General features: G+C 41.2%; 1 protein-coding gene and 1 long non-coding RNA gene across 2 annotated transcripts; one reads left to right on the plus strand and one right to left on the minus strand.

Annotated features, from left to right (window-relative positions):
• Positions 1-32,532: 32,532 nt before the first annotated feature.
• Positions 32,533-106,983, minus strand: PLCXD3 (phosphatidylinositol specific phospholipase C X domain containing 3). Its single transcript, XM_041472425.1, has 3 exons — positions 106,842-106,983; positions 58,868-59,576; positions 32,533-32,784 (listed from the first exon to the last, which is right to left on the minus strand). Exons 1-3 carry the CDS (start codon positions 106,942-106,944, stop codon positions 32,628-32,630), a joined length of 969 nt encoding a protein of 322 aa, XP_041328359.1. The 5' UTR covers positions 106,945-106,983; the 3' UTR covers positions 32,533-32,627.
• A 119-nt stretch (positions 106,984-107,102) lies between these two features.
• LOC121356230 lies at positions 107,103-109,805 on the plus strand. Its single transcript, XR_005955527.1, has 3 exons — positions 107,103-107,174; positions 108,059-108,105; positions 109,690-109,805. It is a non-coding gene; the product is annotated as an uncharacterized LOC121356230 (long non-coding RNA).
• Positions 109,806-144,179: the final 34,374 nt, after the last annotated feature.

Consider the following 144,179-nt stretch of genomic DNA (forward strand, 5'->3'; position numbering starts at 1 on the left):
GCCACGGCAGCAAAGAGTGCTGCATGGGCTAACTCACTTTTTGGCAAAGCTGTGTACAGCTGCTGATGTGCCCCAGCAGGCTGTCAGCTCTTCTGCAAGCTGGCAAGGTGACAAGTGAAGGGTCTGGACCAGAACAACAAAGTAGGCACTCATGTTGTCACCAAGGTGACTAAAGAAAGGAGTTTTTCATTAAGTGTGGCAGCTCACTGCCTGTCACTGAAGGACTGCTCTCCATTTTATACCTGTTTCTCAAAGGTTTTGTCTACAGGATATCCTCAAAACTATCTCACTCTCTGCCCTGGATGGAGGTTAGCACTTGCATAAGTGCATCTTTCCCTTAAACTATTGGATATTCAAGGGCATCTTTAGCAGTGGACAGTACCCTAGTGTTCGTGTTCATCTTGTCTCCTGACAGCTAGAGAGATAAGCACTTAGAAATTCAGTCAGCAATATGGCAAATAATGGCTTGTACAAACCTGGTTACCTTACAGAACTGATTTTCACAGAGAAAAGCATCAACATGGAAAGATATTCCCATATCTGTGGTGCCTTACTGAGTCTCTAGTCTCAAGTTCTGGTGCAGTATTCCCTGAAGAATAGCACCAACACTGGAATGAAACTGGGAGCAGCCCAAAGAGGTCAGAGTGGAGGTGCTATTTTATTGTCCCCAGACTTTGGAAATGTCTATGTACATATTCATATCCTCAGTTTCATTATTTCTACAAGAAATATTTATCCAGGAAAACAAACATAACATCTCTTCATCTTTGCTGCAATGAATAAAACATCATTTTTCAAAGAATGTGGAAATATTACCTCAAAGAAATTCAGTGAGTATTCTGCCTGACACTGTAGCATTTCTAGCAGAGTTTCACAAGGTCATGTGTCATCTATTTCATCCTATATCTAATTCCTCATAGTCAGAAAACTGTGTTATTCTCCCAAGTCAGCCTCTAACTCCCCTCTTAGAGAAGCTCATGTTCTCACTGAAAGCCTCTGCTGAAGGGAGAAAGTCTAGAACGGCAAAGGGGAAAGGACAGAAGGGAACAGAAGGGAAGGGGGTAAACACCACAACATTTTTTAAGAGGTCAGCAAAACAAATCAAACAGGTCTTCAACTTAAGTGACATCCCCTGGTATTTTCCATACTCTCTGTACAGAGATGGGAAAAGCTGCTCATCCTGTCCCATAAAATTTGTATCTGTGGACTGTTACCACCAATCTTCTGTTCTTCAGATAATGAATAGCAAGAGCTTAGTGCACTACATCCCTCATCTCACACTGATCTTACAGACATAGCTTCAGCTGTCTGTGTTCTGACAAAATCTAGAGTTTTAAGAGCATAAAGTGATACTATTTACTAGACATTTTTTCCCCTCAAAATCTTCCTCAAAACAAAGCACAAGAGAAATATTTCACCCCTACACAGCAAATGAAAATTTACAGGATAGAGCAGGAGGAAAATATACCTTGCACTAAATTTAATAATTCAGAGTTGTTTTTCCTCCATATTTGCTCCCCATGAGAAGTGATATTAAAAAAAAAAAAAAAAAAAGAGACACCTTTAAGAACAAAGGCCATCTGAATGGCTTCAATACTGAACTGTTCTGACACATCCTGTGGCAACAAAAAAAGTGAACCGTAGAACATCCTATACAATCTGTCCCTCACTGTGCTGTCTGAGGACAGGGGTGGCAGTGCCACTGGCATGGCACGGTGGCAGGCAGCCCTGCATGCAGCCAGGCATCTGTCACTTGTGCTCTGCTTCACCAGGGATCCCATGCCTCTGCCTCCTCCCTGGCTGCCACTGCAGAGCTGAAGGAGGTGTGGGATTGAAGAGCAGAGTCAAGACTTGGAGAAGGGGGATTGAATCAGCATGAAGGATTCTGGGGAACAGCAGCACCTGTGAAGTAAAACTATTTATGTCCAAGGATTGGATGAGCAGATTCGGGTTTTATGAGGCAGAGTTTGGAATCAGCTTCCCTCTTCAGCTGCTTTGTTGAATGAACAAAGTCAGGCATTCTTTCTCTTATGCAGAATTTTCTGCTGCCTCAAGTTTAATTAATAATCCAGAAGTATTTGTAGCATCTGCAGTAGGACTTCATCATGTTAGGATTGTGGATGTGGGTGGGGATGTGGGTGTGGGTGTGAGTCTGATCAAGGCAATTTCAGGACAGCAGGAAGCAAAACTAGCTGCCACTTCTGAAAATATGTTCAGGATGTTTTGCTCTGGATTAGGCCCAGTTCAGGGTGTTCAGCTCTGAAAAGCACATTCACTGCTTGCACCACCAGGAGGTGATGCAAGGACAAACACTTTTTGCTGAGTTTTTGCCCTCTTGCTTGTACCCCATAGTAATGGTTGGCCTGGAGCTAAGGATGGAAACCCCAGCTCAGTACCTTCCTTTGTTTTCAGAACACTGTCTCATCACTTCTTTAGCCCACAGGATACCTGGAAATTAACTTAAAGCTTCTCACTTTTAGAAGGCACATTGGATTTTATCCCTATTGAGTGCCTAGCAATGACTCAGGCACACTACAGGCCTACCCCAACACAATTACAGCATAAACACATTCCCCTGAACCAAAAAAAACATCCGTTCTTCCAGGCCTGAAATGCCTTAAAAGTGGTTTTCATCTATCACACAGTGAAGGACCAAAATTATGGAGAAACTAAATCCCTGGTTCCATGCTTATAAGGCACCTTAGCAGCAGAAGAAGGGACTGGAACCAACCAGAAATGCTGCAGACAGGCATTCATCACTCAGTACTCGGCCCCCTCACCTGCTCATGAAAGGTGGGCGGAAAGGCAGCCACCCTTTGCATAGTACCCTGCTTTCCAAACCAGCTTCCAAGGGAGAAGGAGGCACCAGCTGAATAAGAGTCTGAGTCTGAGTCTGAGTCTGAGTCTGAGTCTGAGTCTGTCTGTCTGTCTGAGGAGAGTCACTCATCCTCCATAATACTGGCTGTAACAGAGAGCACCTCCTGCACCATAGCGAGGAACCTGCCGCAGCCACCACTGCACGGCCACAGAGGGATGAATGCAGGGGAGGGATGGCAGCATTTTGGCCACATGTGCCTGTTCTGCTTCATCAACCTGGCCCACAGCTCATGGCTGGACCATAAGCATCACTGCACATGAGCTGGCACCACCACTTTATCCTAAAGCGTCTGTCACGTGGCAAGGGGAGACCACAGTCTCGCATTTGCTGCCCAAATTACTTCTGTCACTGTTGAAGTCATTCAGCAAATTACCTCTCTCTTGGTACACATAGGCACTGGAGCACTGGCGTGAGAGAGGGATGCTGAGGTCTGAGACAGTGAACAAGACCAGATTTGGAATCCCTGAAACATCACCCAGCAAGACATGCTGGATACTGCATCTGTGCTTAGTTCTTCTGTGAGAAATGGCATTTCTGGAGTGCTGTCAAACAGGAGGGACAACAGGGCTGTGAGGCACTTGTACCCCATAGCAAAACAGATATTCTAGATAAAACACAGGATAAAATACCTGTCATTTCACATGACTAACTCAGCTGGATTCAGATGGTTGTATCATTAATACCTGCAAGAATACCTAGAGTGCAGGAGGCAGCAGGTTGTGCCACAGCTGATTTTCCCAATGTTATCTGTAGCAGCAAGGAAGCTGCATACTGCCTGCCTACAGGCTTTGGATGCTCCCTGGGAACCACTTCTCAGAAGCTGACCCAAGCCATGGAAAGTGTGTGGGGAAAGACTCTGTTCCAGGCCACTGGAAATACACCTTGCAGCTGCAGGGGTCGCCTGCTGTGCTGGCCTTTCTTGCATGGGGACAGAAGGTCTACTAATGTGTGTATATTAGGCAACTACTAGAAACTGAAATTTTCCTTTATAGGTTCCACAGACTTATTTCAATTTACTTCCAGACAGTTTCCTGGTAGATCTCAGCTTCCTGAAAGAGGCAATGTTGCTGAAAACATGGAAGATTAGAAGATAAGATCCTGCCTGACAGAAAAACAAAGGGACAGAAAAACTTCAAAAAGAACAGTGCGAAGCAATAAGGATCCTTGATAAACAGTGATAACTACCATCAAACAACTCTGATAATTATCAATCAAAGTAAGTCACTTTGTTTGATTAAAACAGCATCTGACAACCACCTCACTAGGGAAAGGTGAAGGGAACTGGGTGCACCCCTAACCTGGGCTCCTTCCCCAGTGTACCCACTCCTAGCTCAGACTCTGTGCTGAAAGTTGTGATTCTCTGGCTCTGCTGTTTTCTCCAGAGCCTATCCAGGGACAAACTTCCTTTCTCTGCAGAATCTGAACCAGTCAGTCTTGCCCAGGATTACCAGCAGTTTCTGTGAGTTCGTGGCTCTGTACAGCTGTTTCACAGGCAAGGGATGATATGTGCTGTGGGGTTTCCTCTTGATGTTTCTCAAATTCATGAAGTTCAGCCCATGAGTGAGGCCAGTTTGGCATTTACCAAAGTCCTTTCCACAAGTGCTTTGTCCCCAGCCTGGTACACTTAAAGGAAGGCAGTCAGGCACACTGCACTGGTGCCTGGCTTCCTGTTCGACACAGAGTGAGGAAAAGAATTCTATCTCATCTTATTTAGGACAGTAGCACATTAACACCAAGGACAGGAATGAGCAAAGCCTAGGAGGGAAAAAGGATTTTCTTTGCTGTAATGTACATTTTTCACACCATAGAGGCCCTGTGCCACATGAAAGCTGAATCCTGTACATTGCAACGTCTGAATGACCTTACATCTCCAAAGAGGCTTTTTGGGTGACTTGAATCAATTAAAATATGGAATTGCACAATAACTAGTGAAATTCCTCCAGCCCTACTGAAGGTAAACTTCACCACTAGGGAGCACCAGTAGACAAAGTTTTTTAGAGCTTTTCTGTGTTGAAATCAAACTACGACTATAAACTACAAAATGCATTTAACAATGTTACAATAAATATTTTAAATTGCAATTTTTTATAACTACCCACTGAGAAACTAGATGAATCAGAATTAATGGGGTAAGAGATTTTAGTTTATTTGATCACTAGGCAAGTCCTGTAAATGGACACCTACTAAGAGCTCTGCTGATTCATCTCTGCAATTCATGGATAATTTTTTTGAAGTTTCAGTATGATTGGTAACTTTATCATCATAAACAACCCACAAATACCAGGCAATGCAGGAATTTTTCTCTACCAGAGATGAACTTGCTAGGTCAAATCCAAAGTACATTGCAGAGCCAAGAGAACAAACAGCTTGTTTTTTTCTGTGGCAAATCAAGATCAGAGGTGCCTGTCAGTGTTTGGCAGTGACTCAGAGGCAGATAAAGAAAATTCAGACCTGTAGCTCAAATCCCAGGTCACACAGTAGAACTGCCTGACCAGAGATGTTTGCTAACAACTCACCCTATACACTTTCAGTTCCTCTCCCTCTTCCTGGAACCACAAGCCCTCCTTATCCCCTCTTTCTCTCGGAGTTGGACACAAAACATCAGCATTGCTGTAAAAACCTGTGCAGAGTGGGGTGACATTAAGAACATGTCAGAGTGTGCTCTGGCTGTTCTGGCTTTATCTGTATGCTCCATCAGCCAGGTTGCACCAGGGTGTTCAGGGGCCTCACAACAATGAAATGAAGACACGGGCTCAGGTCAACAGAAATTTGACTACTAAATGGCTTTGTGGACAGAGACCAAAGCATAAAATAAACTAATCATTAAGGTAATATTTGAAATCTTATCTTCTGTTTCTGACACTAGAAGATGGGATTAGGCTTGATAATTCAGGGACTCAGGAACCACTCGAGTTGCCAGTCTTACTAGTCTTCATTTTCCCCAAAAACCAGGATGTGCACCATTTGAAACACAGCCTTGGCACACCTCAGACCAATTCCTACAAAACAGAGGAGGTTCAAATGGAGGCTGTAGAATAGCCACTGCTCAAAGGGGATCTCCTCTGTGTTTGAAGGCATAGCTGCAAGGACATTCTCCAAACAACCATGCTTGTGCTATGGCTGTCAAAAGATGGGTGATACAAAGCTCTACAGGCCTGATGCAGTGGATGATGGCACTCTGAGCACTCTTGTGAAAGCTGTTATTTTCATGGAAACTAACCTGCATTCATCAAGCCTGCCAGGATAGCCCATTTTCAGTTGGATTAAGGCTTTCACCTTCATCAGTGGCATGTTATTTCTTACCTTGTCCTTCCCAACAGTCACATCACTGTAGTGAATGTGCTCTAAACATCACGAGAAAGTGTAACTGAATTCAGTGGGAAAGCCTCTGCTCACTTGTATACTGCAATGACACTTAAGATGACATTCATGATCACATATAGAGGGACAGCTTTTGTGCCGTGGTGCTGCTGGGCTGGCCAGGGGTGCCAATCCCCAGCTGAGGATGCCTCAGTCCACCCCAGCACTGTAGGTTTGAGACAAATGTGACTGGAAGAAGAAGTGGGGCAGCTGAGGGGAAAATAAACTGAGAACAATAGTTGCATACTTGATTTATGCTTGATATGCTCTCCAAAGCTCGATAGGAGAAACCATACAGAGGGTGAAAGTTTTGAGGGTTTCTGGGCATTGTATGGACTACAGAAAGCAGAAAAGTATCAATGCCCTATGTTGTTAGACAATGCTTCCCTTTTAATACAAGAACTACTAATTCCTGTTTTAGGATCCTGATTTCTGACCTGCCTTTACAGCCATAGCACCCATGTGAAGGTCTGCTCTGCAAAGTGCTTGTGAGCCATACTCTGAGTGGAACAAACACTCAAAGTTTGGTGTCAGGAGGAGTGCATGAAAGGAGCCCTGAGCTGTGAGGGGTCCCAAGGTCTCTGTTGTAACTCTGCTGTGATTTGACCAGTAGTATGACTTAGCAGCCCTAAAAATCAAACCATGGCTCTTGTCAATTGAGGGGCAAATGCTTATCAGGGCTCCTGAACACTCTTCTGGGAAGATGTTCCTCTGGCTGGTACACGTGAAACCCAGCCTGCACATTGCAGGGCACTGCTAGCTGCTGAAGAGCTGAAGATCAGCCCCAGCTTTGCGCAGAGCCTGCGTGCGACAGGACTGCCCTGCAAGGTCCCAGAGCCAGCAAACACAGCTTCAGCAAACAGGGAGTGAGCTGCCCGGTGCACACGCAGGCTGCTGACCTCTGCTCATTTGCACTCTGTCCTGAAACACCCCTGCAGTGATTCTGACCATCAGCTACAGCATCTGCTCACAGTTAGCCTTCTTCAAACAAAGCATTACACGGATCCTACTGCATTTTTCCAAGGATACTGACTCCCCTGTACTCCAACCACCCCCACGGGAAGAAGGGACATGGACTAAGCCGTCTACCGAAGCTTCCAGCTCTCCGGGACAGCTCCGAGCCCCTCTCCCAGCAGCAGCAGCAGCAGGAGGATCTGGTCCTGCGGACAGGCTGTGTTCCAGACATCAGCTGCTGCAGGACAGTGCTCTTTGCCCGCGCTCCAGCCCTCCTGAACCTGCATTTTGAGAAAGGTGAACAGGAGGCAGCCCTGACCTGGTGCTAATGAACCCAGTCACAACTGCATCGCTGTAAAACTGATTCAACTCCATTCAGCTCAGAGATATTTTTGTTTCGTGCTGGTGCAAGTGGGAAATGTTGAACTCTAATGTGCTTGCAGTGATTGACAGGCTCACAAGGGGATCCAAAGATATCTCACTATCTGTCTGAGCTTTTAAAATCGAGCTTACAGTAGTCAATCCTTCTTTAGAGACTTAATGAATTTAACAATCATCCCAATAAACCAGCACTCACTTTACAAAAATAAACCCAGAGGGCAGGGAGTGAATTCAGGTAGGTATCAGCCCCCTAAGCAAGCCCCACTGAAGATGACAGATGGTTTATGGTGTACCTGTTCTACAGACAAGCAGAAGACCTGAGATAATTCTATTATTACATGTGTGCCCTTCCCTGGAAGCAGTGGCTATTTTCATACCTCAGCCAAATAAAGGAAATGTGAGAGGCATCTGTGCTGTGTTTATAGCTCCATTAGCCTTTCTTGAACTGTAAATTACTTGGCAGTGGCTGAGACAAAAGGGAAAGGCAGGGCTGGATTGCAAAGGAAAAGTTTGAAGTTCACAGCTAATTAAAGTCTTTCAGATTTTACTGCCTAAAGTTATAGTTCCTTTGCAAATTTACTCCATAATTATAAAGCTTATTAGAAGAAATCAGCACATTTAGTATATGTTTAGTTGTAGAACAGATTACTGTAAAACATACTTTTTCATATATTTTCTTTATAACATTTCAGCTATGATCATTTTCCAGGGGAATCTTCTCTCTTACTTTTCATTAGTCAGTGAATAAACTAATGAGTTCAGGCTCTGCCTAGCACATTTGAAATTTTCAGAGAGAAGGGAGTTAGGAGCAATAAATTGTACTCCCATTTTCAGCCCCCTGGTTTAACCACAATGACAACACTAGGAGAGCATAAAGGCACAGCCTGTGAGGACCAGTAGCAGGAGGCACAATGCTGCAATGGCATCTGGAGCATTATCAGTAGCGCAGTTGTGAGTAATTGCATTAATTGCCTTTAATTACACTCTGTGACCTGAAGCGGGCTGCTTCCAAGAAACATGACACAATACTAATCACGATGGGTTTAGAAAGTAACTTGAATAAGTATGTGGTTAGATCTTTGTAATGAAAGCTGCAGCTGGAGCAACAGGCAGGTGCATGCTGTATCCGTGTGTCTGTTTTACAGGTCACCCATAGCAGAAGTAGAGGATGAAGCAGAAGATTTTTCTACATAGAGTGAAACCTATACAAAGGGCAAATCTGGAAATGATGCTTTGCTTTCCTCTTCATAAATGTGACTTCTGCCATTAGTGTCCCTATCCCTATGGAAAATATTTAGAGGTGATGGGTTTCGCTACAGTTCCTGCTGGATAGTAACATCTCTGCCGTGGGCACAATGCAAGTGGTAAATGACCACAGCTTTCCACAAATCCTGAAAGGATTTTTTCTCAAAGTCAGCTGTGTCCCCTTTTCAGCTGCAGTTCTGCAAAGATGAATAAATGTTTGCATGTATGAATTTTTGCATTGAGGCGAATCTGTTCAATGCTGGACAGAACTTCCTGATGAAAGACAAATGTCAGTGGAGGAATTGCATTAGAAAGGCATTCTCTAAGCTCTCCAGCCAAGTCTTGGGATGGACTTAAACTCCCAGTCTGACACCCCAGCAGAGCTGAGATGTTTGCAGGTGCACATGTGCCTCAGCACAGGCAGACAGGCTTTTGAGGTGGTCTGCTGGTGGAGCCAGCATTGCTGTTTCTCTGTCACTCTCGTGTTCTACAGCAGGATGAAGCTGCTGGTGTTGCCATGCCACCTTTACATCACTCACCTGCAATTATGGGAGCTGCACTCTTCTCCATGACTCATAATGTTTTATTCATGATCCATTTATGGTAGGACAAAGCACAGGGAACTCTGATGATACTGGAACTCCTTTGCATGCTAATGGCAAGGGTTTCAGCTGTGAGTCCCTAATTCTATGCTTTACACTGACATTGCATGTTTGAAGGAGAATTGCATTCTGAACCTGCTGCATGTGCATTTTTCTGCTCATGACCTGCATGCAGAATGCAGCTGGCAGTGTAAATTTGGTGTGCACGCCTCAGTATGCAAGGATAACTGCATGCATGACTGCTTGAACACCTGTATAAAGATGGAGGAAAAAATTATACGCTATGTCTGATGATTCAGGCAGTCACCTTCCCACTCTTCCCATCAAGCTCCTTCAGAGTGGTGAGACCCCCAGGCTGACCCTCAGCTACCTCTGAGCTGCACTGTAAAGCCTTTCATACCCTGGAAAATAAAGGGGGATCTATATTATGCCTGTTCATGCTGCTGTTTCTTCTGCAGCAGACATAGGTGGAAATCCATACAGTTAGACTGATGAAGAGGGAAAATCAACTTTTGCCTTGCTCCTCATTGTGAATATTCATTCACAGGCTGTCCTTTCCCTTGCCCAAGGTGCCAGTAGATCCTCAGTGAGTCCTTTTGAGTTTCTGATATTCACCCTTACCTGTATTGACAAATTTTGAGGTGTTCAAGATACTGATGCAGTAGGTCACACTGTGATTTTGTTTATATCTACCCATCACATGATTCATAGTTTTACATTTATTTTTAGTTGTCTTTAAAATGTATTGCAGGTGGCATATGTATATATTTATAAAGGAACTCAGTGGTTATATGCAAGTGCCAACAAACATAACAATCAACTGACAGCTTGACCAGGATCCACATCACTCTTCTTACCTCCTACTTTGGAAACAGGAGGCAAATAAAGGAACTTCAAATCCCCAAAACCACCATTTACAAGTAACTGAAATATTGACCTTTCTAATTGGTTTCAAAACCAACAAAATAATTCCAGAAACCAGCAGTGAGTCTCTGACTCCCTCAATTGTCCCTGAAAACCCTAATCTAAGGCCTTGCTCCTATTGTCATTGAAGTAACTAAATTAATGAAATTCAAGATAGGGCAGCAAGGGAAGCGTAGTCCAGACAACCAAACACCAGGTTAGGAGCTAGAAATTACAACACCCAGTCCCATACGTCCTTTTCTATGGCTTATGCCAAACCACTCACTTTTCTTTCCCTTTTCTTCATCTATTTTCAGACTCAGGGTTTTATTCATCTACTTAAAAAAAGATCTGTTCAACTCTGTGTCCCCTATATGATCTTCAAGTTATTAATTTTCTTGGATAAAGACATCACTGACAGCTGAGTCTGCTTCTCGTCACGCATTTTGGAACAGCCTGGACTTCCCTTTTCACTGCCTGCAACTGTATGAACTCTCACAAGAGACAAGAGAAGACAGTGCTGTGCAGGAAAGGGGAATATACCATGAAGGCTTTTGTTCTTTGCTTTTGAACCACAGGGACACAGGATGCAAGAAATCTGCTGATGGAGGAAGCTGGTGAAGATTCAAGCCCACAGCTCCCTCTGGGATTTGAGCCCATGGGAAGGAGGTCTCATGACTAACACAGCACGCTCAGGCCCCTGGTGCATCATCATTGCTAACTGCAGGCATTTTGGGGCTTGCTTTCCCACCCACACCTCCTCCACTGAATCCACCTGTTCCCAGTGTTTGGGCATGGACAGCCCTGCTCCCAGATTCTTTATACATTCACAGTACATAAGCAGCACAGCTGTAACACTCATCTTTCCTCGCCCAGATGGTAACACAGCAATGGCCTGCTGCCACTGTCCTCCATGAGTCCCTTTCTCTCCAGCCAGCCAGCCCTCCATGCAGTCACTCATCCTGTCTGCACAGAGGTTTGGCACCACTCTGGGCTGCCCTGGCTGTGGTTTCTCCTTCACAGGCTGCTCCATCATGGCACCACGCACTTGGCACCACAAACTGCACGAAGGCCTCGTGGTGGTGCCTGGAGAGGCTGCCTAGACAGAGATAGAAAATAACATAGGTGTTTCTTGAAAGGCCTTCAAAGGATACACCTTGGGCAGTGCAGGAGCCTCGTAGAGGCTACAAGGACAACAGTCATCAGTTTTCTCAGACAGATATAAGTTTGGTCTGTTTGCATATCAGGGGTTAATTGTCCAATTATAGCTTCTGGTAATAAAGTCACATTTCCCCAGTTTTCTCCCCCCAGTTCACTTTTCTTTATACTTTTTGGGCCTGAGGCTGAGATGATGATCTTGGTTCTCATCTGAGAAAGGATTGTTTTATCTGACCAAACTGTGAAGAGAACTTACTATGTTCAGAGTTATACAATAATGCACTACAGGATCTGAAAAATATAAAAGCTAAAACTTAAGGCATCAATGGTGACTATGAAAGGGTATTCCAAGATGGTGGGTTTGGCTATACAGGTTCCCATTTCAACATCTGAAGTCAGTCTTGGTGAAAAACCTGGAACAAACTGAACACTTACTGCAGCATCAGCATATTGCAATTGCCAGCCACACAGAACATTACATGAACACTTCCTCAACACCACCTTTGCCCCTCAAAGATAGTCATAATGAGAGGGTTTTCAGCACTGCTAATGATGGTGAAGAAAGCTGACTGCATCACTGCAGTAATTTAGCCCAAGGGAACCTGTAGAAACAAATGAGGCAACATAAATCACAGATTTGCCTTCTTTTTTCTGCTATTCACCCTGGCCAACAAGGTCATGCAAAATATCTTTCATTTCATTACAGGCAATTTGAGTCATTAACATCAAGCTGACATTGTAGTGTTAATTCTGTTCTGCAGAGGTAAGAAAATGGCCAGTGACCTGAATTTTGCATAAACACAGTGAACTTGCAATGCTGCAGCCAAGGTCAGTTCCATCTCTGGGTATAAACAGGCTGTTCCTTCAGACAAGCATTAGAAAGGTCATGTTGTATTGGGTCTGATTGAAGTAAAGTTCACAGCCCTTACAGTGCTGTGCTTTGCACTGGTAGCTGGATGGGTGTTGACAAGAGATCAGTGTTTTGGCTATTGCCGAGCAGTGCTGTCCCTCTGACATCCCTTCTCCCGCCAAAGGGGATGGGAGTGGGCAAGATCCTGGGAGGGGACCCAAACTAGCCAAAAGGATAGTCCATACCATGTGATGTCAGCTCAGATATTTAAGCCAAGGGAGAGAGGAGGAAGGGGACCATTAGTGAGTTTTCAGTGCTTGCCCCCTGGAGGAACTGTTACGTGTGCTGAAGCCCTGCTTCCCAGGAAGTGTCTGAACATCACTGCTGTTGGGAAGTAGAGACTGATCTTCTTCCTTTTTAGCTCCTGCACCTGCACATCTCTGCTTGTTTTTTTTCTTTTTGCTGCAATAAAACTTCCTTATCTCACCCTGCTGGTTGTGCTCCATCTAATTCTCTCCCCTGTCCCAGTGGGAAAGGGAATGATAGAGCGACTGAGTGGGCACCCGGCACGCAGCCAGGGTCAGCCCGCCACACATGCTTACCAGAAAGGTCGTAAACAGACTTTGGGAAGAACAGTAAAGGACTCTTCATTTTAAAATTATTTTGGAATTTTGTGGTAGTGCTGCCTGGATTTTTTTAATTATTAAGAAAATAAGAGCAAATCAAATGAGAAGCTTCTCTGTTTCTGTCAGACAATCTAAATGAGTGCAACAAAACACAACTGTGAAGAGGAGGGATTAGTAGAGCAAGTAGCAGATGGAAGTCTGGAGAAGCTTATGACAGCAAAGAGGAGCACATTCTGTGTGACCAAGCTCATGAAGGAATTTTATTTATTTTTGAACAAGCATTTTTTTATTTACATATCAAGGTTTTGTATCACCACATTAACTCAGCTTCATTTTTCCTTGTGAATGAACCAGCTGACATTCAGCTTTACTGACAGGAATTTGCTTTTACTGTTCTGATGACCATAACATCCTGATGGAAGAATTAAAACAGTTGAGAAAAGGAAGGAGCCATGGCCTACCAAAAAAAAAAAAAAAAATTACCCAAAATATAAGCTATCTATTTAAACATGAACCTGTTGATGTCTCATAGTAGCTGTGTATATAGACTTCCCTTTCTAGAACCCTCACAATCTGACTAAAATACAAGACGATGTAATACAGAAGGAGTTTTAGGACTACTAGATTAAATAAAGCAAGATATCACCAAAACTATATATGGTGCATTTGTAAGACACATTCAGCACAGTGCTGTACTAGAGGGAGCTTGTGCTGAATATTCTCCCAGGAGGAATCACAACTTACTTGATACAAATATAGCCTTGAGCATGCGTGCATGTTTATTATAGCCAAGTTCACTGTTTTCTGCCTAACACAAGACAAGAATGCTGAAGATGTGCTACTATAATATTGATTTAGTTTCTTAAATGTCACTTAAAGTCTCACTGCACTATTCACTTAAGAATTTATAAATATGAGCAATAACCAATCTTTTTCAAGTTGTCGGGGGTAACCATGAAAGACAGATCTGTAAGAAGTCACAGCAGAACCTTGTTATCTGCACACAGGAGTGTGATTTGCAGACGCACCACCACTCCCTGATTCCCTAAGGAGAAGCAAACAGTGCTATTTAGTGGCTTAATATTCAGTGCTAAGTCCGGGGCTAACATATGGTCAGATTGTATGGATCAGTGTAAGAATTATTGTGTTTTGTAGGACACGGCAATATCGCTTTTAGGTCACAACACTGCTGAATCAAGCAGCAGCTTACAAAACAAGTCATGCCACCCTTAACAGTGGAAATAATGCAGTGAGCACTTGCAGAGCAAGTTATGGACTTCAGGACAAGACAAGCATGTCTTGAGTTTCGTTCCTTAATGTAGGATTTTGAGGGTTGTTGTAAACTCATCTTGATTTAAGTCTTCATTTGTTCAAAATACCATACAAACAGGTTTCAATGTCTGGCTGGTGGCACTAAGGTAAATTGCACCCACAGCCTCACAGCTGCTCACATCACACATACTTTGTTTGTCAAAAGCCCTTTTTCACCTGATTTGATCCTTGAGCAACCCTGTGAAAGGAATGATCACAGACTGATGCAACTGAGATCCTCTAAATGCTATCAGAATTCAGTACATTTTGGTTTCACAAGCACAGTTTTAGGTAGGGAGAGGACAGAGAAGGAGGGGATACTGTCCTGAAAGTAGTTGTTTTCTTGTCCCTTCCCATGAAGAAAAAAGTCCATGCTAGTCTTTAGCAAAATAGAAGAAAATAGAAAATAGAACAAGTAGAGATGTGTGAGGATATCTCAGTTCCCAATTAGATAGTGCAAAATTACTGTAAAACTATCAATAGCAGTGAAACAGTCTTTTAGTGGGAAATACAGGTCAGTCTGACATGGAATATTTTGAATCACTGATGATTCCCAAGGGGATGGATTCAGTTTGATTAAACATAAGTGAGACATAAACAGATGAGACCCAGACAATAAGCTAATACATGTGCTGCTTCAGTAACAGCAACAGGACCTCATGGATTTTATAATTACTATGAAGTGGGTCCTTAAAGGATGAGATTTGCACAAGCCCCAGCTCAGTCTGAAGAAAGAGCTCATTACAGAGTCAGACGTGTCTCCCGAATTTCCTGACACGCAAATTCAGTGACACACAAATATGCTCAGAGTTGCACACTCCGTCACCTTCAAAGCAACAGGATCAGCGTAGCATGGAGACTGTTTCAAAGGATGTAGTCTTTCTGCCATCTGAACACACAGGAGCAACACGGGGGCACCTGGGCTTGCTGTGGAGCCATGCTGATATCCTGGCACGACTGGGAACTATCAGGAAGGTGTTACCCAGACAGGAGAGCCAGCTGCCCCTTTGAAGACAAACTTTGAGGTATGGTGGAGAAATAGAAGAGCCATGTCCACAAAATATAAGCAATTAACAGGATCTTAAATGACACAGCTTAGATACAACAGTGAGTCAAGGAAACTGCTGCTTTTAAAAACAGCTCAAAGGCATAGAAACTGACAGTCATATTGTATTTTAAAACATAATATCCCTTGCAAAATGATGCAAAGCCTCCCCCAGCAGATGGCGAGGCTTCTTCTTTCCACCATTGGGTGAAAAGGTCCCTCATCCTGGGCATGTGAGGGGCCACAAGCCTCCACCACTGCTATCCCCAGCTGTTTGAAAAATCCACAGAGAAGCTCCCATCCCCAAGGATTTCTGCTTTTTCCAAAGTAAATATGAAATGTTTGCAAATTAAAGCACCCATATTACCTATTCACTTTGCAGAGGAATAAATGCCTATGAGGCAAGCTCCAAGACAAAAGGGCATAACCAGGGCACAAACCTACACCAGAAATGCTGTAAGAGGCAAGCACAAGACAAATACCTGTTAAAAAATTGCACATGACTCCCAGACAGGGTATGCAAATACATATCAGGCTCAGCATCTGCTTGCAGAGGGTTTTCTGTTTGGAAGGTCAGTGTGCTCTGAGCCATCTGGCCCAGAGGTTTTGTACAGCAATTCAAAGAAAGATGTATAAGAAAAAAACAGTAGACCAACACACTTCGTCCTCTCTTCTCCGTTGCTCATCTGAAGCTACCCATCCCCTTTGTAATCACAAAATAGCTACACGAAGGTCCCAAACCATTTTGTTCCCTTCCAACTTGTCAAATTTTTAGGAGTATGGACTAGAATCAAGATATTCTATTTTCCACATGTATCAGTATTTAAGTGTTCCACACAACACAAAGAGCCCCAGGAGGAGAGAATGGAAGAGCTTCAGACCAGTTGTCACATAGATCTGTTCATGGGGAGTTGCCTGGGGCTAAAGCCCAGTGATCTTGCATCACAAAAATATTTCTCTAAAATGAGACATGTTAGCAACTTTGTGTTGAAAAAGCATGTGCTTTTTCAACAAGCTTCAAAACAAAAAAAAACCAAACAAACCCAACCCCAAATTAATACCTAATCTTGTAAATGATACAAACACAGGACAATTCCTCTTTGAAGTAGGTCCTCTCTCTCCTTTAAGTGCATGAAAGTGCTCACACTTATGCGTGCATGACACTTATGGGGCAGAATCACTGTTTCTTTTTTTTCTGAGACAATAAAATATATAAAAAATAAAAATACATAGACTTCCTGAGAAATCTTTGTAAATGCAGTTTGGTTCAGTCCTTTACATGGCTTTTAAAAAAAATGGGCAAAGTTCTTGCAGCTCAGTAGGAAAATTCCAAATGTATCAAAATGGCACTCAGATCATTAATGCTACAGTATTTAACACTTGCCTTTAGGTAAGAGAGAACTTCTAGAAACCTGTGAATAAATCCTATTTATATTTATTCATAAACAATCTCTGAACATGCACTGGGTCCCACCAGATAAAACAGAGCAAAATCTAATGCTGATATTTTGCCCTCATGGAATTCCACTGTGTTAGGAATGTAGTTAGTAATTCGCACCGGGGGTGATACGCTGTCCGTTTTTGGTGGTGCCTATCGGACTGTTATTACGGTCGCGAAATAAATTTTATTTTTCATATTTTTATTAAAATTGGCTGACTCGCAATTTTCATTTATAACGCACTGAAACACTTCCTTCCAGTCACCTGATCTAAGCAATGCTAAAATGCCATAATTGGAGCTGCCAAACATTGCTATGACACACCACTGGTTAACAGCATAAGGTTTTTGTCCTGTTTTTGTCCATCAGGCCCAAGAAAGAGAAGAGTGCCTTGCAGCAGTAGCAGGTAGGTACGTGCATTTTTGTTTGATATGAAAAGCAAGACATTCCAGTCCAATTCTCTTTTATTTTACTCAGAGCCATGAAACTAAAAGTTATTACAAAAATTGTGAGCATAATTCTGCAAGGTATTTATTTTATTTTTCTTGAAGGTCAAGAGATTTCTCCTGAATGTGAAAAGGACCAATTAAAAAAAATAGCAGGAGGTTCACTGAATAATTTAGTAAAGTGTATGCAAGTTCTCAATATCAGTAACTTGGTTTTTCAAATTAAGCTTTTTTTACTCTAGGAGTTGTATTTATTTAATCCAAAGTCTTATCTTCATTGCACAAAGAGAACATCTGAGAAAAATCTCCTCACAGCTCTCCTTTGATAAACATTATGATTACAGGCAAATTAAAGCACTTTACAGATACATATTTGTTAACTGCAGCCTTTGCACAACTGATGCTTTTAACATACAGAAAGAACAGCCCTGAAAGCTGAGAAGCAGCTTCATCACAAATTGTTGATTAACATTTCTCTTTGTCAAGTCCTTTTAGCTCTAATTGAAGACTCAAGGTTTAATTAAAACAAAAGCAGAGGGAAAATGACAGACATCTGAGAGCAGCAGCAGCAGCCATGTTTCTTTCCCCCCTCACAAGCAGACAGCCCAGCAAGGATGCATTTGCATTTGTTTTATCTGCTTCTATTTCTGGTTTAAAATCACCAATTCCTGCTAATCAGGCTAAACTGCAGCCAAATTTTATGAAGTCAGAACCATTGAGCTGATCCCTTAGAAACTTGAGATCCTACCTGATATGTGTTCCACTGGACAGAGTGGATGGGTAGCCCAGGGCGCCAGCTGTTAGTAAATTATTGCAAATAAAAGCCAAAAGCCTAAATTTCTTGTATCTTAAGTACTCTGTAATGGCTGGCTGGGCTTTTCATGCTCCTCTTCTGCAGTGAGTGTAACTAGCCTTAGTCCTTGCTGAAACATCGAGAGTACTTCAGCGCTTGCTAGCAACATGTGGTATAACAGCTCCCATTAGCTTTCAGCAGCCTTGACGCACACAGGCTTGGCCTTTCTGCTTGCCAGAGAGGGGCAGCTAATGGCCCTACCCCGCACCTCCCTCTCAGCTTTGAGCTTGCAGGCTCAAAATCACAACGTTCAAAATTACAGTGTTCAAAATCGCAATGTTCAGACTATGTGGTCAGTTCTTACAGTGGTACTGTCAGATTTTGCAAGGAGATTTTTGAAAAGCTTCCTCCTGCCTTCCCCACTACACACAGACCAATTATGCAGATGTACAAAAAGTTTCAGCCAGGTTTATCTTGCTCATTTAACTGTTGCAGTAAGGAGAATACAGATTATGTGATTTTCTTGCAGACTGTGTTGTCTGCACAAACAGGTGTACAGAGTAATAATCCTCATATTGCAAAAACAAGCACCTGATCCGACCATATTAGAGCTTTAGTGATGCAGTAATTCAAGTAGGCGCCAAACTCATCTCCAAAATGTTTGATTAATTTCAGCACTGCTATTTTGCGCAAGTCCATGAATTGTGATTTACCTGTTTGTATAACTACATAGTTAATCATCCCAAAGCATTCCATGTGGAAGCTCACTTTTGATCTGGAAAAGGCTATCATAGTCCTTGTTTCCTTGAACATGGAGCAGGAAGACGCAATAGCTTGTTAGACTGACTGTGGGACAAGGCGTGTGGATGGGTTTGCTACAGGCCCTGTGACAAGCTGTGACTCCAGCTAACACAGAACTCCTGGTCCTGCACTCTGCTCTACATTATATGCACAAATATTTATCCCAAAAAACTACTGTCACACAAATGTGGACTGCGTAAATATCCAGGCAGGCTTATGAAAATCAGTACACCAAATAGATGAAAGAAGACACAACAAAATATCTTCCTCCCAGGAAGTGTTTTCAGCACCTGATAATCCCATCTAGCCAAGGGTATTAGGAAGGATTAAATATGGAATTTAATGAAGCTGAAGTATTCTCTGACCCTATGATAACAAATCAGAAGGCTGCTCAAGGGGGTGCTATCCAAGCAGAGCTTATCTTCACATGCAAATAATATGAATTAACTTTTTTTCTCTTCATCACCAGACAAGTGCTATCAGATTTTGATTTGTGTGAAAGATTTGATTTGTGTACCTTATTTAGTATCAAAAGTAGTATTTGTTTCTTTCTGTTAGGAAAAAAACTGCTTCTAAGCACTCCTCCAGCACCAAACTATTCACAGAATTTCTTGAGATGAATCCGCTGTCTCTGTATTAGCAACCTTCAACAAATTTATTGTTCATGAATCTGCCTAATCTTCCTTTGGGCTGATGAAAACATTCAACACCCATCCCAGCATCCCATGGTAAGAAGTGTTGTGGTGTAATTACCCAGCAGGTGAAATCCTCTCCTTATGTCTCTCTGGATGTGCCTCTGGAAAAATTCAGGTGATGTCTCATCCTTTAGCTTGAGGGACACCGCCTGCAGCCGTGCCACACGTGCTTTGATTGCCAGCTATGATACCTCCTCCTACCAGCCTCAGCTGCAGTCTGAGGAGTCCTGGCTTCATTTTCCTGAGCTGGAAGTTTGTTGTAACTTTGCTCATCCTTGTTGCCCTGACTGAGTCTTTTTAGGCCTGCCACGTGCTCCTTAATACTGGCTAACCAAACTGCACTAGTATTGGTGATGCCTGGGTGAACACCTAAGGATGTGCTCTACTTTGTTCCTATCTCTTTCCCTATGATCCCTACTGTGATTTGCTTTTTTGACGGCCAAAGCAAATGAATTTTATTGCTTCATTATTTAAAGTTTGTTTCAATGCTGATGGTAATGGTCAATAGAGGACTGAAAGGTAGACAGAGAGATGACAAATCCAGATTTCTCAATACCCTGGAAAATAGACTGGAGACATTTGCTGTTTGTATTCACTGTTAATTTCATATTTCATTTCAGTTAAAATATAAAACAACACTCTTGAAGCAATCCCAATGGGATTATTAAAATGTATTGACCACTCTGGGAGCGTGCAGTGACTCTATATGACCAACAAGGTCTAAAGAAGGTAAAAGTACACCCAGAATGTTTTCTTTCAAACAGCTTTCATGCTTTCTATTTCTCAGTGCTTTAATTGGAGGAAAAGCAGAGATGTATTTTATAGGGTTGCAGATAAGTGACACAATGGAAAAGTTTGTTCAGATTTTGGGTCAAGTGTTTAATGAACATGGGCAAATCTTCCCATTACTGCAGGAAAATAATGTGGTGATTTTTTATTAAGAAATCTGCCCTCTAAAACCTTTTACAAGACCTCTGATGACTTGTGTCAAATGATTGCCAGGCTGATGAGTAGAGCACTAGAGAAAGGTGAAAGTGGCAAACCCTGACTGCTGTCAGTGTTCTTGGCCACAGTCTGTTACATCTGCATTGGGGCAGGCAGGGCTTGGAAATTTGGGAACGAGGAATTCATTCAAGTATTACCCAGTAACTCTCCCTCCTCCTGGATGTGAATGCAAACTGAGAGACAGGTTCCATGTTTCTGAGTTTCTAGAAAAGCAAAGCCAGAGGACTTAGACTGCAGGCTTTTTTTTTTTTTTTTTTTTTTTTTTTGTATTCCTAGGTAGGATCTGTCCTGGCTGTTTCACCAGTGTGGCTCCTGACATATCCAAAACACAGCCCAGCTTATGCCCTCAAATTCTTCCTTGAAAGCTTTAAAAGCTTCGGAAATGTGATGACTACTCAGGGAACAGAAGTGGTTTGTTCAGACAATAGTTTTGCTAATGAGGGTGGTGTTTGCAACCCTGGAAACTGTACAGGAACAAGGAAACAAAATGTATCTGCATGGATGGCACGACATTAATGAGAAAGGAGCATGTGTATCCTGTAAATCAAGCAGGAGTTTTTTAAAACTCTCTTCCCTTTTAATCAGAATGCTGTGAGGGAGAAATGGCTAGAAAGCAGCACTGCAAACTCCTACCTGCCTGCAGATTATTGTTCAGTCTTTAAGTTTCTTTATTTCCTTGGCTTCATCTGGCTCAAATATTTTTGTTTGAAGATGAAGGTGCTCAGGTAGGTCTTACAGGCCATACTATCAGGTTGGGCTGAATCTTTGTGATTGTGATAAAGATAAAAAAGGGTCAGGTCTTCAAGTGCACCCTCCCTCTCTCCAATAAACCCCCTCTCCCTTTCCAAGGTCTCTGATGTTCAGTGTATTTTGTCTAAGATGGGAACACCAGGGTGAGTATTGCAGGAGAAATTGTCTGTGTGACTGCATGTCCTAGGGTGAGGTTATGATGCTTGTATCCCCAATCGTGTGTTCTGTTGGTGCTGGATGTTATGTACTGTGTCTTCATGACTGGCTCTGAAGAGCAAGGGTTGTTTTGGTTTGTTATCAGCCTGCTCCCCCACGGCTGGCGGGACAGAGAGACGGGACAGTACATAGTGCGGCTCTTGCTTTTGGCTTTTTGCTGCTTTGCTTCGCTCCTGCTTTGCTCCCGCTCTGCTTTTGCTTTTTTTGCTTCTGTTAGTTTAGCTAAGAAGTCCAGGGCTGTGTGGGTTTGTTTTCTGGGGGAGCCCCTTTGGAGGTTTTCTCCCAGATTTGCCCTAATCCAGGACACTGCGCAAGCAATATATTCCAGAGAGGGGGGAGCTGAGATGCTTGCATTGACTTTGGTGCACATTGGCCTGCTGAAGGGATACCTATATAAGTTAGATCAAAGTTACAAGGTGCTTATATAGCTTGATATCAGTATAACCTGATATATCTATACAACCAGATATCAGTATAACCTAAATCATGACTTTTTCTATATCTATATAACCTGATACTTATATAATCTTAATCGCAGCTTTTTATACCTATATAACTTGAATCATAACTTTTATACCTATCTAACCTGATATAAATAACTTTTTTACCATGTAATGGCTAGTATAAGGTTAACTAGTTGCTTAACGCTGAATAGACAAAAAAAGAAGAAAAAATTCACAGGTGAATAGCTTTAGAGGTAGATCAGTGTGGTATTCATGTGCCTTCTGAACAGAGAGAAGTTGTGAGAGAAGCAGAGAAGAAGGAAAACGTAATTCTTATCTCGCTTGCTGTGCCAGAGTGGAATGTAATATGGAGATTATTTACCTGAGGTGAGGATATTTTGTTCCCTTGGCCTATCAGAGCCAAGAAGTGTGTGTGTGTTGGACTGTCACGAGACAGTCAGGAGAGAATCAGACATGAGTGCAGTTCTGTGCAGTTGTGAACAAGAGTGAGTGCAAGGCAGATTCATTTTAGATGCAATGTGTATAGTATAGAATAATAAAGTAATTCTTTAGCGTTCTGATAAGACAGAGTCCTCCTGATCATCATTTTCTCTCTCCCTCACACGCGTCGAGGAGTCGCCTTTGACTTACAATAGATAAGTATAGTACTAATGAGAAACTGGCAAGTGCAAAGCTAATTAGCCACAAAACAAAGAATTTGGTTAGGACCAAGGAACACCGTAACTGCACATGCTCTGAATGCAAAGCTGAAAAGTTCAGATATGAAGATGACCTTGGAAGCCTTAATCAAAGACCCCTGACAACCCCTGAAGTGGGGAGGTGCAAGTGCAGTGCAAAAGAACTATTTATAACCATGAGATCATACTATGTAAATTAGTTCTGGCATGTATGTGATGATGTTGTAGTGACATAGAGACACTTAGCAATACTTACTGTATAAATAAACCACGGCACTTGACAAAGGTGGCTGAGTTAGGAGGAGAAGTCCCCCTCACCACCAGCACTGCAATAAACAAATACCTGCTCTACAGACATCGGTCTATGGGGATTTATTTCCATCCTTTCGGGCATCAAGGGTATGAAATGTTGCTGGAGACTGGGTCTTCCAAGACTGCAGGCAGCTTCTGTGGGCATATTCCTCTGCCAGCCCCACCCCCACATCCCCCTGCCCCTTGCCAGCACAGATGCCTGTAGAGTTCATCCCGACTGAACGCTTGCTATTGGATGTGTGAGTGAAAGCATAAGAGCCATCATGCTAATCTCAACCCCGTGTTTGATGTCCCTTCCAGCTGACCAGCTCCCACTGCAATTTGTGCCACTCCCCACATGCTCTAGTCCAGTAGCTCTACGCTGCCAAGAGCTGCAGATTTTTACTCCTCTGTCTGCATTTTGGCTAGCTTTTAATAACCATATGAAAATTTGGTATAATTTCCAACATTTTAAAGATGAGCTAGAAGCTTTGTTGATTGATGCTGATCCAAAGTAAAGGCTACATTTACTGTTTAGTAACCGCTTTAGCAATGGTGAAAATTTATACTGTGTACTGACCAATTAACATGCTCCTGTTGGTAAGACAGTACCTGTGGGGTAGGAAGAAGTAGGAAGACATTTAAAGCAGCAGGCAAATTGAATTCATGGGTTTCTGCAGGGAGACACTGAGAGACTTACTCATCTCTCATGGCCTCTTCTACTGCAAACCTGCAGCCTTCACCTGGGCCAAGTGAGAGGTCACAAAGAGTAGGAGGGCACTGTACTTGGGCTGGGTTTGCCTGGGACACAGTAGGAGAACTAAGCAACAGAAGTCTGTCCTGGAAAACAAAATTTCTGGCCTTGTTAGGAAGAAAAAGTAAACCAAACCTTAAATTTCAAGCTTGTGCCATGCGGAAAGGTTTTAAGCTTTTAACATGCCACATCCAACTTTGGCTGGAACCTGAGTTGCTGGCCCTGCTCCTGTGTACAGAGCACTCTTGCTGGGAAGTTGCCTGTGCCCAGTTCTGAGGGGTGTCCCTGCACCCCACAGGAAACACCAGGGAGAAGTTGGAGGGACTCCCCTCATCACTGGTGTATCCTGGAGCCAGACTTGGGGCAGAAGTCAGTCTGATCCACTGCACCTGCAAGCAAGTGGGGCTTAGTTTGCCTCGGTGTGGGCTGTGCTGAATGTAGGCAGCACTGTGGGATGGCCCAGGGGACAACGAGACAGCCTGGCACTTCACAAGGGCAGTCCCCTGCGTTCCACACACCACAAGTGGCATGAGCCAGCAGGCTGCACCGCCAGCTCTTGTGCTTTGCTGCCTGAGGCAGACTGGGGCTGGAGAGCCCCACTGGGGAAAAGAGGTGGCCAAGAGCCTGCTGTGTCCCTGACAGCATGGACACATCACAGCATGGATACACCGTGGACAGCATGGACAGCATGGACACACCATGGACAGCATGGACACATCACAGCATGGACACACCATGGACAGCATGGACAGCATGGACACACCATGGACAGCATAGACACATCACAGCATGGACACACCATGGACAGCATAGACACATCACAGCATGGACACACCATGGACAGCATAGACACATCACAGCATGGACACACCATGGACAGCATAGACACATCACAGCATGGACACACCATGGACAGCATAGACACATCACAGCATGGACACACCATGGACAGCATAGACACATCACAGCATGGACACACCATGGACAGCATAGACACATCACAGCATGGACACACCATGGACAGCATAGACACATCACAGCATGGACACACCATGGACAGCATAGACACATCACAGCATGGACACACCATGGACAGCATAGACACATCACAGCATGGACACACCATGGACAGCATAGACACATCACAGCATGGACACACCATGGACAGCATAGACACATCACAGCATGGACACACCATGGACAGCATAGACACATCACAGCATGGACACACCATGGACAGCATAGACACATCACAGCATGGACACACCATGGACAGCATAGACACATCACAGCATGGACACACCATGGACAGCATAGACACATCACAGCATGGACACACCATGGACAGCATAGACACATCACAGCATGGACACACCATGGACAGCATGGACAGCATGGACACACCATGGACAGCATAGACACATCACAGCATGGACACACCATGGACAGCTTGGACACACCATGGACAACAGGGATGCACCATGGACAGCAGGGACACACCACGGATAGCATGGACACACCATGGACAGCAGGGACACACCATGGACTCTCACAGCATCCTGTGGTATTGAAGGGTCCCTGTAATAGCCAAGTAAAAAGGACACTCCCAGTGCAATGCCCTCACGGGGCAGTCCATGTACACCCCTAACATAACAGCACAGCCTGTGTCTAATATATGGCTCCACCCCATAACCCCAGACTGTGCTTAAAAAGCCTCCCACATGAAAAGCCTTAAAGAAGCAATGAAGACATAAAACAAGAATACAGGTACAGAGCTTTATTAGATGTTTCACTGGATACAAAGAAACTGGATTTTATATTACTTTTTTTACTCTAAATACACATTCTTGTCATAAAAATTCACATTTGCTATACAGAACTGTAGGCATTTTTAACACAACATTTATTAAAGTACCATTAAACAGATCCTAAAACGAGAAGGTGCAGCTCTGTGAACCTTTGTGGGCACAACACACAGGGAGCTCCATGTTCTCAGTGTTACACAATCTTCCTTCCCACCAAAACGGAGACAAGTCATTCAAATGCATTAATGCTCATTGGGAATAATAAGGCTTCTGTACAGAGACCCTGAACAGTGTCAGGAGGCAGTGTGGCAATAACATATAAAAATCATCACCTAGATGATACTAAACTACTGATGACTGAGGCAGTCAAAAACTTAACTGTCCTGGCAAGCCCATATAATTTTTCTTTTTAAAATTGTGGTTTTAACCACATATTTTTATTTTCAGTAATTACAAATTAGTAATTAATAGTAATTACAAATAACTCCAGGATTCTGCTTTAAGGATCCCCGCTTCACAGCAAAACTAATTGCAGCTACTTGAGGAATTTCTTCCAATCAAACTGACCTTGGTAGGACCAAAGGCTGAAGGAAGAGGTTAGTACATGCAGTCTTACTGCACAAACAAAAACCCCTAAGTGCACCTCCCTCTGAGGAGATACTCATTGGCCACGGTGATGCCTCTTCAAGAGGATGTGTGTGCATAACTTGGAGTGTGGAGATAAACCACCCCGGGACATCAGATGAGGCCCACTTCCAGCTTTTAGCCCCACACACTTAACAGCTTATACAGTCATGTGGACTGCTGTGATGTACTGAGGCTGACAAATGTCTAATATTCATAGCTGGCAGGCAAAGGGACATGTATGCACAAGTCCAGAAAAGCAGCACTGAGCAAAGGCAAAGGAAAGAAGTGGGAAGATGCTGCATTTTAACTGGACAACTGAAGAGGCTCTGGAATCAGACTTGTGCCTTCCCTCAGTCACTGTTCAGGTGAATCTGACTGAAGCTGACCTCATGCCAAACATGCTGCTGGAGAGCAGGCACCCTACTCCAACCAGCCAGGCACAAGGTGGACACTCCCTGTGTTTAGTTAGTACCTCTATCCTAATTACTCTTGGTATCAGGCATCTTAAATATAAACCAGGAAGGGAGAGCTAGACCTGGCTGTGGGAATAGTGCATGAGTTGTACCTGTAGGCAATGTAGAGATTCCTAAGTAGGTCCTGCAGGGACAGGGAATTATTATAGTTTTTTTTTTATTTAAAGCTGCCACAATTCCTGAAAGCAGAATGCTGTACATGGGCAGGCCAGGCCATGCTGATCAGCCTATGGCATTCACAATTTTTACATAAGGATTTTTTTTTTAATAGGTCCAACCTACACTGGAGCAAAGTTCACAGCTCTTCCTGCAAATTTAAAGCTATGTTCCAACACAGGACATGAGCAGTATTGCATAGCATCCAGGCACTTCCTTAAAGCCAGGATATCCCCAACCTCCTATCATGACTATGTTCCAGAAGATGAATTTGAGGCCACTCAATTACATGATCACAATTCCTGCTGACATCAGCAGGAGCTGTGTGTGCGCAGAAGTTATTTGATCTGTAACACACTGGAAACCATGTCTTTGCCACCTTGTACAGTCAAGGCAGTTATCAGGCAAACATCCTATTCTGTATTTACAAATCTGTAAGTGAGCTCCAAGTAACTTCAAGTTTAACTCCTTCATGCCAGAAAGTGAGGGAGTCAGCTCTACAGACAACCCTTGGTAACATCTGAAACAGAACCGATAATTATGAGATTTAACAATATTATCCTAATGCATTAAGGCAGGTCACATAACTGCCCTTTTCCTTTAGGATTAATTATTATTTCCTTGTACACTGTAGACAATCCATAATCCCATTTACACACATATCTATAAAACAGCAGCACAGTAAAAACTAAATAGACCACTGAACTCCAAATACTTGTAATCAATACATTACACATACTATACAGCATATTTTAACCTCATCATTGGGTAAACATATACAATTCAGAACAACATTGACTGTACGTAACACAGAAGCTACCACTGAGATATGGCAAATACATCATACACTATTAGCTTTTACTTCACTGAAAAGGAATTTAGAACTTTGAAACGGTATTACCTGAACTCTTGAAATCACCAAATGGCCTAATCAGTTGCTAATAACTAGTGCTTCATATACTAAATTGAGGATAAACAGCACTGGAACTGTGTTTTCAGGGCACTCTTCTTTCTGTTTTTCTTTTGTGGAATTAAGCTCCACAATTTTAAATTTCACTTGCAACACAGCCTATAATTACTACACAGTGACTCTCTGCTCACTCTTATCTCAGGGCAAAGGCTTGGTAACTACTTTGAAGTTAGTAGAAACTGTCTAGATTTGTGTCAGTATGACAGAAAGATTGAGCCCTGCATACAGGATCATACATTCCCTCTCAGCCATGCATGCATATATATTTATATACACATACATGCGCACACTTAAAATAATGTTTTGAAATAGCAGGACCTACAAAACTAGTAATGTTTTTGTCCAACAGCAAAAGAATGCAAATAACCCCCTAATTCTAAAACTACACTCCTGTGGTCTGATTCCGATTCAGCCCTCACCATACAAGGCAGGAATTGCACTCCAGGAACCACCTCCTGTTTGGACTGGATTTCTGCAGGTTAGATCAGTATGGAATGAAGATGTCTCAGCATGTGTAAACTGAAAAATGGAGCCAGGTGGGTTTGCACTGCTGAGACATTCTGTTTGTGCAGCACAGTTGCCATTTTTCAAGTATGGGTAAAAATAAAAGATCAAGTAATCACATGAAACTGCCAGAAAACAACAGAACTCAGTGTATACACGATGAACATAGTGAGGGGGAAAATAAGCAGAAGAAGGAAAAAAATGTTTTGGCGGTGAATGACATGACATTTTGAGTAAGTAGATGCTTATACAGATCAATAGTGTAGACAGGTATTTTTCCTTGATGGGCTGATTACAGTCAACTAATTTCCCATGCAAGATTCCTCATGAATCTTGCATGGGAAGAAGCCTTCCAAGTTCATGGGATCAGAAAAACAAATCTGACCCAACCCTGCAAGCACATTTCTGGTTGAAATCAAAGACAATTTTAGCTGCATATGGGTGGCAAAACTGGGCTGTTGAATGGTCCAGTTGTGCTGCATAGTACTTTCTGCTTGTTCTTTTTTGGCAAGATCCCCAAACAACGTCAACAGGGAGTGCATCTCTATCAGGACTTACAGTTTTAGGCCCTCACAGATGAAATCTTCAGAAGAGCATGGATAGTATATCCCCACATGCACTTTTTTCTTTTAGTAATTAAGGCAAGTTTGTTTACCTGTTCCTACCATAAAGTGCTGTGCTTCTCCAATAGAAAGATTGACAGCTAAATGAAAACATTTTTTTTCTGACCAGAATTTAAGATTTTGCTAGTATTTGTCCCCATTAATGGACAAATGATACAATTTGTCTATTTTTGTTTCTTGTCAGAGGATTTTTTTGCTTTGCTTTTACTTTCTGTTTATTTCCAAATGAGAATTAGAATAAAACTGACACTAAGCAAACATTTCATAACAATACTAACAAACTCTATAGCTCTACACTTATTCATATATACAGGCACACACATACACTTTTTAAAATACAGCAAAGCATTTGCCTTGAGTATACCTCTGAGCAAGCGAAAAGCCTGGTGTGTCTGGTGTGTGTTTGAGCAGGGGACCAGCAGAAACCTGGTGTTGATGCTCTCAGATGCAACAGAATTTCAGCCAGAATCCAAAAAACCCTCAAAATGTAAACCTAATTTTCACTCCACCCAAGGATTCAGATCACTTTACTGTACAAGAATGATAGATTAATTCTTTTCACTATATTTGAGCAACTGAAGAATCACAGGAGGAGTCTAGAAACAGCCAACTCCAGCTAAATAGAAAAAAGAGTATTTTACACTACACTGCCAATAAATAAGCAAACATTTTCACATTTTTATGTAGGACACCCACATAGGTGTGGGTTCAAAATTTATTTTCATGTTTCATTTTGTATGTCTGTTACATAAATTTTACTTGGAGAGCCTGTGGAAAACAGAAACAAAGTCTATCAAGCCACTCTATAACTTGCTTAGTTGTGGGTGAAAGCATTAAAGTCATACCCCTTGTTCAACAAAACCATAACTTGTGACTCTAGGTAAATTTTTGACATGGTCTGGATGAAGCTTAAATGCCATTAAAAACCTAACTAGCTTAGATCACAGACTTCATTGGGCATGACTTGTACAGTCCTAACCCATACAGAAGAGAATGCTACTGAAAGAGCCATCATGACTTCATAGCAGCTGCATGGGCTTTTTTTAAAATTTATAGTAGTCTTGTCCAGAACCCCAAAGATCATTATGCAAGTGTACAAGGATGCATATGTTATACACATACATTTAAGTGTGTCATTATACTACACATACACTTAAATTATTCTTTATTCTACACTCACATGTGCATACACTTTTTCCAAGGCACCCTCTCAGTACAAAACAGCAGGAAGTGTTCTTTTTATTTCACTCTCTAAACTAAAGCAAACAAACCCCCTATAATGCTTGTTACCCATCTCTTCAATATGGCCATTTCTGAATTTCTAAACTCTGATGGGAGATGGTAGTCATTATCATCTAACAGAAAAGAGCAATGGACTGTATGATGCAATTCTCTCTTCTCACTCAACCAAAAGTTCTAGTAATATCAAGAGAAATTTGACCTTAATTCTATCCCATAAATCCTTACAGTATTTCAAAGAACATTTCCTTGTAAGACGTTATAGCATCTATTGTTTTGTACAGACAAGATGTTTTATTTTCCAAAGTCTTGTACGTGTGTATTGATGTGTCCAGGAGATAAAACTGCCTGTATTTTATCCAGTTAGGTGTCATACAGTTGCAATGCTCTCATTTTATAAATTGCTAAGTTTCCCATTTACTTTTTATATATGTTTCTTTAAAGCTAGGATGATCAGTGATTTTGTTGCTGGAACAGTGCTATTCAGTAGATTTTCAATCTTGTGTTATGCAGTATTATATCCCACAGACAATTTAAGGACTATAGAGTACTGCTATTAGCTAGAATTGAACTACTACATTCTTTAGTACAGGAACTTTTCACTGATGAAACTGGCACTGATTTTTTGTAATCAGTGGAAAAGTGTTCTGCTCATAGCTGCCTTAAAGAGAGGCTTAGACTGCACCTAGACTGCACCAATTTTTAAGTGCAATTTCAGTCTTGCAGAAATCAGGTTTCTACCATGGGACAAAATACTGCACATGTTAGAGTATGCACAACTCACCTTATGCTCAATCCATGCTAAACACAGTCATTTTCATACTCAGGACATGGGATCAGGCTCTTACATAAGATTAATCCTGGGAAGAAGTGGGGCTCAAAGCTGGCCTGTGTTCCTGATGGAACCAGGGAAAATGTGGACCAGCAGCTGTCCCTAAAGGTTCATATTGTGACCAGTGTTGTTTAATAACTTCATTAATGGTGTAAATGAAAGAATCAAGTGCAGCCTCAGCAAATTAGCAGATGACACCAAGCTGAGTGGTGCTGTTGACACACCTGAAGGATGAGATACCATCCAGAGGGACTTGGACAAGCTCGAGAAGTGTGTCCATAGGAATTTTATATGGTTTAACAAAACTAAGTGCACAGGCATCCCCTGGTCGCAGCCCAGGCTGGGCATGAACAGCCCCAGAGCAGCCCTGCCCAGGAGGGCTTGGGGGTGCTGTGGGTGAGAGGCTGCACATGCCCCGGCCATGGCACTGCCAGCCCAGAGAGCCAAACGTGTCCTGGGCTGCATCCAGAGCCCCGTGGGCAGCAGGGCAGGGAGGGGATTCTGCCCCTCTGCTCTGCTCTGCTGAGACCCACCTGGAGCACTGCATCCAGAGCTGGGCTCCCAGCATGAAAAGGTCACAGACCTTTTGTAGCAAGTACAGAGGAGGCTGTGAAGTTGATTAGAGGGATGGATCACCTCTCCTATGAGGAAAGGCTAAGAGAATTGGGATTGTTCCATCTAGAGAAGAGAAGGCTTTGGGGTGACCTAATTTTGGCCATCCAGTACCTGATGGGAGTCTACAAGAAAGGTGGAGAGAGACTTTTTACAAGGGCATGTAGTGACAGACGAGGGGGAATGGCTACTGAGAGTAGGTTTAGATTAGATATTAGGAAAAAATTCTTTGCTGTGAGGGTTATGAGGCACTAGAACATGTTGCCAAGAAAAGCTGTGGATGCCCCATACCTGAAAGTGTGTAAAGCCAGGCTTTGGATGGAGCTTGGAGCAACCTGGTCTAGTGAAAAGTGTCCTGCCAATTGCCAGAGTGTTGGAACTAAATGATCTTTAAGCTTCCAACCCAGGCCATTCTGTGATTACAGTTAGGCCAGTATCACATACCTGCTGGCTTGACCTGAGGCAGAGACATTGGAAAACCCCATTTTGAGAATGAAAAGCAAGCAAGATTTCATCTGTGCTTTGTGCAAGCTACACAGTACATGATGTTTACCACTGATTATGGTACATAGCATGTCATGTTTACTGTCCACTGATTATGCATGTGTTAGAAGCATGACTTTGGATTTATATCACAAAGGCATTTAAACCTGCAGCTCATTGATAAATATGATCAGTTAAACCACCTAACAGATGAAATGTATCAGCTTAAAATTTTTGTGCCAGATATACTGTCCTCAGTCTCCTGGTGCAATGCTCACACCACTGGGAATCCTGCTGTGAGCAGGAAGAGGACAATATATACATCCCCTTGCTCTGAAAACAACAAATTTCTTGGCACTGTTCATAACCACAGAAGACACATGAATCACATTTGGTACCTCACGGAGAACCTGTAAATGGCCTTCTTTTATCAAACACTGTAAACATGTTTAGTTTTACTCTTCACACTAAACACAAATATGAATAATGATCATAAATGATGAAAACATTTCCCTTATGCCCACCCACTAAAGCCCTAAACACCTCAGTGTGTTACAAGAAGATGAGTGTTTTACAATATAATCCTTTTAGAATACAATCTTTCTTTTTTTTTTTTTTTGAATTCTGAATAATGCAACAACACACATATCACAGTACTATCAAGTAGTGTCATCTTCACCTTCATCCAGAGAATAGTTGAGCTTTATGACTGTGCTGATAAAGTCACCAAGTTCTACAAAATCTGCAGTGATAATATTCACACCACTCTCTCCTGCTTTCTGAGTTCGGACCCACTCCATCATTGCAGGAAGAGCCCTAAGGAGAAAAGAGGAACAATAATTACTCATAAATCAATGAGACAAATGCATCAAGGCAGGATTTACTGACAGTGTCTCCCATTGATCTTACTTGGTTCCTAAGGGAAAGAAACCAGGTGAGACAGGACACAGGTTACTGCTCAAGCTTTTCAAAAACTCTTTTTAATTTTCATTCTCTGGGAAAATAATATGTTGATTTCACTTCAACTTCTCAGTGGAAAAGAATGGAAGGAAGATAATGCAGACTTAGAGTAATTATTGATTGTGCCTAGGCACAAGGCAAAATTGGACCATGGACCAGATACTTTTTGATATATCTGGCCATATGACTCCAAGGGAATTGTTTATGGAAAAACCAGTAACAGAGAACTCAAGCCATTTGCAAAGCATGTTTGATACACTCAAGGAAATGCCAAAAATTGTATTTTGAGGAACACAGAAACAACCGTGATTCCTACAGTATAAGTACAGCATATACCAAAAACCCTTTCTTCACCAGTACTGACACCCAAGCCATTAATTAATTAGACTTAATCATAAACCAGTGGTTGGTAACTGAAATAGAAAGCATCATAGTCATATCAACTCTTTTCTAAGATTCTAGATTTTAATTATGTCAGATCCTTAGCACAGGAATACTGGGGTCTAAAGGATATCTGCCTAACAGTGCTTCTGAGTACAAAGAAATATTTCTGACATTTTTCTGTGGCAATACAAACTAACAACCACAAGAAACATATGTAGTTAAATAAAGGCTCCTTAGTCCTGCTGAGGCTGTCAAGCAGCAAAATCCAGCTTTTAGAAGAAAGAAGTTAACAAAGTTCCAAAAAAATAAGGTACACATTTTTCAGAGAAAGGGTATTTTTCAGAGAAAGGGCATTTTTCAGAGAAAGGGTAATTGACCATTGGTACAAAATCCCAATGACTGTGACAAACTCTGCAGCAGTCTTTAAATCAAGCCTGGCTATCATTCCAAAATTATACTTTTGGTCAACCTCAAGCTGCTGAGTTAAATAAAAGAACCTAAAGTCTGGGCAGGGCTGCAGTCAGTTTAGCGAACATTGTGTTCTCCCTTTGCTCTAAGATCTATAAATCTGTGATTTCCCCTAAACCAGCATGTTGTGCAGTCTTTTTCACAGACACAAGGTACATGGAAAATTTTGGTCTGACAGTAATTTAAATGAAGGTGAACATGTTGAACCTATATCTTTTCTCAAAAGCTTTAGGAAAGCAGATCTAAAGAAAACAGAACTATTAGCAGACAGAGATTGTACTTGTCAGTGGCTACTAGAATCAGTCAGTTTTAAAAATAATTTAATACAGAATAAAACCTCAAGAGCTAAAATTATTCCACTCTGTGATTTCACGGGAGAATACCAAGAGAAGAATACCTCTCTGTGATTTCACAGGAGAATACCAAGGGTTTATTTCACCAAAATGTACTTGAATCTACTGTAAGATCCACATATCAGCAATACATTTTATTTCAGGCATTGAATCAGTATGATTGAAGCACTTGTATGTATGCACACCAGCTCATAAAACCATTCTGCTGTTTATGAACCCAGCCAGCACCTTCAGATATAAGTTTATGTAATCCTGGAAAGCTGCACTCTGTAGAACTGTAACAGGGCACAGGTCAGGTGTTAAATACCTGGCAATGCCTGGACTGCTTGAAAAGATCTGCAAGCAGAACCAGGACAGATCTCAGCAGAACAGCATAGACCACCAAGGTGACAAAAAGCCGCTCAGAACAGCTTTAAACTCCACTGCATCTTCACATGTGAAAGGTACTGCTGAACTCTGCACAAAGATACAAGGTCGAACCTACGAGATGGCAGTATGTTGCTTTTGTATTTATTACCATCCTATTTAAGCCCAAAGAGCTAGGAGTTTAAAGGTCAACTGATTCATTGTAGGCAGGCACACATCTGCAGATGAGCAGACTGAGCCCACAGACCAGCCCATCCAGCAATTGCTGGGTACTTTCAGTTCCATCAGTCTTGAATGGACTGGTGAGAAGGGAAGCAGCTTTAAAACGTGGGAATGCTGGCAAGAAACATGAAAATAAGTATTTCAGGGCTTCAGGTACTCAGCATGGACAGTCAGAAATATGTCCACAGGTTTCTTAAGGCTCTTCCACCCAGGCAGTACCTTGCTCTGACACCATATTTTGAAACTAGCCACTGATCTTTAAATAGGCAGGTAACTGCACGTTTGCTGAGCCAAAGACCTGAAATTAATTCTCTTTAAGCTGATATCTCTATCCACCCTTCCCTCCCTCCCTCCCTCCCTCCCTCCCTCTCCTCATAACCTTAATATTTTACTCCCCCTTGAGGCATAATTAACTCCTTTTGGTGTCTTTTACTTGTTCTGAAGCTGGTTCTGATGCCATTCTTTCTTCACACCATACAGTTTGCTGTCCATACACTTCTCCATATTGACCAAAATAGTATTTTCATTTTCCTAATGTGTTTTTAGTAAGTCAGACTCCACCAAAAAGTCATGTCTCCTTTTGATTAGTGCTTTATCCTAAAGTCAGCCTGCCTTGCCATTTCATCCACAGTTGGCTTGGTTATTTGAATGGGTTATTTTTATTTTACTGATATTTCACACAGGACACAGTTGCATGACCCTCTGCTCATATGTAAATTGCTAGATAAAGTCACAGAAATCTTTTGTTCATAAGACTAGAAAACATTTAAAGATAAGTCAGAAATGAATCACATTATCAAACAAAAAGCTTATTTGCATAGCAAAGCCAAATAACAGAATCCTGTAAAAAAAAAATAGTTGAAGAAAACATTCCACTGACCTTAAAGATTTGATGTAGGCTCAATAGCTCTCTTTATGACAAAAGTTAATACAAAAACCATACAGATGATCTCTTCCCCATGTGCCATCTTGAGAGTGGATTAAACCAAGGACTTTAAAAACCACATGTTGCTCAGTTTCAGTGTTTATCTCAAATGCTCACAATAATTATTAGAATAAGCCTGCTTTAATATTCCTCGGGGTGCCTTTGTGGTAGCACTACAAATCTTGTTCACCCTGCCTTGTAATTTCCAAATTGTGCCTCAAACTAGTGATTGTTCTCACCAAGGGTTTTACTCTGGTGAACAAACTACCTACATGACTGAGCTCACAAAAGACCAGTACGTACCATAGTCTTCATAGATATTCTTATGTGGTTCTCTGTCAGACATGGGGGAAGCTTCTAGGAGCTTCTCACAGAAGCCACCCCTGTAGCACCCGCCTCTACCAAAACCATGCTACTCAAACCCAATCCATCTTGCTGGATAGGTAAGAAATTATTTCACGCATGAGCGTATAGGCAGAAGCCTCTCAGTCTGCAAACCCTAGGAGCATCACTGCCTCTGTGTTAGGCAGGTCCTGGCTCTCCTATGGAGGATATCTTTAGGGTGCCTCCCACAGCTGGTACAGTCCAGTCCATATGGCCAAATCCCAGCTCTCACAAGGAATCATTTCTAACCCCTATGGGTTCCAAAGCCACCACGTTACCCAGAGCCACATGCACAGAAGGTGCTGCTTGTCTTTGCACAGAGCCAGGGAGCAGAGTAGGTGTGCTCCTCCACAAGAGCTGTGCCAGGAGAAAGAGAGGAGTCCTCTCCTCTTACCTCACTTCCTGGGGCGCTGTTTTCATTCTGCTGCAGTTCCTCTGACCTGGCTGGAGTTAGCCAGATCTGATCCTGCCAGGCCAGTGCAGCACTGCCCCAAAAACCAGCATCTGAAGTCAATTAGTTTTTCCACATCCCTGGTGGAAGCAGAGGGGTTAATGGAAACAGTAGTCTGGGAGGGCAAAGACACAAGACTGGGGAGCTTGAGTGCTGGCAGGGAAGGAGGTGAATGACACGCTACCTCAATTTGACTGTGGATTAAGATCAGTAATCTTGTTGATAAATTTTCTGGCCTGAAGGAATGTGTAGACGATCTCATTTCTTTTCACAAACTGGAAACAAGGAGGTGCCAGACAGCTGCCCCTCACTGCCAGGATGGTGGGAGTAAAGCCATGTGACTGACTGATGTGGAAGGACCTCATGGGAAGGGCTGTGGACCAGCCCCAGCCACCACCACTGCACCTCCCCACACGCAAACAGATCCTCCACCCGTGACACCCAGCAGCCTTCTTGAGCAGCATTTCCACCTGCCAAAGACTGCATGAGAAGGGGGACAGTGGAGGAGATCTGGGTGGTAGGGACCTACCTGTGCTGGACAATGCAAAGTCACACAGAGATACCTGATGTGCCTGTATTTCTCCTGAGATCTCCGTTTTCATCTCAGGTGGCACCTCACTAGCTTAGTCAGAGGTACTCATAACTTGGGCATAACCTGGGTATCAGGATGGTTTACACCATGGCTGCAAGCATGCCTTACATCACCATTCTCAGCCTTTTTTTTTTTTTTTTGAGGGGCCATGCACTTTCTCATACAGCACTGCTACAGCAATTTTCACTTACAACACAGTAAAATCTAGGCTCAGCTTTGACACTTATTTTATTACCTCTATTTTCCCTGTTCTGCTTGCTTGCTTATATAAGCAGAAATGTGCACATATTTATTTTTAAGTTTTTCTCCTCTTTCAGGAACCATTTTCTGATGTATTAGAGATCTGCTGAGAAATACTGACCTCAACTGCAAAACAGTCATAGTCATTTTTAAAGTAAATGAACATTCAAGACCTCTTTCTTCTTTTTTTAATCTATCAAAGCTTTCAAGTGACTTTAATGGTATTGAATTTTGTTCAAAAATAATAATTAAGCATTCAAGTTGCTTCAGTTCAAGCAGTAAAATCATGAGTCCTATTAAAAGCTTTCAGAAAGAAAATATGACCTAATTATTTGTATTAAGATTTGCTTTTTAAAACTGTTGTTAGGCTATTTTAGCTCAGAAAGAGGGTTGGTTATTTGGTTTTTTTAATGCCTGAGTCATGAAAGCCCAACAGTGTGACAGAAGACTAATGACAGCAGTGCTGTAAGACAGGACCTCCTGTGGTGGAACAGCCGTTCCTCTCTGCAGAGATTTCACAGGAGAGGAGAAGGAAAAGCAACTTTCACAACACAAAACAGAATGGCTATTCACTGTTTAATGAGAGTTTGATCACTAAAAGGAGAGAACACGTTTTCTTCTGGAGTGCAGGGAGTCAGTACAACCTAATCCACAGTGAGAAATTGGTCCCATTCTCAGGGTTGATGCTGCCGAGCATTAAGTGCCCGTTCCCAGTAAAACCAGTGAGAACTGCAGCAGGTCTCCATGCTCAGGGCAAAGTGACATGTGGCATTTCTTCCCTCTCCAGTGAAGCACACATGCTGCTCTCTGCAGTCTTTTGCAAATAGGTGTTGTGGCTGAACAAAACCAGTTCCCCTTTGCAAGAGGCTGTGCTTACACGACTCTGACTCAGAGTCCCTATATTCCTTAGTTTCCCAGCTCTCCATTAAATTTCACCACTGTCTGCAACAACACTGAATTTTAGAGCCATAACTCAGCATATGCTCACCTTGGCTTTTCAAGAATGCTGAGAATTCATCACCCCAGTGGGAGCAGTGGATTTCCTATGTGTCACTGAAGCACGAAAATCACGACTGGAAAGAACTTTGAAAAGTCATCCAAGTTCATCCAGCCCACCTTGAACAGGATCAACTGCACTAAGATCAGTGATACAAACCACTCCTGGTTCAGTTTAATCTATTTACAAGCCCTCAGTGAGGGAAATGTCACAACTTTTCTGTGTATTCAGAGCACTCCTATACAGATATCCTCATACATCCTTATTTGCTTCACCTGGAGTACCCAGAAATAATGGCATTGTGGCACACTGCTCAAGAGTGTTCACCATGCCCTCACTCTGCTCCTGCTGAAGATTCACTCTGCATCTGTAAATAAGTTTCCCTGCAAAGGATGAGCCTGAGGTACCATTCCACACTACACCACTCTACCATAATTTTCTTTGTGGCAAAACTACTTTAAAAGGTCCTCCTCTTTTATATGCTAGCCATTTGTTTCCACTCCCTGATCAAAATTTACAATTCTCTCAGCTGTGCTAATAGACCTGTAGAGACAAAATTAACACAGCACATGGAAAAGGCTGAATTAACAGAAACAGAACAAGTGGTTTTACTCTCCCTCTGTCCCAGATTCATTGACAAGTTTTGGTTTGTAACAGGTCCTCACTAACTGTTGAAATGTGACAAACAAGGAGAAAATGAACTGAAGCACAGAGATTTACACGAGCTCAGCATAAAAAGGTTGGAACAGAACTCCTCAGATGCACTTCCACAACTCTTGGATCCTATTTAGGCAGCAGTAGCATTGTCATAAAACTGGCATCACCAAGGTTGGATTGACTCAAACCAGAAAATTTGGGCAACATTGAGTGGGAATTACTTTTCCCGGATCTTGAGTGATTACTGTACATGAGCTGCCATGTTGCAAGAACAACTTACAATTAATACCTAACAACAATATCAATCTACATTAATATCTATCTTGAATTTATTCTTCTGAAAAACTTGTCTGTAATTTAGTCATCCTCAATTGCTTTATACAGTTTGGAAATGCATCTATTCAAATGACACAGACAAGCACGCTGAGGTCAGATGCATCTTTTAATGTAATTATTTTAACAGCAGTATTTTAGCATACTCCTTAGAATCGCCAAGGGCCAGATGTCTTCCCTCTCAGATCGAACCAGTGTTGGCTTTCTGGTTTTCATTTACAAAGGGAGGCAGAAATGAGCTCAAAAGGAATATTCCTGCCCTCCCTTCAAAAAGTATTTCAGCTGAATTTGTTAAACCAACATCTTGTACAAAAATGTAATGGGATATTTAATAACAGCAAATGATGGTTTCTGGAGGTAATCAATGTTCAACATCCCATTTTCCCCTTTTCCCCTGTTTCTAACCATTGCATCTAGAGCATTAACTAATAGCATTACGAATGCAGGCAGGAGGAAAGGGACTCAGTGGGCACTGTAGTATAAGAGCTCTCTTTAAGGAAAGAACTCTAGTATTTTGGCGATTCTCTTGGTTAATGCAGTAGGGAACTGAAGTGGCAAAGACAGAGCTAAAAGTTTGAGCTGCTGCCATACAAACCATGGTGTTTAGCTTTTACATTATGACTGAAAAAGGTTTGTACAACATGTAGTTACCCTTGTATGGAAAATACACAATAGCCAAAGGATTTAAATGAAAAGTACTACTTGCTATGAGGATGTCTTTGTTCAAAGGCTGGTTTTTCTAAGTGATTCAGCAGATCAAATTAGACAATTTCATCAACTGCTTCTCTAACCTGGAGCTGTGCAAAGCATTTGACATGGTCATCATATCCTTGTCTCTAAATTGAAGAGGCATAGATTTGGTGGATGGATCATTTGGTGGATAAGGAATTGGCTGGATAGTCACACTTAAAGAGCTGTGGTCAGTGGCTTAATGTCCAGGTGGAAAGCTGTGTCAAGTGGTGCTCCCCAAGGGTTGGTATTAGGACTGTTGCTGTTTAATATCTTTGCTGGTCACATGGACAGTGGGATTGAGGATTCCCTCAGCAAGTTTGCTGATGACACTGAGCTGTGTGGGGCAATCAACACATGGGAGGGAAAGGGGACCTTGACAGGTTTGAGAGGCAGGTCTGTGCAAACCTCATAAAGTTCAAGGTCAAATGCAAGGTTCTGCACATGGGTCAGGGCAACCCCCAGGCGGGGGGTTGGTGGGATTGAGAGAAGTCCTGCAGGGATGCACTTTGGGGTGTTGGTGGATGAGAAGCTCAACATGACTCAGCAATGTGCACTTGCAGCACAGAAAGCCAACCTGGGCTGCACCCAGAGCAGTGTGGCCAGGCGGCTGGAGTAGGGGACTCTGCCCCTCAGCCCCACTGGGGTGAAACCCCACCTGGGCTGCTGCATCCAGGTCTGGAGCCCCCAAAATAAGAAGGAAATGGACCTTGGAGTAAGTCCAGAGGAGGCCATGACAGGCTGAAGCAGAAGGCTGGAGTACCTCTCCTGTTAACACAGTCTGAGAGAATTGGGATTGTTCAGCATGAAGAGAAGGCTTTAGGGAGACCATAGAGCACATTCCAGTACCTAAATGAGGCCTACAGGAAAGCTGAAGAGGGATTCTTCACAAGGGCATGGAGTGTTGAAACAAGAGGAATGGCTTCAAACTGAAAAAGAGCAGGTTTAGATTAGATGTTAGGAAGCAATTTTTTGCCATGAGGGTGGTGAGGCAGAGAAGTCACAGGTGCCCCATACCTGGAAGTGTTCAAGTCCAGCTTGGACAGGGCTTTAAGCAACCAAATCTAGTGGAAGGTGTCCCTGCCCATGGCAGGGGCTGGCATAGGATGGCCTTTAAAAAATCTCTTACAACACAAACCATTCTGTGATTCTATGTTAATCAGTTGTCTCTTGGAGATCACAGAGTGGTGATCAGGGAGGTCAGAGCAATGTCCAGTCATTAGCCCTTTTAACCTCCTGTAGCACAAACACAAAGTTTGAACATTCATTAACACAGGTACCTGGATGAGGCATATTTTATCTGTATGAGACAGCTGGTCCTGCTCCCAGTTCCACATAGAAATCTGAGTGTTCAAGAAACATTAAAAAAATCACATAAATGACAATATGCCTGGAATATGGAAACTGGAATTGGAACTTATTCCACTGTCTGTGAAACATAAAACCTCTGCTTTACAGAAGAAAATATCTGTCACCAATCAAAGGAACAGCTACAGGTGTGGGGTTTTTTCCTCCCCCATCTTCTTGTTCTTTAAAAAAAGAGTTATGATTTATTCATACACCCATTATACTTGAATCCCTGTATTAAAGCATCCAAATCAGGTGTTAGAATCTGACAGCAGAGCTGGAATTCCTTTGACACAGATGTATGTTGTAGCCAGTACCAGACCATTCACAGCCAATGTTTCCTCCACCAGACTCAGCCAAGGGCTTTGTTTTCTGCAGGAGCTGCCACCATGGGTTATCTGGGATCTTTCAAAGAGATGTCCTGCTGAGGAACTTATTTGGCTACTCGAGGTATAGAACTGTTCAGCTACCCCCTGTTTTAGAGTTTCACTTGCTGCTGCTGGCTCATCTCCTTGTTACAAAACTCAAATTTTTGAAAATGTAAAATTTGAATGATTAAAGAAAGAAGTCAGAGATTTAGAGGGGGAAAAAAGTAGAAGGTAGTGCATGGAGGAAATACTCTGAAATTTAATATGGAGAAGAATGAAAGAGAATCTACCACATCAAAGCAGAAGAGATGATTTTTACAAGAATTCAGCCCTGCCCAGAACCTTGAAACACAGATGAATTAGCAGAGTGATTATGAAAATCCCACTTTTGAGTAACAGGAAAAGTTAGTAAAAAGGTATGTAATATTAGCAGAGAAAGCAAAGCAGTTAGGTGGAGGGCAAGGTTTATTTAAGAAACTTCTGACTGCGAGCACAATTTCTCTGCTGTATGACTTGTAACAGAATTTCACACATCATTGCAGTTTCCACTGACATCGTTGCTACAACAAATCTAAATTACTTAAGTAAATAGATAAAACAAAGATTTTTTTTCAGACTAATAGTGTAGCCTGAAAAGATGTTTTTTCCTGTAGATTCCTTAAATGAAAGTGAATCTCAGCAATATTTTAATTCTTTGCTATTGAACACAGAGACAACCAAAAAGTAAAAATCTGCAGGTGACTGTTTGCTATAGTACCTTATTCAGAAGGACATATGCAGAATAATTCATATGTAAGGCAAAGGTGAAAAATGCAAGGAAAATAACCATATTCAAATAAAAGAAAGAGATGCATCTTATGGTGTTCCCAGGAGTTTAATACTTCCTTACAGTTTAGAATAAAGGTGAAAATGTGCTTTGTTCATGAAACATTCAGCAAAGAGATTATGATGCAGCAATCCACCTAATAAAGTTGAAAGGGAAAATTATAAGAGAAAGAATTACCTCCAAAGAAGGGAAATAGTAGTTTTTCATCCCTACTGCTATTTGGACAGCAAGAAGCAAAGAATATAGTAAGGGTTTCAGGCAGCACATCCAAGTAACAGAAATTGGGCATAATTACAGCTCTGATTTGAATGATGTTGTGATTAAAACAAGTCAGCAAATTAGATGGTGGAAACAAAATGACATAGGAACACACAGTTTTTCAGTTAATTAAAAATATATTAAATGTGTAGCTCATGTTCAGCTTAGCCAATTAAACATTCTTTTCTCACTCTTTGGTTCTCTTAAAACTGTCAAAACACTTCAATATTTTTAAAACACTAAGGTTGAAAATATCACATGTAAATGTCTTCTTACATATTTTTTTCCTATACAACTAGTGTTCAAGTTTGTCCCCATTTCACAAATAGAATCAACAACATTTACAATTCTGCTTTCCCAGTACATTTCATTTAGCCCACAAACTCCTCTCTGCTGTACCTCCCTACACCTGAGGCATCACTTCTGCTTCCTGACGTCTCTTTTTTTTCTTCACCAAGCCTTCATCTGCAAGGTTGGCTTTATCATTTCCATTGCCAGGCATGTACCAAATGGATTCACAGCACATATAATAAGGATGCTTATTTCACTGCTGTCATGACCACCTCTAGTGCTGTGGTGCCCCAAAACCCCGGCCTGGTGCCTGGACCACAGGCACACACCTATTAACTCCTCCACAAAAACTGCTTCACCTCACCACAGAGAAGGATCAAGCTGCTTATTATAATTTATACATCTTCTGGCTTCTAGCTCTGGACTCCTACAGCTAAACCATCTTTGTTAATCAGCTGGATCCCAGAGGCACTATCCTCCTAAATAGCATCCTGGGCATTGCTGTGAATCATTTACCAAGAGCAGCCTTCCCAGAGCTATTCCTCATTCCTTCTACTTAACTTTCCTCACAACCTAGAATTAACAAGCCCAAACCATTCATATGATAAACTCTTTACTATGCCAATTATAATTATCCAAAATATAGTACCCAGGAGATATTACAAAATAGTCACTGCTCTTTTACAGTGAGAAATGTTTGTCCGGGATACAGCTGGTGAAGACAGGCTCACCAGGTTGTCTTTCTGCCGAGGTGGGAACTGTGCCCCTCATAGAGACTTCTCTGACTTCTCAATAATCAGTGGGGTCATGAATGAATACTGCAAGAGTACCTGTTTCCCCACCCCCACGTGGGAGCTCCCATCCCATGTCTCAGGACCAGAGTTCTCCCAGGGCTCCCACAAGCAGACCAGTGGGGAGCAGAGCACAGTGAGGTCCTGTCCTCCCATCTCCAGTGACAAAGCAAGTGCCATGGTAGGGTGCTTTGGTAAGACATGTTAGCAGCCACGACATTCTCTTGTAGAATGGTGTCTGGGAGGAACTTGCTACTAGTGATCTCTGTTTCTCTTTCAAAAGTTGAGAAAGGAAGCTCATCTTAAAAGCAGTCAGTTTTCTCACTCCCACTTTTCCAGCTGGAAAACTTCACTGTAGGGAGCCCTTCTCTCACTTCCAGATTAAATTTATTTAGTCAGTGTTGCTCTTCTAAGAATGCTGGCCCTTAGCCTAAACTGTTTTCCCTCACTGGTATTTATTCCCATGGTATTCACAGTGAGTAGGTAATCACAGAATCTCTCAGGATTCACTGTGCCAGGATAAACAAAACAAGTTTTCTCAATGTCTTCAGCAATCCACTCCCTGTTTATCCTAGTTAGTAGTCCCTCTCTGCAGCTCTGCCAGTATTATCTACTCAGAACATGGATGACCAAAATTGCATTGAACATCCAAAGAGATATCCTATTATACCTCAGATGGTAGTCTTTCTGTGCAGGCTGTAAATGTTTAGGTGCACAACACAAGGATACCACCCTTTCTTCTACAGTTTCCACCAAGGGATAAGACTTAGCCAACCGTGGGAGACACTACAGCAGCTACCTTGCCTGGCAATCCCAGCTGATGAGATCCTGCCTTATGAGAGCATGCTCCCATCATCATGACCTTACATTTTATACCACTTAATTTCATCTCATTTCTTCTGCAGGCATCCAGGTCTTGCTATATGTTACCCCTCAGCTTTCCTCAGTTACAATGACAGACTTCCTTTTTGTTAGCAGCAGCAAACTCCCTTTTTGACAGCAGAATTCAAGGTCCTTACCAACCAAATTAAAGACAACCAACGTCTTTGAGGAAAGCTACCATTTCTACAGTCTGGTACTTCTAACAAGTCCAACTTAATTTCTGATTTCCAAACTTCATTTCAGTTGACAATACACTACCTAACACTTTACCAGCTGCATTATGTTATTTACCAGCTGCACTGGGCCATCCCAGGTGTGACAAACAGGTCAAGGGAGGTAATTATGCCCCTCTGCCCTCATGAGGCTTCACCTGGAGCACTGTGTCCAGCTCCCAGGTCCTCAGCACACGAAAGACATGTACCTGTTGGAGTGGATGCAGAGAAGTAAAGAGGATCAGAGAAGTAAAGCACCTCGATCAGTATGAGAGCTGGGACTCTTTTGCCTAGAGAAGAGAAGGCTTTGGGGAGGCACTGAAGGAAATAATATCTGCTTTTTTCATTCTGTTAAGATAGTTCTGCTGACCTCTGAGCAACCCTTTCTAACGTTCATTACTGGCATATTTTGTAAGCAAACAATAATACCCATATTTTCTTTTAACTCAACCTTATAGCCAACAGTCTTGAAAAGTCAAGATGCTACCATCAATGGCATAACATGACAGACTGCAAAATTCAGATCAGTCAAAAAGCTAAGTCAGACTCTTCACATTGCATAATCCTGAATCACTATCTCTAGACTACTTCTGACAATATGCTGTCTGCCTTGAGTTCAAATAATCTTAGATCTTGGAGAAGGCAGTTGGGTCATTTAACTTCTATCCAAAATAAAGCAGTTGAACTTTCTCAGAGAAAAAATTATGGACAGATTCTGATTTATTTCTCCTCAAGTAAAGTAAAAAAAGTAAAGGATCCTGAAATGTGTGATGGTATTAATTAAACAGTAGAGTCTCCCTGAAGAACTCCATCCTTCTACAGTGTTTATGACTGTACACACCATGTTATTTAATACTATTAATAATACTGCTGCTTTGCTTAGCTGGTGATATTCACCTTATAGATAGCAGATAAAACTGTAAGTTCTAATAGTCATGAGCAAAGTTAAAATGGATACTGAGAATGGGACATAAAGATTGTCACTTGATCAACTGTAATACCAAGGGGCAGGTGAAGGCTGGATGCTTCAGTGCTAGACATCCACTGTGGTACTAAATAGTTGTGAAACCAAGACTCTGAAACCAAGAACTGCTCTTCCGTGAAACTCCAGCACTTCAAAATGTGATTTTGTTTCATATTAGAAAGCAAACCAAAAATTTTGGCCTTTCCACAAAATAAAGTCCAAGACCTATTTCTGAATAAAAAATTAAAAGCTGTGAATATAGAAACAGCACTAAATATTGGAATTAAGAGTGTAACATAAATCTAAAGACAAGACAGAATTAATAGGAGTGAAAATTGAAATGTTTTGATGCAAAGTATTTTGCTAAAATAGACTTTTCCCTGGGGAAAAACACTGAAAGGAACATTCTTGGGGAAAAAAAAAACAAAAGAGTAGACTTTAAAATACCGACAGTTGTCAATAAAAAATAGCATTGATGGGAAAAAGAAAAAATGGCTTTGTAATCTCTGGGTTGAAAAAAATCACAGAAACATGCACTTGATGTCACATCTAAAAAACTAACAACTATAGACCAAACTCTTAACAAAGGAAATAAAATATTAAACAATGTACCACTGATGTGATCTCAAATTAGCTTTAAAAACAAAAAACTATTTCGTGACTTGGAGCACTCTTACTGGTTCTGATCAGCACTAAAAATAGGCAGACATTGTGAGAAGTCTCATGTTTCCAGTAATACTGATAACTTCTGAATTGATCTCATATTTTATTTAACAAGAACTCCACAGCAATGAACCATGGTTACCAACCACAGGGAAAGGTAGACTAAAAAATACATTATATATCTTGTAAAAATTTACCGAGGGACTACAGAGGATGCATCAGCAATAAAGTAAAATCCCTATGGAGAGAAGAAAAGAGAGGCACTTGGTTGAGAAACACTTTAGCAAAGAGGTCATGAAATAACTGAACTGTTTGTTTTAAAATGGATGTTTAAAAGTCATCTGAGGGACACAACTTGTCACTGATGTCCATCAGGCAGACTCTGAGCTGTTAACAACTATACTCTGGATATCTACCCAAGCCATTCCCCATTCACCAAAGTCTACTTATCAAATCCATCTCTGATATAGAGAGAAAGATGTCGTGGGGGACCATGTCAAAGGTTTTACACAAGCCCACACAGATGACATCCCCTACCCACTGTTCTGGTCATTCCATCATAGAAGCCTAGTAGGTTGGCCAGGCAATATTTGCCCTCAGGGAAGCTGTGATGGCTGTCTTGAATCACCTCCCTGTTAGTGTAACTTCCACGAGGAACTCTTTCATCATCTTCACTGGCACAGACTGGAGGATGACAGGTCAGAGTTCCCAGGGTCCTCCCTTCCACCCTTCTTAAAAATGGGTACAAAATTTCCCTTTTTCCAGTTACCTGGGACTTCACCTGACAGCCATGAATTTTCAAACACCGTGGACAGCAGCTTGGCAGCTCCAACAGCCAATTCCCGCAGGACTTTAGGATGCATCTCATCAGGTCCCATACACTTACATACTACCAAGTTCCTAAAAAGAACACAAATCTGATCTCCGTCTTGTAGTGGTTTTCCTCACTGCTTTAATGCCAACTCACTTGAGATATCTGGGAAGAAAGGCTGCCAAAAGAAGTCATTCCCTTCTCCATCATCATAGTATTGAGTCAGGCTGCTTCATCAGCACAAAGAAAAGCTGACCTGCCACCTCAGCCACATATGGTGCCTGAGAGTCCCTGCAGCAGCTCACGCTCATCTTGTGGAATACAGACCAAGCTGCACATTCATCAGAGAGATGCTGCAGTCCTCTTCCTCCAGTAAACTTCTCACACCAGAGGCTAATGGTGGTCAGTCTTGGCTAAGCACTTGTCTTGCATCGAAGACCAGCAGACAGACCTTGCACACCTCTGCCTCAGCACAGATTGGGGTAGATCTGCTGGACAGCACAACCTCTGTCAGTGTGACCCAGTGCACTGGCATAATGTGCGTCAACAGAGACGTTATTTAAGAGACAAATGAGTTCACAGAGCATGGCCTGGACAAAAACACACACCACTTCAACAAGCAGATGTGAATCTGTATCTCCAGAGATACACCCTCTCTTCCAGAAGAGCTGGACAGCTGGTATGGTCAGTGCTGGCTGTTGGCAGGAGAGGAATGCGGAAAGTTACTGAGAAGAAACTATAGTAACTAACCCTGGATGCCAGTCCATCCAATGCATTATTTCATAGAATCGTAGAATATCTTGACTTGGAAGGAACCCACAAGGATCACTGAAATCCAACTCCTGGCCTGCACAAGACAACCCCAATAATCACACCATGTGCCTGAGAGTGTTGTCCAAAATTTTCTTGGACTCCGTCGCATTTGGTGCTGTGACCACTGCCCTGGGGAGATGTTCCAGTGCCTGACCACCCTCCAGGTAAAGAACCTTGTCCTGATATCTAGTCTAAACCTCCCCTGACACAGCTGCATGCCATTCCCATGGTCCTGTCACTGGTGAACAGAGAGATCAGTGCCTGCCTCTCCATTTCCCCTTGTGATGAAGCTCCAGTCGCTATGAAATCTCCTCTGAGACTCCTCCAGGCTGAACAAGCCAAGTGAACTCAGCCACTCTTCATACAGTATCTTCTCTAGACTCTTCAGCACCTTTGTACCTCTCTTTTGGATACTTATACTTCTAGTTACTAAAGGAAAAAGCAATGTCCTTCCAGAGCTGAAAAGTATTTTTCAAACAGTCCACCTGTATTTCTTATGAGAAATAGCTTAGAAATAAAAAACAAAACAAACAAACCAGGTGTTCATCATATGGATTAATACTTCCACAAATGTTCCTCAGACTGCTGAGCTCAAATGAGGGTGCTTTCCACCAAGAGAAAACCATTCATCTGGATTTATGTCGCTCCTGTTCCAGCACAGCCAGACACTAACAGCAGTGAAACGCTGTCTGATGCAGAGAGGAAGCCAGCAGCAAATGCCACTAGGCAAGACAGATCATTATCAGCCAAATGTTCTGAGTTGCAATTAGCAACAGGCTCAGAAGAACTCGTTGTGCCTGGTGTGAAAACAGGGCAAAAGGCAAGGCACTACTCTTGTTTGCAGTGCCACTGCAGGGACCTTGCTCACCTCTCTCAGCTGATTCTTATCCTTTACTTTTAGCAGAAGGATGCTTAACACACTGGGCACAGACACTCCCCATGCCATGTGCTCCTACTCTTCATGGAAACGGCACCAGACTTGGACAACACACAAGTACCTTGATGACATTGCAGCAATGAGCTTCAGGACCACCCTCCTGGCACCTGACAACAGCCTGAAACAGCATCCCTGGGTATGAAACAGCCTTTCCTAAATCTTTACCATCTTTAAAGGCTGGTAATATTCTGGCTTCAGGTTTATATTTTCACCCTAATTACACAAACACTAACCAGCACCTCACTTGCGACTGAAGTGGAAATGAAGCTTGCTGGGATGACTGCTTGCAATAGTTTAGAGGAAAAAAGCAAATCTAAGTAAAAAGAGTATGTGGGAGGAGAGAGGTGAAGAAAGGGGCTAAGAAAGGATGCAACAACAGTGCTCCTTTAGCAGAGACAGATACTCCTCCTGACACAAGGTGGTTGGCACAAGACCCACACAGCTAGAGGTCAGCTGAGAGACTATGAAAAGTTGTGAGGAGCCAAGTCCTCACTCTTTCAGTGTTTTCCTCAGCCAAAAGCAGGTAACAGAGAGGTGGCCCTGTAGTTGCTCTTCTCTGGTAAGACATGCAAATCCAAGACAAATCGTAATGAACATAGCTCTGATAAAAAAGCCTGCTCACAAGGAGGCAAGTTTATTTTCAATATCCACTCAAACCTTGAGAAAAAGCAGTGAACACTCTAGACAAAATGACTGCTTTCCCATTATTCAAGCAACACAGTGCGCTAGGATACCGGCAGGAATCATTTGGAATTATAGCCTTGCCTCAGAGCTGTAATTTGAACAGGTCTCACTGGAAAAGCAAAGAAGCCAGTTTCAGACATCAGAGTATGTAAGTTGGGTAGGAGTGTTGACCTGCGGGAGGGCAGGAATGCTCTGCAGAGGGATCTGGACAGGCTGGATCATGGGCTGAAGCCAGTGGGGTGACGTTCAACATGGCAAAGTCCTGGGTCCTGCCCTTGGGTCACAACAGCCCCAGGCAGTGCCACAGGCTGGGACAGAGTGGCTGGAAAGGAGCTGGGGGTGCTGGTGACAGCAGCTGAACATGAGCCAGGGTGTGCCCAGGTGGCCAAGAAGGCCAATGGCATCCTGGCCTGGATCAGCAATGGTGTGGCCAGCAGGGCCAGGGCAGGGATTGTCCCCTGTGCTGGGCACTGGTGAGGCCACACCTCAGGTCCTGTGCCCAACTTTGGGACCCTCATTCCAAAAAAGACATGGAGGTGCTGGAGTGAGTCCAGAGAAGGGCATCAGAGCTGAGAAAGGGTCTAGAGAGTAAGTCAAATGAGGAGTGGCTGAGTGATTTGGGTTGTTTTCCCTGCAGAAAAAGAGGCTCAGCTGCCGACTTTTTGCTCTCTATATAGCTGTACAGGTTGCAACATGGTGGGGTTGACCTGCTCTACCAGGAAACCAGTCACAGGACATGAGGAAATGGCCTCAAGCTGCACCAGAGGAGGTTCAGATTGGACATCAGGAAGATTATCTTAGCTGATAGGGTGCTTAGGAATTGGAAGTGGCTGCCCAAAGAGGTGCTGGAATCACCATCCTGGAAGTGTCCAGCAAACTACTGGATGTGGCACTTTGTGTTACAGTTTACTTGTCGTGATGGTATTTGGTCAAAGGTTGGACTCAATGATCTTCAAGACCTCTTCCAAGCTTTTTCAGTCTTTGATTCTAAATCCAAGTAAGAAAATAATAAAGATCCATGGCAGTCCCTCTTTGCTGTCCAGCAGCAAAATTAATATGTCGGTTACCAAAGATCAAATTTCATACTTGATTTACTACACAACAGTGTGTGCTCAAAGAACTGAGAGTGCAGGGTGGAGGTTTCAATACCCCACCACAGAACAAATCATAGTAAGGTTCATCCTTTGTGCTATACCTCTGAAAATGAGAATGTTCAATAGGAAAGTGTCTGCATCTCACCATGGCTTCTATTTCACTCAAACTATTTAGTCTCCTTCATATCTTAATACTCTTTTATGATATAATACATTCTGGATGACAGTTGCTTAGCTACAAAAACCCTCAGATCAACGGCTACAGTATTAAAATATTGCCAAAGGTCAAATCCCACTGTATGATCATTCAGCATCTTATAGGTATGTCTTTTATTATTTTTCTTAGTGTCTGAAATAAATACTGAAAGACATTTTAATATAACAGGCTGTGCTCTCTAGGGCAACTGTACAACCCAGGACAATACATGCAATTATATCATTATAATTACACTCAAATTCTTATTATAATTTTTGACTACATCAAGTTTGTGTATTAGACCTAGCCCTCTCCTCCCCCTGCCAAAAAAATTATTATTAAAAATTTGCCTAAAAGTGAAGTTGTAAAAACAAGATCAATAAAAGAAGGCTGGATATTTGAAGGATTTGTATTCATGAAACCTGCATCTTTCACAGTGACAGTGGCTCCTCAAGAAAAAATTGCATTGCAACCCAGAGACATTATCAAATTCCAAGGAAAAAGCCGTATCACCTGTGCTTTAATAAAAGAAAAGCATGGGCATTTTTACAGCTTATGTAAATTCTGCATCATACAGAAGGTATGATGCATCATACAGAAAGTATGATGCATCAACAAGACATTTGGCTTGCCTGTTTTCATTATTTTCAGCCTGCTCTTGCAGTGATCTCTTTGTACAATTGTGGCAGCAGTGTGCCAGAATCCCTACTGCTTCCTCTGCGTGCTCTATCCAACACATCTCTGGCTGTAGCTTGCATGGCCAACTGCTCATTCAGCCCACAAAGGCTACTTGTTTGTAAGCACAGAGAAGCATTTAACTAAATTAATTGCAGGCTTGGTGTATCTCCTAAAAATGGATTTAAGGGGTTTCTGTCGCTAAGGCTCCTTTCACACCCCTTCCTGTCTTAAATCTTTCCTACCAGCCAAGTGGAGATACCCACTGCAGAAGCTGGGGATATGCAGGTGACTTCTTCAGGGACGGGGTGGATGCATTCTCCCCAGATTGCATTTGAAAGCCCTCTAAGGTTTTAGAGGCTGCTGAGAATTGCTCAAACCCATAAAAAATGATACAGCATGTTCAACATGATTTTACAAGCTGACAGGGTTTTGTTTTGACATTTCTATTCACATCCTACCCCTCTAGGACTGTGGAGCGGCAAAAGAAGGTTAAAAATGGAAATTTTTTTTCAGAAGTTTGATCCAAACATATAATGAGCATGTTAGTCTGTGCAGAACTGTCCAGTTCTCTGCCTAAACTTTGACAAGGATGTACATATATATCTACTTCAATAGTCCTATAAGTAGACTAGCATGGTTTGCAGCAGTGGTTTGCAGCATGCAAGAGCTAACACAACGCAGAGACATGGACGTTGCCTTATCTACTGAGTTTGTATTTGCTTGTGTTTGCGTGAAACATCTTTGCTTTACAGAAAATTATTATCAACTTGAACATCACCTTGTGAATATATCCGGAAAAGCTTGTTTGTGTAAATCTCTGTGTGCCCTGATGTGTTTTTGTTTCATTAGTAGGTTTATTGTTTGATTTGTAATTTTGTAGTTTCCTTATGCTATATGTTCCTTTTTGTTCCTGCCCTTTTCCTAGAACTTTCATTACTTTTTCTGTTATTAGATGCCAGTTTCTTTTTGAACCTGCCTTCTTTCGAGAAACTTCTCTGTCGGTTCTGTATTTCTCCAAACTCTATTAGTTCACTGAAACTGTTCTCCTCTCTTGGGATACTTTATTGGTTTATACATTGTATTCCCTGCCTCATTTTTTACTCCCAATTCTCCTGATTTGTTAAAAATTGTACCCTCCCCTTGGGATCTGCCCCCGTATATAAGCTACTGTCTGCCCCAGTTTGGCATCCTGGGACGAGGAAGAGGGGAAGTTTTACCATCAAATAAAGTTACCCCGGGACCCGTGGTGCTGTTCTGTGTTTTATGCTGTGTCGACACTGGTAGCTGGGATTCAACAGGGCTCAAGGGGGGATCTGCCGCCCCCTCTCCTGTCATCAGCTAGCCGGGAGGAGTGGCATCTGTGCTCCTTTTGTACCTTATAAATGAAGAGCAGAAGTATCAACCCATCAAGGAACCATTTCCTTTACAATGAGGTAGCAGCAGCTACACAGACCCAGGCCCAACATTAGCAAATGCATTTTCCCTGGGGTCAGCACTTGTTAGCATCTATTAGCTTTTGCATTTCCTTAGTGATCTGAGTAATGCAGAAAGATCAAAGAAAACCCAAGCGACTTAATGAGACATTTGCAATTTCACTACAGCAGCCATAAAGAGTGAAGTGTGAAATCTTTGAGACGAGTAGATGTCAGAGACAGCTTACAGCAGTGGAACTGAGAGAATGAACATTTCCTTTTTTGTGATGAAAAGCACTTGCTGCTGTCTGTATGTGCAGGTCACACTGTGCTGAGAGTGGAACGACAGGAAAACATAAAGTATATTTACAAGTAGTCACACAGCACACACAGTAACTGTAAGCAGGTGTTTTGATGCCCAGGGTGATAAAACTCACAAGCACACCAAGCAGAGGGAAAAACTGTGAGACACCCATACCTGCTACAGGAAAACATCAGGACAACTCCCCAAATAAACACTCAAAAGCCAAGCCACTGATCACAGAGGTCACACTATGGTGGTCACCACGCCAATCTTCTTCCTCCACCAAATCCCACAGGCTACTATTGGGTATGTAGATAAATACTTTAGCAAAGCTATTAAAAACCTGTGCTCCTGTATTTTGTGACAATTTAGTACTGTTCCAAGTTCAAACCAGAGCCACCAAACACAACCACAGAGCCCTTCCTGTGGGAATGCTATACTAAAATTCTTATGCAGACAGATGGTCCAATGAAGAAATGCCACTACACATACACAGCCCATTGGGGGTTTCATAGTGCAGGCCTGTTGATGTGGTAGAATAGATTCTTCCAATGAAATCTCCCTGTGCTGTTCTGTGTGGAAACACAGTGATAGTCTGTTGTCTAGAAAGCCTGGAAAAGTAATTAAGGATAGTTTGAGGAAGAACAGAAATACTAAGGATTTGTCTGGATTGCCCAGAGTTCTTTTGAATAGCCTGCTAATATACCAGAATTCCATTTTGTGCCTTCTGTGGTCAGGAAATAATAACTAAAAAAAAAAGAAAAAAAAGGAAAAGACAGCTGCGTCCCAAGGCAGTGTGGTCAGGTGTGCTTGTACCGCACACATTAGTGAGGGACTGAGTCTCCCCTCACCTCCCAGCAGCTAAAGAGCTGACACATCAGCTTCTCAAGTCCTAGAATTGGAACCAGCTCACTGGAACCTGCTGCTCTCCTGCAGCCTATAACTGAGACAGACATCAAGGTTACAATCAGGAAGGATGCAGAAAATTAGGAAAACATAGTTGCCATTTCTGTTGTTTTTCTTTTTCATATAAAATAGTTTAAGAATGGCATCAGTCAATATGGAGTGCAGATTAAAATATGATCAATTCCCTCTCTTCCTGTCACACAGAAACTCAAAAATTCAGCTGATGGAGGCGTGGTACCATCAGTAACTGACTCAAAAAATCCTACTTCTTGCAACTTCAGGAATAATTTTCCATACAATATCCACCTAATCATCTAATATCCATACTCTAGCTAAATCTGACTCTGCTTAGTTCATGACTGTACTCAGACATGGATTTTCTCCTGACAGTTTCTGTGACCTACTTACCACCCCTTCTGTTAATAGTGTGAATTGGATGCTTTGCCTCCATTTCAAAAGGTTTATTCTCATGTGCAGGACATTTTTTTTTTTTTTAATTTGGTTTGGTTGCTAAGGAGGAAGCTTTAGCATGGTAGGCAAGGATTTAGTCATATGTGAGCCACAGGGAACATTATCCTTAGAGATTAATTTGGAAATCAAGTGACAATTGGTGGGGTATATGTTTACTTTCTATTTTTTGAAAGCTTTACAAGTACCACAGGATTTCTGCATCCTCTGAAGGAGATCTATTCTTCTGCTACATTAATAAACAACAGAGACAACAAAGAGAGTATCATGCTTGTCTCAAGTGTCATAGATAAAATTAGTAATTTCACTGCAAATCAGAAAGCAAACTAGATTATTAGGAACAGCTCTACACTAATCAAAAGGGTGTCTCACAACCACCTTTCAGCTATACTGACGGCAGCTGCCTCACTGCGAAGTTAATTCAATGAGCAGAGCAAATTTGGCATATATTGTTTGCTAATCAAAGAGAATTTCTTGGCATCTAAATTGTGTGTGTGACAGAATGTTAAGCCTGGAAACACATTGATAGTCCTCAAAGTTTTTCATCAAATCTAAGAAACATAATGTGCACACATGCAAGCAATTCTCCTCATTCAAGAAGTGAAGGTGAAATCTGTGTTACCAAGTTACATTGAACTGTGGTCCTAGGAAGACCTTACAAGAAATAGCTTTGCCCTCATGTATTTGTGCAGGACAGAAAGCTTCAAAACTTTAAATTTCTCCTTCTTTCTAATTACCGTACCACAGAACACTGCCAGTTATGACAGCAAAGCCTGTGAGCAAACATTATCAGTAGAAAACTCCTGGTATATCTTCACTGAATTGAGTCTTAGGAGCATGAAAATGTTTTGTTGGTTTTTGGGGTTTTTTAATTTGGGTTATTTTGGGCCTCACAGCTTGCATATCTGCACTCTAGGGAACAGGTTAAGGAGTAACATCCCTTCTCCTCCTGAAATATATTGCCTTGGAAGGCTGCTCTACTGCAGTGTGGACCTCCACCACCATAGGCAATCATGATGAAAAGCCATTAAACCAACCATCTTGGCTAAGAGGAATATTTCACTGTGCTCTTTCCCAAAGAAAGCTGCAAAACAGCAGAATGCAGTCCGGATGAGATTGCTGTATGGAGTCTGCTCACAGATTTCCCAGGCCAACGGATGCTGTGACTGAGAGAAACCATGCTCTCCCTCTAAGGCAGCCACTGCTCTTCAAATCATAAACAATTTAATTATAAAAAACAACTTCAGAGATCAAAACCTGGCAAGTTTCTTTGCATCTGTGAGAATCTAAACTTTGCCCTATTTTCAAAACTAAATCCATATGTAAAAGGCCACTGTGCAGGTGGAGAAACAAAACAAAAGAAATTACTATATGTTTTATTCAAAATGCAAAAGGAACATTTCTTAAATGTAATACTTAATTTAAGGAAAAAAACCCAAACCAAACCAAACAACAAACCTCCACACCAGAATTATTTAAAAAATTCAACCTTATTCATTTGCATTCAGAACTTTTAAAATTCAATGAGAGGGAAGAACCCCATCCAAGTATGGTTACAAAACTGCTTACAAAAGCAAGATAACTGCATTCTTAATGTAAGACTCTCCACCAGCATTTCTTAAAAAGGAGAAAACAGTATAATGTATAAGTCTATGCAGCAACTGGCAACAAAAGCACATATGTTATCTACCTGGACACAAAGATGATATTTGTTCTGGGCATTTATTTTGAAAAGGACAAAATAACATTTTTACTGAGTGATGGTTAGAGGTGCCAAACACAGCACAGCTGGAATGTATGTCTTGTTACCTTTGGTGTGGATTACATATTTTTAAGCCACTGAAACATTAAGGCAGGGAGATTGAAGACAACAAGTCTACTGTGCAAATTGTACTTCATCTTTTAATTGCTTGCCTATTTATTTTTAACAGAATCATCATAAAATGAGGAGCACTTCTGAATATATTTGATGTTTACTTTTAGAGCAGTTAACTCAAAATACAGGTTCAGTTTATATCAACATTATCACAAATTCCAAGCCTGTTTCTTCCTACAGTCTATTTTTATATTAAAAAATAAAAATTAAAAATGCTATACTTGGAAGACTAAATATTGGCCTTGGAGATTATTTTGAAGGTCTATTTCTCTCATAATGGCTAAAAGAATTATGCAAAAAAAGGAAACAACTTTTCACGTAGAAACAGGACTACACACTTGGGGATCATGTGAAAAATCTCAGAAATCTGGCAAAACAACATTTCCAGGTTTTTCAGCCCAATTATATATTGACTTTTGAAGGTAGTTACAATTTCAAGATTTGCTGTTGGGAAAGGTATACAAAGAGTTCAACAGCTCTGGACATTCAAAATTCAGTCAAACATATTCAGCATCTATTTCAAGTCTTTGCTTTACAAACAGCTTCTAAAAAGCACATTATAAGCCAAAGATGAAGGAAATGGTATTTGATTGATACAACAAGGTTTAAGAACAACCTGTTAGTTTCCTGATTGTCCTACTTCTTGTTCTAAAGAACACTCAGGAAGACGTTTACCAGAGGAAGAAGTTCCTTAACAAGGTGTTTATTGTTAAAATCCATTAACAAAGCAGTGTTTTAGTAGAGAGAAGTGCTCTTCAGACTCAGGAGAGAGGGAGACCCCCCAGTCCGATCGAGCCCCTAAAACACAGGTGAAGTTTTACCAACAGGTGCAAGTGCAGTCTCACAAGCACTTCTAAATCACATTCTACTGCTCATAAAACCTTCCATGTCAGCGTTTCACCACTTTTTACCTATTTTTTCAAGTTAAGAGCTGCTTTGGAAAGCTGCTGTACAAACAGCTCAACCTTTCTCAAATATAAGGCATGCTTTCTTTGCAGACACTGCATCTTTCAATTAATAGAAGGGGATATGCTCCCAACAGACCTTCCTGTCATAGGAACATCCATGCAGAGAGCAAAACATCAGCAGGTCACTGACCCTCATTGTAATTTACCAACAGTCCTCGCTCATCTCGATGATCTTAAAGGTCCCTTCCAACTTAGAAATTCTGTGATTCTGTGAATTTTTTTTTACATTCTGCAACCCTTCTTTATTTTTAAGGAGAAAAAGAAAATAGCTCTTGTGTCTTGGCATTAAATTTCAGTTTTCCTACAAAGTTGTCAAAAACATAGTCACATATATATGCCTTTAAGCTCAAAACTGGCTGTGATTTATCAAAGTCAGAATGGTATAAATAATGCATGTCTTGCACAGGTGGCTTTTTTTGTAATATAACAACTAATGGCCTGTCAACAAGCTAGTCAATGTACAGAAGCTCTACGATGGTCTGCCATCTCTTTCCTGTATGGTAAATGAAGAAAGACTTAAAGGAGTCAAATTCTCTCTAATGGTGTCCTGCTGTCTTTGATACCATACATGATGGTATAGAGACAGAGAACCCATGCATTTTTGAGGTATGTGACAGCAAATCCTGCAGCACCAGGCTTTGCTGATGAACCAGGACAATTTTTTTTTTTTTAATCTAATATCTGAAGCCTGATGCACAAAAAATTATATAGATAATACAGATAGATTTGTCTAGATCATACAGATAAGATTTTCCAGTAAGGAAATCCTAGACATGATATTCAGTGTTTATGGTAAGAAACGACATTTGGAAAACAAAGCAAATTACCAAAACCTGCATTCAGAAAAAAAGAGAAGGTTAAGCCAATCCTCTCATACCTCATTATGCTTCAGTGGCAGATTTTCTTTCAAGATGCAGAAGCTTGTCCTTCAATGTGTTTCTCTTTAAATATTTTAGGATTATGCCAAGTTCTGAGTAGCCCACAGTAGCATGGAAGAAATGCATCTGCTAGAGTGCCTTTAAAAGGAATTGTAAAAACTACCAACACACATCCAGCACTGTCAGCACACCTTACCAGCCACAAACTCACCTTTCTGTGATCGTTTCTCTGAGACCACTTGCAACTCCTTTCACCACCGTACTAGCCTTTGGTGTCAGCACTACTTGAGATATGAAAAAGGAGCCTTTCTTTCTTCTTTCAGTGATTGATGTCTGCAGGAACTGAATCAACTTTTCCGTATCTGTTGTGTTTGCCCAGGGAGCTGGCATCATCTGGCCTGGCCACAGAAAGGCTACCTCGACAGCCACTGGACTGTGGTAGAACACTAGCACTTGGTGCTCCTTTTCCCACAGGTACTGGAGGCTGACTTCATGGGCAAATATAGCAGGACACATTTTGTTTCCGTATGTGTCTTTGAGCATCTGGACAAGCTTTTCATGATGGCATTTCTGCATCCCGTAGAAATGATTGAAGTCCAAGAAGACCACTTCTTTTGGGTGCTCAGTGAGAAACGCATTGATCTCCTCCAGACCTTCCTTGACTTTGGCACTGAATAAACCATGAGCGAAGTAGAGTTCATTGTCTGGGTCTCTGGGCTTGGTGGAAATTCTGAGATCAAAATACCGTATACCTGCCCCCAGCTGGCTGGTGAAGTTCATGGTCTGTGTAGCCAGCCACTTCCTCATCAGCTTTTTAGCCACAGTCCCAAAAACTGACACAAAATTCTGGACCGTCTCTGGCTGTTCAGGCCCAACTGGAGAGGCTTCATCAATATAGAAGCTAAAAGAGTCATGAGACCCTAAAACACAAGAGAGAAAAACATAAAAAATATATTAAAAGCCTTTAGTGGGTTTTTCTCAATGAAAATAATTTTCTGACCTGTACCAATACCCACCAACCACCTCCCCTGCCCTTTCCCTCAACAACAGTACATTTGTCTGGCAGCATTTGCCCCAAAAACACATTGTAGGAACTTGACAGAAAGTCTGTTTCACTGCTTGTCTGGATGCTCAGTCACTCTCTTCCAGCTCTTACTTATGCCTTTAAGCTCAATGAAACCAGTGGTCTCTGAAGATCAAAGCAATTCTGGTAGCAAAGCTAGTCACACAATAAATCCTTTGAGCCAAGGAGGAGAGTTTGGCCCTGAACACTGAATTGTGCACTGTCTAGTCTGTAGAACCAAAGGAAAAAACTAAAACAAACCAATATCCTTCCACACACACCTTTATAGCCAGATAAAATAGGAGTTGGAAAAATGTCAAGGAACATAAATATCTTATGTTCTATCTTAAATCAAGTCTCATCTGGTCATACACAAGGTTACTGAATGGTTTTCATTCTTAAATTTACTTCTAAAATTCTCTACTTTCCTTTGCTAAATAAGTACAAGAGGTAGAGCCAAGAATAGCATTGCATTCCACTGATAAAATTCAGAAACTCAGACAAAAGCCACAATTAACAGTGCTCAGCATTCAGACATCGACAAGAAAGCAGTTATACGGAGAGATGAGCTGACCCTAGGAGATGCTTATCACCTTTGTCAACCATTACCCTGCTGAACACCTGGTGTTTGCACCTGGCAGTTTACACAGAAACACTGTCCAGCTGCTGGCAGAGCCACACTCCTGCTATTCCAGCTGTAGATGTTTCTGGTCAGACACGCAGCAGCAAGCAGGTCTGCTGTTCAGCCTGAGACACACTGCTTGCAAAACTCCTTCAAAGTCAGCAGGACTTGTATTCTGGAAATGAATTGCAGTACTAGGCGCTCAGAGATCCAAATCCTACATCAAAATGAGTTCAGAGCACTGGTCTTGTCTGTCACCCACGCTTTTGCAGGTGCTTTTCAAAATTGCTTTCCAAAGCATACATGCTGTAGCAAGTAACTATCACATTAATTAAATTCTGCTAGTCAGTAATTTCTGAGAGTGATGCTACTTTACCTGCACTGCAATAAACCCTATAAACTGAAGAAGCAGCTATAACATTTTCTTATTTAATAACAAATGTAGTTATGACAAGTCATCCTAGACTCTGGCTTGGATTTGATTTTGTTTAATCTGAGAAATGTCTTTAAATTTTGTACACATCTGCTTCTCATGGTTGTCTCATTGAACTGCATTTTGCTTTAAATATTAAATAAATTTTCCATTTTGATGAAGCTTTCTACTTCTAGGTGTTGAAGAGATAATATATTTCTTGCAGTACCTGATTAGATCACACAGTATCTGGTTACACACTGATATCCTTGGGGACTAGATCTGCATACAGAATTCTAATGGTAAAACAAATTATTAGAGCAGTGACCTGTGTATCAACAGTATTACAGGGAAAATCAATGAGATGCATTAAATTTTCTGCTCAGTGTAAGCTGCACTAATCTAGAAATCAAAGTAAATCCAGTCTTGTTTAAAACAAGACACAGCTACTGATATTAGGAAGGGATGGATTTTGCAAACCCCAGCTTTGTCCATTGAAGCCCATTTTATTTTTGTAGGGTTTTATGCCAGATGAAGTACCTGTGTAAACCTGATCAACTGATTACAGCATTAGGCTCAAAATGGTATTAAGACTAATTAAGCCATTTGTCTTTTATCTTTTGATCTGCAGACATGGGCAACCTGAAGTTGCAGAAAAGGTAGTAGCTAAACTTGACCCCAGCACTGCCAGTAGGCACATATTGGTTTAAAATACTTTTTAAAACTACTTTCGTCAAGAAAGGCAGCACAATTCTCACAGCAGAAAACTAAGGTGAACAACCTGTCAACAGGTAGTTTTTAGCTACTGGTAATGAAAAACACAGAGAATTGTAAGTGTGTGTGTGTGTGTGTGTGTGTGAACATTACAGAACAGAAATACCTGGACACTGCAAGTAGGATAGGGCAGAAAATATTTTTTCCTCATTAAAGTCTTTATGCACATAATTGAGACTAAAAATAGATATTCCTCTGTGGACAGTAATGAGAAAACTGAACAGTGCTCTGAGAATTTTCATGTTTTGTAACCCAAACAAGGAAGCCCTACAGCATAATACAAAAAAGGAAATAAGACTTAACTTGGTTGATGAAAAATGAAGCACAGGTCAGATGTTCAAAAGTATGTAAACATTCCTCCTGAACAAAAAATACAGTAAATATTTTGTCTTTCCATATGTATAACTACTTTGAACAGGTCAATTTAATATTAATTTTCATCATGCACTCATCTACATTTCCTTTTGCCTTAATCCTGTGCTGTTGTCTCAGACAGCTTACTTGTGCAACTCACAGAAATTCAAAATCCTTACACTTAGCAGAGCAAATTAGGATATGATCTTTTCCACTGTCATGCCCAAAATCACTATATTCTTGGTAATGAGGGAATCCTGTACATGTTGCTTTTGGCAACCATGTTTCCTTCCAAATCTTTCTTTTGTGCATAGGGACATTCCCCTCCTACATTTTCACTGGAAAGTGTTCTTGCAGGTTCTCTGTATCACCAAACTTCAGCCTCCATGAAGAGAGGATGCAAGTCACACTTAGGAACACAAGTGCAATGATGACTGCAATCTTTGGAAGGTGGCAGTGCTTGCACATCATCTATCTTATGGTAGGTCTGTACCACAGAGACTTCACAGTCTGAGACCTGGAGAAGCAAAGAAGGGAAATTACTCATCCCGGGTCATTCAAGGAGCAAAAGATGATATTACTCTTGTGTGCAAACATATTTTCCCACCAGTTTACTTAGTGTCTAAAATTTTCTTAAAACATTGCACACTGTTATCCCACTATTTCAACAACCCACCATATCTAAGAAGTCAAGAATGATGGCTCATGGAGTAGCATGATGGGGGTAGCAATCAAGGGGTTAACATGGTGTGCACATACTATAGACTGCCTGGTCAAGAAGAGAAAATGGATGTAGCCTTTAAACAACCGGAAGAGACTTCATAATGACATGTTTTCATGGGGGAATTTTGAGACATATGCTGGCAGAGCAGAACAGCAGAGTGCAGGAAATTCAGAGAGCATCAGAGACTTATTTTTTCTGCAGGTACTCCTTTAAGTAATGAAGTTGCACTGGTGGATGTTGTATGAATTAAGGAAGAAATTGATAGGGACATAAAGGCTGATGACAGCCTTAGACTGAGTGACTATGAGGAGAAATAAGAATTTGAAACACTCAGGAAAGTAATGAAGGCAAAAAGCAGAATAAAGATCCTGGATTTCAGAGCAACTGTCTTGGCTTTTTCAAGGAATTGGTAAGTGGTAGCCTGGAAGAACTCAATTACCTTAAATGCCAAGAGACTCAGCAGAAAGGGCTGAACTTAAAAAGCAACTTCTCTAAAGCATATGAATAGAGTGTGAAGAAACAAGGAGGTAAGGCAGGAGGCAAGTTTGGCTGAAGGAGTAACTTCTGAGTGGCACGAAACTTAAAAAACCACTACAGAAGGTTTCAGCAAGGACAGGTTGCCAGGGAGGAACAGAGGACAAAGGCACAGAGGGAGTTAGGAAGGGCACAGCTGGGAAGGGAAACACGCAAGGGATGGGAAAGGCAACAGACAGCTTCTGCTGATATATCAATAACAAAAAAAAGCACAGAGAAAGCTGGTCCACTATAGAACAGAGCAGGAGGAGAATTGGGATTGTTCCATCTAGAGAAGAGAAGGCTTTGGGGTGACAACAGCTACTGAATAGCAGCTTTTCAGTACCTAAAGGGGTCTTATTTAGAAGAGGGAGAGCAAGTTTTTACATGGACAGCCATAGGACGAGGAAGAACAGTTTTAAATTAACAAGGAGAAATTTAGATTAGATGTCAAGAAGAGGGCAGTGTTACTCAGAGGGCAGTGAGGCACTGCATCAGGTTGCCCAAGGAAGTTGTGGATACCCGATCCCTGAAAGTGTTCAAGGCCAAGTGCTGGATAGCATTTATAATCTGGTCTAATGAAACATGTACCTGACCTCTGCAAAGGTGTTGCAACAAGTGATGTTTAAGATTCTTTCCAACACAAACCATTCCCTTATTCCATACGAAATTATTAAGAGGCACTTAAAGTGTCTGCACCAGCCATGACTCAAAGAACAGTAGTTTCAACCACCAAGACACTAAATTTTCATAAACTAGATATTAAAGAATAAATTGTGCAGTATCACTTAGATTGCTAGAAAACACCTACTACTATTTTTACTAGGGAGAACTGTCTACTGTTTTCTTTACTGGATTCCTGTAATAGGGCAGTTGGGAATATTTAACCCACTACCACTCACTATGGACATATTTATGGCTTCCCTGGAGGGCTAACACCCCCCATTAAAAAAGTAATTTGGCTTGGGGCTGAAAGAAGTCCCTAAGGGAGAATCCACTTTCATTCAGAATTGTTTCTTCAGTCTCTTGGAGATTTACACAGAGCAAATCTACTATTTTTGGTGGCTAAGCTTAAATATATCGGTTACAAAGCCAACAAGTGTAGCTGAACTTTGCCACATCTTTCCTTGTTTCCCTGTCATCTTTGGCCATCCCTTGGCAAATACAGCCTTGTAAACTGCACCTAGAATTGAACAGCACTGACCAATATGTTTCTGACAGCAGCTATCACACCCTGATGATCCACAGGTACCAGAAAAAAACCACAAACAAATAGAAGAAACAGATCACGGGTTTTAGCATGTTTTGCTTTTCCTATTCCCTCATTGATATCTCGTCTCTATGCTAGGAGTTATCCAATAGCTTTTGAAAGTGAAATGTTTTACTAGTGCTTTGAGTAGCATTAAAAGCTTTACCTGTTGTTTTTCTGTATTTAGGAGATGTCATCCCTTTGTGACTATTGCTGAAATGTCACATGCAGTGCCACATAATTTCTTTAAAGACATTCTTATCAATGAAGGCTCTACAGTGACTGACAGCAGGTAACTAACATGTTTCTTGGATGGTGTAGAGAATAGCTAGGACAAAGCCCATGACCTCTGGCACACAGGAGTTCAATACAAATGTTCTTGCAATCTCATTTGGTCTGTTCTCACTGTCTTTTTTGACCTTAAAAATCAATCAGTCAATGGAGAAGCCCTATGAATTGTCAGCTAGTTGCACTGCCACTTCAAGGAACAGCAAATCCTAGTCATGAACACTAGAGTTAGTGCACCTCAATACTGTGTTTTGCCTTCTTTTTGAGATGGCTGAGTGCTGTTCTCTTATCAAAGCCACATCACATCTCAGGAAGTCAAAAAGTGCTGCCAAGAGCACTGTAATTCAGACTTAACAGTCTAGTTCCCTTTAGCATGCAAACTGCTTGCGAGATATCAGCTTTGTTTGATAAAAACACCGAACTGGAAAACAAAACAAAAACTGGGAGAAACAGAGAGGTTTTAGACTGCCCAGTGTCCAAGTGTCCCCACAGGTAACTGCCTCCCTTTACAGTTATTCTTCCAGTGTTCATCAACAGCTGTGTGTCCCTGACCCTAACTGAAGGTCACAGGGCTTAGTCACACTCAGGAGTCCACAATCTAAAGGCATGGGAAGAGAGGTACACACCACCCCTGATATAGCAAAAATCCAGATACTGAACAAGTTCTGAGAACAGAAATACTTGCATGACATTAAAAATTGGCACACATGTACAAGTATACAGCATATATAAATATATATCTATATACATATGTATACTCATGTACTAAAAGAAATTGCACTCTTCTTGTACTTGTATCTCATTCTGCCTTGAAGACATTGATTACAATGTATGAAACAATGAGGAAAGGAAGCATTTGCTTCCTTCTTGCCCATTACTTCCCAGAAGTGATTGCGGAGTTCTGGACCAGCCACTGGAATTGCACAGAAATATAACTTGGATCCTGGTCCTATGCATGGGAATACATCACTGGGAGGCTGGACTGCGCTGCTTTATGGAGACTGTCCTGCAGACAAAAGGGACAATCTGAGAAACCAGGCAGGAGCGCAGTAACCACCCTGCAAAGATTTCAATGTGGTTTGCTTGTGAGCAGAACTACTTTGTATTGTATTTTGCAACCTCTGCCTGGGTTTCTAATGCTACTTCCGCCACTGGTGAAACTCAGCATTTCCCAGCCAAAGCATCTCAGATGGAGCCCCTCAGTCCACATCAAATGTCCGAGCACAACTTCAACAGACTCACCAGCTACTGGACTGATCTGGCACACAGCCTAGAACTGCACATACAAAACATTCAGAATCCAGCACAAAGCATCTGCTTCTTGTTCAGTGTAATACAGAACAGGGAGTTTGTTTTCAGGGATTCACAGAACAGCTGAGTTTGGAAGAGACCTCTGGAGATTATCTCCTGAGCAAAATAAAAAAAAATATGCAGACTTGATAACAGATCACTGAAGACTTCTCCAAAACACCTTGCTGAAGCACCTCCTTAGCCAGGAAGAAAGCAGAACTGGTAGACCATCAGTCTGGAAATGGCATTCCATATCTAATGACCAACTTTCAGACTTTGACTAATGACCAACAATGACTTTGTTTTGTCCTTCCTATAAAAAAAGAAAATTTTCATGCAACAAGAGAGTATTTAAAACAATTACTTGCTCTTGTTCCTCTTACATGTCCTTACCACCTGTGAAATACTCTTGAGAATCATTTTGGTTTGTACTTTTGAACATGGCTATAATTGCTTCCATGGGGAGACTACTACTGTTGATATTGCCAGTACTCCATGACCATGACGAACTGCTCCTCACTCAGGCCAAAGCTGTTAACATTTGAAGCTGTTAAGAAACAGCTTATGGAATATGGCAGTGCCTGTGCTGGAAAGTTTTTCTGGTCAATGGATTGAGCCAAGATCAGTGCCTTGCCTAAGCACTGCTTCTTTCCTACAAAGAACTCCTGAAAAATAAAACAGGTTGGGAAGTGGGGAGGGATCTGCTTGGTATTAAGGCCCTGGTAGCTAGTAATTATCACAGTATGACCGACAAGCTTGGCTACAAATCTGATTAGATTACTCATTATTCAATTCATACTAATATGTTTGGTGTATAGGAAAGTACCCACAAGCAATTTCTCAAAGTTCCCTCCTGCCAACACAAAGATCAGCTCCCGTTCCTTTTAGAACACCATATCAGTCAATTCCACTTTTCAAATTCTCAATACTGTGTCGAAAAGTAGAGAAATAAAAAAAAACCAAGCTGTAATTATATTTATAGCTCTCCAAACTGTGTGAGCACATTCACAATCAGGGCCATCACAAGCTCAGTTTTGCTAAAGAAACTGTTCTTTAACAGAAGTTTAGCACACGCTGCCCTCCTGAGAGTTTTCCCTCTTACTTACTAACTTCTTTACTGTCCTGTAATTGTTCGTGTAGGATGAGATGAAGTAACTTTCTTCTGAGACACTGCCAAGTGCAGATAGCCTCCCACTTCTTCCCAGGTAAACTACCTCCTGACAGATTTCCTTGGAGGCTTCCTGCAGCCATCACTGAGAAGGCAGCATGGTGCAGCAGCACATGGATGGCAGGGGCTTTCTAAGAGTCCCAGATTACATATTCTAAAATCTCACCTTTAAGTGAGTAACTAGTTAATAAAATGCAGGCTCTAAACAAGGCAGATATTACACAGGCAAATGTAAGATTAACACAGCTAGAAACCAGAACAAGGGCAGCAAGGCCAGGACACAGGGCGGAGCAGGCTTCTCCTCCTGTTTGCCCAGCGCAGCAAAGCCCTTGCCCAGTGCTGCAGGAGCAGCGGGGCAGGCAAGGGGCAGCGGGGCAGGCAAGGGGCAGCGGGGCAGGCTCAGGGCAGCAGCACTGCTCTCCATGCCCACAGCATTCCCCACTGCTCATCCAGAGCAAGTCAGGCCACCAGAATGCCTGCAGGCACGCAAAGGCAAACAGAAATGTGGGGAATATTTTTGCATTATCGATGTAAAGGTGGAAAGAATCATGCTGAGGACAGAGATTCAGCTGGTGTCTTCTCCACTGTTTTTTCCCAAATGTGGTCTAAACCTCTCATCTGTACATAGAAGAAAGGTGAAGGAGGAAGGCAGTGATACATTACCACATTCAAAAAACACCCTGCTGAATATTTGCGTGCTGCCATGAAAATTTTAAAAAGTGCAAAAGGCTTAAAACTTTAAAAACCTGCCCACAACAAGCCACTAGAAAAGCTATTTTTATTTGTTCAGTCAAGCAAAACTGTAAACATGATTTCACAGTGTTTTGTGAGCAGACACAAAGCATAAATTCTGTAATAGAAGAAGGCTCCCTTCACCTATCAGGCCAAAACACAGCAGAATTAATGGAAAAAACTTCAACCCAAACTTACAAAAATTAGTAAATCAGCTCCTCATTTTTGGCAGGGCAAGAGTGAGAAAAAGAAATCTAACAGTTTTTAAAACTCTTTGCATCAATATTGACCAAGCACCTAAAACATATGGTTTAAGATCATCAGAATTTATAACTTCAGCAGCAGACTGGACACACCACCACAGCCTGCATGGGGCAGGTCAAGTGCTGTAGTATGCAGAGTGGCATGGTCTTATTTGTTTGCATATATGGAGATTGTATAGAATATTCTAGATCACATAAATTAGCATCACATATAACCTTGTATTTTATGCCCAACCATAATTTGAAGACAAATTAACTACCTAATCACTGGGAAATAAAATTCATTGCGGCAGAGCTGCAGCTACTGTATTACCCAAACTCCACAAATGAAAATTCTTTCAAGTCTTTGCCTTTCTGTGACCTGTGCAAAAGAATCTAGTATTACACCTTTTCTGTTCACTCTGCAAGCTCACTGCTGTGTTCAGATGCATCAGAGATCTCTATCAGATCTCACACTTTAGTTAAAGACTAGTCTCAGAAGTATCATACTAGCTATTTTTCATCTTAATTTAGGGACTAGCAGACAAGAATGTGAAGGAAGGAAGGAAAGAAAAAGAGAGGAAAAAATAGCAAGAGGTATATCTGATTCTAAGCATAAAATTAATGTGCCAGGAATAGTTTGGGGCGTATTTTGTTCCAGCACCAGCTCAGTCTGTCTGAGTATGTCATCAGCATCCTAGTCATATCTCCTGGGGCAATCAGAAGCACTAGAATTGTGAGCCAATAGCTTTGTGACTAGTGAGAGGCTGTGATGATCCCAGGCAGCTTTGCTGAGCCTGCGCAATGGCATCTGTCAACAGTGAGCGCCCTCCGACCATAATTCTGGTTCATAATCCAAATGCTATCATTGATAGAAAAGCCTTGAAGAACAGCATGCACCTGAGAAAGCTCCTAAAAGAGAGAGTGCCCATATTTCTTCCTCTTCATCCACACAAAGAGCACAGGTAATTCAATGTTCACATTCTAAAATAGCATCAAATCAGAAAACTTCTGCTTCTTGAGCTTTTATTTGATTTACTTTAATGAAAAACATTCTTTAGTACTTTGAAACATGAGAAATTTCCCTTAAAATAATTGCCTCTGATTACACTGATATATCTCTTGCCACCTATTGTATCTTTTTGGCAACGCAGAAAGTTTTGGATACTTGATTTTGTCTTTCTTGATACTTGATACCTCTTGCCTACGCCCTTTTCTTTGATTTTTTTTTCTCTGAAATACACAATGCAGCCCTTTCCTAACTCACATTGACACATCTACTCAGTATAGTTCTTATTTCATTAAGCTCTTCTTTTTATTTAAAAATTAGCAACAGTAATCTTAAAAACCCAACAAAATGAAAAAGCTGCAATATTTTCTACTCAATCTGAACATTCCTTCTAAACAGTTCTAGTGATCTTGTAGCTAACAGAAACTACTTGCACAGCATATGTAGTTTCTGCATATCTTAACCCATAATTTTAAGCCAAGAAAGGACAACAAGAGGTGTATCTGGATAAATGAAACCCCATTGCAAAGCCAGTGGGAAGAATGATCACTTCAATCAGGTTTCCTGTTAATTTTAAAATCCTTACAAGACAAGCACTGCCATCTGAGATGGATCACCACAAGAAATTTAAAAGGCAAGATTTTTCAATTTTACAAATATCAAACTGTGCTGCAAGAACCTCTGCAATGCAGAGAAAAAGGACTCTTCCTGCACTGTAATGAGTGCACTGGCAGTCAGTTTACCAACTCTAGAATGGGATGGCCTAAAGACACTATGGATAAAGTTTTCTATTACCACACAAGAAATCCAGGCTAGCTTTCTTTTCTTTTTCTGTCACTGAGTTTGAAAAACTGAGGCAAATCTGAGCAGTTCACCTGATGCCTGGGTGGAAAAGCTGCAAAATACTATACCCCAGGATGGGAGAGTTATTATACCCTTTTCTAAGTCAGTTTGCAAAGGCTTTCACAAAGAAACACTCTTAAAATATTTTAAAAACCTGTGCATAAATACTTAGCTGACTGACCACACAATGCCTGAGAGATAACAAAAGGATGTAAAATTCTGCTAAGTAAGAAGAGTTAAGATGGAAGCCTGTCAGGTGTTTTATATTTTGACCACTACCCTTGCTAGGCAGCCTTCCTTATAATTTATAATTTGGTTGCCTCAAACGTTCACATTAGACATTGTTCTACTTCTGTTCACTGCTTGGCAGATTTGACAAAGACCTATAAACAAAGTAACTCCCTAAGTGTCCTAGGGTGATGTTATGATGCTTGTATCCCTAGCCGTGTGTTCAGTTTATGCTGGATGTTGTATTCTGTGCCTTCAAGACTGGCTCTGAGAGCGAAGGCGGGGAGAAGCAGAAGCACAGAGTTTATTACCAAGAACTGGACTCACTCCTCCACAGTCTGCTGGAACACAGAACTCCACTGTGCTGTCTGGGCACATGTTGATGGGGCAGAACAGGCCCTCCTTTGCTTTTTAGTTAGTTTAGCTGGCTGAGGCAGAGAAGTCCCCTGCACCGCTTTTCTTTCCCTTTTCCTGGAACCATTCAAAGCTGCTCCGGAGCGGGTCCCGGAGCACCGGGAGCTCGCAGCTGCGGCCAGCGGGGCCTGCTCTGGGCAGCGGCCTTTCCCAGCGCCGGGGGGACTGACAACAGAGCGACCCCCCAGGAGAGACCTTCTGAATTTCTCGTCTCTTCAGAGCAGTGGGTGAGTTTTGTCAGCTGGTGTTGTTCATTTTGAGTGCTGGGGAGTGCTTTGCCTGTTAAATAAACAGGTTTTTTACACTTCTCTTTGAGGACATTTTTCCCAAACCAGTTGTGGGGAGGGGCCGTGTAGGTTTGCTTTTTGGGGGGGCCCCTTTTGGAGGTTTTCTCCCAAATTTGCCCTAAACCAGGACACAAAGCCATTCTGTTAAATGCAAGACATCCTCTGAGACCAGGTGCTCTAAAAGAAGTTTCTCATCCAAGATCTCCTCAGCTATAAGCAAAGACATTGTAATGTTCAACTTCACGTGCCCTAGAGGAAAATACTGAAGCAATTTCCCTAGAAGCCTGAGATACAAATAGAAAACACTACGTCCTTTCTGTTAAAGCAATTTTTTTCCTGCCAAACTGTAAAAAAATATCCTTAAGCCCAAACTTTAGGAATTTACCAGCTGCACATGCTCAAATGGAGCACCTCTCCAGCCCAGGGGTTCCCACGCAGTCAGGAACTGTAACTCAAGGGACTGGGCAAAGGAATGGGCAAGTGGAGCAGTATCACCAGAAGGAAGCACACGGGCTCATTCAGCTGGCCATAAATACAGCCCCTCTGCCAAGTTACCACACCATGGTGTCACTGGCCTTCTCAAGCCCAGAGGTCTGCAAATAACAGCACAGCTTCTGCTTTGTTACATACACCACTGCTTTACAACATGACTGCCTCAGAAGAAATACACAGAATAAACCTTTCTAGGAGGCTTCACTGTCTCCTCCACATAATCACTATTTGTCTTTTACATCCAACTGCATAACAAGGAAAACAGTCTCATCCAAAAATTTTTGTATGTGAGCATTCAAGTCGTGGCTTTCCTAATTTGTCAGCTGCAAGGCCTCATGAGCCATCAGGCAATGACACATTCTGAGCTTGCTGGCACCCAGAGCCCATGGCAGGTGCCAGAGCACATCCTCCTCTGACAGCACTGCCCTCACACCTTTCAGTCCTGTCTTGCACCGTGCTTCACTGCTCAGATTCTCACAGAAGTTCTTCAGTTATGTTAGTCACTGTAGACTATCCTTTCTAGGAGCACGTGCGGAAGATAAAAATGTGACTTGCTACACATTGAAGGAAGGAAACCAACTATAACACATGTAAAACACAGAATCAATGCCAGAAAACAGCCTCCTGCTGTGAGGTGGCACCAAAACTTGAAGACAATGAGCCAAGAGGCTTTATAAAGGGAAGCAGCAGAGAGATGCACCCAGTTGGAAAAGAAGAACCCAGAGAACACCTTTCAATAAAACTATTTATTTGGTCGTTGCTAAATGGAAATATAAGCAAAGGTGAGCTGGTTTTTTTAGCCAAGAAAATATATCAAAAAGAACAGAAAACACAGGAAAACACCAGAGGTATCAATCTCAATCAACAGGAAACAGGACACACCTGCATGCTATTTTAGCCTGTAGATGAAATAAAAAACAATCAAAACAAACCACCACACTATGACACATGAAAGAATTACAAGTGCCACTCTTGGAAGAGTCTTAGCTAGGATTGCAAAATGTATCTATCTCCTCATCCCCTGGTCTATATCCTTGCCAGCCCAGTAGCATAAAAACACTTTTAATTTCATTTTGCAAACAGAATGAAGACAAGTAAAGACACACAGAATGGAGAGAACTTGAACTGTCAATACCTGTCTTCTACACATCTCTTCAAACATCACTAAAGAGGCAATTTAAAGGTCTGCATGATCAATGAACATAGATTCCTGTCAAACACCTTGTAACGCCTAGCAATCCAATTTCAATCAGTTCTTCTTGAATTATTTGTTGCTAACATTATCCCTGCTCGATTCAACACAGCAATCAAATAAGCCACTAGACAATACAGAGGGCTACAGAAATGAATGAAACCAGTTATAAAACAGTATTGATGTTATTTCATCTCCTAAGTTTCCACACCAGATCCCCAGTTGGCATTTATCAGTATAGCTCTAATGACCCATTAGGTCAATTTAGACTGCTGCAGATCTGGCTGTTAGTGTTAGACTTTAGCATTAAGTCAATGAAAAAGCACAGGTGGTACTATTGATTAGCTGAAAAAACAGACAGATGATCTGTCCTTTTTTCAGACTCAGGATGCAACTAATTTACACTAGATATGCTTGTGTCTTCAAAAGCAATTATTAGTTTAGCTGTTTCATACTAACACTACATAAAATACCATCATTTCATAGAATTTTCCTAACATGTAATTGCAGACCATTGTCATCCTCTAACTAATTTCAGCTGTTTTCAAGGGTTCAAAAGCCAACTTTAATTCAGTAAAACTTAAAATTAGCAAATACATTGTAAGGACAATTCAAGGCTGAAAATTGAATGTTTTCAGTCTTGCATATGCTCAAAAAAGAAGCCATGTCTTCTCTGGACATAATGGCAATGATAATAATGCAGTCCACCTAGACTAAGAGTGCTTTGGCTTCAGTGTGACACACAGCTTAGAAGTCAAAAATATTGTTATCTGCAGTAATTCCACAGCTGGTGATACTGCTAAAGCTAAGGGTGTTAGTAAAGCTGACATTTACAGTGCGATGATGATGCCAGCACATATTCTTCCATGCTTCTTTAAATTCTCAAACAACAAAGGATGTGTCATCCTTTTCTTCTGGGTAGAGATGGCCTTTAATACTTGGTCAGGAATATCACAGATCAAACTGCCTCAACATGCTCTTTCTCTCCACTTTTTAGTTCTATGTCATCCTAAATATTTTCAAGGTACTTGCAAGGACTTTCTAATTTCTGACCCAGTTGCATGAGAATGTGAGCGTGCTGCATGGAAGTAGACCCTTTTCCTTAAATCATTAAGTAATTCAATAAAATGACACTGGCAGACAGGATCTCCATTCAACGGTTGCAACTCACAGCCAAACACAATGTTCCACAGTGCTGTGTTTCAAGGAGACTGTAGAAGTTGCACCATGATCAGTGGCTTTTTTTTTAATCTCTCTACCTTCCCTCCAGACATATACATTAATTCAGCAATTTGAAAAATTTGGAGTAACTGAGATATTTTGAAAAATGAAGTCCTGTTTACTCATTTTAGGATCAGCTCTGCTGGGTAAAATAACAACACAGCAAGCAGCTTGCAGTTACCTTAAAGAGGACAAACTGGCAGGAGACCCAGATCTTCACACTGAACTGTGTAAAAAACTTTTCTACACCTTTAACCTCTCTCTTTGTTATAGAACTGCCCTCCTGCTGGGACATCACTGAAGCTGTGTGGCAAGTGAAACCAAAGTTCCCGGAATCTTTCATTCCTCCAACTACAGCTGTGATCCAGAGGGAGGTGTGAAAGACAAATTCAGGACAGAGCTTTGGTGGAAATATCTTAATCGCTCAATAGTAATTTCTGCAATACTGAGCTAATAATACACTCTCCCCCATTACAGTAATGTCCTAGTAAGAACTGGCACATAGAAACAAGGTATTGCTGGATTTTTAGTTGGGGCAGTGATTGGTGCAAATAGTCAATATTTTCACAACATTCTCATTAATGCCAATCACAGACCATAAGAATATCCACATTGCCCACAAATGCACTGCACTGCCACCCTTCAGCCTGCAAACCTGCACAGCACGGGCAGCCAGGAGCCCTCAGCACTGCTGCCAGTTCATCCAGCCAAAACCAGCCACCATGGCAGCTGCAGAGCATGTACTCTGCCCTTACAGGCATACAGTGCTCCAGATGGTGTTGCAAGGACATGGTCCACCCCTTCTGCCCTGGAAGCATCATGAGCTATCAGACAGATCCAACATAAAACAGAGAAGGCCTTTTCGCTGAAGTTCAGTTTTGTGTGATGCTAATGGCAGTAAACCTTGTGTATGGTTAAAATGTTTAGTGTTTTTAAAAAGAAGTATAAAAATAATTGCATGGCAAATTGTTTCTCAGCTATGAAAGCACCTAGTGTGTAAATCTTCTATTATTAACAATATCATTGACATATAGATAAAAAATACATGCCTCTTATCAGAATGCGTGTTTTTAGATCTAAATATATTCATCAAAATTAAAATCTGTAGGAAGCTCCAAAATTTTTCCTACAACTGGCAATCAGCCATTTTTTACATTAGGTTACTGCCATACTTTAATTAGCTCCAATTCACAAATTATAATCACTGTCTAGAAAAATTGTGACACATTTTTTATGAAGCAGTTGTGCATCTTTATCAACATGCAGTCACCTTATTCTTACAGAATTCACTAATGGAAAAAAAGGTTTCTTTTCCCATAATGAATTATGACATACCTGTCTTCCACTTAAGTACTCTGGTTTTCTGAAAATCATGTACAAACTACTAGCTAAAAGTATTAAAATCTCTGTTCATTGGAAACAATCAAGCAAAAAGGAAAAAATCCACTCCTTTGCTACAGTACTTTTCTCAAATACATTTCAAGAAGACGCAGAAACTAACCATCAGCTTTTTTACAAAAAAAACTCCTGGGTGTATCGTTCTATCTTTCTGTTCCCAAGGACCTTTGAGACCCTGACTTGTGGGATTCTGTCTATTGCTGTGAGTCAATGACATCTAGGCTTTTCCAAATGAGACAGTTTTTAGCCTGGTGGTGTTTAACTAAACATGTAGTAATACTCCTGTTGAGGAAACACAATTTGAAAACTGAAATTAAAGATTTCAAGCCTTTATAATAGTGATATAGCTGTTGGTGTTACTGACGTTCAGGTCTTATACAATTCTTCAATATCCACAGTTGATTTCCAAGCATTATTCCAGGCAGTTTTATTTGACCTCAGTTTTCAAGTGCAGAGTTTTATTCATTTGCTGGATCTGCTAGGTGAAATGTAATCTTCCTGAAGCACTAATAACAAAAACCAAACATGGTGCAGGTAAGTGCAAGCCAAAGGAATAATCAGCACAAAATCTTGAGAAGAAAAGCTTTCAGATTGCAAACTCTATTGTCTGAAAAGAGACTGACAATACAATGCCTTCTATATTTGCTGAAGTGCACTTGAAGCACAGGAACTTCTTGCTCCATGAGCTTAGCCACCCAGAAAAGCAGAAGATACATTCCACCTTTTGCCTTATTCCATCTTCCATATCCATCTGTGACAAGGCACAAATCTACATTAAACACTAATTGTTCCCTTCTTTCACAAGTCAGCATCCTTTGAAGAACTCCAGAAACAAGACAGTTCAATTATTTGCATACAAAGAGGCAGGTTTCATGGCACTGACTGATTTTCATCAGCCAAGCAGAAGAGAGGCAAAAAAGGGCACTACACTTTGGACAGTTAATGACATATTCAAGGATGACAAGCCAAGTGTAAATGTAAGTGCTAGACATGGGTTTGTGTATGATGCTGCACATCAACAGCCCATAAGGAGGGATAGGAGGCAATCTGCGCTGGAATCCACCCCTGCTGCATGCTCCTTTTAGTGGCTGCACACAAGCACATCACCCAAAAAGGTTCCCCCATCCTGTGCAGCAAGAGCAGCTGCAATGGAGGCAGAATCTGGCCCTCAGTGTAGGAGGAAAAGGAACAGTGAGCAGAACAGCAGTTCCCACCTCATGGCACCATTTAACAGTTTTGCTGGTATGTGACCTTTTGTTTGCCATCAAATCATCTCCCTAGCATTCAGATCATATGTTTGTCTATTCATCAAATCCCCTGAACATTCAAACCACATACACAAAGGCTGTTTGGATTCTTCCTGCCTCTATTGTGGCAGCTCAATAACTAAGACAGGGAGCTCCCAGCTGGGTATCAGCAGCAGAGAAACACTGCACAGCCAGAGGGGAAAGACATGTCAGCAGATCACACTTATATAGGGAGAAAATTAGAGTCTGGAAACTCACCAAAAAGTCATCCCTTTTCTTCTGAGTGTCATAAAAAAAGATGCTCAAAATAATTACTACACTAGCAGTGTTTAAATGTTAATTTGTACAGTACTCTGTGGAGCATACAGTTCTGATTGACATTTTGGCTAGAAAAGGAACCTTACTTAGCAATCTCTGCTGAATTAAAGCATTAATAGAGGCAGTTTGATAAAAATTATGTCACCTTGTTTGAAACGAAGCCAAAGGAAAGATATGCTTTTATGATTTTGCCCCTGCAATTGTATGGTGATATTCAGACCTAGAGACTTTTAGGATGGATTTGAATCCTCACCATTAAAAATTAGGAACTCAGAAATAACTACAAAATTATAGCATTAAAACTGCCCTCAGCTGAAGAAGTTCTGTGTGCAGAAGCAGCAATTTATTGGGTATTTAATTTCATCACACAGTAGCACATTCACTTAGCTGGCCCATGCTTATCACACCAACTATTTCATCGAGTTGCAACCACTTAAAAATGAAGCCTCTTGTCTAAACTGATACTGGTTATCTAAATTCCTTCTGAGGCGAAAGAGAAAGACCTCTGGTGTCTATTTACCTTGTTCACGTATCAGTGACTAATGTAAGTTGGGATACTTCATTAGTGAAGGTGATTCTTTTTCTCTGTCTTCAAATGAGGAAAAAACAGCTCACTTCAGTCAGATAAAATTAGGTGAGATGTATCCCAGCATACATATCTCTGCTACTAATTAATGAGTCTTTAAGGGGAGGGAAATATTTCCCCACTGTTACTAATGGGCAAATTAGGGTCATGAGAGGCTCTAAGTTGTACTTTCAAAAAATTTTTTCAAAAAAGTCCATCTACACTGAATGTGGAAGTTTAAAGTCTAAAACTGTAGCCCTGAAAACCCCTCTGTGGCAGGTAATGAATAGAAAGTCTTACCTCTTTTCTGTCTCACTGAGGTCCAATTACAGGAGTTACACCTGTACAGGGCAGCTTGAAGAAGTGTTCAACAAGAAGCATGTCTGTTTTGCTTTAGGTAGGAGCTGGAGAAACTTCAACAGAGACATAACACAGGGATGCTTTTATTATTGCTGGGCAGGGCTTATGCAGAGCCAAGGGCTTTTCTGCTTTTCTGTTTCTCATAGTGCCATGCTAGCAAGGACCCAGCATGGGAAGCTGGGGGGAGACACAGGTGGGAGAGGTGACCCCAGCTGACCAAAGGGATATTCCAGACCATATGACATCATACTTAGGATATAAGGTAGGGGGAAAGAAGAAGAAAGTGGGGGAGATATTTGGAGTGATGGCATTTGTCTTCCAAAGTAAACATTCCATGTGATAGGAACTCCCTGCTTTCCTGGATTTGGCTGAACACCTGACTGTCCATGGTAAGTGGTGGATGAGTTCTTTGTGTTGCTTTGTTTGTACATGTGGGTTTTTCTTTCTCTGTCAAACTGTCTTTATCTTTGAGTTTTCCAGCTTTTACTCTTCCAATTCTCTCCCTGATTCTGCTAGTGGGGCAATGAGCGAACAGCTATGTGGTATTTAGTGGCTGCCTGGGGTTAAACCATGACAGACTGGAATAAGACTCTCAGTCTGAAACAGTGTTTCTCCACCAGAGTAATACACATAAAAAATAAAAGATGATGGTGTTTTGTGGGAAATGCTGACTCAGGTTCAAGAGCAGAGGCCATTACTAAATGCAGGCAAGAACCAACTCTCCACAGCTACCAGGACTCACCAGACAGGCAGAAGAAAACTGATCTCTGAAACCAGGTGTGAGCACCCTGTGTTTGGTGGTGTGGGCAGGGAGGTGTGCACAAGGACAAAAGGATGGAGATCCTACAAGACCAGAGTTGCTGCTACAGGTCCTGCAGAAACATCTGTGGGGAAACACACCCTTCTTCTGCACATTTGCTGTACATGAGTGGTGTTGGACAAATGTACATGGTTTCACACAGCCCAGAGAATTCCACCACAACTCCCAAGTGTTCTCTGTAAGCTACAAGAGAGACAGAAATCCTATTGGGAGGTACAGCATACCCCCCATAACACTTTCTGTTTGACAAACTAAAATTACACAAGCCAATTTTGTATTTCTTCCACCATGACACAAGAACAGTGCTCAGACGGTCAGTCCTTGGTGTACTGAGGGAAGGCATTTTTTGGAACAGTCAGCACAACCCAGGCTAGAATATACTCAATATCCAGACAGTAACACTTTCAGGTTTCACAGAGAAAGCTATTCAGACTGCGTATATTCTTAGACGGCACCAGTATTAGTGTCAGGTTGGATTTTTGTATATAGCTTGAAGTATGCTGCTTCCATTTCAGGCCTCGAGAAAGCTTTCTACATCTAAAAGTTTATCAAATTTTTTCCAATTATAGCTGCTGGTCATCAAAAGTTATTACCTTTCCTATGTGCCTGGGACCATCATAGTCATAAGGAAACTACTGCAATATGGGAAGATACTGAATTTGGTATCTGAATGGAGATTGCCCAAAATGAAGAAAAATGAAGTCACATTACCACTTAGTTTTCAAATTTGCACACCATGCCCAGAAGACCTATACCCCTAAACCTCTAAGTACTACTCATTTTTAACTACTATATACAACTAAGTAGAGAACTTCAAACATTGAGAAATCATCTGTTTCACTCAGCAAACTCAACTCAAGAAATAACAGAAACAAGAAAAGTACTCCCAAACACTTAAACATTCTTGCAACAAAACCAAATACTACACAGCAAAACCTATTACACTGCCAAAATAATCTGGTAACAGACAAAACAAGGGGAAAAAAAATCTCATTAAGATGAAAACATGCCTCTGCCAGCAACAAATTAACCTGGAAGCCCTACAAAGGCATCAAGAAGTAACAATGTCATAATCAACACCCTTGGACAAAAAGTTAAGTCCTTAAAAAATTTCTTCAATAGAAGGAGACTAATAAAAACCCAAATCTCTTAAACCTTTAATATTTTTTGTTAACTGTAAATTCTTCATTAAGATAATCCCTTTAATGCCTGGTCAATAAACTCAACTGCCAGATCTTAACAATACAGGTAACAACACCCAGCAGTCTGTGCTAGAAGTTTACATTTTCCCTCTGCCAAGTACATAACCTCTGAACTAAGACTGATCTGATATCAAAGGTTCCCTTTTTCAGATGAGAAAGAAACAACAGAAGATATGTGAATTGTAAGGGTACAGAGGTGGCACTTTTTGGGAGGTAGAGCCCTTCTCCCCCAGTCACCTCCACCAGCCCTCCCTACTAACATGCCCGACTTTTTTGCTTTGATATGCTGTCAGCATATGAGGGGAGACACAGCCTAACAGGCAGCTCATGGTCCAACAGAAAAGAAATACATCTATAAATAAAAAGCATTACACATTGGCAAATGTGCTGATATTTCATCTGTGTGCATCTTCCCACCTGCACAGTTCTGGAAATTAACATTTTCTCAATTTGCTTGAAGAAACACACAGAAGGTCGGCTCGATCTTGTGATTTCTATGGATTATATTACCTGACACGAATGCCAAACACAGTTTGGTATTTCCAAATATAGACCTTGCATATATTTTTCTGAACAGTCTCAGCAAAGGGCTGGACAAAATTTGATTTTCCTTCTTCCCAAAACTGATTATGCTCAGTGGCATATCCACTCCTATACACTCCCTCCCCATCCCTCTCAATTCTCTCAACCTTCTGTTTCCAGCAAAGAAACAAGAGGAAATTATAACCAACATCAGGTACATTTCAAGTGAAGCCTGTAACAGCATTTTCCCATAAATCTATTGGTTATTTCCCACTAATTATTTATTTATGCATTTGTAGCCAAATAGACAATGGTTTGTATCACAAAGGATGCACAAAATGGACAGATAACTATACAATTTCTTAATCTGGCTGCACTCCTCCTGCAAAAGGTGGTTTTAGCTTTCAGAAAACATAATGCAAAGGTACAATGGTGAATTGAAAGGTCAATCTGACCTTCCCTTTGACAGGTTTTAGACATTAAAGGTTAATACACCCAGAAGATGCTAGCTCTGTCTCAAAGTCCTTTTTCCAAGCACACTTTTATGCACAGAAACAATGTTTCTATATAGAACCACAGAATCATTTGTGTTGGAAAATACTTTCAAGATCATAGAATCCAACAACACACATTGCTGGACCCTGAGCCCACCAAAGAGAGGCACAAGCACAAGCAAGACTTAAGGCATTTTAAGTGGCTTTAGATAAATTAATGCAAGCAAGAGGACACCAGCACTGATGGACGCAGTTCAGACTGCAGGACTGCTGCAGGACACTGTGTCCACACACTGTGCTCTCCTCCATCCACCCTGCGAGGGACTGGCATCCTACAGCCACCTGCAGGGGATGCACCCAATTGCCTCCCACCCCCTGCGTGTTTCCTCCGTGCCACAGAAATGGTTTCATTAATGATGCATCGTAACCTCATTTTTCCTGACTAGGGTTCACCTTCTTTTCATTACAGATGCAATAATTAGTCAGCGAGGAGGATCTGCCATTGCTAAAAGACTAAGTTGTAACACAGGAGCCCAATTGGCATGAACTACATTTCAAAACCTGAGTGGAGCCATATCATCTGTTGTTTAATGGGAGACTTTGCAGCTCTGTCACACTGGAGTTTCTGCATTTGCATTTGATACTACAGATACACTTTCCACCCTGCATCTCCTCCCCAGAAATGTATACCTCTAAAGGAAAAGAGGGCATCAACTCAAAGACAGATGGAAATTTAATTCCACCAAAACTGGAAAATTTTGAATAGAATATTTTTATCTAGGTAGTATTTGTGAGCCAGAACTCTGACAAGGACATATTGTGAACTCAAAAAAAAAAAAACAAACCAAAAAACCAAAACCATTCCTGTTCTAAAATAAAAGCAGTGCTATTTAATTACTTCACCATTTTCTCCTCTGGCAAAAGCATCAGCTAAGCAAATAAAATGTTTTAGTACAGAACTGTGATTCCGTATGGCTTTGGCCAGGTTGACAAATAAAACTAGCATAAACCTCAAAACCTGGGAGGGAAACAGTTATCTCATTAAAGTGCAGCACATTAACTTGCCATCAGCTCTGCTGCGTGCTGTGCTGTGAATAAATTAAATGTGAATTCAGAAGAATTCTGACTGTCTGTGTCTGACAAGCTTTATTACTGTGCATATACCAGCAATCATCTCCCCAGTTCTGCAGGGAAAAAAAACCACAAAAAAAACATTAAGGAGGCAAGAGTGAAACAGTCAAGTTTGTCTCTTCTGGCAGTGAAGGCTTATAAGCTAAACTTATAATGCCAGAGATGGCCTCACATAAATGCTTTGATGGCAAATGCATAAATGGAACCGATCTTTTGGACAGCCACCAGTGAAGCAGATATTTTGGTGATCTACCCTTAGCACTCTTTGGTTATCTCCTTGTGGCCAAACCTACTGAGAGCCCGTGATTCATGCAAATGCAATTGAAGTTCTCTCAAACAGAAATGCAACCTGAGCACTGACTCTGATGGATTTTGGCTCAGTCAGGCACAGGGGAGATCACTGAATAATATATTTTCCTGGGGCAGTAGGAAACATTTCCTTACCTTCCGAAGTTCTTTGTCCTTTTTTCTTGAACTGTTGCTTAATCTTGGAGCATGAAGAGGCTCCAATATGTTAACTGTGTTTCATTCATTTCAAAGAGACAACATTTGACCATGAAAAGCAGGTATTTGCATTTCTTTTCCATTATATTTTCTTAAGTTATATCTCACTAATAAAAATCAGGATTTGTGACCATCTTCATGTATTTCAAAATACAAACATAATAAAAGTTAATGCATTTTAATCAGGCAAAAAACCATCAAACAAAACACAAATGAGGACAGAAGTGAGACAACCATCACTCTAGCTGGCTCAGGTCTCCCAAAAGACTACCAGAGAGGCAAGTATTTAAGACCAGAAACCATTGATCCAGGACAAAGAAGGAATGTGCAACTACATACACTTTGCATCTATGCCTACATTACATTATTCTTCAGATATGCTCAATAATAATGTATTAATACATGATTTATGGCATGAGCTTTTGAAGATCTTATGGCTGCCTTAGCTCAATGGGTGCAGCATTACATGATGACCATCAGGGTATGCAAGAGCAGAATTTGGGGCATGGGCACAACTACGAATAGTAGCACATGGGAAAAAAGACTTTGATGTCCTGGAGCATGTTCAGAGAAGGGCAAAAAAGTGAAGGGTGTGGAGCACAAATCTTGTTAGAAGTGGCTGAAGGGGTGAAGTGGTTTAGCTTGGAGAAGAGGAGGCTCGGGGGAGACTTCATTGCTCTCCACAACTCCCTGGAAGGAGGGTGTAGCCAGGTGGGGGTCCACCTCTTCCTCCAAGTTACAAATTAAATGAAAAGGAGAAATGGCCTCAAATTGTGCCAGAGAAGGTTTAGAATGGATATTGGGAAGAATTGCTTCACTGAAGGGATTGCAAGCATTTGGACCAGCTACCCAGGGAACAGCAGAGTCATCATCACTGGAGGTATTTAAAAGGTGGGCAGATGCGGCATTAAGGGACATGGCTTTCTGGTGAATCTGGTAGTCTTAGGTTAATGGTTGACTTGATAATTATAGAGGTCTTTTCCAACTGAAATGATTCTATGATTTTCTTCTATTGCACAAAGCACCTTGGTCTTTGGCAAAACAAAATCCTGTAGCTTCATGCTCATTTAACTTGCAGATGCATTAAACCATATAATGTCAGCAAGTCTCTTGGACAGAACCACACTGAATTTCTAGCAGTTCAGACTGATGGGGAATTAAAAATTAACCTTTTACTCATCAATATTTCAATGCCCTATTAGGTTCCATTCAGTAGAGAATGTCCTTAGCACATGTCCTTACAAAACAATCACAGCAAAGCTGAAGAGGATGACAAGCATTTAACCGAAGAAATTAGAAGAGCACAGAATTATGGCCCGTTTCATTGCTAAAAGTTACATTGCTTCAGATGACACAAGTTAGTCTACAGATAAAATCTGTGCATTCCTAGAAGGTTCCTTCTGCTGTTGGTCAGAAGTCCTGAAGGAGCTCACCATGCTCTGCTGACCACACAGAGACTGTACTTTACCAGGGATATTTTGGCTACTAAGGAGGCTTGGAGGCAGAGAAATGGTATTTGATTGTGGCCCTAAATCCTGCAGTTTTATCACAAGAGACAAAGCATCAAATCCAAGTCACTCAAAGGGAACATGTCTCTGACATGTTACTGAGAGTTACTGAGCTGAAGTGTAATCTTGCAAAAATGTAAATTCAAAGCATGGGGATGCTGTAAGTGCCTGGCACCCACCTGCAGCAGGAAAGTGGATTGTACCTCTCACACAAAGGACTTCTGGGCAATTAAAACTCCCCCACAGCAAAACACAATTCCCATATCTAGTTTTTTTTTCCCCCTACCAGATTTCTCCAGCCAAGTCAGATGGTCATATACAGGTGTTGGGGGGGGGGGGGGAGAAGAAAAAGGAAACAACTATAATATACCTTTTAAATGAGAGTTGTCCAGACACTATGTGATCTGGCAACTTAAATTTTCTCTGGCATTTACAAGTGATGAAGAGGTCAAAATATTAAATACCTAGCAAATAATTTGCCTTGACAAATGAGCTGTTTTTCTCTGGCAAACAGTACAGGAATCACTATAACGTACCTGAGCAGACACAACTTACACATGTTCTCTGAGAGGTTCTACATGGGTTCTTGCTGCTCAACTGCTTCTGCAGTACCTGGTGTAGGGCACCCATGTGTGCAACTGCCACACATACAGAAAACAGAGGAACACAGAACTGCAGAAAACAGTGGCAATGCTCACTCTGGAAAAGGACTGTTGAGCTTATTAGGGCTTCCTACAAAGACATAAAACTTTCCAAACAGGTCCTCCTTTTCTAACTTGGTCATCTATCACTTGATTTGTCCCATATTCTTTAAGTAGCTTGCAAAATAGAGTTTAATTTCATCCTTTATAAACTTTCAACAGAGTTGTCACCTGAAAGAACAAAACACAGAAAAATATATGTGCACATATGCAAACACACGCATACACACATACACATTGGAGTCAATGCAATGATTAAAACACATCTAAATAATTATATCGACTAAACAAGAGATTGCTTTACATCATGTGAAACCTTACTCTTTATAAGTTAACAGGGAAATCTGCGTTCCTGGGGAGGAAAAGTTTTCTCTTGTCTTCAAAAACACAGATTTTGAAACAACCAGAATTTGGCCCTGGAATAGTTTTTCAGTTCCTGAGATCTCCACTCCCTCTCATGCAATCCAAAAAAGCTCAGCAGCCAGTCCAACACCAAGTGTGGCTCGTTATCCTCTTTGGAGTGGGGTTTTTCTGTTTGTTTGTTTGTGTTGTGGAGTTTTTGTGGGTTTGATTTGTTTTTGTGATTTATGGGGGTTTTTACAAATAATTAAAAATTTTACTCAAATTACCCCATGTAGAACTTAAGTTTGCTAAGCCACAGGCAGTATCTGCCCTGGATATCTTACAGTCTACAAGGAGAAGAGAAGGACAGACAAAAAAAGTGCAGAGGAAGAGAAAGAAAACTACTGGTGGAAGTCAAAAATGAAGAGAAATTTCAAATCCCTGCTCATGTTAATGTTGGTTTGGTCTCCTGTATCCCGCACAGGAAGAGGAACCCTCCTCAGCTCTCCTACATGGAAGGATGGTTTAATGAGGACCTGACTCAAAGTAAGACCATGCTCATCTCTGGCAAGTGTTTGCTTATGGAGACATCCCTGCTTATTGCAGGGGGTTTGGATGAGATCAACTTTCAAGATCCCTTCCACATGAAACTATTCTGTGACTCTACAATCCTAAGCAGCTGCACAAATTCAACAAGATTTAAAATAGCACATAACTACTCCTTTCAGCACACGAGGCCTGTGCCCAAGTCCAGTGCAGATCTTTGATCTTCAAGCCCTCAAGTAGAACACCCAAGTGAGAACACCCAGGTCTGCACAGAGGACAGAGGGGCAGGCCGGTCCTATGAGTCCATTTTTAACAATGTCTTTCAAAGAGCTGACTTCTATAATCAAGAAAGAAACCCCAGTGACTGAAGCATCTCTTTGTAGTAAAAGTGAGTGAGTTGTCTTGAAGGCCAGGCATGACTGATACTAGTCCTTTCTCTCAGATTCAAGGAAATAAGTTAGCTACAAAGCTCTGTGGTCAGCTGGTTACAATACTTGAGGAAGAGAAGGTTAATCTTTCTGGTACTTTTGCTAACCACCTCTCAAATCAGTGGCACAGCTGGTGTCTGACAAGGGTAAGGACATGAAATATTGCCAGCTCCAATGCATCATCAAGTAGTGATGAACTCTGAGAAGAAAAGCCATACTGTTTTATCCCCTTCACCCTGAAAAGCTATACACAGAGGATAATTAATTGAGCAGATCACTATAGGTGAAAGCCTAACTCAACAGCTGGAAAAAGCCATGAATGAATGAATTACATAGACACACACATATGTAAATATATATAGATATATCTATATATAAATATATATCTATATAGATATATACAGATATATACACACACATACATACATTTAAAAAAAATCTTCCTACATATATATTTATATATATATGAATTTAAAAGTTTGCAAGACTTATTTGAATGTGAGCGTAAAGAGTACGCCTGCAACATGTACAGACACCTTCAAAAGGCTGGGGTGGATCCTTGCGATCAGTTGTTACATTCTAATCCCACTCACTGTCCTTTCCAGGAATTAAAGAACACATGGTGAAATCAGCAAGACATCCAGACTGAGACAGAAAGTAGTCAGCCCTACATTAGGAAGAGGGAAGCACTCTGAACATGGTCACAAAACGGGGTTACTTCTAAAATGTCTTGAAAACATAAAAAATTCTGTCCACAGAGGAGCCTGTATGTATTTACTTAAGGTTCAAATGGGTCAGCTTAGTGCAACATGTACATGGGCCTCAGCAGTGACCTGACTCTGACTTCTTGAGAGCATGGTTTCATGAATTCCAGATGCATTTAGAAATTCAAATTTCAACTTTTACCAGTTCCCATGACAGAAAAATCATATATCCATGTTACCTAAGCAAGTTAGCCAAAATAAACATCAAGTATCACAGAAAAATATTTGCATTTTGTTAATCTTCACTTGATATTAAACATGTGGAAGCCTGAAAATATATAAAGATATTTGTTTCTTCTGATGCCAGTGCTAGTCATAAACGAGGAATTAAAAATGTTTTCATTAACTTTACTCTTCTGCTGGTCACCTATGAAAAAGGTTCTCTGTCTTTATATGGCTTGTATATTTTTATTCATTACGTTAGAGCTCAGCTGTTCACACTTCAGGCATAGAATTCACTGTTCATACTATGTATCTTTGTCCACAGTTTGCTTTGAAACAGTGAATTTGGCTGGGACTAATAGTACTGTATGAACTTTGCAGCCTATTTATCAGTCAGATTCATCAATTTATTCTCCTGTGAGCAATGGTAAGTAAACTCCCACTAATTGTTGTCCCACACATAATTGCTTTGTGTAAGAAATGTTAGGCAAGTATTCAGGGAAGTTCACTTGGTCAGTGCACTCAAGAAGGATCTTTTTGTAATTTTAATTTAGTACCTCCCAAATGTTTGTAAGCTACTGAACCACGGTCACAGCCATACTGCACCCTATTCACATTCTGACTTTCCCTGTTTTGAGCATATATGTGAGCATTTAGAATTTAAGCTTCTGTAAAACATTTTGAGAACAAAGCTCTACCTAAGCAATTCTGATGATGAAAGGATTACACTTTAGATAGAAAAACTGAATACATAGTATTGCTGAAAACAATGTGTTTCCTTATTGCCATACCTTGTTCCGTCTAACCCAATCTACCCCACTGTGGTCTATGTTTACAATTTCATTCTAAACAATCCATATTTGACATCTTACTCTGCTGCAGGGAATGTAAAAATCCAAAGAAAACCCCTTAACAAACATTACTTCTTTCTTCCAAAAAAGGATTGGAAGATAAAGTACCTAATTCTAATGCTACAAAATAAGTTTGATTTTTAAAATATTGAAGAGTAAAAATATCACAACTAAGGTGAAAAGACAGTAAGAGTACGGAAAACAAAAATTCTAAAAGTCAATGTGCATGCAAAGCAAATAATTAAGTCTAATAACTATGTAGAGAAGAAATAAAGTAAGAAAAAAAGTACTAGTTATAAGAAACCATTGAAGCCATGATTAAATGTCCTTGATTAACTGTTTCACAACTACTGTTCCTTGTTCAGTCTGGAGAGCAATATTGTCCCAGCCTACATATTCTCTATATAATGTCTAAGTGAATATTTTCAGGTATCACTGTCTGCTTCTGGCTCCTAAAAACCCAATTTTTGCCCCTAAAAGCCAAAAAATTATTCAGTGCTTCAGGGCATGTACAGGTGAAGCAATTATTTAGTCACCCAGGTGATACTCTTCCTGAAGCAGACAGCGGAATTGGCATTACAGTGAAATATCCTTTCATAACCTTGCCAGAAGTAGCCTCTGTCTCTTGAAGAATTTTTAAAAATTTTATTTATTTAATAAAACATAGTGATAATGGTTTGTTTTCCAGCAGAAATCTCTGAAAAATGATGGGATTACCATACTTATCATATTTTCCAGGACACGTAGGTAGCAGAAAAGGCTTAGTTTTGTTAGACCTAAATTAATATGACACGTCCATTTCATAAAATATTTCCTATATTGTTTAACTCACTAAGAAATAACATTAATTTTTTATTTGTTCAACTATCAATCTACACTTACACATTCTATTGTGCAACAGTGCCTGAAATGTAGTATTTTAGAAGAAAGTAATTTTACATGGCTGGTTAACAGAACAGAAAAACCCAAGGGGATTAACAGACAATATCAATAGATCCACACCAAAATCATATTAGAATAGGCTGTTCAACAAACACAGATTGCAACAACTAGCTTCACAAGAGAAGTAGCTTTAAAACACTGGAGGCTGGAATATACTTTAAATCTTGAGTATTTCCAGCTCACCTTGGCTCTTTGCCAGGAGTTTCCATCCCACAGCTCCTGTTTCTGATCTAAGTCCTTACTCACAAAAAATTGAAATATGTAACATAAGCAGTTAAAAACAAAATTTAAAAAAAATCTGTATTTCAGACATCACAAAAAGGGAAGCTTTCAACAAGAAACTTTAATACATGCAGTTTTAGTAAAGTACAGAATTCTGTACAGGGGCATTCAGCTCCCTGCAAATGAATCCTTTACAAGAAATACACTAGTCATAAAATGACCCAGAGACAAGTTAGAAATCCTCAAGGCATGGAAAAACTCACAGAATAAAAATCCTTAGAGGCTGACCTGAGAGGCTTTCTGAACAAAACTAGATGGACATTTCTCATGGTCCTGAAAACGCATGCATCTCTCCATTCAGCAGCACCAAAATACTTAGAAGTGTTTCAGTAAAAGAAAAGCAAAGTTGATGTCAGTTTTCATAGCAAGAGTACACAAAACAGGTAGCAGATCTGTTCCTGCTCTTCCCCGTAACTCTGCATATGATCCCTTCTGGAGCGCAGGACAGTGGGGAGATGGCAGTACTGCTATTTACGTGTCACTTTAAACATAACATCTCAGTTTGAAATAAATACTTTAGGTTTGATACAGCTTGCAATTACTGAAATAGTACACTTTCAATGACTGAAGAAAAATTTTTCATTTTTGAATGAGAGAATGTCTACAATCCATCCCAAATAGAGTATTCCTTTTTTGCTGTCTTTCAGCAGCTGTGGATGAAGAAACAGATTTGTTACTTTCCAAGTTATTTTCCTCATAATAGAGCATTTACTGGAAAATGGACAACAAAAGTAAGGGCATTTCAGATCAAGGTTGCTTTACCTCTAAGGCCACAATAGGTAATGGCTATTGATGCTGGACTGTTGCCTTGCATGGAAGAAATCAGTTCGAGCCTTGGAATAATTCAATTCAATAGACTCTACAGCAACTCTGAAACCTCATACTAAGATGGAGTGCTTTTTCTGGAAAGAACTCTGATCTCACTTTTAACAGATTTCTCAATCTATCAGTTGTTCTAGCAGTCTCATCGGTAAAAACATTCAGTTTAATTTCAAGCTGAATATATATGGAGAAAAATGACATTTATATTTCAATTCTTGACTACCCCCAGAGTATGCTGTGATAGTTATAATCCTACCAGAAAGCCATTCTGAAAAATCATTGCTCATATTCTTTAATCAGACTCAGAAACATTTTCATACCCTGTAGGAAAAGACAGCTCCATCAAAAATATGACTCTCACAGGGTCTCTAACACCAACTTTCTTCATGGTCTTGATGTAGCAAATGGTCTCTTCAGGATTTCATAATTTCTAGTATTGGAATAAAATGTGTCATTAAAAGCTTTAAAAGGACAGCTCATGGAACAATTTATGGGACATCATCTTCAACTGACACCCAAGGATATAGAGACTGAAATGCACAGGCAGGGCAAAGATCTCAACATCTTCTCCTGGTATTGCCAGCTTCCTTCTCTTCCCTTTAGCTGAGATAAGCAATTCCTCATCATTTGCTCTTCTTGAGGCTTTGAAATTTAGCTTTGACATACTAAACAGCAATACCCTCTTCCTAGGCTATGATTATGGAGCACAGCATAGGCAGAAAACATACTTTTATGCAGAATGACACTGTCACATACCTGGACCTCAAACACACTTTGAAAGCCATAATGTCTTTATGAGGGCAAAAAGAGGATTACATTAAGGGTGAACGGGCTGTTCAAGCAGAATGAACAGAGTAACAAATATTGTGGTGATTGTGGGGGTTTGGCTTGGTACTTTCTTTCATTTGCAAATACAGGGACAGCTCAGAAAGTCAGCACCACTGCCTAAAAAAGAAGATTATAATTTGGCATCAACTGGACTCCTCAGTAGGTACCCCAGCATTTTAACACACATATTCAGAAACTGTGCAAATTTAAAGTAATAGGAATTCTTTTTCAGTGCATATTACAATAAAAGCTTCAAAGAGGGAGACACTAGTCATTTTTTCCACATCACCAGACCTTTCCTTTATCTTCATCTTATGGAAGTATTTCTACAACACAAGACGTGACTAGCACCCCAAAACAACTCATGAAGAGATCAAATTTTCTGTCTGGATCTTGCAGACGCTAAGGATGAAATGCTGCCAGAGAACAACAGCAGTGTAGGCAGGCACCCAAAAATAATAGTTGAGCCAGCCTAGCTGAGATCTGATGGGAAGTGAGCTACAGACAACAGCTAGGGAACTGCCTGATACAGTATGTGTTCAGGTGTGTCCCATGGGTCAAGGATAGCTAACCTCAAAGTGTATCTGCCGGTTGAAAAGTAGCATTATTTTTAATTGTTAATATATTTCCTTGCATCTTCCCTGCTTTACATTTTCTTCTAGGATAGAATGTGCTTTGACTCCAGCAAATAACTAAAATATAAATTAACTTCTCACTGAGTTACAGCAATGACTAATTAAGGCCCCACTGGAGGTTGTCATCCTCCAGTTAAGGAGAGGTTTCTTATAGTACAAACAGTCCTATCAGCAGGCTGGTTCATGTAAAACACCTCACTGGTAAGAGAAAAAGAATCCAAAATTTGCTGCTTGTTAAGTACTGACTTCTGCATAACCATGAGGCTGTAATTCAATTGGTTCAGATTCTGCCACACACACAATAACTACCTAGACACAGGCTCCAAGGTCACAGATGCTGGCTCTTTACCAGACAGAGATACTCATCACAAAACTTCACTATAAAGGAGTACTGCATTTTGACAGAGTTTAAGATGCCCCCTGCAGAGAAGAACTCAGGGAAAAAATCAAGTCATGTACAAAAATTCACTCTTCCAGTGCCTGCCCAGGCTTCTCATATGGTATGGGAAAACCATTTACCAATGCATTCACAGCATCAAGTTTTATACAGCAACAGTTGTGGTAAGTCACCCATAGTCTGGATTAGCAGCAAAGTCTCTAAATTTACAATACCCTTCCAAACTTGTCCCTGATGAAGAAATATAAATGCATCCTAATTGCTACTCTCTAAACTACTTCTAAATGCTTTCTGCCAGAAGGTAATCTCAATTCAAGAGAAATCAACCAGGCATGGATGAACGTTTTTCACCTCTTAAGAAGTTTCTGGAAGTGTTTTGTAGAGAGCTCCCTCATGAGTAAACTTTACCAACATGTTGACAACCTGCAGCAGACAGGTACATCAGCTGCAACAGATGACGACCAGTGCTCCTGGGATCCATCTGACGTTATCCACATGCAGCACAACGTGTGATTCTTAGGGATGGTCTGTGCAGGGCCTTGCCAGTCCCTCCCACCTCAGCTTATTCTGTGAATACTGCATCTCATTTGCAGCCACACAGACCCACCTCCTCTTCTTTAACCATCACAGTTCTGAGCACCTGGCTGTCTTAGGTTGCGAATGCAATATAGCCAGGGGTGTGTATTCCATTGCCATCTGTCAAAACCAGGTGGGGCAGTTTTCTTTATCTCTTCCACAACCAATCCTCCCTCCAGGAAGATCTCTTCTGTTAAAGGGCCATTGAGCCTCACTGCATGACTGATAAAATTACATCATCTCACTGGGAGTTCTCCACCCAGGGGGTGGAGCCAAGCATTCCCACCTGGATATACTCTGAGCCTTGCCATAGCAGTCTTTTCCCCTGGCTTCCCAGAGGAGCAGCCTTTTTTCTACTGGCTTCCCAGAGGAAAACCATGCCTATCTACACCACTCCTGGACCTTCAGAGAAAAACTACACCCTTCTACAGAATCACTGCTTCAACAGAACCACACCTGTCACTGCAGGAGGGCTGCACCACCATTTAATGGGACTGCAACAACACCCTGACCAGCAGGGTGTCAGGTTGTATTCTGACTCTGCCCGTGTTGTTTCATATTACTGCATTTTTATTTTTCTTAACAAAGAACTGTTATTCCTAGTCCCATATCTTTGCCTGAGAGCCCCTTAATTTCAAAATTATAATAATTCAGAGGGAGGGAGTTTACATTTTCCATTTCAAAAGAGGCCTCTGCCTTCCTTAGCAGACACCTGTCTTTTCAAACCCAGAGAGTGGCTAACAACAGCAGTGGTGATTTCTTCCCAGCTGCCTCACCTGTCATAATCCCAGCTTCTGCCACCCTCCAAATCTCTTCCTGAATTTAACATGTTTTAAATCCCCCTTAAAAAAAAGAAACCCTAACTTTCAGTTTATTTTTATCCAAATCAAGTCCATTTCTCTGTGATGCAATACAGGCTGTTTTTTTCATGTGCTTCTTTACATTGCTATTCCTTGTATATTTCAATAATGAGCTTGTTATCAGCTAGGTTGTTAGTGAAAAAAAATTAAATTAAAACAGGACCCAAACATTGCAGCAATGAAGGACTGTGTTCAGTACTCAGTTTTACCAGTTCAGTGCTGCCTTCACTAGCAAGCCATTCAGATTAACTGGATGCAAACACTGCTGCCAAGATTCATTTTGGATTTTTAGGAAGTATCACACGCAACAGGACAACTGTAAAGAAATTTTAACCTGTTCCTTTGACAAAGTCATTAATCAGCCGTGCTCTGCATCCCCAAAGAAATTCCTTGAAGCTTATTTTTCTGAAATCATGAATTGACTGCCAAGAAGAGCAGCAGGAAGTGTGTAACAGTAGGCATAGACCTACTGGTAAACATCCTTTTAGGGCTTCAGTAATTTGATATTCTGATTGAAATTCTGATTGAAAAGCTGTAAAAAGTTTAAAGCTATAAAAAAATTTTGTCAACAGTTTTCACTTTAAACATCCTACCTTGGCATTCACAAAGTATTTCAATACCACAACATTGCTTGATCGCAGCACTAAATTGTCAGAACACAGCCCCGTTCTGCTGTGAACTTGCAGAAACCTTTTACCTGAATGGTTTATCACTGACTTTACTCAAACTTCACAGCAAATTCTCTCACACTCACATTTTTTTAAAGTAAGGCCTGGTGGGCTGCAATGGTATATAGACAGTTGTCTCCAAACAGGGATCCTGAGTACAGAATTTGTTAGAAAGGGGTATCACAGCAATGTGTATTTTCAGAACACACATAAGAACAGCAGAAGTAAAATAGTCTTTTCAGAGCCCACAAAAAGCTTAGCGGCTGGTGAAATGCCTGGGTATATCCTGTTATTTAGCAGCAAAATGTGGGCCTTGTTACTGTAAATTTCACTTATTTTCCCCAACAGCTGTGTAATTAATACCTGTGTCCCTCTTTCTGAGCACACATTTTCCTTAACTTTTGCTGAAGTCTTCAAAGCAAAATTAGCCAACAAAAGATTCCTGGGCTATGCTCTAGATGCTTTCTGAAGCAATGCTTTGCAAAGAGATGGAGCTAAATTTGGCAGTGCTCACCCCTTAATCTCCAGGCAAAGATTTAGGGTAGTAACCTAAATGGCTCATCTGCATCCCTTCAGCCTTCAGAATATTTATTTCTTTTTTTTTCACTTTATTCTCACTCTTGCATCATTTTGGGAGAATGGATGAAACTACTGATGCCTTCACACCTTCAGACAATGCTTATGAGGCTTCCAAGTGCTTACACCTTGCCTCTCTCCCTACTAGAATACATTAAAGATTACAGCAATATGCAACTTGCTTAACAACCTTCACATCAGAAAACAATCCCACACTTTGGTTATTTGCACGGGTGACTGAAAGATGCAGATAAAACCACCTGTGGTTCCCAGACTGAAAGGGGAAGAAGTGCTGCCGGATGCCACTAGGGAACATCCAGTGCAGGGTCAAGGCAGTGCTTGCATATAAGTCTAAGACAGCAACCCCTAATGTAACTCAGAATGTGCTAACTGGCCTCCCTTGCTCTGCAGAGCTTGCAAACCTCCCATTTAGCTGGAGCTGCTGTAACCCTTTATTTGATTCTCAAGTGAGGCCAGAAAACTTATCTCCTGCAGCTCACCCTCTAATCCATGGAGATCTGCCAAACCACTTACAGCCTGGTTTCACCTCTGACTGGTCCCTCTTTTTAGAGACCATTTCAGAAGTGGGTGATGCAATGCAGCGCTCTGTATGCCATCACATTTGATGCACATGTTGCTTTCCTGTGAAAAATGTGTCTTTTCCTTGCTGGTATGACATAGTGCAAAGCACACAGATCTCATGTACAAGACATAAAAAATCTGATGCATCTGTTGTCACAAAAAGCTTTGTATACCCTCTTTCTCTTGTGTGCTTGGGAAAATGCATGGCTTAAAGGTCAAGTCACTAAATTAAGATCTATAAAACACAGGTTCATTTTCTATTCCTGCCTCAGCATCCCTTATTTTAATCAAGTAATTTAGTTTTCCTGCCAACAAATATGGAAAACATCCTGTCAAGATAGAGAAAATGAATCCTTTATAATTTGTGTTTAATATGAAGGCTATGGAGATGGATAAAACATGCACACACTTTCCATGTTCTAACCATTTCTTTCAGACAAGCTTTAAGCCTATGTCTTTGGCTCAAGCATCAGCAAAATGCAGAAGTCAGAAGCCCTGTCCTAGACCAGCCCCACCACCAGTGACCAGTGTTTTCACATATAGAGCTGTATCTACTTGGCAGGACTAATGTCGAAGTCACCATGTCTGATCACTTGCACCATGAAGTCTCAAGGATCTTCAGCTCTTACTACTCTTCTCAGTGCCCAGTCCAGGTATCAAAATTTCCATAAATCCTTATCTGCAATGCAATACAGAAATCTATGCAGTCTTTTTGACAGCTACTCTTCTATTCTCCCCACCGTAATTTAAACTATCTCTTTTCAAGCCATCACACAGCAATGCAACATGAAAATCCAGCCTAGATCAGAGACCAAATGAAGAGGATTAGTCTTTTGGAAGAAGCTGTTCAAAAGAGGTATGATGAGCCTTGGTGTTCCAGGCTTCAGAAAACAGAGCAATACTGCTGTTATAAAAGAACCGTATGCAGCCTTTAATAACCCAAATTTTAAAGCCCTTTCTTGAGGAGTATTTTCTGTTTCAGTGCCTGTCTCAATTCCATAGTAATTCCAGGAAAAGAATCACTACATCTGCATTGGGAGACAAAACCCAGAAATTTTAACTTTTACTTACTCTTGTTCCAAGAGTTCTCCAGACTTCAATCACATCAACATCTTAAAAGATATGTTGAGACTTTGAAAATAAGCTAGCTTGTCTTTGAAATACTTTGGTCTAAATATTAAAGCATATTATTACAAATAAATGTTAATACACCATATTTCCTACAGTAAAAAGGAGCAAGTCTGTGAAAGGCCTGCTACCTCAAACACCATTTCAATACAGATAAAACCCAAAATATTACTTAGTGGTATTTCAGCTTCAAAATAATCAATTAGACTATATGCTATTTCCTCCTCTTCTGTACATAAGGGTTTGATCTAGCACCATTAGTCATCACAGTGTATGTGTCAGCTGACTTTGTAATGCAATAGGTAAAAGCCCCAAACCTGCTTTTCTCTTGTTGTTCCCTGATTTATATTTAGGTCATAAGCAAAGACAATGGAATTTTTGGACAAAGCTGAACTGTAAATCTTGAAACTTTTTCATTCTGAAGTTAGATTATTTTTTCTTTAATGTAGCTATTTAATAATGATTCACTTAAAGACTATAAGCAACATAAGCTGGTACTTTTCTTTCTGACAAATGCATTACAGTGGGTATTTTAGAGGGCCATATTTAAGTTCATCATCTAGTCAGCATTGCTTTCTTCAGCTGTTCAGAGCAATTTATTCATCAAGAGCTAACTGAGGCAGACTCAGTTCCACCCTGCATAGTGCACAAAGTAAAAATACAGTTACTGCTCTAATTTAGTGACATTTCATACAGATCTGCATTTACACATGGTATAAGGCAGTGGAAAATCAGACTCAGTTAGATTAATGTGAAAATTTCGCCTCTTAGTGAGTGAATCCTGTTATCCAATAAACTGCTGAAAATTAATCCAAAGGGAAAAAAAGCACCTGACCCATGAACTGAGTAGAACTTAGGAAAAAAAGTTCACTTTAAACACAGCACTTCCCTTCTTTCATCCTGGATCTTTCCTGGCTTGTCTGTAAGTTGGTGTGAATTTTTAAAACATTATTTTGTCTTACACAGTAAGTTTTAAGCACTCTTTTAATCTAGCAGGCAGGAAAGCAGGCATGTTATCGTATCCCCACTTACTTTCAAGTGTCATTTCCAATTAGAATACTTCTCCATATCTCTATTGGTTTTACATATCCTCTAACTATTTCTGGCCTGTATCCCACTCTTCACTCTTAAGACAGAGCTGAAGTAACACCTGATGGAAAGTGAGATGTAAAAGGGATTGCATTTTGCTTCTTGGCTTCTGCATTGCAAGAACAGCATGCTCTTGCAGACAATAGCAATTTCAAAATGAAAAGACATTATCTCTCACTTGACTTGGAGAAGCTGCTTTCAAGGAATTTAATTTGTTTATCAGCACTTCTGAATACCTTTTGAAATACAAAACCAATTAATAAACCCTAAAAATTACAAGAAAACACCATCATCTTCCTTCTCTATGGGAAAATTCAAGGTAATTCACAGCCTAAGATAAATGGCTTGAAGATTAAGAAACCTTATCTCTCTTAGCATATCTGGGAGAGCCATGCTGACAAAAGGTAAAATCCAGTTCTGAAAAGTACACAGGCCAGAAGAGTAAAGGGATATGTGTAGAGGGGAATACCCCTTTTTTCTCACCTTGTCCTTGAGCCTCTTCTATGATGTAGATCAGAGATGACACCAGAGCCAAGGCACTGAACTTACTTCACCTTTTATCTCCCTTCAGCACAGCACTTCTCCTTGTTCCTAGACCTCCACCTTCACCCAGTTTAACCCTGTTTCAATCCAGATACAAACAGGGCTCTCCTGCAAAACTGAAGTCACTTTCCAATAGCAGAGATTACTTTTGGTTTTGTGAAGGATGCAGCCTCAAAGGAAACAGTAAGAATTCAGTGGTATACAAAGCATATTAATAAGCAGCTAGGAACTGAATCCCAACATGGACCAGATCACCCAACCTTACAGTGACTTGTTCTGACCCCTGCAGGGCAGGAGGATGTGACAGGGCCAAATACATAATGGCACAAAAGCCAACCATTTCTTTGTGGCACCACCACTTCCACATCATCCTAAGCTCTCAAAGAAGTCAGTGTTAGTTTTATTGGTTCACACACTGTTTTCAGCGAGAAGACTCTGAAGCATTGCTGGCCAGTTCATTAAAACTGGTCTTAGAAATCCCAGTTTTCTCCATACTTCACACTGTGATTTCTAAAGGAAATCCTGCCCCATGCACACCAGAAGCAATAGCATTCATTTGTACATGTGCTGTTCATGTCCCTCACAGCGTCCCTTGGCTTGCTTCCCCTATTATACAGCTACATCTGAAAATTACTGAAGCTGGCTTGTTTTCTCCTTATGTATTGTCAACTTATAAAGTGTTTCTCAAAACACTCACTCGGCAAATGCACTAAATAACACTTGGCTAACGGCATGAGTCCAGCTCCCGCTCACAGCAAGAGCTGCACTCCTAGATAAGCCTTGAGGCATGTCTAGACATGTGTTCCCCATTCCCATTCTGGACAGCACCTGTTTTGAGGTGATGTCTCCTATTTGAAAGAAGAACGGCTGTCAATTTTGCACCAGAAGCAGAGGAAGGCAGAACTCCAACTGAGCAATGCTTTGAAGATTACAATTCATCAAAACTGTGTATTTCCATACCACTAGCAAAGTTTCACTTCAACCATGGAAATGGTGAGATTATTGTACAAGGTGGAGGAAAAATTAAATCATTAAAAACAAAACAAACCAAAAAACTAACACACAAACATGACCCAAAATAGACAATTCCAGGTTTGGATTCACATGGTCTAAGTGTCCTGAATTTAAACATACAAAAATATATACCAAATATATACCAATCTCTAAAAACAAAACAAACAAAAAACCCCAAAAAAAACCAAAAACAAAAACAAAAAAAAAAAACCCAAACCAAAAAAAAAAAAAAAACCAAACCCAAAAACAAGCAAAAAAACCCAAAAAAAACCACACAAAAAAAACCCCAAAAAACCAAACTGATGCAACCCCTTAAAAGTGATTTTTTTTTAAGTGCAATGAGGATGCAGATGAATACATACAAAGACAGAATCTGCTACTCAGTGTCCAAGCTAGATCTTTGCCTCTTCCAATTAATATCCTCCCGCTTTTCATGACCTAGTTAACTTGGGAATTTCTGTCCCAAACCAGCTTCATCTAACCTGTCTACCCCTGAATGAATTACTCCTACCATCGTGCCATGCAGAGTGCCAACACAATCTTCATTGCTTTCCCATAATGGAAAAAGTAACTGGCAACTGCCTCCTGCAGCAGCTTCAAAGTGATATCCTGATCTGCCCACCACACACAGATGAGCCCCTTTGGAGATGCTGGCACTTCAGGTCCGAGGGAACCCATCCAAGTGTCTCCCATTTTTTGATCACATGATGGGAATAAGCATCCTCACACGTGAAATACAAGAGACAACACTACCCCAGTTTGCATGGCTTCTGATACAGTATTCGTGAACATGATCTACATAATTAGAACAGTCTCGCAAAATTTGAGAGTTTCAACAGAAAGAAAGAAGACTAATCCTAAAATAGCTAATCTCTTGGGATTCCTGTGCTAGCACCTAGAATGAGCACCGGCTCAAAATTCCCCATTGACAAAGCAACTTTTGGGTAGCGTGCACAATGGATGGAAAGCAGCACTCCAAAAGCTTTCGTGAGCTTTGCAGTATAAAACAAACACCTTTTCTTTCAAAGTGCAGCCTAGGGGTCAGTGAAATTTTCCATAACCCACTGAGCAGACTTCCTAACCCAGCTCTCCTCCTAAGAGCAAGGTCAGCCTCCATAGCAGTGGTCTCCTTGAGATTACAGCAGGATTTAGCAAAGCTAACAAACTAATAACCTTTAAGGCTCTAAAGTATCAATTTGATTGCACAGCACTACATGTAACACATCTTTTCTGTATTTTTCTTACTCTCACTTAAATCCCAGTTTAGCAACCTTTCATAATTATAAAACCAAGCTGCATGGCTGCCAATGTATACATGAAAGCCAAGTGTTTAATAGAATTTAAAAAAATTTCTATTCAAACACAAAATTACTATGGATGACAGCATGACAGCAAGGTAAAGCATGAAGTATACTATTCATCTCACTGGAGTTTGTTCTGTTAAAAAAATGGCTACAGAATTTATTCAAGGCTAGATTAGTTCAGTGCCCTTTATCCTGGCTTTTTTTAATTACAAGCAAAATTCATAATGCAGTAGACTTCATGGATGGGTTTTTGCCTTGATGGCAGCAGCACATGTCATGTATCTCCAATCATCTGAAACATCCTAAGTGACATATACAGAAGGGAGCAAAGCCTGGAACCAAAACAAAGAAAATACATTTCTTCTTTACATCCTCTATCTTTTTTCAGTATTCTGTAACATTTTATTTCACAGTTGAAACACTAAGTATTTAAGCATGAGGTATGTGAGCTAACAAGGTAAGCGACTGGATGAGCCAAAGATTAACTTTTTTTAATATGAAGAGAGACACCATTTCAAAAGATGGTAAAGCATCTGAAAACTGTTTTAGCAATTTGTTTTAAATTAGATTATGGTGAAAACTGAGATGGCATTAAAATAAACAGAAAATTAGAAACCTGGACTTTCTAAAATGAAATTATACATTTTGGCCGTTATGTATCACTGTTAGCTGACACTATATAGCTGCTCAAAGTAATGGAAAAGATTAAACCAAGGTTTGCTACAGTAGGTCAAATGAAAAACCATTCAACTTTGCAAAAATTTAGATTAAAATCCAAACCTTCAGATTTTGAATGACATTTCTTCCCAATTATATATATTTTTTTTTGTTTGCAGTGTCCAAGGGCTATACTGTAGGGATTGCACAAGGAGTCTGTTCAGAAAATAAGCACCTATAATTTGAACCTACTTTGAAGAAAGGATAAGATGGGAATGAAAGTTATTCTCCCTGGAACTGGCTGCTCTTTGAAGAGAAGAACAGTTAAACACAAATCTGTTGACTAAATCTGAATGCTATTTATAAATTATATACAATTAATTTCTAAAAAGTAGTGAGCATTTTAATTATTATTTCTATGCAGAACAGTAGAAGAGATTGCACAGCACTCTTAGGGGGTTCAAAGTTACAGTCTGCAAAACTTTGTCTACCTAGGATCTGCATTTTAAACTACTTACACAGTTGAGAGCGTGTCACAGTTGAGCATCTTCAAAGCAAGATCCATTTTGCATGAAAAACAAGAGTTCAAGTTGCAGTATAGTAAGAACCACAGGAAATTACCAAACATAAAACACACACCAAATACAAAGTTAAAGACTGTTAAAGAAGGTAAGGGCAGTTTGGATACACAGAACAGTCAAGAAATTTTCAGACAAGAGATTAAAAACCCCAGCAGTTCATTGAGTTGGAAAGACAGAAATAATTCCAGATGGCAACAAAGCTGTTCCCTCTGCCACACCTGCCATGGTAGCAGGATGTGAGGCAGGTTGGAGAAGGCAGTTCTGCTGGAACTGAGCCGCAGGAGACACAGTGGACAGAGATTGCTGGATTAATAAACAGCCCCTGTTGGGAAACCAAGCAAAGGCAGTTTCGAATTACCTCTGGTAGCAGATGGGTAAGTAACCGAAGGGTTTGAACTGTTTAATTTTTACGGCAGTGTGAGTAAACAAACAGCTTTATTTTGTGTGTGCTAGAAACAAGTCACAGCAGGAGAAATTAATGGTGAATGCCACAGGAAACTGTATCACACAGAAATATTTCTAAAACAGTTGGGAATGATACATTAGCACGTGCAAGGCCAGTGAGAAACTGTTTTGTGGATAAAAGTGATTGATGTAAAAAGATCGTCAACAAATTAAAAAAGAGCTATCATAAAGAAAAGTTATAAGGATATTTGCTCATTTTCTGATCAGAAAAAAATAAAGCGTAAGGTACTTACTTCTGGTAGAAAACCACTGAAAATGGAGTGCAAGGCACAGTGGAAAAGAAAGAACTCTCCTAGGTACATATACATGTCAAAAGCTAATGGGTGACTTCACATTACAGTTTTATTTATAAGTTTACCTGCATCATCAGTTTACAGTTCTAGGCAAAGCTAATTTTGTACAGAATTGGACCCAGGCAAGTGAAGCACAGGTATTATGCTGACCGAGAGCAGAGAGACAAGGGTGAAACAGATCCCGCATCTCAAAGACAATCACCCTTCACCCTTAAGCCAAATCCAAATCATTGGCTATTGAAGATCAAATTTAAAGAGATTCCTAATAACATTTAAACAGAGAAAATGCTGTGTGTCTACATAACCAAAGGAAAAAGTTCTAGCTTTTTTAAGATGAAAGAATTTCCCCAGGGGGCTGAGAATGGGGAATGTCTGTCCAAGAAACAAAATATCACTTGAACATTTGAAAGCTATTACAATGGAAGTTAAAATATTTGAAACAGAGCTGTTGTTAACACAGCAGTGCTATCATTCACAAAAAAGGCTAAAATATTCCAGTTGCACTAACTTTCTTCTCCCAAGTCTCCCCATACCATCTTCAATATCCCAATACATCTTTGACATTTGACACTACCATACATCCTCCTCTTTGTATAATAACTCCCTATGAGGTCTTGCTATTTCTTTGCTAAGTATGATGATAGTGAGATACAGAAATTTCAAGTATCAGAGCCTTTTTCTAAAGATGGGTAGTACTAAAAAATTCCACCTGACAACTTGCTTCTTATTTGAGGTGAGCCAAACTAGCTCTGCTCTGTCTAGCAATTGCTTTCCAGTTGATGGACAAAGAAATTTATATGTCAAAATAAAATTTAAAAAAATCCCATCTGAAAAACCACAGAAGCCAATGAGGTCCTGGGAAAATACTTTTCACAATAATTGTACTGTTCACATTGCCTCTTTGAGCAACAAGAACACATGCTGAGGTCAGAGGTTTCATCTGCACAAGGAAATCAGAAACAAAAGCCTGAAGAATCACAGCTCCAGAAAGTTATGCAGTCAAGAGGTATTCTGGGTCTTAAATTCATTCAGAAGATTTTACCCACACAGACATGGCCCTAGCATGCATCATGACTGCTCATATGGCAGAATCCTGGGCTAGTACCAGTTTTGGTGGAGGGATGAGTTACTTATGGAAGAAAATACTCTTTTCAATCATAAATTATTCTCATGGATTTCTCAGTCTTGGAATATTAGCACCAAGGGAAAAGGCAACAATGATTGCACAAATTATTCATATAAAGACTCTGATATTAAACTAGACACATATTTAAAGACTGTCAGTGAGAAAGTTTATTGATCAGTAAGTGGAATAATTCATAAGGAAATGCTGCCTACTGATGTCTATTTACTGCACTGCATGTAACTGATGATCAGCTCAGATTAAGGAAGGTGCATGGACACAGCAGAATACACAGGCTCTTCATACCTCACCTTTCAGCCTCAGCTTGGAAGCATGAAGATTTCAATCCTATAAACATGCAGTGCCTCAAAAAACCTATTTCTTATCCTGGTCAAAGAGGCACAGACATTGAAAAAGCCACATTTTGTCTACTAAAGAAAGATACCCTTCCCCCAAAGACCAGAATCCACAGTCCTCCACCTTTTTCTCAGAGAAACTGTTGAGAGTTTAGCCAGGCAGATCCTTTAACACAAGAGGCAGTCTGCAAGCAGTAGAAGACGTACACCTTGACCCAAAGTCCTAAGAATACATCCTTTCATTATTCTAACTGTCATAGCAATAGAAGATTAAATTTGTGTGGCATTTTCTGGAAACTAACAGATCATTAAATTTCCAAAGAGTGTATACTGTTATTTGCTACCATTATCACTTGAGGAAAATCTGCCACTTGCAGCATAAGAGAACACAGACATAGTCAGCTCAAAGAAAGATGAAAACCTCATAGAAAATGCATCATCCTCTTATGTAGAAGAAATTAAAATAGAAATGTTTCTGACGGACAAAGCTGGCACAAGCTATATTAGAGATTTCTGTCTCATCTAGAGGGTTCCTGCAGTTGGGAAAACAAAAGGACCTAGCTTGAACTGTGGAGAATGAAATGAGTAGAAGAACTTACTGAAATACTAGAAAAATCCAGCAAAGATTTGTTATTTACAAAAGTATAATGGATGGTAAATAGTATAAATTTGTACCTGCATAAGCTTAGTAACTAAGCAATAAAAGGGTGTGAGCAACAGTTTTAAACATATTATGAACAAAAAATTCCTTCAACAATACAGTTTAAAAACAATCATGACAGAGTATTATGAGACTTGTGCTTCTCTTCGCAACAGCTAATATGATACATGCATGTCTGTGGAAAGACAACTGAGTGTATCACTTCAGTTCCAAGCACTCCTTGTAGACAATGAGAAATGTACTGATGATTTCTAAAACAACACTTCCCTCCTAATACAGTGGAACACCCTTTGTAACGGAAAATTCATTCTAACATTTTCAAGCTAATAGTTTGTTTTCTTCAACATTAGAATTGTTGGACTCTGGCTCCAGAACTGAATTTCATCCAGCTGAAATAATGTCAAAATCAGTACTCCTATTGTGCAAGGGAAGTTTAAATCCTGCTGGGAAAAAAAAAAAAAATGTACTGTTAACTTCTTCTGGTAGGGAGAAAAAAAAAAGACAATGTAAATAAAATGCTATGAAAACTTTAGTTCTTAAACACTAACTTCAAAAACAGTGAAAAATTCACAAGTTAACTCTACCTTGACACATGAAGGTTTGGATTGCACACAATCCTTGCATTAACTACTTGAATATAGTTATATGCTAACAGCTATTTATGCACATGTTATTAATGCTCAGCTGTAGACATATGGGAGAAAACTTTCATATAAATACTATGAATGTCTGAAAGGCTATTTCTTCTTAAAGGATGAAACCAATCCCATGTTAGCCCTTTTCCTTAATATTGTGCATATCTACATTGTATGTTGAATGTAATAATAAATCTACTGTTAAAAGACAGTGCTTAAACTACACTGATACCTATAGTTTGTGTGCCATGCTCCCTAGCCGACAAATTTACATGAACTGTATTGCCAACCTCCCCATAAGACTCTTTTTGCCAAACCTGGCATTTTAAAAGTGAGACAGGCAGATAAGAGGTCTGTGTCAATTTACACTAACAGAAGGACAAATTTCAAAGGTCTTAACACTCTGCCACTCAAATAATTTAAGTTTTTCTGCTAATTTCACCAAAAAAAACAAGTCTGTGTGCATTAATGTTACATGAACAAAATAGTTCTGCCAGTGTAAGGGCTCAGTCTCTGCACTTAGAACCTGCAGAACTTGCCCACTGCTAAATGCTATATTGAGATTGACCAGCACAGACCAAACCATAAATTGACACACATTGACCAAACCATAAATTGGTTTGTTTGCTTGTTTTTAATTTAAACATGTTAACAACGTTTGAAAGCTTGTATTATTAGTGCCAAAGCTCTGAGAAATGTCCACTTCAAAAAACTGTGGACAGTTTTTAGAAAGAGGCTGTAAGAAAGTAACAGAGAGATCTTGCTGAGATAGATGTACCAGTAACAGCCTCATGATGCTTCCTTCAGTAAAGGAAGTCACTTAATGGTGATTATGCATAACAAATGCAATTTTTTGCATCTGGAAGCAACTTAAGTTTCATCATATCTCCTCAAACCAGGAAAAAGTCTCTAAAACAACACATTTAACCTGAAAAACCACCATACATCCGAAAGAGAATAATTTCTCATCATGCCAATATTCCATAAGAGTGTTTCACAGTTTGTGGGTTAATGAAAAGTTATTACACTGGAAGATTTTTACGGCTCCAACAGAATTTGATGGAACAATTGCAGATGCTGGGTTCCCATGCCTTGGAGGGACACAATTTTATACAGGATATATTCAACCAACAGCAACCATCAGTGTAGCAAGTAAAATGCTAGATATAGCTTGTGTAAACCATAAGAAGCTAAAAGACACTTAATTTTAGAAGGGTACACCTGTGTCTAAATGAAACTATAGAAAACACATTATTGCAAATATCAGCTGCTATTACATTGTCCTAAAGTATCTTTAGGACTATAAAAACTGGTGTAACACAAGCACCTACTACATGAAACTTGCAAGAAGTGAACATTTCTCATAAGCAGCTTAAAAGACTTTAGAGCTTCAGCATCTCTGAAACCTCATTCCATTTAGATACCTTAGAGAGGAAGGATGCTGGTAAAGACATCTTGCAAAACCTTGAGGTGCTCCTTCAAACCAGAGATCATCTGAAGCAATTACTGGTTTGAATTCTAACATGCATTTTGCCTAAGTCTACAATCATACTTAATATCTTACCAAAAAAAAAAAAAAAAATTACTGAGGCAGGACAGGAAAGAGTTCGTAGTCTGAACACCATCACCTGCCATCCCTCATCTTATTTAAAATTGTGTTGAGATCGAGCGTTTTCTGACAGCGACATGACATGAAGCCGCGCACTGCCGCAGCCTGCCTCCCCTCCCGCAGCCGCAGCCCTGCGTCCGTCCCCGCTCCGACCGACCTCGCCGCACAAGTTTACGGGGAAAGAGGCAGTATGTGGCATCCTAAGCGAGATTTACTGCTCGGGCTGTTACGCCAGTCCGGCAGTAGAGGAACAGGCTTCCTTCCCTCCCCGACACCAGGTACAGCGCGCACTCCGCACCCGCCGCCCCACAGCCGCTCACAGCGCGGGGCCGCCGGAGCCGCGTCCCGCCGGTGCCTCTGCCCGCACCTGCCCCGCTCGCTCCCACCCACTGGCACGGGCAGTGCAAGGCAGCGCGGTAAGGGACGGGCACGGAGCCCCGCGGCAGCGCGGTAAGGGATCTCCGCGGAGCCCCGCGGCAGCACGGCCGCCTCCCCAGCGGCGTGGAGCGCCGAACCGCGCCGAGCGCTTCGCCTTCCCGGCGCAGGGCGGCCGCGGGGCGGGCAGCCGGGAGCACCCACCGGGGATGGCCAGGTTGGTGAGCGGGGTGCTGTGGAGGCTGCCGGGCAGCGCTGCCATCCAGTCGGCGAAGAGCAGCTCGTTCTTCCCCTGCGACGAAGCCATGCTGCCGCCGCAGCCGTACCGCCGCCGCCGCTCGCTCCAACTCGCCCAGTCCCGGCCACGGCCACCGCCACTGCCACAGCCCCGCCGAGCCCGGGCCCCGCCNCCCCCCGCCCCGCCGAGCCCCCGCCGCCTCTCCGCGGCGCGGCGTGAGAGCCCACGGGGCCGGCACCGAGCGCGGCGTGGACGGACGGACGGACGGACGGCACCGCCGGGCTCGGCCCGGACACTCGGTGGGCGATTCCGCCCCAAGTACCGCGGGGGTCCGGGCAGGGAGCGGCGCCACGGCCCGGTCGTGGCGGGTCCGCACCGCCCCGGCCCCGGGCCCCAGCGCCCCGGGCCGGGCCGGGAGCGGCCAGCAGAGCCCGCCCCGGGAGCGCGGGGCTGCCGCCGGCCGGGCGTCTGTGCCTGGCATGGCGCTCGGGGCCCCGGCTGGCGGCTGGTGGCCCTGGGCCTCAGCAGAACCTCCCTGACCTTGGCGATGGTTCGGCTGAATGCCCCGCGCCGGGACCCGACATCCCTCGCAGCCGGATCCCGGGCGGCTTCATCTGCCCCTGATACGAACGTCTCTTGTTGCAATGGGTTGTTCACACGAAAAAAAAAAAAAAAAATCTGTGCACTGTACTTGGGCATGCCGTGAAGATCTAATTTTTTGGCAATAATTTTTTATTCTTCTTTGAGCATGATCCAAAGTAGTATCTTTTATTATCATCTCTAGCCTGTCTTTGGAGAAACATCTTAGCGTTGGCAGTAAGGAAGCATTTGCGTGGCTGCCTCAGGATGGATGAATGAATGAACCTTATAAAGCTCTGTGAGCCATTTTGAACTGTTAGAACAAACGTGGCCTTTTCACCTTCAAAAATTACCCATTTTTGTGAAAATTGTTTATGTATGTGTAGAAGTTCATATGGTGGAGCTGTCAAAAACAGTGCCTAGAGAGAGCCATGATTGAGGCAGGTTCACTTTATCAGTTCACTTTGAATTCTTATGAGGGTCAGCTCTGGTTCTGCAGCTTGTGTTTTTACTCAAACCCTTCTATAACAGCTGGGTTTGAAAATAAAACTTCAGGGAACAACTAATAATAGCCCTCCCTTCTCTTTCTGTCTAAATTTTCCAGAGCAAGTATCATGAGAAGCTCATCCTTTGGCCACAATTCCGTGAAAAGTGAGTGACTATTTCTGAGGTATTTAAATAAAGGAAAGTTTGCTGATTCACTTTTTGCAATAGAAGTAGCTCTTGAGGAAGGATTTGTCTGGGGAAATGTGATCATATGGTTGACCTTGGGAGAGATGTTGAGTCTGATTTGAACAATACATAAAAAGGGGGGAGGAGAAAGCAAACAGCCACCAAGGCCTGTCAAGTTTTTGCAGTCCTGCATCCTGTATATGAAGATGCTAATCTGCCCCTTCCAAAATCCCTGGTATTAGCAAGCATGAAAAAAAGGACAAATCCACATTCTGGATATGAAAACATAAACCTCACTAAAAACATGGAAGATATTACATAAAGGTGGAAGATGTTACATTACATCATCTTGAAAGAATGGAAGAAATTTTAGTAAAAATTTCAGGATTTTTAAAGAGCATTCCAGTGAGGCACAATTAATGTTTCTATCAATATGATTAAATCAAATCCGATTTTTTATTTAAGGGACAAAGTTGTTCATTAATTGTAATGGTCACCTGGAAAATTGCTGATGGACTTTCATCAATTTCACTATGTGGCCTACCTTTTCTAAGAGAAAACTGAAGCATACATCTTTTTCAAAAATTAAACATGTTAGTGCTGCTGTTGATCTCTTATGGTCTCTGAAGCTTTGGGGATAGCTCAGAGCAAAATCAAACAAATACCACCAAACTCATCACTTTAAAATGTATTAGTAAGTAAAATAATGTCTAAAACTGCCTTTCAGTAGTGCTTTCTACTCTGATGAAGACCTGTAAATATCCCTCTCTGTACTGACTAGAAACCTGTTGGCATTTGCTTCTGCAAGTAATTCAGGCTTTTGTATCTTCTTCTTTTTTTTTTTTTTTAATGCCCAGAGTAAGATACTTCATAGTCTGGATTTTGAAACCATGGATACTCCGCTTCATGAAAACTGGCCCACTCTAACGGGTCTCACACAAATCATACTTGAAGACATCTGCCTCTGTTTCTAGTGCAAAGTAACTGCTAAGATAGCAGGCTTAAAATATGTCATTGAGTGTCTATGAACTTGAGAATCACAGGCTTAAATCACGGGTGGGATAGGAAAGGAGACTTTTATGGGACAGAAAGTGAGAAACATTTATAGAGCAAACTAAGAAACACTGACTTGGAAGCTTTGACTTCAAATAGAAAGATTTTTCTTAGTTTTTCAGTGGTATGAAAAGCATTTGTCTGTGTATCTGCTTGGGAGGCGTTTAATAAAAAAAAAGGCAAACCATTTATCTTGATTAAAGAACAGCTTATTGTTGTTTAGTTTGAAGCTGTTATTTGACTAATTTTCACTGATTTATAAACAATGATAGCCTGTAAATCAAAGGCAGAATATCCATACAAGCTTTTATCCCTACTTAAAAACAGTAAGAAACAAAAAAAAAATCACATTTTTGGCTATATTATTGAAATCCTTACACATACCAAGTCTGAACTGTTAAAGAAAGTAGATTCCAGGAATGAAATAACTTAAAAGCTTAAAAATATCAGGTAAAATGAAAATGAGAAGCAAGATACAAGAAAATACCATCTTTGCTCTTTCATTCACAGCTCTGCTGAGCTCACTGAAGATGCCATGAAGAGGTGGAAAATTGAAATTGTGCTATCTGTTCATCATGTACTGTGTTCTCTCCAGTCTGCAGTGTGTATGAATAGAGACACCTCTGCTTCCATGGAATGGCAAAATAGAGTAATTTAGCCAATGGGAATGATGCTTCAGCATTCAAAACTAATTACACTATTAAAAAAGACTTAATGTTGGTTTTACTCTCCTAAAAAAATAGCATTTTAACTGTATACATTCACTGTTACACTTTTTCATTTTAGCAATCATAATTTGCTTTTTCATATGTCCTTGGCGTCTATTTTAATCATGTGAATAACAAAGGACTAACAGGATCTTTTTCTGTAAGTTACATAAAGTACATTCCATTCTGAAAGGTAAAGAAAAAATTACTTAATGGGGCATTGTATTTCTGTGACTATCCTACTATATAGAAAATTTATTTAGTTACTTTAAATATATTGTTAATTAATTCAAAATTAGTCTTGGAACTGAAGAATTAGTATTGTTCAAGTACTTGAACTTTTTCAGTGGATTCTGCTTCTGAAGTTGTTTTCTTCCTCGCTCTTACTACCCATTTCTATTATTAGAAGTTTTTCAGAACAAATCCTGGCTGCCATCCCATGTTTGCATCTCTCGTGGCTTTCAGTGACTCTACCAGTAACATTTGGGCAGGAAAGTCAGTTGCTTGCAGCTGAGTTGCTAATTATATTTTTGTTACTTGGGAAGACAGTAGATCCACAATATTCTCAATTTTGCTACTTGTCATGGGTAACAGGTATAACAAGTGGGACAAGTACATAAAATCTCAAAGAGTCAAAGTAGATTGACTGAATGAGATAATTTATTCAATAGCCATATGGGTGAATAGAAGTTGTGACAGGTATTTTGTTGTCATTTTATACTTTGTGTGGCTACTTTGAGAATCTCATCCTGCATTCATTAAACAATCTCTGTTCAGCAGTATTTGTCCTGTCAAAACAGATTACAAAATTCCTCAGTAGTCAGAAACCTTGTAGAAACAGGAAAACAGTATTTTCTTCATTTTATGTGAAAGAATAAATCTGTTTCTGATTTTCAAGTAGAAGAAAATGTGGTTTATTCTGTACTCAGATTCATTATTCTCTACTAAGAAAAGTGGAGCATCCTTGCTTGTGCTAGTAATGAATCTGAGAAGAAACAATATTTGTTCCAAGCTGCTGACAAATGTCAGCTGGGAAGATGATGGGTTAATATAAAGGTACAACATACTTTTTTACTTGCATCCTTTATAACCAAAGCAAAGACATTACAAAAATATACAAAAAATTAAATAATTAAAGTGTATAACAAGACAGTTTATAGTTAACCAAATTCTGGAAGCTTGAAATAAACAGGATAAAAGGCAAATTGGAGTCTGTATCCAGTTCTCAGGTGGAAATCAGTTTAACCTTCGCTACTTTTTCTGAAGAGTGTTTATCATGTTTCTGGAAGAAGGTTTGTTTTGTCTTTTTCTTTTTTAACTTTGTCGAGCAGAATCTTGCTATGTCTCACCTAGCATCAAAGCACACCACTGGCTTTTTTACCTGGTTAAAAACAAAGAGGTTTGGTTGTGTCGGCATTACTGAAAGGACTCTAATGGCATCATCTAGAACAGCAGTGGCAGAACATGAAAAACCCTATTTTCTCAGAAGCAGTGCTATCTGATCACAACAAAGTATGCAAATTTGGTGCAGGGAAGGGTGAGAAAGAGATTACTTTTTATTTCTAGACCAACTTGACCATGTCTAAAAGGTTTCTGTAGCAGCTCATGAGCATTTTGTCATAAGTGTTTCTGAGACTTGAAGGCTCCATGTTTGGCATGGTTAGGAATTTGCAGAGAAAGCTTGATTCAAGCATTTGAATGTGAGCTCATCCTCTAGGTAGAAAAGTGTTATTTTATTGAAAACAAAAGCAAAATGAGGTAGTTTAGTAGTGGCCTTTCCACAGGCAATGCAGAAGGAAGCATCAGTGCTGGTCATAATCCTTGTAGCCTCCCAATGCAGTGTTGATATGGTTGCAAAAGACCATATCAACATGAAAATATCTACCTTTAATTTAAAAAAAAAGCTTGAAAGACCCAAAACAACCTCTCCTCTGCTATGTTTCCCAGTCCTGTCAAAGAGGAATGAGAAGTTTTTGAGGCAGTCAGATACTCCATGACATTACTTAGTTTTGTCAGAAAACACAGCCCTTTACGTGAATACAAAATTGTGAACAGTCTAACTAAAATCTTCACAAAAAAGTAATAATAGAAAAAACATTCCAGAAGATTGTTTGGATGATGTCAGGTCTGCTTGGGCGTTGTCGCTAGCACAGACAAATTAGGAATGTTCAAGGCAGGGTAAAGCCTGTTAAAAATGCAAGACCAAACCAAGTGAAAAAAAAAATTATTTTCATTGACTATATATTGTGTTGCCACGTAATGGTAAATAAAAACAAGTCCATACACAGAAAAAAAATCAGTGAAAGTTGCAGGAATTAAACGGATGAGATAATCAGAAGTATTATTATGCTTGCAGGATTTCAGGTGAACCACCAGAAACAGAAGGTGCAATCTGCTTGTATGTGCAAACCATTTAGGATGTAGTTCAGAACTACCATGCACAGTACTTAGAAAGGAGGGAAAAGAGGAAAATAATATTTCTAAATAGATATTAAAGTACTTTTTGATTTGTCAAGGTATGGAAATTACTTGCTATAAAAAGAAACACTCGTTTTACAACTGTTTCTTTACCATCAAGATATTTAGAGTGGCATTTTGTAATTGATTCTGGATTTGACTAGCAGCAGATATGTACTATCACATAGTTCCCATTTCTTTGCTGTATGATTACTTTTAAAAGAGTAGACATCTGTCAAGCAGTTCATGATCTGTAGTAAGTGTTTTTTAAAACATGCTAAAAGAAATGTAAACTTCTTAAATTAATTGAAGATTAATTATTTTACTTCTTAAAATAAACTTCTTAAATTAAATGAGAAAATAGTGAAAGCAAATAAATGTATAATGACTGCTTAAGCAATGAGTATTAGGCAATAATTAAGTATTTTTTTTTTTCTGTGCCTATTGGAGAATAGTCCAAAATCGGTGAGATGATTAAAATACTCCACCGAATTTGGATCTCCTGGATGTAAAACTAGTATCAGCTGGATAATAGCTGATGCACCTACTGTACTTATATCCTAAGCCACTGGAGATGAAAAATATTTTCTGTTTTTAAATAGAAAAGATGATGGATGACACAGAAGACTTTTCAACAGGAGCTGCAATTTGTTAACAGTGGTCACTTCTACTCTTGGCAACTGGAGTCATGTTTCATGAAAGATGCATGTCTGCATCCCAGATGAGGCTTTCCAAACAAGCTCTTGCTGTTTGCATGGTAATGAAGCACTTCCAAAAGGTGTTGAAAATAGTCAGCAGGACTGATAAGGTTTTTAGCATGTGACTCAAATCAGTATGCTAGCCACATTTCACGGGCTGCAGTTGGTGCCTGCTGAGTGGATGAGAGGTCATGTTCCTTTTTAATTACACACACCCCATGATCGGTGAGCAGTGCTGTTGTTTCAGGCTGGCATTTGCAGCCTGGGTAGTACAGGGTGCAGGGCAGAGCCTCAACCCCAAACAAAAGGGTGGTGCATCAGACTTCTCTAGGGAAACAGGTTGGCACAAACGCTAGAGAAAGAGAGGTGACAATTACGTGTAAGAACAAAGCTTTTCCATGGTCTGCTCTTCCCCACTCCACCTTGTGATGTGATGGAACACTACGTGGTCATTACTCAAGATGCAATAACATAAAATTTCTTAACTGAAGCCAGGGATTTTAATTTTTCTAGTGTAAGAAAATAGGGTGAGAGAGAATAGACCAGCAGAACAGAAAATGCGGGTGATAACAAAGAGAGGAAAGGAACCCCCCATAAGCATGAAGAAAGTTGATGTCCAAAGGTGGTGGTATCACCAAGAGCTTAGAAATCAAGTTCTGGGATCTGTGTCTGGCCCTGGATATTCATTCTCAGGGACAAGGGAGTGGAGGAACTCGTCTTGCCTTTCCTTTAGAGAGTGTCTGTTCTGCTGCCATCTAACTCCTGGTTTTTCTGGATTCATCTCCACATCTCTCTGCTTTGAATTGCTGCCTCACCCTTGGACTTCATGGCAAATTAAATTACACACCTAAGACCTTAATTTCATGACTGAGCTGTACCTAGTGAACCATTCCAAAAATCTGTAACTGTTTCTAGCTAGAGACTGGAAATCAGACATCAGTTTCTGAAAGAATTCTCTGCCTTCAGGACTGGGCTCTAATTGCTGTTCATCGCGACTTGCTACTTGTTAAAAACAGTTTCATTAAATGCAGCGCAGCTCAGGATTATCAAGATAATTAAGTTTGCAATGATCCATATGACACTGAGTGAATAAAAGCTATCAGAAATTCCTAATATTAGTACAATCCCCTTAAGACTAAAATTCATTATTCTTTGCAATATAAACTCAAACATTTTAGTGTCTAGGCCACAAAGTATTTTCCCAATTTTCTTGAGGGAAAAATTGAGATTACACAGACCAAGAGATTAAATACGATCAGTCTTTTCCCCAGGTAACCAGCAGGCACCATAAACCAATTCAAAGGACAGAAGGTGCAGTCTTGTTCTGGCCAGCCTCCTTCATCTGCTCATTAGCAGGAAGGAGAGCCTACAATTCACCCTCCAATGTGCTGCATATGCTGCATGATTCCAGCAGCTCATAAAGGTTGCAGCTTTAGTACATTGCTTCTAACAACCGGACAGTATTTTAGCAGTGTTCTCCCATTTTAACCATTTTTACCCTTTTTCCTTTCATGCAGTAGCTTAGTGATCAGAATAATGCCTTTATGCACTGAAGCGCCTGCTATCATTATAGTCTAACAAAGAGAGTTTCAGCACCTTCTTTTTGGAATTCAAAATCATAAAGTCTGGTTGTGTTTTCTTGATGTTCTAAGTCCTGTTGAAATATACACATTGGTCAAATTAAAAGCCTTTGGAAATGAGCTAAGTCAAATAGGACCCAGTGAAGATGGATCTTAGCAGCACACCAGAGGGAGGGATGGGGCTATTCGAGATGAGCAGGTGGAGGAAACAACAGTGCTTGCACCCTTGCCAGCAGGAGTAGCATGGAGCTGGGAGTGTGGCTGTTTCTGCCTTATCCCAAGAACAACCACTGCAACCACTGTGGGTCATCCACTGTATTTATTTAAGGGAGGAGGATTACTCATCAAAAATGGAATCTAAATTCCAAGGCTCATTTGCAAATCGAGAGCATCACCCCAATGATCAAACAAAGCTCCCGTGCTTCCCACAATAGTGCTGGGCAGATCCTTTCCTTGACACATAGACTGAACTCAGCATACCGTCACTTTGCCTTAATATATGTCTGAGTTGTTATGAGGTTTTTTTTCAGACACTCAGTTTTCTATTTACAAGTTTTAAGGGCAATGGAGAAAAGCAATTCTTTATAGAAGTAGATATTCCTTGTCCTATCCACAAACCAGCTGCTTTAACATGTGCTTTGCAAGGGCTGGACAGGTCAGAACATGACTGTGCTATAATGTGCAGTGTCTGCTCTTTTTCACGTTGGCTCCAGGCCCTGTGGAGATTAGTGGGGGCTCAGCCAGACAAGACAATGAAAAACAAAAGAATTCAGGCATACAGACCTCACTGAAATATTCTTTCTTGTGTGTGTGAAGAAATGGATTTCCAATTTCTGCTGCTATTGAAAACAGAAACTTAATTCAACCAGTGAACATGCTGTTTTCATTCACCTGGGGGAGATCCAAGGTATTTTCCTCATGGTGATTAACAGCTTTGCAACCCACCAGTGCCTGCAAAGGTACTGTGAAACAGTAAAGGCTTAGATGGACTTGGAGGAGTGGAAGAAGCTGGAGATGAAAGCCCAGTGTTCAGTTTCATTACTCTGCAGGCTAAAAAAAAGTCTTTCTGAGCAGAGCACAGTGGCAGAACATAACAAAGTATTTATTATTGCATTTAATTAGTGCTAGGTTCAATTTGAAGATTGTTAAGTAGCCTTTTGTTTTCACAGGATTCTTTTTCAGTTGAAGTGTAGTGCAGTTCTGTGTAAATCAACAGATTTTTGCTAATGTACATATGTTATCGTGTCAAAATCAGAAAGCACATATTTATGAGTAGAAGAAAATGTACATTGATTCTAGGCATAAGTATTCTGTTTGAAATCTCTGTGTGGAAATGATTCAGCAGCAGCTGAATTGTGAAGGTAGAATGCTGAAATCTCCTCACTGTTGTGTTAAGAATATACTATCTGAGAAACATGAGCACTGCTGTGCTATTCCACAAGCCATGTGAAGGGAGAGAAACACCAAAACTGTATCTCGTTTTTAGAATTCAGTTTTTGGAAGAATTTTCCACTGCTGAAAGGGAAGTAACAGGGGGAGTTTTGTGAATGGTCTAGATGATAAATAACTTGAATCACATAGAGACTGAGGAGTCACAGTCGTTCAAATCCTCCCCCCCTGAAGCTAATGGGAGACAACCCACCTGCAAAAGTGCTTTTTTGGCTGTCCCTACAAAGAAAGAGTTTTGTACATAATTTTGTTTCCTAAACAGACCAAGTGTTGTGGAAGGAGAAGGAAAAGTAGGAGCTACTTTTTCTATTGCAAATGACAGTCAGAAATACTCACTGATCTGCATCAGTTTTGTTCCCTGGAACCAGACTTAGGATCTCAGGTTGAAAATTTTCTTGCATGTGGGGAAATGTCCTTAAGACATTAAACTAAAGAAAAGCTTTGAAACCAAGCTGCCCCCAGGAAGAGCAAAGGCAGGAAGAACATTTTGAGAAACATGGCTCAAGCATACACACATGCAGGTGGGAGCCCATCTGAATGTGGTTCACCACTCACACTAAAGGGGTTTCAACACTCTGAGAGAATAACACCTGTTAGTCACCACCAGAACTCTATTTTCCAATACTTCTTTCTGTAAAATATTCTAGAAATTCTCCTTATAGGGAGAAGCTGTTTGAACAACTTTCAGTAAATTAGAGAAGTTTAGTTGAGATTGGCTTGATGTGCCACCTTCTTTCTGCTGCATGCTGAGGAACTGTAGGACAAAGAAGGAGGATAATTAAGAATAATATGACAGCAAAGTATTTCAGAAGTTGTGTGTGTTCCAGCAGTGGGTAAATGGTATGCTGATTGAAGTATAATGCCTTTGGGAAAAAAAAAATCCTCACAAAAGTACATTGGTATAATCTGAATGCCCTTTTACTGTGCACCCAATACTTGAAAAAAAGGAAGTCTTACTAAATGCAGAAGGAAATTCTGGCATTTCATTTACACACATAAAAAAATATTTGAAAACATTAGTATGAAAAGGCAATGAATCTCTCTGCTAAAAGTGTCTGTGTCTGTAAGAGATAAGAGGGCAGGAGGAAGGAGAAAGAACAGTAATTTCTTTTAAATTATTCTTGTAATCCATTTACTACAGCACAGTACCTACAAAACACCTTGCAATGACTGGGCAGATGCTCTGGCAGAAATGAGTACTCTCACTGTTCCCTCACTTTTCCATTTCCTTGCAATTCACTTTTTTTTCTAAAGTAGAGAATTCTACAGCTCAGGTATTGTTCGCAGTGACATGCTAATAGGGACCTCTACTCATCAATGCAATAGAAATTATTAACATGAAGGAATTATTAGCATACTACTATTCATGTGGTTAAACATGCATGTAAAGTCTTTAGTGGGCTTTTGCTTTGCAATCTCTACAACTCAACTTGGTGGCTCCCACAGCTTCAAAGTCCTCCGTAGCAGGAAAACATGCAGAACTACTGCCAGTCATCACAAGGACTGACCATTCAAGGCCTTGCCATGCAGTAAAGGGGAGGAGTTGCTTGGAAAGATTTGTCTTGTTTAACATTTTTGTTCTGCCCAAAGGAAGATATTCTGGTCAAGCCTATGAAGCCCAGCTCCATTCCAGAATTTTGAAGGAAAAACTTCTCAGAAGGATGAACAATGGGCATTTAAGTGCCCATCTAGTGTCTTTAAATGATTTGTAAGATTGAATAAGTGTTGCTTGTGCTGCATCTGATAAAGCTTGGGAAGTGTAAAATATATCTGAAAAGTTATGAGGAAGGCTTAGGGACAGTCAGTGAGGCACAAACAGCAGCAGGGACAGCAGTAGCAGCTACAGTAAGTTCTGGGGACAGCATGAGGATGAGCAGAGCAGGGGGTTCCTGGAGTCAGGGACACCCAAGTAAGGGCCTAAAGAGGTCATACAAGGAGCGGCTGAGTTCACTTGACTTGTTCAGCCTGGCGGAGAGGAGACCTCTCATAGCTGCCTGCAGATTCCTCACAAACAGAAGCGGAGGGACCAGCACTGATCTCTGCTCAGTTACAGAACCCAAGGGAACAGCAGGAAGCTGTGTCAGGGAACGTTCAGGCTGGGTGTCAGGAAATGGTTCTTCACCTGGAGGCTAGTTGGGCGCTGGAACAGGTTCCCAGGGGAAGTGGTCACAGCACCAAGGCTGAAAGAATTCAAGAAGCGTTTGAACATTCTCAGGCACAATCCTTTGGATAGGGCTGTGTGATATACACAATGATCCTGAAAAGTCCCTTCCAACTAAGGAGATTCTGTGGTTCACTGAAGAGACCTGGAGGCAGCTCTCTCAAGCAGGGTGATGTGTCAAGGGTGTTGCCATGAGCAACCACAGCACATTTCAGTGACACAGGAATCTTCTGTTGATGAGGGGAGCAGTAACAGGGGTGGGTAACACTGGGGTGAACAGGAGAAGAAGCTGGGCAGGGAGACCAAGAAAGGACACTGGGCAGTCGAGGTCACATGGAGGCCCGACTAGGCCTCTTCGGACAACTACTCGCCTTCTTGGTCTGGCTGCAGGGCACATCATCCTCACTACCTCTCATCCTGATGGGGAGGTCCAGCCACCCAGACATCAGCTGGGAGAGCAATACAGCCAGCTGTAAGCAATCCAGCACACTCCTGGAGTGTGCAGAGGACAACTTCGTGGTCCAAGTATTGGCCAGACCAGCTGAGGAGAAGCATGGCCAGGCCTGGTGCTCACTGATGCAGATGAGCTCACTTGAGGGGTTAAGTCTGGAAGCAGCCTGGGCTGTAGTGACCATGCCCTGGTGAAATTTGTGATCTCATGGAGTGTGGGCCTGGCAAGGAGAATGGTCAGGACCCTGAAGGTTAGAAACTTCAACCTGTTTAAGGAGTTGGTGAATGAGATCCCTTGGGAAACTGTCTTTAAGGACACAGGGGCTGACCCAAGCTGGCAGCACTTTAAGGCCACTTTTCTTAGAGCACAAGAGCTCACCATCACGATGTGTAGAAAATCTTGCCAGGCAGGTAAGAAAATAGCATGGCTGAGCAAATATCTGCTCCTCAAATTGAGAAGAAAGAAGAAAATGCACAGCCAGTAGAGGAGGGACAGGTGACTTGAGGAGAGTACTGGGATATGGTTCAGATGTGTAGGGACAGCATGAGGAAAGCCAAGGCACAGATGGAACTGGGCTTGGCAAGACATGTGAAGAATAACAAGAAGGAATTCTATTAAGGATATAGGAAAGAAGTGAAAGGCCAAGGAAGTAATGGTCCCTTATAAGTGAGAATAAAGAACTGGTAGCAACAGATACAGAGAAAGCTGAATTACGCAATGAGTTCCTCCCCTCAGTCTTCGCTGGCTTGTAGTTTACCACATCTCTCAAGTTCTTGAACTTTAGTTGGGAGCTGGGGGACTGAATCTGTGAGCAGAGAGCAGGTTCTGGACCACTTGATGAAACTAAACAACCACAAGTTTATGGAATCTGACCACATGAATCCCAGGGAAATCCCATTCCTGAGGGGAACTGAGTGCTGCTGTTGGCTAACATGTGCCATCGTATTTGAAAAGTGGTGGCAGTGAGGCCAAGTACCTTGTGACCAAAAAGGAAACATTGCTCCATTTTTAAGAAGAAAAGTAAGGAACGTGTGGGGAATTACAAACCTCTTAGCCTGACCTCTGTGCCTGGGAATTTAATGTTGCAGATCCTCATGGAACCACTGTTAAATCACATACAAGACAGGTGATCAAGGAGGCGATTTGAGACAAAATAGCATGGCCTTACAAAGGGCAGATCATGCCTGCCCACTCTGCTGACCTTCTATGATGGAGTGACTGCAAGAGCCAAGAGCTCCCAGCTAGTACAATTTGATGCACATCAGTGCTGTGAGTGAGCCAGTAGGCAGCTTGGTCCTGATCTGAATTCCTAACTCTTCTGCACTGTGGCAGTCATAGTCACAAAGTGTACAGAGTAGAAGAAAACTGTAGTTCAATACAAAAATTGAATACAATTTGTCTTGGCCCAATAATTAATTTTTTGAATCACCTCTGTCTTACTTGAAAGTAACAGTATTCTGGTTCCACCATTGTTTTTTAGTCATTTTGGTAGTCTTTGGATGTCAGCTGGGGTCTAAAACCTGTACTGCCATTAAGGGCATTAAAGGTGAGGCTTTACACAGAGCATACCACACACATTACTCTGCTGTGATACAGAAGAGTAGTTGTAAACCAACTTCCCTTTTTGCTGCCACCTTGTGAGAATACTGGTAAGAAGAGAAGATATTCTGCGTGATATTGGGGACAAAGTGAAAAAAAATGGGTGATATGAAAGGACAAGATGCTTTCCTATAAGACATTGGTGTTGTTGGCACCAGGGCAGAAAGGATTTTTCTCCTTTTATTTTCAGCTGGTCATAGTATGGAAATGCAATATAATGAGAAATGGCATAGCCATAGGAGCTCAATATGAGCTCTTATAGGTAAGTGTAATATAGAACAGGATGAGAAAAGCAGCAGGCAAGCTTCTAGCCTGTTACCCTCATAGCCTTCAGGGTCTCTTTAAATTTTTCAGTGCATTTTGTAAAAGACATTAGATGCCTGAGCCCAAATTTGATAGCTGGAATTAACTTTATTTTTGGAACTGTTAGTAGGACTAACTTTTGTATAAAGTAGTATAATTTGTGACACTAGTAGCAGGACAAACAGTAGTATCCTTCTTGGTAGGGTGTCCTACCTGTCCCTGTGTTGCTCAGAGGTGTGGGATGTCCGCCGGAATCTATGAGATTGGCTCCTTGTTGCCTGGGATTCCCTGGAGGGATCCCATTGTGCCTGCTGACGGTGCTCACTCCTCCCCAAGCGCACTGGGACACCCCGTTCATGCCTTGCAGCTTGGTTCCCACCATGAGAAGTTTCAGAAACTGTGTCCTGAGCCCTGCCATGCTGCCATCTCCTGCTGCTTGAGGGGTCAAAACTCCGGGCCTGCTGACGCCTGCTGTGGCCATCATGGTTCCGCCTCCGGGACCTGCTTCGGTGCCTTTCCCAGTCTCTGGCACGACTATTGCCATGCTCCCCACCGGAAGATCTGCGGTGTGCGTGGTCTGCAGAATGATGCCTCCTCCTGTCTGCAGAGTGGCGACGATGTCTCCTTCCTCGATTACGTCTGATGGAGCTGATGTAGTGCCCTATCGAGTACACCTCATAGTTATTGTCTCCCACTTTGCGGAGGAGGTATCGGAAAGGCTCCCGGCAGATCGGACAAACAGGTCTATTGCGGGACCATTCCAGTATGCAAGGAAAGCAGAAAGCATGGCTGCACCAGCTCACTGAGACCTGGTTGTTAATGATGTCCAAGCAAATTGGGCACATTTGGTTCTCTGAGTTATGTGAAGGTTCAGCCTGGAGCACCTGGTTGTTGCTGGCAGTAGAGGAAGAGGAGTCACCTTCTGAGAAACCCTCCTCCAATGCCATTTGGTACTGCAAACCAAAGAGACACAAGGCTCCTGGCCTGCCCTGGAGACACAATCCAGAGATGCAGTCTGCAGACAGCAGCCAAGCTGTCCACGTCAAGCACTGAAGAGCTGCCCCTTCTACCTCAAGGCTGTGCTTGAGCTGCCACAAGGGCCTGGGGCAGACAAGTGACACCAGAAGTATCTCTGCATGTGACAGCTCTTGGGGCAGGGCAGTTGAAGCCTGGGAATGTGGCAGGTTGGGACCAGCTCCCCAGGTCCTGCTGCTATTACTGCACAGGAAATCCTCTCTATGCCCTCAGAAGGCAGCCAGCGGGATGGGGGTCCATCCTTCCCCCATCTGCCAGTGTCTGTCCGCTTTGGAGGAGGGCAGGCATTCTGGCCCTTCAGGGCTGCCACACACTACAAAAGGGATTGATGTCACACACGTCACAATGACTCTGATGACACCACAGGGCTTTCAGGAACTACACACAGAAGACACAAGCTCTGGCCTCAGGGAACAAAAGCTTCCCAGGTAACCTGTCTCACTAGGCTGCCTTGCTATCAAGGAGTTTTCCCTTTCTGTATTTTTTATAAAGTCACAGGTTTTACCATTCATACCCAGCACTACATTCTAGTTTAGGAATAAACCAGCTTAAGGTGTTTTTCTAGCTTCTACCTACTAGCTTGTTATCCTCTTAACCTTGGTCACCCTTACATAGGTCTCTAGATTTTTGGATGTGTTTTTTGATGGAGAAGAGATTCTATGATCCAAGCTTGATGTTTGGAATTGACTTTATTTAAGGAATTGTTAGTAGGAGCAGTTTTGGTGTAAAGCGGTACAATTTGTGACACAAGTAGCAGGATATACAGTAGTACCCTTCTTGGTAGGGTGTGCTACCTTTCCCTATGCCACTCAGGGCTGTGGGATGTCCGTCAGGATCAATGGGATTGATTCCTTGTTGCCTGGGGTTCCCTGGAGGAAACCGATTGTGCCGGCTGATAGTGCTCACTCCAGCCCCTGGGAGTTGGGGACATCCTGTTCAGGCCTTGCAGGTTGTCGCTCATTGTGATCCCTCCTCCTTTGCTCTTCTCTTTGTGTTTGTCGCCAAACACTGTGGGACCTCCTCCAAGATCGGCTCCTTGTTGCCTGGGATTCCCTGGAGGGATCCCATTGTGCCTGCTGACGGTGCTCACTCCTCCCCAAGCGCACTGGGACACCCCGTTCATGCCTTGCAGCTTGGTTCCCACCATGAGAAGTTTCAGAAACTGTGTCCTGAGCCCTGCCATGCTGCCATCTCCTGCTGCTTGAGGGGTCAAAACTCCAGGCCTGCTGACGCCTGCTGTGGCCATCATGGTTCCGCCTCCGGGACCTGCTTCGGTGCCTTTCCCAGTCTCTGGCACGACTATTGCCATGCTCCCCACCGGAAGATCTGCGGTGTGCGTGGTCTGCAGAATGATGCCTCCTTCTGTCTGCAGAGTGGCGACGATGTCTCCTTCCTCGATTACGTCTGATGGAGCTGATGTAGTGCCCTATCGAGTACACCTCATAGTTATTGTCTCCCACTTTGCGGAGGAGGTATCGGAAAGGCTCCCGGCAGATCGGACAAACAGGTCTATTGCGGGACCATTCCAGTATGCAAGGAAAGCAGAAAGCATGGCTGCACCAGCTCACTGAGACCTGGTTGTTAATGATGTCCAAGCAAATTGGGCACATTTGGTTCTCTGAGTTATGTGAAGGTTCAGCCTGGAGCACCTGGTTGTTGCTGGCAGTAGAGGAAGAGGTGCCATCTTCTGCCAAGCCCTTCTCCAACGCCATCTGATGCTGCAAACCAGAGATGCAAGGCTCCTGGCCTGCCCTGGAGACACAATCCAGAGATGCAGTCTGCAGACAGCAGCCAAGCTGTCCACGTCAAGCACTGAAGAGCTGCCCCTTCTACCTCAAGGCTGTGCTTGAGCTGCCACAAGGGCCTGGGGCAGACAAGTGACACCAGAAGTATCTCTGCATGTGACAGCTCTTGGGGCAGGGCAGTTGAAGCCTGGGAATGTGGCAGGTTGGGACCAGCTCCCCAGGTCCTGCTGCTATTACTGCACAGGAAATCCTCTCTATGCCCTCAGAAGGCAGCCAGCGGGATGGGGGTCCATCCTTCCCCCATCTGCCAGTGTCTGTCCGCTTTGGAGTCTCTGCACGTGACAGTTCTCAGGGCAGGGCAATGACTGACCTCTCTGACATGTGGAAGCAGGAATTGTGAAGGTGTAAAAGCAGTTTCTGGCCTCTCAGCAACAGCAGCTGAAGCCTGGGAGTTCATCAGATTGAGACCAGCTCCCCAGGTCCTGCCCTTATCACTGCATAACAAATGCTCTCTTACGTATAGATTTCCCCAGTGGAGGAGGGCAGGCATTCTGGCCCTTCAGGGCTGCCCCACACTGCAAAAGGGATTGATGTCACACATGTCACAATGGCTTTCTGGTGACACCACAGGGCTTTCAGGAACTACACACAGAACACACAAGCTCTGGCCTTGGGGAACAAAAGGTTCCGAGATTCACTAGGCTGCCTTGCTATCAAGCAGTATCCCCTTTCTGTATTGTTTTATAAAGTCACAGGTTTTACCGTTCATACCCAATATTATGTTTTGTTAGAAATAAACCATATTGAAGCATTTCTTACTCTGCTGGCTTTACAGGTCTGATTCAACTCCTCCTGGTCAGCACTGAGGAGGCCACACCTGGAGTACTGTGTCCTTTGCAGGACTCACCCTCATGAGAGAGAGCTGGACATACGGGAGAGCACTAGAGAAAATTCTCAAGGATAATGAAGGAACTAGAGCATCTCCCCTGTTAGGAAGTGTTGAAAGTGCTGCCTACAGACTCTTCAACCTGAAGAAGCCTCTGAATGGGGTAACTTTTCAAGGTATTTCCATACCTGATGGGAGGGTGCAGAGAAGACTGAGCCAGGCTCTTTTAAGAGACGCCCAGTGACAACGGGCACAAAGCAAAACACTGCAAAGCAAAACCCTTCCTTTTGAACATCAGGAAGATGGTTTTTTGCTGTCGCAGTGACTGAGCAGTGACAGATCTAGTCCAGGCTGCTCATGGGATCTCCTTCCTTAGAGAAACTCAGAAGCTGTGTGGCTGTGGTCCCTGGCCACCAGCTTTCAGTGGCTCTGCTTGAGCAGGGGATCTGCCTGGTCCGTTTTCACCTCAGTCATATTGAGGTGATTCTGTGACTCAAAGCATTTGAGCAAGCTAACAAAGCATGTTGAGGTTGCCTGATGTGGGAAGATTTCATGTTCATGAAGTGTCAGGTTTGCCTCATACAAGTTAATCATCTATGAATCTGTGACTTTTTACCTCCGGGGCTTTATTAGTGACTGCACAGAAAACTAACAAGAAGATTGAAAGCTTAAGGGCTGTATAAGGTTAAACATCTCCTTAAAGGTATTGGTATGTTTTCATAGCATGCACTGCACATGACCATAGTTTTACCAGGTGCTTGTCAAGTCACAGTTTACAACTAATTCAACTTGCTGTATGTCAGTGCTGTGAAAGAAAGTGGGCAACTTGATCCTGATGTGAATTACTTGATGGCAGCATCCTAATCCTTCTGCTCTGTGACAGTCCTAGTCATGGAGTGACACAAAGAGAGTATAGAGTCAAAGATGACTGTAGTTCAGTACAAAAATCAAATACAATTTGTATTTAGAGTTTGGATTACCTCTATCTTTTGACAAAGCTCCTCTTCATACCAGTCTTACTGAAAAGTAAAAATTTTCAAGACTTCCAGTAAGACAGTTGAAACCTTATCTCACACACTTCCAAACTGAACCCCATGTGATCAAATATGCAGGCCAACAAAAAGTACTATTTAGGCCTTCATAGTCCCTAAAACAAGTGGAATTAGCAGCACAGATTAGTATCTGCAATTAAACCTGCCTACTCATCAGTCCTGAGCACATCTTACCTGGGATGGTTTTCATTGTTCTGTGTATTGACCTCTCCAAAATGATCAAGGAGAGATGTGACTGGTATCCTGGGGACTGCATTAGCACTATTATACAGCATGAATGCTGAAGTCCTAGTAAACAAAGTAAACTCAGTACCAAGTGTTTCATACCAACTGAAACCAATTGCGCTTATCAGGTATATTACCTCAATGGGAAAGGATTGATGAAAAGGATTGCCAACTTACTTGATGACTATTCTAGGTACTGCCCATACCAATACCTATTAGTTGTATCCAAACTGAATTGTGGATACAGCTTCCTACAGCAGCAATTGTAAGGGAAGACAATGTACCTTGCCCACTGAAATTCATAAAGTAATCTGGGATAATGCAAATAAATTTCAAAGAGACTTTCCATTTTAGTGGCATCTAGTTAATTTCATCTATGACCCTGCCAGCTAGTAAAGATTTTATTGAAATACACAATGCTTCAGCATATATCACATACCCAGTCATTGCACTGGGGTTAAATAATTGTGGAATTATTCTCTATCTGATATGGAACAGAGTATGGGTCCAGCAAAATGGGAACAAATAACAAACCATTCATGTTGATGCATGCATTGCAAGGGAACAACAAGGACTTATTGGTGGAAGTAACATCATTAAGGCCCATCAAGGCATTTGTCTTGACACTGAAGAAAATATTTGTCAGTTTGAAATCCATCCTGATGAAAGCCTTGGAACTGTGCTTATAAAATTGCAAAGGGATGTGTTTGTATGAGAATTATTCCTGATTCCATATTGAGATACAACATCTCTACAGAAATAAGCAAACATCTGCGTTCATAATTTTACCTAAATTAGATGATTCTGTCACAACCCATGAATTCTGTCAAGATTTATTGCCCACCCCCACTGGAATGAACCTTGCACTGGTGAAAAATCTACTGCAGCACAACGTCTGTTGGCTGCTGGAACGCATCTGAAACAATGCACAATGGACACAGAACTTAATCATCCTTCATCCTGGTTTAGAAGAGGTACACCATGTCTTGGAAAGAATGAAGAAAGATGGATAACATCACTAGTGGGATATTTTGTTCAGCCAGTCACCACTGTCGTAGGTTGCAAGGTGTGGCTGGGGGTGTGTATTCTATTGCCATCTGTTAGAGGTGGTGCAGTCATCTTCTCTTAATTGGGCCACCTGTTAAAACCAGGTGGGGCAGTTTTCTTGATCAACCAATCCTCTCTCTGGGAGATCTCTTCTGAGGGCCATTGAGTGTCACTGCATGACTGATAAATGACATCATCCCACTGGGAGATGCTCTGCCCAGGGGGAGGATGTAATCTGAGCCTTGGAACACCACAGGCAGCCTTTTTCCCCTGGATTCGCAGAGGAGCAGCTTTCTTTTCCACTAGATTCCCAGAGGAAGAGCAGGCCCATCTACACTACCACTGGACCTTCAGAGGGAAACTACAGGATCACTGCTTCAACAGAACCACATCTGTCACTCCATGAGGATTGCAGCCACCATTTCAATTGACCAACACCGTGACCAACAGGGTGTCAGGTCATATTCTGACTCTGTCAGTGTTGTTTTGTATTACTGGTTTGTTGGGGTTTTTTCCTAATAAAGAACTGTTATTCCTACTCCCGTAAATTTGCCTGAGAGCCGCTTAATTTCAAAATTATAGTAATTTGGAGGGAGGAGGTTTACATTTTCCATTTCCAGAGAGGCTCCTTCCTTCCTTAGCAGACACCTGTCTTTTCAAACCAAGAAAACCACCAACAGAAGGAATTCTAAATCTAATGTTGCACACTATCAATAATTTTGTTGCTTTCTGTCATGTTAAGCTTATTGTTAAACATGGTTATATATGTTAGACTTTGCCTGCTCGCACTATTGCATACATCTCACATAATATTGTTCTAGCATGTTCCACAAGGTCTTAAAAAAATTAAATCTGGTAACCTGATCAAAATTTTCCTTCAGTATATAACTGAAGCATAATATATCTCTGTTTACAACTACAGAGGCAAGAGGGTGACCGTGCCATCATTCACTGAAGCAAGAGAGAGATTGACTTTATTTGTGGATTGTGCTGGTGCTGGGGGCAAGCAGAGTGACAGACAATCCCTTCCAGACTTCCTTACCTTCCCAGGTGCATTAAAACACTTGGTATAAGGCTCTGAAACGTGAAGGGCAGGCAAATGACACAGTAGATGAAGACCCATCCAGGGGACTAGTCAGTGAACCCCAATAATTGCAACTGTTTCAAGTTCAATTTTGCCAAAGTCAAGTTTTGAGTAGCAAAAACTGCTTTTTTCCTTCCTTTGAAACTCCATAAACAGTGGGTGAGCAGCAGGCACTGCTCTGCAATTTTAAAAGCCTTCCAAAAAAGTTTATGGAGTTTCTATGCCCCAAATCCAGATTGTGTCTAATTATTTATCTCTATCACACAACCTGTTCAAATTCTATGCTTTCAGTGATCACCTCCAGAAAAATGAAAATTCTCTATTTTTTCCCCAGGAAAGCTGTTACAGATTGCATTACATAATTTCCTTTTTTCCCCTTTTGTTAAATTAAACCAATATTTTAAATATCCTGAATAAAAATTTCTCTTTCTTCACTTACTAATAGGTCTGAAGAAAAAATAAGAGATGGTCTTATTTCCTTAGCAACAGAGTCAGGTGTGATTTATGCCACTGTGTGTTCCTGCAGCTGTCTCCAAGCAACAAAACAAACTGCAAAGCCAACTCTTGTAAGCACAATGTGTGGAGGGGGCTGAGGGAAAACTTTGGAGCCTGTATACCTATCCCTGGCATCAAACAGGAGATAAGACTGAACAGACATGCAGTTTTCCTCAAAAAAGAAGTAAATCAAATATTCTAAACATATCAGTTCAGCCTGACAAATGCTCAGTATGCAAAGAGTAGCCTATTTTAAATCAGTCTGTGTTTAGGAGACAGTTGTAGATGTGTCTTAACACTTTACCAAGGTTTTGCCTTCGCTTATGAAAGTGGTACCATTGTGTTTGCTGTCTCTGAGCTCAGAGGAGGCTTCTCAGAATCTCTGCATAGCAAGAGCTCTTGTGAAAAACAAGAGTAATTGCATGGGAAAAAAATCAGTAATAATTCACTGTTAAAGTAGTTGCCAAAATTTGCCAAACTTAATTTGCCATTTCAAAGCTGTTTCCTCTTTGAAGTCAAGAGACTTGCATCTACAATTGTATGATGTTGGCAAACACTGTGTCTCTAAATAGCAACTTTAAAGCTAGTGAGGCTTGCCAAATGTAATCATGACAGATAACACTATTTCCCTGAAAAAAATTACAGTTTTTGTTAAGGTGAAATTTGCTTTGAAATCTGAGGTTTTATGAGCAAAAGCTGCAGTTTGTGCATCAGTCTCCGCAAGCCAATAGCTTTTAGATGTTTGTCAGGTGCAGAGCTAGGACCTGGGCGTGAAAACAAGCAAGCAAGCAACCCTCCCTTCTGTAAACAATTAATCCCCACTGCTATCATACTGGAAATCCATAAAATCTCTGAAATGCTGGGATTTCCCCAGTGCTGGAGTCAGTGCATTCATGTCTCACACCTCTGGGCACATTCTGTCCATGCCAGTCTGAATGCAGAGGAAGAGTGGGCATCACCCCTGCCTGGAGTTTCCCTGCCATGCCAGTGTGAACTTACTGTGCTACTTCAGCCTTTGAGAAATGGAAAATACCCACAGGCCAGGGCCTTCCACTCACTGTTGGATGCAACACTGGCATCCATGGCTTGCAATACCAGCAAGAAAGAGGGGAAAACCTTTGTAAAGACCACTAGACCAGCCCTCATTTTTAGGGGCCACCTTCAAAATGGCATGAAGATATCTTAAGAACTGGATTGCTGGGGTCAGGTTTGTATCACTTCTGGCAGTGCTGGTCAGGGTTCATCCCAGCCTGGTAACCAATTAACTGCAGTTTCTGCCCTTCCCAGGCAGAAATCAATTTACCATCATCCTTTCAAACTTTTGAGTTTTCAATTCCTGGGCTTCTACCTAAGCAGTTGTGCTCTGAAGCCAACCTGCCTAATTACAGCACATTAGACAATAGCCACCTTGCCTTGTATTTGTGAAAATTGCTTGTTTTTTTTTTTTTCCAATATGTTTGTGCTAAATGGTTTTCACCTCCTTTTTCTCTTTTTTTTTTTTTTTTTTTTTTTTTTTTTTTTTTTTTTTTTTTTTTTTTTTGCTTTTGTTTTGTTTAGGTTTTTTGTTTGTTGGTTTTTGGTGGTTTTTTTTGTTTTTGTTTGGGGGGTTGGGGTTTTTTGTTTGTTTTTTTTTGTTTGCTTTGTTTTTGTTTTTGTTTTAATTTTTGTTTGTGTTTTTGTGTTTGTGGGGGTTTTTTTGGGTTTTTTTTGGCTTATCTTTGGGCCTCATCCTTTAGGAAAAGGAATGGCAGTCTTACAGCAGAACATTTAGAGCATTTCCTACATTTTAGACCATCCCCCTTTACTTCATATATTTGTCCTGAATTTAAATGTCATGTTTCTGTAGACCTTCTCTAAAAGAGCTCTTACTGAAACATTTTTATGATACTCTACCAAAATTCTCATCATCTGGTAGCTGTTCCTTAATTTGAAAAGAGCATAAAGCTGTAATGCATAATGTAGATTTTTTTTTTTTAATAACATTTTGACCTGAAGTGATAGATTGTATTGAAGTGATAGCCTGGATTGATGATGAATATTGGATAAAAAAAACCTTAAGGATTTGCTAGCTGTCTGCACATACACGCTCTGATTGCCACTGCTTCTGTAGATCAGATCTCACTGCAAGTTTCAATATATAAAAAGAAAATATACTACATCTTTGAGACATGATGCACTACCAAAATCAGGCTTGTTCTCCCATTCCCTTTTTTTACCCAATGTAATCAAACACAGAATTTTACATCAAAAAGCAATCCCTAGGAGCTTCAAGAAATGCTACCTGGCCTATCTCTGAAAAAAATAAGCATAAGTCTAATTTCTTTTGTGAGCTACAAATAATTTTAATCATATGAATAGTATCACCAAATCTGTGGGACTACCTCCACATCTGGTGCTGTCAAAAAGCTCAAATAACTTTTTCTTTAATTTGAGACAGAAATTCTGATTCCATTTTATAGCATGCACCTGTCTCCTACTCTCTGTGGTGAGGCAGGCTGCTTCCCATTGTAAAATGGCCCAAGAAGAAAGAATTGAGAAGCCAATTCTCTCCAAAACACAAAGAAAGCTACCTGGGTCTCCCAAATGGTCCTCAAAGTGTCTTTAAGTCCTTAAGAAAAGTGAAAAATGTGAATGTCCTTCTTGAATATATAAATACATGGACATGAATAAGGTTTTTTAGTATGAACCTTTTTAGTACAAAACCTTTCTGAAAGGAGAACCTGACCTGTAGAAAATACTAACTAATTTCAAATATTTTAATACTTATCTGCTTATTATTTGTATATGTATTTTTACAAAATGTTGTATACTTTTGATATGAAGTGTGAAAGTATCAAAATGGAAATACAACTCTGTTTTATTCTTTGTCTGGATTGCAGTTTCTTATACATAAAATAATTTAAAAAGTGCCTCAGGACACCTTAATTTTGATTTGGATACTGAGGCTTTTTATGCTTTGATAATCCCTCCTGCAAGAGTATTTAAAGGATGACTTAGAAGTGTCAAAATTTTTATTATTTGTCAGCAGGCTATCCTTTTCATTAGCTATTATATCTCGTGCACTTGTTTGCTTCTAGGAAGCTCATTTTAAATGGCATATCTTTGTATTTGTTCATTATTTTAATTAAAATAAGCACCCTGCAATTGTTAGAGCTAAGTTTTTATCTTAATCTTTTACCTTTTCATTTGTTCATAAATACCAATTTCTTCAGTGTCCTAGTGAGGCTTTTCGGTCTATGTTTAGTGTTGCATATCCTGAAGTGTGACTATGGGATATTAAAAGACTGATTTCTACACTGCCTTATACCAGTCCTTGTAGAACTAATTAAATTCAGAGATGAAACAGGTTGTCAGCAAGTCTGCATGCTGCAGTTCTGTTGGAGATAGTCTTTTCCATCAGAATGCTGCAATATCACCTAAGTTCTAGGAGCAAGTTGGTGCAAAAGAGTCATGACTGAATCTGAGGAGCCTGGGAGGAACATGCGTTTAAGGCAACCCAGACACAGCCACAAGGTCTGGATGGAAATTGTGGCCCACAAGTCTGGACAGCAGCATCTGGGCACCCAAACTCCCTCCAGCAACTCCAAAATGGTGGATGCCCACTCTAAGATACACATTCTCCACATCCCTCCCTCCCCTCTCCTCAAAACTCCTGAAGCAGACTTAAGATCCACCAGGCACATCCCCTCCCTGTAAATCCACAAAGCTATGGTTTGTCATGAGGGGAGAGGTCAAGAGAAGAGCACTGTTGTATGTCTCCTCTCTTTGTTGGAAGAAAAATGTCAGATGGGATGATGGCAGACAAGAACTCCCCCTCAAAGAGTGACTCGGTACACCCAGGAAAGAAACAGTACAGAGGCTGTGCTTCTGAGCCCTTCAAGGCAGCTCAACATTGGACTCTTTATGTCCCAAAATCTACACTTTTTGCCTTTCCTTTCTTTCCCATTGTCGTAGACATGAAAAAGCATCTGTGAAATGTCTGTTCTTGACATTTCTGAGATGAGTTTCCAGCTCTTGTAGCAGCAGTTAAATGTGTATCTGGCAGTTTGGAACGAGGCAGGGGGGAAGGTTTGGGATTGGTTTGGTTTGGGTTTTTTTCTTTTTCTTTAACTTCCAGTGAACTGTGCTGCAGATTTGCAAATTTCTCTGAATGACATACACATTCTTTCCTGAACATTTTTCTCCAATATATGTGACTTGAAAAAGTGCCTAATGAAATGGTCTTCTGTGCCTGCACCATAAACACACGTTAGCCCTAGAGGTACCAATTCCCAGCTGATACACAAAACGCATCTTCAAGCTCTTGCTTCTTTACTCACTGTCTAAAAGAGTCATTTCTCATTCCCTGATGAAGCTTTAACCAGTAAAGGATCACAATGGCTCCATTTAAAATTTCCCTGAACAACAATAAAACATTATTAATCCCTGCTCCCTCTCTCGTCCCAGATCAACTAACAGCCATCATAAACACAGCAAACTGGGCTATTTGTCTATGCTTCAGCTCATGTAGGAATAATTTTCTGTTTGATTCTTCAATCAGATCTGCAGACTTTCCATCAGCTGCCTCCTTTATTCTCAGCCCACACAAGACAGTAAAATTGTCATCTTTTAAAAGCAAATATTGTACCTTCCCAGTTACATTTTCATTTAAAAAATAAATCAATAGAGTTTGTAACTGATAACCAGATTGTGATTGCTTTTAAGATTCTGTTATCTTTCCCATGAGATAATCAGACAGCACAACAAAATACATCTATTTATTAAGAGGAAAACTCACATATTCAATCAGCCTGTTTTAAAAGGGGCCATAAATGAGATTTAGGATTTTAAATAGCCTGGGTAACTTTCCATCCTCTTAATTTCCAGTAACTTCCAGTTAAGTCCTTCTTCTCTGATAAATGTTTCTAAGAATGTTTCAAGACTTTTATTTATGTACTTACTTATGGATATGCATACCCCTACTCATACAATTAAGAAACTTCTTTTAGTGTTTCTTTTACAGAAACTAGAAAGAGATGAGCCACCTTTTTCTCTGCACAGCTTATCACAAGACATCCCTCTCTGCACTGTCCCTCTCTACAATCTTCACCATGTGCCTAAACGCAAGCACTGATCCCTGCCTTAAAACACCTGTTCTGCAATCGACCCAAAAGCAGAAGCAAGGAGCTTCTCTAAAATAATTACCTCAAATAGTGTCCTAGCATACTTTGTCTTGCAGCATAGGGCTGCTGTGCTTTCACAATACAGGGGAAATACTTTCACTCTGGGTTTGGAAACAAAAATGGATAAAAAGGAAGACATAAGATACATGCAAATATATTTTTCATAGGTTTCTGTAACACTTTAAAACACTGTTCATTGGATGTTTCTGCTTAAGTCTGAACAGATTCACTGGGGATTTTTGTTGCTAGAGTTGAGTCTGAAGTGTGATATTCTCATGCTTCAATGCTACAACGTTTCATTGAAAATACTCAGGTGTAGACATCCTACCTGTGATTATCTCCAGCTGAGGACATGAAGAGGCTGAGTGAAGGTATTTGCCATCCTCCCAGCATGTGGCCCGTGGTTCCCCTCATTTCTTGAACTCTCTGCCAAAGAGAGTCATGATGCAATAGTGAACTGCCCTACAGCATGTTCACTGCTGGCCCTCAGTGCCAGCAACAAAACTGAGTGCCAAACTCCTCCTTTCACCTGGTAACCTTGCTGGAAAGCCATAGTGCTTTAAATGAATAAAGATAGGAAAAACATAGTGGTAGGAATGCTGATAGGTTTTCTTTCTTTTCCTTTTCTCCCCTACATTGTGTTCTGTTTTCTTGACTGCTGATATTACTATAGGCACCTAATTAGAATCAGGCTAATCCCATTGCAATGGGAGCAGTGCTGTAATATTAGAAAAGGCTAGAATGCCACCCTTCTGGAAGCAGGAGTTCTCCCTAGGGTGAGAGACAGCTTTAATGCCAGAGACCCCAGAGTTAAGCCACTTACATCCAACTCCTCAGATGGAACAAGAGCAGTCAGAGTACACTCTCTGTTAGAAACATTGCAAGCTCTACATGTTAGAGCATTCCTGGTGCTGCTCCCTGGCCCAAGTCAGCCCTGCAGTGTTAAAACTGAAAGGCAGGCAAGGGGAGTGCTGCTGGCTCATCCCCTGCATCAGTGCTTGGGGACTGCATGGACTCTGGCCACACTCAGGGTTACAGCTACTTTTACATTCATACTTTCTCAGAACTGGCTTAATCAGAGACACAGGTTAAATTCTATTCCATTTTAGAACTGTTTGCTCCCAGCAATTTGATATCACTGTGGGCTCCAGCCTGCAGTGGTTTCCAGCACAGCCGGTAACCCTACACTGCTCAGGAGCTGTGCGCACTGTCCCACTGCTGCACGGCTGCAAGTGCTGCTCTTGCTGTGCCGCGGCTGGGAGGAACAGATCCCTGATGTGGGACGTCCTGGGGAAAATGGACACACACTCAAGCTTCATTTGCGCCTTTCTTCCTGCAACTTCCAATGTTTGTTTCTCCTGCAGCGCTCTGGCTGCTGAGGAATGTTAAGTGCGGCTCACTGCTACTTAGCGAAGGCAAAGACGCACCCCACCGTGCCAGAGTTATTGTACACAACACTCCGTAATGCTCAAATTACACCAGACCGAGTCAAAAGCCTGATCTATATGGTATGTTCAGGATGAATTGATATAAAATACCATACCAACACTGCAAAAGAACTATTCATTCGTGTTGTTATGCATTTTATTCTTGTTCTCTTTTTGTTTTGCTAATGAAAAGTCGACTTATGTTGTGAAACCATAATTATATGTGGATTTTCATCTGCTATAGGTCTTTCATGTCTCTAGTTCCCTCACTAGATTTTATAATTCTTGATAACACAAGGATATATACAATGTCTTCACAAGATTAAATAAGGCCACTTAACTGTGCTAAGCTAGTTCAATAGCTGCCTGCACAAATGTAAACACCATGTCTCTAAGAAACTTAATATTTTTTTTACATCACAGCAACATTTAAATGGAAATGGGAAATCAGATAAATTACATGTAGAAAAATTTAAGACTAGTTTTATTTGACAAATTACCTTGAATTTGCTGGGTACAAAAGAAAAAAATAGCTTATCAAATAATATTCCACATTAAAAACTGATTTATTATGAAATACTATGAACTGAACAGATTGTTCCTGGTGACTATGTCTTCCAAAATTTAGAACCAATAAATTTCTCTGAGTTCCTCTCATTCAGCTTGGTGGTGACAGGGTAGGAGATCCATTACTTCTTGAGACGCAGGTGGTGGGTGTGCCTGCCTAGGGGATGGTGCAGTATGGCTCCACCAGCCAGGCTCCTCAAGGCTCCCTTTTAAAACTTTTTGGCCTTTCTACTTCTCCTCTCAGCTCTGCCACCAGCCTGAGCAGATCGTCCATTTGGTCACACCTCACAAGGCTGGTGTCTCTGCGGCCATCAGGCGCCGGCACATTTTGCTCCTTTGAGCAGCGCCAGGCTCTGCGCTCCCTGCGCCGAGTCCTGGAGCCCCGCACACTTTGGCGGGCGCTCGCTCTGGGTCACTGCGTCCTTTCTGGTGCACGCAGGGGATGTGATTTTTGGAAAATTGACCAATTTGGACTCGTGGAGTTTAAACGAGCGGAAACCAAGCCTGAGCTCCTTGAGTGGTGCTCGACCACCATCCGAGCTCAGTGCTGGGGCCCTGTGGCCCCTCCGGCCACTGTTCCACGCCCCGGGATGTTTGTGCGGCTGGGGATGGCGCAGTCCCTGCGCGGTCCCTGCGCGGTCCCTGCACCATCAGAGCTCCTCTGGGCCACGGCTGCACCGCACCCCGCTGGGCGCCTCTCTCTGCTCCAGTATCGAGGGCTTGCCAGGTAGGAAAGCTCCACCTGCTCAGTGCCCTGAGACACAGGGATGTGGCAGCTTTGAGGTCCAGGAGGGACCCAGACTGGGCAGAGGCTGCTTTGTGATCTGTTCCTAAGCAAGCACCTGAGGAAATCTTCACACCAGCATTTGCGGATAAGCTTCAAGCTCTCTTTAGAGAGTTTCTCTATCTTTCCCCCTTTCTCTCCTCTTCTTTCTCCTTGTCCCTCTCCTCTCGTCTTTCCTCCACTTTCCCCAAACACTTTTGGGAGCTTTGAAGCTGGCAAAACAGCAGCGTAGCTCAAGAAGATGATGCTGAGTTTAGAGTAGCTACAGCATCAGGTGTACATACTTCCTTTCTCTATGAGAAAAGGGATGCAGCCTATCCCTCAAAATATGTGGCACAGACTTGCACATTTGACATGTAACTTCATGGTGTAGTTCTGGGCTCTTCCTATTTTATACTCATGTATGCTCTATTCTGTCCCTTGCACTTCTCTGCTGCTCAAGGCCGCACCTCACAAATAGTTCTGCAACATCACCATTTGCTTGCAAAATAATCATGGTTCCAGCCTTTCCTCATAAACTCAGATGCAGCTCAGAATTCAATGAAGGTGTCATCAGATTAACTAAAATCAAAATTGCCATGCATGGATCTTAAAAGCAATTATTGAAGTCCCTTCTTCTGAAAGAAGTAATTTCTCTAAAGGTAATTTAGCAATCATTGTCCAAATATAGGAACTCACAACATTTCTCATGCTTTTTATTGCAGTGATTTATCCTCTGTCAAGGGGGATAAAATATTAAGAACAAAATATCACTATAGCAGCTTATGATTTGATTTTTAACTCTGCTAGCATCTCTGTGTTTGCTTATGCATAAATAACAAAAATGTTCTCTGCAGTTTCATGTGGGAACCCCCACTGGCACCTTATGTTTCTCAAGCTGTAGGAAAAAATTGTGACCTTCTTGTCCTCACCCATACAACCAAGGGAGCTGCAGCTAAGACCTCTATTGGTCTTAAAGAATCCTTCACGGTACAAAGCTAGGCAGATGGCAGTGTTGGTCCAGATCAAATAACCCTTTCAAAAACCAACAGAATTAAAAGTCAGAATAAAGTCACTTCAAGTTCTTGGTGATATTCAAAAATTTCCACAAGACTGGATGAAAACCACCCTATTCTCCTACATGCCCCAGTACTTGTAGTCATGTACAGTCCAGACCAGAGACTCCTAGAAAAGATGAGAAGTACAAATAGTTTTCAATGTGGCTGGAAAAATTATTTGGTTACCAGGCCATTGGTAAGCCAACTGCCAAGAAGCATGTCTGTGGAAGTAAAACTCAGTTAACAACTCAGAACATTACCTAATGGGCATCCTTTCCTCTAGGTGGCTCAAGAATAGCATAGTGTGTGCAATCTCTTTGGAGGAGAAAAACACTAACGCTGACTCTTACTTGAGCTCCAGGAACTAGACAGGATTATGAAGGCATCCAGAAAAACACTACTAGTGATGGTCCTCTCTAGGACCAATACAATATCAAACCAAACTAGACAGATGGGAGAAAAAGCTTGGCTCCATATTTTCTGTCCCCAAGAGTCAGACAGTAACATGATAGAAATAAAGGAGACACATCATTAGTCATATTAATAGAGTGAAATGCATTTTCCCAGAGTCCTAAGCAGAAGGATTTTTTTAAAGACTGGATAAACAGTATTTCCTGCGTTGCAGCACTAATTATTGGGAGTGGAGGGAAGTGGAGTACTAAGGAAGGCAATGGTTTAAAAATAGGAATATGCAAATGAGACAAATATAACAGACATTAACTCAGCAAATTACAAACAAATTGACCTACAATGACAGAAAAAGTGCAAAGAAATAGCTTTCCAATTGATAGAAATCGCAGCAAGAAGCAAAAGGAATTGGAAATTTCTTATTTTAGAGAAAACACTTAATTGATATTGCAGGCAACTAGTGGGAGAAATTGCATGTCTAGAATGTTAAAAGCATTGTTTTTAACCTGGTAAAGAGAAATAAAACAGGTATAACACATGTGGAACAATTACAGCATGTGTCACAGGAACCATTGCTCCCCTTGGAGACTAAACTACAGTCCGGAGTTTAGTCACGCACACACACACACACAGACTGAAGATTAGTTGTATCACCTATGAATTGGTTTGATTTTCCTTTTTTAGCTATTTTTTTCCACGTTTGACACATACAAGAGGATTGAATGTTGTAAACCAATGAGAAGAGCACCTATATAGACAGTAAGACTTGTTTTAGGTTGCTATTCTGAAATTGGCATCTTCAACTTTAATGCTATCTGATGCTGCTGGATCCTGTCAGTTCTGTTCCTATCCCATGTGTTCATCCCTTCAGACTGCTAAGTGGTATTTCTCTGGGTTTGTTTGGGTTTTGGTTTGAGTTTTGTTTGGGGTTTTTTTGGTGGGGGAGTGGTGGTGTTAAGTTTTCTGTAAATGTTCACACACTTTATTTTGTGTTAAAAGGTAACTGAGAAAAAGTTGGGGTTTTTCTCCCTAAAGTTTCATTGTATACATTCCTACTTGGAAGTCTTCAGGGTCAAACAGTTTTAACTGTTCTAGCTCTTTCTGAATCTTATAAGGTTGGATTCAGGGATTAGTAACAGTGATAAAAAGGAGACAGTTCTTCTATTGCATATGAGGAGGGTTTTGGGCAGCTTCATTTGAAGGAGAGGACCAGTCAAAAGAGAAGGAGATGGTCAAAAAACTACAATTAAGGCAGAGAAAATCTTTTGGTCAAATATTCCTGTTAAATAAATACAGACCAGATAGAAGTTATGTGTACAAAAAGAAGACAAAGAGGAATAGGTACAACAAATATGTTGTCTAGCTCAGAGTATAGGAAGGTGTAATAAGAGAAGTTAATATGTTACATAAGGGTTTATGGCAGGCTTGGCAAAAAACAAGACATCTTCCATTTAAGAAAAACAAAACAAAACATCTTCCATTTTAAGAAAAAAAAATTAAATCAAAATGGGCACCTGTTTACCTGTTTGATGAATGCATCTTTCTATTTCATTAGGAACAATCTTTATAAAATAATTTACTACTTTGTGTCTGGAAAAAGGCAAGATGAGGTACTTGAAGTATTTTCCTGACAAAGATGTAAAGGCCAGCAGAAGAGGAAGCACACTTATCTTATCGCAGATAAACACTTGAGACAACAGGGCCAGGTAACTTTTTCCCAAGTCATGAAGTGAATTTTCTGTAGAATGTTCTAGACAGTTGATTTTATATAGAAAATAAGTTCTAGCAGAGGCCAGAGAAAATGTCTGATGCCTGGAAGATCTGCAACATTGTCCACACTTCAGCTGGAGCAAACAGAATGACAGATGGTGGCTTAATTTGATGGCAATCTCAGGCAAAATAGTGGAAAATCAAATAATCAATTGTAGGAGATTCAGCCGACAGAAAATGAGCCATCTTGCATCTACCATGGCAACACATCTGTCACTGCTGTTCTTTAATCTGCCCAAATGCTCAGTGAAGGTTTTTTGCTTTGCAGACAAGAAGATACAGCTAATCTCAAAGGCTAAGGTCTTTGTGGTGTTACCTCCAGCTTACTGTATTCTCCATGTTCCTTTCTCCCTTTCTTCATTTTCTAGAGTCAATGCTTTTTAGATGTAGCTGGAGAAACAGCTTATCCATTGAACCTGGAAAACAAGTATTGCCAGACGGTGGATTTAATTAGTGAGTGGCAGAAGGTAAAGATAACTTGAAATCTTGTATGGTGGTGGTAAATTGTGCTTGGCTCCTCTGTGTAAAGTCACAACTGAAAAATGAGTGTTCTAAAATATCTTCAAAGTGCTGGCTGTGTGTTGGAGTATTTCTTCTAAGATTATAGGAAAAATGTTGCCTGAAGTCTAAAAAATCATCATCAGCTCCAGTTGCTAGAGCTCCAGTGCACAGCAGCTTGCTTGTAACCTAAGCAATGAGCTAAAACATGAAATAGACTCAATTACAGAGTAAGTTTGCGTGATAGCAGCAGAAGACTGTTAACAAGATATTAACAAGGCATTTGAGAAATCAGCAGAAAGCAGAAATGCGCAGCAGAATCCTCACTGAGGTAATCCCCAAGCTGTGAAAATCCAATCATAGAACAAACACTCTTTTGACCCAACTACAAATTCAAATACATACAGCACCAATCTTACAGTATGAGCTCTGTGGCACCCAAGGATCCAGTTGAGTTTTGAAGACCAATCATTCTGATCAGATAAAAGAAAGCAGAACATTAGTTAGTCAGAGGGGTGCATGTATATGCATGTGTGTGCATGTGTGTGTGTGTGTGTGTGTGTGTGTATGTGTATATATATGTATATGTAAAAGAAAGACTGTTTGCAGTACCTGGTGGAACATCTTTAGCTTCTTAGCTTTTGAGAGAGAACTGTTTCTTCAGGAAGTTTTGAGATAACGAAAAGTATGACATGAGTGTGTCACAGCATGAGTCAGACACAGTGGAAAATGGGCTAGCAAGGTTTTTCAAACTATAAATTGGTTTAAAAAACCGAGTGAATAAATAGAAAAGAATCTTACATGGATAGGACTGTAAGAAACTGCATGGTTTTAAGCAAATAGTCATGGCACAAAGGTGTCCCTGGTCTCTTTTCTAAAGAGCTTTTGTAACCCAATCTGGAAGAGATGACAGTACCCAGTGCAGCCATCTGCTCAAAACAGGAGCAGCAACGAGGACAGATCATGTGGCTTGGGGCTTTCTCCAGACCAATCCTGAAAGCTCCAAGAACACATACCCCACTGCCTCTCTTAGCAACCTGCGCTACACTGGATTGTCCCTACAGGGAAAAAGGTTTCCCTTTGTATATAATGTGGACTCCTCCTGTTTCAGCTTAGACACACACTCTCTCATCCTGCTGCCTTGCACTGTTGCAGAAAGCATGGCTCCATCGTCTCAGTGACCTGCCCAGAGGCAAAAGGGGGCTCTCAGGTGCCCTTCTTTCTCCAGCAGGAAGCAGTCCTCTCAGTTAGGCTCCCCTTGCCTGTCTCACTCTACCTACTCAACCTCTTCTTCAGGTTTTGTTATTCCACAAAAAGCCAAAAAGGTGCTCCCATTAATTTCAGAGATTTATAATTTAAAATGGACTACTGTTGATCTGATAGTATTAGGAGAGAGATATTTTGTTCATTGCTTATATGAACCTGTAACAGCTCCATTGGTCAGGCAATATCAGTAAGGAAGTAATCATTTGCCTTTCAGCATGCTGACAATTGTTGGTCTTGGTATCTTGTAAAAGACCCTTTTAATAATGAAAAAGGTTGGGTTGCTGCTAGTTATGGATAGAGGCAATTTTGGCTGGACAGGACATAAAGTCATCAAACTTTTTCAGAGTAATGAGTAAGATTTTTTTTCTAATTTGGAAAGCTGATCAGTTAATCTGGGTCAAGTACTGCTGAGCAAAAGAAAACCCCAGTAAAACAAAACAAACAACCAAAACCAACCACCATCATCACCAGCCTACGTGTGAATATTCGTTTAAGATTGTACAATAATTTCACCTGATCACAATGGGGTCTCATTGTATTCATAAATACAATATTTGTGAGTATTCTGTTCATTTACTCTGTTAATTTATTATTCATTCATTTACTCTATGGTCTGACAAGAAAAGCACTGATGTTAAGGTGCTTGGAGTTGCAAAATCCTTGGCCTGGCAACTTAGAATTAAATGCCATGCAACATATGCATTATATTAAAACAACTCAAAAAAAATTGCTTTTCAGGACTACCTACTCATCAAAGCAATTATTTCAAAAATGCATTTAATAGTAAGTAGGAATTTAATAGTAGATACTAAATCAAATAGATCTCAATTTCTGGACAACAGAAAGTGAAACTACATTGTTCTGAATATGTGTCATTTTCTTCAAGCCCCACATGCAAATCTCTTACTCTGAAATATCAGTTTCCTCCTTCACCTCTCCTTTTTTATGCTCAAGCCAAAACACTGGGCCCAATGTAAGTTGCTTCTTGAAAATTTTCTTCAGATTAAAGTAATTGATAATTGTCACCATCTTTTATTTTTGACGTGTTGGAAACAGAAACATTACAATAGAGATATTACATTCCCAGAATACCTCTTAAATGGGAATCAGATTCACCCAGAATGAAAGCACCCATGATGGATGCAGTGCACATTGTGCTCAGAGAAAGAAGCTCTCTTCCCCTTTGAAAGGGACCTTATTAACTAATTACACAGTAATAATCAGAACATGCTGATCCCAGTGAGCAATGACCAGAAGGGTGTGATTTTGTCTCTGCACACCTTGACCCAGCAAGCCCTGAGTCATTCATCCTCTGGAAACTACATTATTCTTATTGGCAAATTAAACTGCGTATGAGAGCAGAGCCTGCAGGTGTATGGGCAGCTTCATTTTATTGGCTACTGTGGAAATAGCTGTGTGTACGGCAAAGGGAATGAATGCTATGTATGTCAAATGTTATGTATGTCAGATTAATTGAGAATAATCCCCAGACATTCTAGCTGCTTGATAATCACAACAGATTTTCCAGTAGCAACACGACTGATTTCATTTCACACCACTGTACTTATTGCAGTCTTTTTTTTTTCTTTAATAACAGTGGTCTATATGAAACCTGAAGTCTTTGGTGCTTACTGATTTCACAATAGTAACTGCAGTCATTCACAGAATTACAAAAACTTTGAAGAGGGAAAGAGCAAAAAAGGAATTAGCTGAATTTTTCCTGCTGCCAGCAGGACTTGCTTTCACAGAGAGGAGCGTCTCCCATTAATTAACAGCAATTAGAACAATGATCCCAAAGTTCCTGGAGAGCTGTGGAATGGCAAGTCCTTGCAGTCAACAGCCTCTTTTCTGAGGGAAACAACCATTAGGAAAGGGCACAGCCTCTTTCCTGCTGAATATGTTTTTCCTTCAACATGATTTTCTACAACACAAAATCTAATAGAACTGCTTTGTTAAATCTCAGCTAGACTAAGTAATTTCTTTCAACATGGTTTTCCAATACAAAATAAAAAGAGCTGAAAACTAGAGCTAATGACTTGTTTTGTGACAAGCAGTTTTAGGATGTGGTTTCTTCAACTCTGCAGTTATTACTGGAGGTTTAAGCAAGGCATGGACTGCTACTGGCAGCAATGGCTTGGTCACATTTGTCAGCACAGTGGGACACCATTGTGGTAACCTTTCAGACAAACACAAGAGGAACGTATGCTCTGGACTTGTGCCTTTTTAGAAACAATAGTCTTATCATTTATGAAAGAAACAGTATCAAAGCATTGAACATGCCTTCTTGAAAGACAGGCTGAATGAGAAAAATGGGAAAGCTACTACTCCCTGATCTAGCTTAGAAATATGAGAATGAACAATTCTATGATGATGTTCAGCCAAGATGCTCCAAGGGGTTTAATTAAACATATCTTGAATTTTTTACTTGCCCAACATTTGTAATTTTAGAAAACAGTCTTTTATATTCACGCATTAAGTTTGATTTTATCTGAGTAGGCTGTAGATTCAAAAGCTAGTAGTATTTTCCCATCATTATGTTATCCCAGTCCCTAACAATCATTCATTGACATAATTTAATTTCCTGTGAATAAAAGACAAAAGCAATATTTCAAGCCATAATTTTACAAATGAAATAGCAAGGTCCAGAAAGAATTAAAAAATGGACAAGAAAAGCCTGGGGACAACAACTTGATCACAAGATCTGCTTCCTGCTTTCCTGGCCTGTTTCCTTGCCTACTGCAGTGTGTGAACATACATAGAAAGAGGTTTGGTGTCTTGGGTTTGGTTTGGTTTGGTTTGGTTTTTTGGTTTTTGGTGGGGTTTTTTTTTGTATGTGTTATAACTACAGAATGGTTTGGGTTGGAAGCAGCCTTAGAGATGATGTCATTCCAACCCCCCTGCCACGGTGTTGGTTTTAATACCAATCCCTGGCCTTAAAGAAAAATGTGCTATACACTTCACAGTAAGGCTCATGTTCAGCCCACTCCTCCCTCTTCTACAGAGATACTCAACTGAAGATTCCCTGTGTGATTCAAGAACATGTCCCATAAGTGTTATCTCGCCTGGAGCATGGAATTTTCTGGATGATAGAGAAGTCCCTCAAGCAA

The sequence above is a fragment of the Pyrgilauda ruficollis genome, unplaced genomic scaffold (genome assembly GCF_017590135.1).
Source record: "Pyrgilauda ruficollis isolate IOZ18807 unplaced genomic scaffold, ASM1759013v1 scaffold108, whole genome shotgun sequence".
In the NCBI taxonomy this organism is placed as follows: Eukaryota; Metazoa; Chordata; class Aves; order Passeriformes; family Passeridae; genus Pyrgilauda; species Pyrgilauda ruficollis.

Excerpts from the sequence above, each read along its gene's own strand:
- PLCXD3 (XM_041472425.1), bottom strand. The coding sequence starts at position 106,944 with ATGGCTTCGTCGCAGGGGAAGAACGAGCTGCTCTTCGCCGACTGGATG. Across the intron at positions 59,577-106,841 it reads CACCAACCTGGCCATCCCCG|GGTCTCATGACTCTTTTAGC; the intron begins GTGGGTGCTCCC and ends CTTGTGTTTTAG. Across the intron at positions 32,785-58,867 it reads AGAGAAACGATCACAGAAAG|GGCTCTTCCTGCAATGATGG; the intron begins GTGAGTTTGTGG and ends TTTTCTCCTTAG.